The sequence below is a fragment of the Spermophilus citellus genome (genome assembly GCF_964194105.1).
Source record: "Spermophilus citellus genome assembly, chromosome: 1".
In the NCBI taxonomy this organism is placed as follows: Eukaryota; Metazoa; Chordata; class Mammalia; order Rodentia; family Sciuridae; genus Spermophilus; species Spermophilus citellus.
In genome coordinates this window covers 258,703,074-258,847,252 of record NC_138182.1, presented here as the reverse complement: position 1 = coordinate 258,847,252, position 144,179 = coordinate 258,703,074, and the positions used below count along the sequence as shown (strand labels likewise).

The following is a 144,179-nucleotide window of genomic DNA, read 5'->3' as shown; positions in this document are numbered from 1 at the left end:
TTAGTATGTTAATCCCCTGATAGGGATCAACTAGATGGTAACTGTGGGTAGTTAAGTGTAGCTGGAGGAGCTTGGTTGATAGGAGCATGCCCTTAGGGTTTATATTTTGTTGTGCTCAGGAGATCTCTCTCTTTCTCTCTCTTCTTCCCGCTATCATGTCCTGAGCTACTTTTTCCACCATACTCTTCTGCCATGATGTTCAGAGCAATAGAGTCAACCATCTATTGATTGAGACTTCTAAAACTGTGAGTGCTAAGTAAACTTTTCCTCCTATAAAATTGTTCTTGCCATGCCTTTTGGTCACAACAATGAAAAAACTTACTAAATAAATGGAAATTTTGAAGGAAGTGCCACAAGCTTGAAAATATGTAAAGACTATATAGAAAATAATAAGAGAATAAAGAACAATAGATATATTTTACATGAGATATATTGGTACATTAATATTAAAAATAAAAATGATTTCTGTGAACCTACAGTATAAGGCACTATTTATGGGATTTTCAACTCATCTAATTGACATTCAAAATATGTAATCCTTTCAATGAACTGTGACTGCTTGGTATGCCTACACCCATTCAACAATAAAATCACTTAAAGAATAGAAATAAATTGACTTGGGATAATTTTTTAAAAAAAGAAACACTTTAATTGTTCCTCTTGGGTTCAATGAAATGACTCTCTTGAAAAAAATAAATGAAAATAATTTTCCTTTGACAAATAAAGCCCACAGTGCAAATGTGGGCTTACATTATATACTTTGTTAAATGTATATACAGTAGATACATTCAGCCACATGATCATGAAAACAAATAATCAATACTCCTATATGTTGCTCAGCTATGGTGTTCAGAAGATTAGTTATATTTAAGTGCATTCTTTTAAATTTATATATTTAACTTGTTATGGGTTTATTGTAACCTAATTACATCATAAGTTGTAGAATATCTATATGATCCCTGAGAGTTAAGATTTCAACATACAAATTTTGGAAGAAAAGAAGCATTCAGTTAATAATAATGTGAGTATATTAAAATATATACATATTTACATATGAAAATGTATATATAGAAGTTTACAGAAATGCATATTTATTTCATTCCTGCTTTTCTCAGCTAGCTGTTAGTTACTTGTCCTTAATGAATATGTAATCAGGAAATCATTAATGAAAAGATGTTTATAATATATTCAGTTAAATGTGTATTTGAACAAAGTCTTAAGCTGCATCTTTAATTAAGTTTAATTATGAAACTGAATTTCATAACCTTGGTGAGATTTATTACATCATACTTTAAAAAGTAATAGATATCCTCTTCTGTTATCATCTAGATTTTTCTTACTTTAATACTAAGCTGAATTCCTCATTAATTCTAACCAATATTTATCTGTTCACTCTCTGTTCCTCTGTGGCAATATTGTCTCTGTTTACTTCTTTTGAAGGAAACTTGCATTTTATTTTTATTTTATGCATATTAATGAAGGTGTTGATATACAAGATGTTGTTAGGGAGTGGTTGAGAGACTTTGATTCCCGATCAAATATGTAAAGCGTGATTATCAGAGGAAACAAATTGCCTGAGAGAATTTGAACCTCAGTAACTAGGAAAAGGAATTAGGGATCCTCAGGGCAATTGTGTTTTCTTAAGGATTCATAGAGATTATGATCTTGGTTTTAAATATATTGAACTGATCTTCTAAAACTTACTTTTCTGTGCTTTAAGTTATCCCTGAAAAAAAAATTGTTTTCTGGTAAGAAAACTGTGACTTCTTTAGTCAAAACACATCCTATTTAGATAAAAGTGATTGATTTTTTTTTTTTTAAAGTGGAGACGGGGTTAAGAATACAGAAAAGTATAAAGACATTTTCTACAAAAAAAGGAAGGTAGATTTCAAATCAGATTATTTGCTTAACATCTCACCATAATAAGGCAAGATAATATATAAATTAAATATTCAAAAATACTGGAAAATAGAAATTTCTCAGCCTAAGTTCTGCAGAAAAGCAAACTGGTTATGGACCAGTACTTTAAAAAGTAGTGCAATGCTGGGGATGGTAAGTAAGAGAATGAGAGTGTGGATGCGAATCATTCCTGAGCTGTCCAACTCCCACAGATGCAAGTGAGTGTTCACTGCCAGGCAACTGTCTCTGGAATGCTCTTATGCTTCATGGTAATTCAAGACTGTTTGCCATTGGAGAGTGGGAAGAGATTTAGTTAGGAAGCTTTCAACTTTCACTGATCAGAAGATTGCTTCTGGAGCTGTTATTTCCCTTGCACTTCTGTGTTCAACTGTATGAACTTTCAAGCAGTGCTTCTTATACTTCGGCTTCAACAAAGATCTCTGGGACAGGATAGAAGAAACAGGGAGCAGACACTGAATATGCTGCTCGCAAGAGTACTTCCTTAAGTCAGTTAACTTAAGCATCTACAAAAAAAAAAAATTGTTGTAAAGAGTCCTAGAGATACATGAAAAAACATGTTCCCAAAAGACATACTACTAATCAACCGTTGAACTCTCACTTTTACAAAATATGACAAGGTATGTATGTATGAAGTTATGAATCAAGAATCTGTATAAAATTATAAATCATGAATCTCAGATTTAATTCCATATATAGCAATTAGGGCTGACCTAAAACATAGTGATATTTCATATTTCTGTAAGACTATTTCTTCTTTTGCTTTATCTCATAATCTCTAGTCCTCTAGACAAACGCTTCCTCTTTAGGAGCTAGTGGTAGTAACTTAACCATTTTTAAATGTATTTTAGTGTTTAACATTTTTAATCAATGTAATCATTTACATATTTGTGAAGTACAGCAAGATAATATGAAATATGTGTAAAATGTATCATGAGAAAATCAGGAAATTAGAATTTCCACCTTCTTCAACATTTATCATTTCTCAGTTTTAGCAAATTTTGAACTCCTCTCTTCTAGTTCTTTATAAAACAAATAATAAATTGTTGTAGACTATAGAGACTCTTGTGCAGTGTACCACTAAAACTTATTCCTTCTAACTGCCTGTATATGTGTATAGGTATACACATATATATTTAAATCAACTTAAATTCTTTCATTCTGTAGTATCCATTAATAAATTTGCATATGATTTACAGTGTTCCATTCTATCACAAACCCTGTCATCATCTTGTGTGAATAATAAATCTATGTGGACATCTCTTCCCTAAGGAATGTGATGGACTCTGGATGACTTGGCTTCTCACTGTGGCTTTTTACCCCTTCTGCCCTCCTTTTCCACAGCCTTGTCATCCCAGATTGCTTCATACTTAAAACCACAAACTTAGTCTTGATTTTGTCTCACAACAATTCCCTGTCTTTCTAGATTTCTTACTCAATTACTCTTGACACAATTGTTATGTCTCATTTCACTCATATAGTTGTGACATTTTCAACTTATTCTTTCCTTCCTTTGCATTTTTTTTTATCTCCAGGAAGCTTAGACTTCAGAGTTCTTCATCTGAATATAAAGTTCACTCTTTCATTGTTATTGGTCATCCCTGAAAGAGAGGAAAAACGGAAAAAAATGAAACCTAAAGGAAACATTAATATTTTTATTCCAAACCTAATACTGAACTTTGAAGATCTATCCACCAAGTAATTCTAAATAAAAATTAACTCAAAATTACCAAGTATTCACACTAGACCTACTGCCTCAGTTGTAAGTCCATCATGTTAAAATGTTAATGTATTTTGTCTTTGTTGTGGTAAGTTATGTCTTCAAATGACAGGGAATTCATAAACCCTTACATAACTGAAACCAATATCCCATTCTTTCTATTCACTCAGAAGTTTATTCATGAAAAAAAAATACTAATAATTGGTACTAACAATGTGCCAAACTCAAGAGTCAACATTTCAAACTTCAGTAGAGAAACATTGCTCTCTTGGTAGGATTCTTAAAGATCTAACTTTGGTTCTTTCTATCACAAACTGCTTTAGATCATGCCATGGATTTCTGGAAGAGTTTAAATTTTCTTATTTTGAGTTAATTATATTCATAGCAAATCACTTTAAAAATGTTTTTCTTTATCTGATTCATTTACTAATTCTTCAGCTAATGATTCAGTTCCTAATTATGTGTTTAAATATATAATCAGAGCCAGGTGTAGTGGCACACACCTGTAATCCCAGGGACTCCACAGACCCAGGCAGGAGAATAACAAGTTCAAGGCCAGCCTCAGCAACTTAGAAAAATTCTGTCAAAATAAGAAAAAATTAAAAAAAAAAAAGGACTGGAGATGTACTTCAATGGAAAGTGCCCCTGGGTTCAATCCCTAGAATGCATGTGTGTGTGTGTGTGTGTGTGTGTGTGTGTGTGTGTCTATATCTATCTATCTATCTATCTATCTATCTATATGTGATTTGATTAGTCAATCCTTGAAGAGAGGAAAAGGATAAATATATTCAGAACTTGGAAATACATCTGTGACAAGACTCATTTTCTACTTCAAGCAACTTCCAATTTTTGTTTGATCTTTTAATTTGCACATGCTCTGCTCTGAAACTGGATCTACAGTCTGGTGACTGCAGAAAGTGTGGTAGCATTGGTGTACTCCAATCACATTTGCTACATTCTCAAACTGAAAATGCATTTCATTCCAGGTCCAGCAATAAAATGTATAAACTGAAGGAAATTAGAAGTATATGAGACAACTGCTTGTTTTAAGATCTCTTGGAAGGAAACAGGTAATATCTTTTTATTTCCTCACCATGTTGAGTCAGGGGATTACCAGTAAAGGAACCATTATGGGATGCTCCTGTGGCAGAAGAAATGTTGTAAATGCCATGGGAAAAGCAGCACCTGCACTAGCCTAGGTTCCTGAGGGCCATGGTGTGCATTACCTACATTATCATATCCATAAAAAGGCCTCTCAGTGAAGTGTCCTAATTAAAAATCATTTGGGAACTACACTTTACTTGACCCAGTCTTCTGTAACCCATCTCCATAGTTTTTTCTTTAATCCCCACTTCTCATATTTGTAACTCTGTTCCTGACAGTAAAAAACTTGGTTCCCACTGTCTAGAGCATATTTACTTATTTCATAAGTCATAGAAGATATACTTTTATAATAGATTTTGATGATATATGACTGTACAAGTAGAAAACTGAATGAATATATAGTTTGATAGTTATAGTATTTGCCTATGAGAAGCCATGTCTATAATAAAAATAATTTGAAACAAGGATAAAATATTTTAATATAATTATTTTTATTTTACCTTTATATATATATGGCTAATGTCAAAGTTAATTTATAATGAAAAGTTAATGTAATTAGTCTTCTTTTTTTGGTGTGCATATGGTATTCATTTGAAATCTAATTAAATTATTTTTTATTTTTCTTCAACTTAATTTGATTCTTTTTCAAACCTTTGTTATTGCTTAATTTATGAGAATGTAAAATGTTAACATAATCTCAACAATCAAAAGTACATAAAAGTGGGGCTGGGGCTGGGACTCAGTGATAGTGCACTTGCTTAGTATGTATGAGGCACTGGGTTCAATTCTCAGCACAACATATAAACAAATAAAGGTCTATCAACATCTAAAATAAATTTTAAAATATATAAGTGTTTAGAATCATAGTGACCTCATTTTCTATTATTTCTGCATCATTTCTATCCTCCCACACCATATACCTGTTCTTTATCAACCCCAAAAGTTAACTTTTCTGATGTCTTTTATTTCTGATTTATCCATCTTACCCATCTTGGTGCTTTAAAAATAAATTTTACATACATATTATAATACAGACATCTTATTTCTGAACTACTAACATGAGAAAGAGCATGGCATAAGTACTTTCTAAAATTTATTTTTAAATTAGTGTTCATTCTAGGAATCATTTCCTCATTCTTGATTCTAGTTGCATGGTACTTCAATTTGTAAATCGATCATATGTGGTAGAACCATTTTTTCCTTGTGTACACCTACATGGGCATTGCAATATTTTACAGTAGTTCTATGAATAAACAATGATATTTGTGTTTATGATAATTGAGGAAAAATATTAAGGGAATTGCTAGAAAAATATTTGCTGGGTGAAAGGTAAATACATGTGCAACTTTATTATATAAACGTAGCCCATTCCCCAAAGCACAATTTTACAAATTTGAGTTCTAGGTGCCAATTATTAGAGTCCCTATTTCTCTCAAGGTTCATCAAAACATATTATATATTTGCTAATATAAAACAATTTGACATATGGGAAATAAATTGTCTCTCTATATAGTTTTACATGTATTCTGTAATTATGAGTAAAGTTTAGTATTTTATATTTATATCTTTTTTATATTTTTCTAATGAATTTTTGCACATTTACATTAAACATTTTTTAGAGATTATGGTTATTATTTCATTATATGTAATATTATTAATAATTTTATATACCCTTCCTGTTTTATTATTTGCCAATTATCTCTATTACAGTCTTTTTTGTTCTATGTTTTGCTCTGATTATTTTCTTTTTTGATTTTCTTTCTTTTTTTCTATATTGTTAGAGGATTCTGATTTGGATAATATAAGAATACAAACAAGAAAGTTTTATTTTAGATATTTTTGTATTCTGAAAGCAATAAAACAGCAGAAATCTCCACAGGATTCATGAGATTATATTTAAAAATTATAGATATGTATGTCTTATAAATCTGCCATGTCAAGTGGCAGATGAACAAATGAATTCAAAGGTAAGAAGAAAAGTCTGAATCAATAATCAAAAGAACTGCTCATGGGCAAATAAATTTTATATCAACCCAATGAAAAGGAGAGATAGAAGAGTCAATTGAATATTAAGGGTTGGTAGAGGAGGAAAAGACATCCAAAAGGCAGGGAGGATTACAGAAAGAAATGGGTTCTTGGAATTTCCAAGGAATTCATAAAATAATGTACATAAGCTAAGGTGAATCTATTTGTCAACTTTTTATCATTATAACACAATTTCCAAACAGAATAATTAAAAATAAATAAGCTTACGTAGCTTACAGTTTTGGAAGTTGGCATTCATTCTAGACAGCACAGCATAGGCTTTGGTAAGGGCCTCAGTGTGGATGACAGGCTATATGTAGGAAGATTGGTCATATCTTCAAAATTAAACCAGAGAGCAACTCACAATCAGGCATAGGCTTATATAATAATCCCCTCACAAGAACTAACAAAGACTCCACAAGAAATACTTCAATGCCTTTCAAAGACATATTCCTATTAGGCTGAGGAATCCTCACTAGGTCCCACTTCAAAATGGTTCTAACATCTCTCAAATTCTTCAGCATGAAGACCAATTTACTAACACATAAACCTTTGGGAAAACACAATATATCCAAACCACAGCCATGGATATGTCAGTGGTGAAATACAAGAAGAGTTCAATCATAAAGAAATGTTGAATTTGTTGAAGACTTTCTGCAGCTATTGAGATGATTATGTCATATTTGTTCTTGCTTATATTATGTGGTGTATAGATTTTTGTGCTTTTATTGATTTGTGTATGTTGAACCAACCTTGCATCCCTTTAATTAAACTGATTTGATCATGGTGTATTATCTTGAAATGAACTGTTGGACTCCATTTGCTAATATTTTATGATGAAGTTTCGCATTTATATTCATCATGAATATTGGTTTATAATTTTGTTTGCTAGAAGGATCCCTATCTAATTTTTGCTATCAGGGTTATATTAGCTTAATGAGTTTAGCAATGTTCCTTCTGTTTCTATTTCATGGTACAATTTGAACAGCATTGGTATTGGTGTTTCTTTAAAGAATTAAAAATCATCATACTTTAGGAATATAATCACACCCAGATTTATGCCAGTACAATTCACAATAGCCAAGTGAAGGAGTCAACCTATACATCCATCAAAAGATGAAAGGAACAAAATAATGTGGTGTATACACAGAATGGAGTTTTTATTCATCCATAAAATATGAAATCATGTCATTTGCAGGACAATGAATGGAATAGTAGAACTTCATGCTAAGGGAAATAAGCCAGACACCAAAAAACATATATTTTATATTTTCTCTCATATGTGGAAGCTAGAGGGAAAGAAGAAAGTAAAGGATGTTCTGAAAATAGGAGGGAATCATTAAGGTGAAGGAAGGGCACAGTGCGAAGGAAGAGGCAAAGATTAGCAAAGGTGTCAGGAAGTAATAATGACCAAGTTATGTTTTGTGCATCTACAGACATGTCACAATGAAACCTACTGTTCTGTAAAATTAATATGCAACAATAAAATAATATTTTTAAAATGAGACTGACAGGAGGGTGAATGCTTTGGAAACACTGATGAGACTTGAAGAAGTGTTTCAATGATAGTGCAAAAGCAAGTGAACCATATGCCAAGGAGTAAGTTCACTGGAATTTGTGTTGTTTTAAATAGTGATTTTAGAGGTGGAAAATTTCACAGTTTTTGACAGAAATGTTCAAGGCTAACATGGAGGGAAAGTGAATGAAAGGAAGGGAAGTAGGATAAAAGTCCAGACGTGGCCTATGTCATACACAGGAATCTAAAGTCACTAAGATAACAAGTTGTAGGACCTAAAGGACTGTGACCCATGTTGTAGCATTTTCAGTAAATTCAGGAATGTGACCAGGAGGAGGATAATTGATTATGAGCATGGTCAAAAAAAGAAGAGGAGGTATAAGTATCAAAAGGGACACTATGGTACCAGAAAGATCTCAAGCCACTTTTTCATTTTTAAAAAGTTCTAGAGAATAAAGCAAATCTGCAACTAGAGTAGCATTCAGAAATTGCAAAGCCTAAAAATAGAAAGTATTTGGGAGTATTTAGAAATTAAAGGACATGCTGCTCCTTGGTTTTCTCCTGTAAATTCAATCTATAAACTTCTTATAAGTCATTTTATGTTTTGTTAAGTACAGTAGAGTGAGGTGTATTATTTGGTTCTAGTGATTACTTCTACTGGATAAATATCTTTTGATCTAGTCCTGAAACTAGTGCATCAGAATAATTGTTGAGGGCCACAAGCAAGTCAAGATGGCTCCTGGCACTTTGCCAGGAAGAGTGGTTTGTGAGCCAACGCCACCGAGCCATTAAGATGATGGAGATTCCTTATTGGCTGATTGCTGTATCTAGATGAAGTTAATTGAAACAAGCTGTGTATAATCAGTTAGGTATATATACTTCTGCTGTCCTGCAATAAAGCGGCTCCCGCTGTTTCAACCTTCACAAGTTGCTTGTCACCTCCCGGTTATTTGCCCAGCCAGACTTCGGCAAATGATATTCTGAGGACTGTGACCTAAGCAACAACAATGGGGGTCTGGGGAGAATGGTGTAGCACAATGAGAACAGACTTCCAGAAGAAAGAGAGGGAGAGAGGAGTGACAAAGAAAGGCAAAGACAGAGTCAGAGAAAAGAAAGCATTCTTGGAAGTATTGTCTTTCATAGTGTTTGTCTTACCTTTCTGATAACATGCTTAATTCACTACCATGAAGTAAACAGTGTTTGGGTTTTGTAAGTCGGAAAAAATTGACAGTTACTATTAATATATAAATAAAATCATAGAGGCAGAAAATACTCCCAAAGTAGTAAGTTCCTTAGAGTTGGCCTTAAGGTAGAAGATATGTGATCATGAGAATGCTACTGAAGTAGATTTTTAAAAAGCACAAAATTTCTAAAATTTTCAAAATTTTCTGATTGATAGAAATGTTTTTTTTTTATTCTCCTTGAGTCTTTTTAAAAGATCACACATGAATTAATGCTAGTGAGGTGGTCATCAGAAGGACCCACTCAAGTCCTGCAGGGTGGAAGAAGATGGAGGTCAAAGAAACTCTTGAACAGTGAGATTCAGTGAGCTTTCATGGTGGTGAATAGAGGTTGCTCTGAGGGTGGCAGTCCAGGAAGGGCATGGAACTCTGTGTGCCCCATTTCCATTCCATACTTGGCTCTAAACAATCTCTTCCTTTCAGCTGTTTCTGAGGTATATTAAGTAAGTGTTTTCCTGAGTTCTCTAAATGATTGTAATCAAAAAATAAAACACTGCAAGGAATTATGGGAACATCTAAAATTGTAATTGGTTGGACAGAAATGTGGACAGCCTATGCCTTTTATTTGTGTCTGACTTAATTGCAGGCAATCTTTGAAGCTAAGCCTGTAAACCTGTGTGGTCTGAAGTTAAGTTCTGGTACTTGGTGTCAGAAGTGAACTCAATTATTGGACACCCCGTTAGCCTCAGAGGACTTGATAATCTCATAGATCATTTCTTCATTGGGAGTATAATTAAAAAAGAGCCACATAATTCAAGAGTAGTGAAAAAAATTGGGATTCCAACTAGTATTTTACTTAATATCAAAAATGTAAAATAAGGCATATATTTTGTCACCTCAATAGACATAAATGGAAAGATTTATTTCTTTCAGATAGCATTATAAAGTCTCAGGTATAAGTATATAAGACTGTAGCCATGCATGATACAAAATAAATAATGCTTCCAAAAATGCTTTGAAATCTTATCACAGCCCAGAAGCTATTTTGTTGTAAGGCAAATTCATCCTGAATCCCAGCCAAGTCCTCATATGCCAAAGGACGTAGCTGTAAATCTTAAAAGGCTGCCTAAATACAAGGACCCTGAGGACATAGTTATAGCAATATGTGAGCATGTTTTCTTGCATGATGGTCCAGGAGGCAAATGTTAATGACCAGAAACTATAAAAAAAGATGCTGCAAAATGGCAAACATTTATCTAGAATATGTAAGCATTGTCTTGAAAGTTTAGGGATGAGAATATTTGAAAAAATCAGTGAATAAGGAAGACTTGGTGGAAAATTCATGGAAGAAAGTCAAATAAATAAGAACTATACAGATTTACCATTATTTAGTTTTCTTTAATTTAAGATATGGTATATTACTTGCTAGGAGACTCTCTTTGTTGTATATTTACAGCAAATATAATTTTTTACATGTCATTACCTGCAAAGATATTGCATAGAAAATGTAGCCTCCTAGGTTAAATAGTAAATATAAAAGTGGGACTCAAGTCTTTGTTGCCCATTCTTTTTACTACACTATTTTGAATTATCTGTTCCATTTTCTAAACCAGTTTGGAATGTGATGCCACATCTATTCCCTTTCCTGAATCAATCAGGCTTATTCCAATGTCAGTCTTCTCCTGGAAAATGTCACACAGGCATTTTAAGCAGGTTTGGAAATGATAGCAATTTCCAAAGAGTGCTCAGACCCATAAATTAACATGAGGCTATATTCTGCCACAGACCTTGAAGTGCTAATGTAGCGATATATTCATAAGAAAAGACATCGACATCGGTGTCAAAGTTGATATAACATAAGGAAAGCAAAACTTAGGGCAGAAAGTAAATTTGAAAAGAATAGTAAATCATTACGATACTTTTCATTTAGGTTTATCTACGTTTTGTTACCAGATTTTTAAGAGATTTTGAAAAAAAGAAGCTGCAGCCAAACAGTCCATTTATAGCTCCTGACAAGGCAGTCGTCCCACTTCTTTGTCTATTTTCCTTTCCGGAGAAAATGGATTAGACAGTTTGGAAGAAAATCAGCACATCTCCTTTCCTTCTTTACCTTGAGCCAAAAGTCTAGCAAAAACCTGGGCTTTGTTCCCTAAGTTTTATCATTTTTCCAGTGCTAAACCAAAGTTTAAAAATTATCTCAATAAAGATGTTTAGAAAAGTCCAGATGCCAGAATAGGCCATAGACTTCAATATCCATTCCCAAAAGAAATGAAAGGCACCCAGGTCTAGAGCCACTTCAGCACTGCTAGTTTCACAATCCACTTACTTTTCTGCAAAACCAAAATAGTTTAATCCTGTCATGACTGCTCAAAAATTAGTGTGAAAACAAAACAAAACAAAACAAAAAACAAGTTGCCCCATCATATCTCCTTCTTGTCCTGCTTCTCACAGTTTCTACCCTGGTCTGGGGTTGAGGGGATGGGTTGGGTAGGGGTTGGGTTTGGGGTGTACTTACTTTGCATTTTGCCTGAATTGTCCTTAGGAGATTGTAGTAAGGCAGTGGAACAATGACTTTATAATTTATGTCTTTAGGAAGCACAGCAGACCAATCTTTATAACTGAATTTGTCAATTTTGGTGCATTTCACTTGTAGATGCAGCAGAGAAGCACCCCAGTTTAAGAATAGTTTCCAGAGGGTTAGATTTGTGACTCAGTGGTAGAGTGCTCACCTAACAATTGTGAGGCACTGGATATCGATCCTCAGCACCACATAAAAATCAAAAAATAAAATAAAGGTATTGTGTGCATCTATAATTAAAACAAAATACTAAAAAAAAAGAATAGTTTCCAGAAACCATCTGCTAGCATTTAAATACTGGCTGACAATTACTAACTCTATTTCCTTAGAAAAATTGTTTAATATCTATGTGCTTCATTTTCCTAATCTGCAAATAACACTATCTATCACAAATTGGTCAGTTTTAAGGATAAAAGAAAATAGCAAAATTTTCTTTTGTAAGTCCCCAATGTATCTTTATTTTTGTGACCTCAATTCTCAACCTTATATTTGGTAATTTGTATATTGCAATTATTGCGATGATTTTTATTGCAAAGACATTTTCATATATTTCTTAGACATCAATATACTGAGTCAACCTCTAGAAATATCATTCTCATATCACAAACTCTATGAATTTGTGAGAAAATAACACATCATTTAGTAAACAGTGTGAAAAAAATGCATACCTAAGGGAGGATACAGCCTAAGGTTTTTCTGTTAATTTTGCCACCTTTGTCACAAAATCATAATACACACAATGACATTTCTTGATTCCTGTCTAGAGCTGACTCTGATGTCTGGAATTGCATGTTTTATCAAAATTTATCTTAAACCTTACAACCAACTTGAGAGGCAGAAATGATTATTCCACTTTACATATAAAAAAAACTAAGTTCCTCAAATGTTAATTGTCTGCCCTAAGGCCATGTAATTAATCATTGCCCATGTTGGAATTTGAATCAGGATTCTGAATCCAGATCCAGTTCTATCTTTGGCAGTTTAAAGTTTTCATAAAGAAATCTTCTTAAGCTTCTAAATATATTTATTTGATTGAAAATATACAGAAGGAAGGCAAAATCTTGAACTCTTTAAAATTTGGGATGCTATCATTTTCAGGTGAAGGAAATGACAGCAGCCCTAGGCAGGTGTGTTACCAGCACCTGTCTCTCCTCTAAAAGCTTTGCAATCCAACTTGAGAGAGAGGGCAAGAAAGATAAGGCCTAAAGTCTTAGAAACTGACAACTGAAAGATAACTTGTCCTGAAGAATCTATGAAGATTTGAAGAATATACTAGCACATTGAATAGTAAAATATTATAAAAGTGGTGTGGGAAGAAATGTCCAGTAATTAATAGAGGTAAATTAAAACAGAGGGCAAAGCCAGAGTACTGAGGATGGCTTCAGCTATGCACAGATAGGAAAATGAAAATGATCTGCAGTTCACAGAGGAATGAATACAATTGTATATTATAAATACAATGAACTATAAACACAAATTTTACATAACTTACTAAGTGATTTGAGTATAGGAAAAAATCAAGTATTTTTATGATCTGCTCCTATAAATAGATATTTGTTTCATATTACTCATAAATGGCCAGTTTATTCAACAAATAGGCTAGTAGTTTGCAAACTGAAGTAGATATCAAAATCATCTAGAACACTTGTGAAAACAGTTTCCTGGAGCCTCCCTCCAGATTTTCTGTTACAATGGGTATTGGGTGGTGCCTAAGAATTTGCATTTTTAGCATATATCCTGATGATGATGCTAAAGATGCTGATCTAAAGATACTTCAAAACCACTGAAATAAATTTCATTATTTATTATTTTACCTTTAAAATATATGTTCCTTTTTCTAATTTTCTTCTTTTCCTCTTTTTGATGATGTGTAGAAAAGATGATTTAAAAAATAAAGAATTTACATTTATAGAAGAATTATCCTATTTTTAAAATATGATTCCCACAATGATGGACACTTTTTTGAGGAATTAGAGAGATTTGTTTCAATTATGCAGAACAGCAAGAACAACAAAAATTCAAACATATTCTTTGTTTTTCTCCTTAATAATTTATCATTATGTCCTTTTAAAGAAAATATGGAAGGTCTCATGATTGTAAGTGAGGTTTTAAAACACTCTAATTCAAAGTTTGTTAAATGTTTAATTTGTTTAAAAATATATTGAAATAATCTTAAGGCTGTATTTTAAATATATTCTGTGCCAACCAACATTACACAATGCCCCTCAGTACAATGTGGTATGGTATTGACTAATGTAGGAGACAGGAGTCTTGTGCTATATCTAGATTTTGAATGACTTGAAGATATTTGTCAGGTCACATTTCTATTTATTTTCTTATTTTGTTATTTTTAATTAAAATTGACATAAAAGATTAAATTTTTTAATAGTGCTTGCACAGCTGATTAAAAAAAGTAAGTTATAAAAAATAAGCTATTTTTATTACTGAAGAATTCAGTATATTAACTGCATTTCTAGCTAAACTAGGAAACTAAGAGGTTTTCTATATATTCACATAAGTCTTCTAGTTATCATAGTAACTTTCCTAATATATGCTATTGTGAAATGTTCTAAAGGTCTAAATAATTTACTTTATGTATATTATTTCCTTATTCTGGGATTATAAACCTCAAAGATTAAACAGATGTCCTCATATTATGAACATTAATTAACCTAACATTATCAATATAATGTAAGCACTAAAGTTTTGGGGAAAAATAATGAATGAGCCCTTATTACTTGAATTAAAAAAGATTCTCAGACATAACACAAAATCAAATAAAAATGAATAATTTGTTTTTCATAAAAATTAAAAATCATTAATAAAGTGTATAAATAACCCCTTTACTGGGAGAATGTATTCACAATACAAAATACACAATACAAAGAGAATTATTTCTAGGATATGCAACGTGTATTTTCTTACACCTAAGTAGTATATAAACATTACTACAATGAAGAAATAAGACTTTCACATTTCTTCATAAAACTCTTTTGCAGTTAACATTTTGCACATATTTACCTGATCTTTATATTTTAATTAATTCTGCTTGTTCTAGAAGTGTGCAATATTGAGTTAAACAATATATTACCTTTTTTGAATCATTTCTTTTTCTTAAAATTAGGTTAAATAATAATGTTTCACCTTAGTTATTGAATGTATTTGTACTATGTTCATTTTTATTGCTGAAGAGTCAATTATTTGAGTATAGGAAAAAATCGTACATATTTATTGTCTGTTCACTTTTTTACATGAATACTCCACTAAAATTTAGTAAGCGATTTGAGCACATATTTCCAGGAAAGAAAATAGGTGAATGTTTATTTAATGCCTATAAAAAATGTATTGAGTTTGTTCATTCATGAAGAAAATGTAAATTAGAACTCTGTTTATAACAACTACAGACATAGTCATATGGCTTGACTTTAACATGTAGCAATATCAAGTGTTAACATGGCGAAGGAAAAGCTTGAACTCTGGTTTACACTGCAGCTGGGAATGTAAACTTGCATAACCATTTGGAAAACAGTTTGACAGTTTTTTTTATTAGGATACACATATGCCTACCCTGTGACTTAATAATTTGACTCAGCTATTTACCCAAGAAAAATAAAAGGATGAAAAACAAAGACTTCTTTCAAATTTATATAACAGTTTTTTTCCTTTTTTTAAAAGAGAAAGAGAGAAAGAGAGAGAGAGAGAGAGAGAGAGAGAGAGAATTTTTTAATATTTATTTTTTAGTTTTCAGTGGACACAACATCCTTATTTTACTTTTATGTGCTGCGAAGATCGAACCCAGCGCCCCGCGCATGCCAGGCAAGTGCCTTACCAGTTGAGCCACATCCCCAGCCCAGGAGTTTTTTTTTTTTTTTTTAATATCCAAAAATATAAACCATATGTCCATAAAAAACTGAGCAGACAAAAAATATGTAAGATTGTTTACTAAATAATTGACTCTTCAGCAATAAAAATGAACACAGTACAAATACACTAAATAACTCAGGTGAAACATTATTATTTAACCTAAATTTAAGAAAAAGAAATGATTCACAAAAGGCAATATATTGTTTGATTCAATATTGCACACTTCTAGAACAAGCAGAATTGATGGAAATATAAAGATCAGGTAAATATGTGCAAAATGTTAACTGCAAAAGAGTTTTAAGAAGTAATGTTAAAGTATTATTTCTTCATTGTAGTAGTGTTTACATTGGCAGAACATTTTTCAAAACTCATTGAAATTTGAGATCAATAGGATTGACATTTTTAACTTAATAATTTAGGTAATAAAAATCAATGTGCTTTACTCAGTATTCAGATTAACTAATAATAATAGTAACTTATTATTATAATTATATGAGAGTATCTTAGGAATTCAGAAAAGTTATTGATAAAAGTCACCATCCATTCACAACTGAAATAGACAGAAGGTAGAAATATGATGAAAGTCCATCAATCTAATAATTGGAGTCAACAACAAATACAGTTAAAGAAATTAACAAAAACCTACACCTAGCATCATTCATAATGGTGAGGAATTGAACACTTTCCTCCTAAGATTCAGAACAAGGTAACAGTGGTTGCTGTCACCATTTCCTTGTTGGGCATAAAATTCTCTGGGCAATTAGTTAAGTGGAAAAGAGGCATGAAGAATTGACAGTTGAATAAAGCAGACTTCATATATAGGCTATATTATTAGTAGTTAGAAAAATAATGACAAATGTATAGTAGCTATTATAAATAATAAGTTGACTGAAGACTGCAGGGTATGTTTTATATATAAAATTGAATTTTATTACTTGCACATCTGAAAAGTTGATACACACTTGATTTTCCCCTACACTTCTTATTAAATACAAAAAACCCCCTGAAATAGTATATAAAATTTGCTTTAAAAGATCCTGAAATATGAAAAAAAAACATGAACAAAAACAGACACACACACACACATACACACACACACACACATATACACACGCATACACACAAAAAAACAGACATGCCGGAGACCTCAAGCACAAGGGTCCATAGCTGTAAGTTTTCTTTGGTTGTCTTTTTTTGTTCATGCACTTCAGACTTCAAGCTAAAAAGCTGCAGTAGAACAGTGCCAAACCCGGTGAATACAGGCAAAAACATATTCCAACAGAAGTCTTGTCTCTAGCCAAAGGAACCAGAAAAGGCAGCCTAAAACCACTCAAGTATATACAAATCCAACAGAGAAAGATTATTGTCCTCATTTTTCCACACTATTGAAAACATATAGGGAAACCTAGAGTTTCCAACATTGCCAGGCTCAGTGAACTTAACACCCTTGCACTGGGGAGGTACACAAGAAGACTGAGTACAGAGCTGAAGAATAGATAGGCTTTTTTTTTCTTATCAAGTGATACCAAATCCTCTCCCCACTGTCTTGCATCAGTGTGTAGATGTGGGAGATAGTAAGGGGAAAAGGCATTAGCCAAACATTTCATTTCTACCAAGGGGATTATCATTGATGGCTATTGGAGCTGCATGACTTCCATTTCAACCAAGAAATAGCAAGAAACCTCACCCTGTGTTATCAACTGAAGCCAAGGGGGAAAATGGACATGCAGGTCTTTTCTATATTCCTATACGTACCTACCTGTAATTATGTATAACTCTGTGTGTTTGTGGTGTGTGTGTGTGTGTGTGTGTGTGTGTGTGTGTGTGTGTGTTTGAACATTAATTGGTATTACTTAAGATTGGAAAGACTCAGAAAAAATATATTATACTCATGGTTAATGTTTAGTATAGTAAAATGATATGAATTTAATCAGCAAAGGAAAAAGGCTCATATGGTGTAGACCAGGTGAGACTAAGAAGCAATCTTCCAGCCTCCTGTGGTCTGAGTGTTTGTGTCTTCCGGCAACACATACATTGAAACCTAACTCTCCAAAGTGATAATATTAAGAGGTGAAAGCTTTAAGAGGTGATTTGGTCATAAAGACTTTGCTCTCATAAATGTGATTTTTTTTAAATTATAAAGGAGGCTTAACGGAGCCTATTCATCCCTTCTTCCACACATACAAAGCCCCATGAAGAACAAGTATACATGATATACTAAATTTTTCAGCATATTCTTCTTGGACTTCCCAGCCTCCAGCATAGTAAGTAATAAAATTCTTTTATTTATAAATGACCTCGTCTAGTATATTTTGCTCCAGTATCTTAAATGAATTAAACACAGATGTCCCTTCCCAGTGGATTTATAGAGGACAGATTTTGACAGCAAGTGTGAAGTGTTACCATCAAGGGAAGATCTTTCAAATATCACTGGACAGAAATTTTACTGAGTGATAAGTTACATAATATATGTAGCATCCAAGTTAGTCACCCCAGACACTCAAGACTTTAGATCTTCCCCACCCCAAAAGAAAAGAATAGCTGTTCCCCATGAATCACATTGTTTATATAAACTTACTTATTGAAATAGGTTAAAAAAAATCTCTCAGATTGTCAGACCTATAAAACATTGGTATAGAACAACCATAACTGACAGATTTCCTTTTTCCTTTTCTTTCTTCTTCTTCTTCTTTTTTTTTTTTTTTTGAGTAAAAGGGAAAAGAAGTTTTATTGCTTTATTAACAAAGGAGAAAGACACAGACACTACTCCTGTCCCAAAGGCTGTGACATCTCCAGGAACAGGGAGGGTTTTAAAGAGGTGATTCTAAGCCTATATTCCATGTGAACTCTGTTGGAGTTGTAATTCACTTGTTAATTTGGGAGATAGTCATTTCTGAGAACTCTGGTACCATCCCTAAAGTCTGAAAACTTCATTCCTATGATGAGTATGTACTCAAAGACAGATAAATCTGCCTAAAATGAGGAAGAAAGTAATCCTCTTTCCTCTGACATTAGGGAGGGAAAGAGATTAGGGGGGAGCAGGGAGAGAGGAAGAGAAAGAAACATGTACCTGGGAGATTATTGAAAGGAGTTAGAAGTTATTTTCTAAACGCTATCCAAGGACCAGACTGAAGACAAGTATTCTTCAGAAAGTGCAGAATTTGGGCAATTGGATTTTAACTCTACTTCTTACTTTTATGAAGGGAATCAGTGTTCTTCAAGGACAGGACCAAGGGAGCTTGGGGGCCCTTTCCACTAAGTGAAGACACAGAGAACATGCTCCATCTATGGATTAGAAAGCAGGCACTGCTATGTCTTACTCTTGAACTTGTCTCTCTCCAGAGCCATGAAAATTAAATTTTTGTTAATAATATGCTACCTTGTGCGTTAATCAGCTTTCTTTCTCTATGGCAATAATGCCTGACAAGAGCAACCTACAGAAGTAAAAGTTTATTTGGGGTGCATGGTTTCAGTCCATGGTTATCCGTCTCCATTGCTGTGGGTCTAAAGAGGTAACACCATGACAGAAGAGGCAGAACATCATGATAGAAGGACCAAGTGGAGGAAAGTTGCTCAATTCATGGTAGCCAGGAAGTAAAGAGGAGGATCGAGGGACAATATACATATAATCCCCAAGGCACACCCCTAATGACCTACTTCTTTCAACCACATGCTACCTGCCAAGAATTTCAACCTAGTGATTCATTGAAATTATTGATTTATCAAATGGATCAATCCACTGATTAAGTTGCAAATCTCATAGTCTGATAATTTCATAATTGGTGCTTTCCTGCACCAATATAGTATATTTAGATATGAGACAGCTCATATGTAAACCGTGATTCTTTATTTTATGTTATTATTGTTATAACAACCCAAATGGACAAAGACTACATTTCTCCTTTAAAAAAGAAAAAAAGAAAAGAAAAAAAAAACAGAAAAGAGCTAGAAAAACTTTTAAAAAACTTATTCACAGTGAAATTATATTTTCAAATATTAATAGTACTACTAAAAACTATAATAGTTTTTCAAATATATACTACCAATGGATGATAAGAATGGGCTAGAACAAATTTTATATAAAAACAAAGTCTGAATTACAATTTAACTTATTAAATAAGGTGTAATACATTTTCATAGGTAAAATTAATAAAATGACATTTTTTAAATAAATATTTTCAAAGACATTATCTGGTAAATTTTTCAATAATTTATTTTTGAAAGTTATAACTAGATGGAAGATTTTAACTAACTTTACCAAGATTATATAGTTTTTTTGGGGGGGGGGTATCAGATATTAAATTCAGGCACATTCAACCACTGAGCCACATCCCCAACGCTATTTTGTATTTTATTTAGAGACAGGGTCTCACTGAGTTGCTTAGCACCTCTCCATTGCTGAGGATGGCTTTGAACTTGTGATCCTCCTGCCTCAGCCTCCTGAGCCACTGGGATTACAGAAGTGCTCCACAGCAAACAACCGGATAGCTTTATCTATGTCTCTGCAAAGAAGATCAAAATGAGCAAAAAGCTAATTTAGGTACTAGAATACTTCAAAAGATGAGAAATTGATGTAAGATTTCAGTGCTGGATATATGGTTAAAAAGTGCAAATAAGAACACAGACATTTTAAAATTTTCTAAATAGAGAAATCGGAAGTTTTTTAAATTCTGTAGTTCCTGTCTTTGTGTGTAGACAGTTAGTGTGTAATAATATTAAGACCTATTTAGATTTAATTAGTTTTTCCCCATGTACATGAGAAATCGGAGGTTTATCTGTGGATTAATTTGGCAAAACAGATTCAAGTTCCCAGTGTGTCAGCCATTCATGGGTGGTAAGGTACTGAATATTTAAGTAGGTATCTTAAATGAAACTAAAAATAGTAAACAGTAGTGACCCAAGTTCCTTCCACCATTCATTTTTTTTTTCAATTTTGACACAGATGAGATAGGATAAATGATGGTTTCTCACACACACACAAAAAAAAAAAAACCAAAAAACCTCAGATGCTTAATAACAAAAGGCTGTGGATACTAACATCTGTGGACCCTTATGAAAGAAAAAAAAAATGGCCCCTGACATATTAGAATGTCAGCCTTTCATTGTAGGTTCATAGCAAAGGAGTCCCCAACATCTGGTTGAGTTTCTGACATGAAAGATAAAGTCCAAGATCCCATGCCCGCAAATGGCAATGCTGAGTGCCAAATAAACATACCAGTGCTATGCTTTTCAGAGAAATAAGGGATGATGGAACTCAGAGAGAAACAATATTTTAAAGTAAAATAATAAAGTGGAAAAGGGCCACCGATGCACAAAATATAATGGCTTCCTTGAAATTTCACTAAATTTTGTGCTTAATGGTCAAGATAATCTTTTTGAAAACACAAGACAAACAAATATTTTAATATTATGAAAGAAAATATAATACTATTAATGGTTCAATTTAGGAGTTGCAATTTACAGTTCAGGAGAATTCCAAAAAAGAGAAAACAAGGTGAAATTGAGGACGGTAGTAAAACACAGATAAGAACACTATCCAGAACTGAAATTATAACTCAGAATCCACAACTGCAAAAATAACAGTACTGAAGTCTATCATCATCATGGCATTTCTCAGCACCAGAAAAGAGCTTTCAGACTGTGAAAACTTTTCAGGCTTTAGATTATTGGCTCTAGTAAACATCTAGATGACTATACAAAGAAATGCATGTGCACTCCTAATGGAAAATTAACAGTAATCAGGATACAGGAAAAAAAATCAGTTTTCATATAGAATAAAAACATTCGTAGCTTTATGTGTTCTCAATAAATATGCAAACTAGTTGTAGAAAAGTAATATAGAGTATGACTTACTGAAATAATAGAATAAATAAACAGACAAAATGCATGAACACGTGATTGCAAAGTTAAAGTTTCCAAAATTCTGAAAATATCTGAGACTATTATGCAGAAGTGATGAGCAGAATGACCATGAGAAAGAAGTCAACTAAACCTTCAGTAAAATGAAAACAAAATAGATTTTTGTAGTTATGATATAGTGGGAACAATTAGTAATAAATAACAAGTAAATCTAAATATAGCCAGTATTAACTGAAATAAAGTGAGAATTATACTGAAAAAATTTACCAGTGAAAAACATTAATAGAATCTTAACTATGTAGACTCAGAATACTGTTACGAAAAATTGTGTGGCATCTAGAACACAAGTGAATAAGGTGTAAAATTGGGATACAGTTTGAGAATGCTAATACAGATGACACTTGAATTACAACAGATTTATGTCTTCATAAACCCATCAAAAATTGAAACTATCTTACATTCAATATGAATACATCTATCCCACCATACATCATAGCATAGCAACACAATGCAAGAGAGAGTATTGGTTCTTTATCCTCATGGTCATGAAGCTAATTGGGAGCCGCTGCCCAGCATCAAAAGTGAGTAGCATACTGCATAACTTCATCCAAGGAAAATATAAAAATTCAATGATCATTCCTGAATGCATGTCATTTTCACACAATAGCAAAATAGAGAAAGCAGAGACCCTTTATACTGATCTTGATAAAAAGAAAATTAAAAAATGATTAAAATTTAACTGACAAAAAATGATAATTGATCATATCTAGAAAGAGTGAAATGCCAGAAGAAGGATCAATAAATCAAAATAATGAATTTGGAAGCATTGTTGCACATTTAAAATAGATTGGTAAAAAGAAATTTATTTGTTTTTTGCTGGAATCTTAAGATTGCTCTTTGAGTTTATCAAGGTCTCAATCTAAAAACGGATATTTAAAATGCAAAGACAACATTATTGGAAAAAAAATGAATAGAATTTCAGAACCAGCAATGAAAATCAATAAAGAAGTGTCATGAGTGAAGTTAAAAACAAAGAAAAATAATATGTCATTATATTGTGGATGTATTATATGTAATATATACCAAATGCAAAATTATATATAGTTTAGTAACATAATGTATATTTCATACATCATATTTTTTGTATACATGTATACCTATATACATGCATACCACAAACTTGGGCATGAAAAGCCTTTTTGAATGTGTCATGAAATGGAGAATCTATAAGAGTACCGGACACCTTTGGGGATAGGATAACAAAAACAAGCTGCTAACAAGAGGAATTCTTTCTTCCTCATCACCAAAATGAGATAGTTTTCATGACTTTTCCATATTTAAGTCTGACTTGATGAGAGAACCACAGACTATAGATCAAATGTGAATGTCAAATATAAATGTGACTGCTGATAAACAGAAACATGGAAAATCAGAGTAGTCAGATGAAATTGCCACATCTGTGCAATCTTGTTGGTTCAGAAATTTCAAACAATATGTAAATAAATATAGAAAATTAAAGTTTCATTTTCAAATTTATGACTTTATAAAACAGCATTATAGCTATAATACTGTATTGTTATTTTTTTTTCTTTTCATTTTTTGTCCTAAGGCATAACTCTTGTGCATAATGGTGGAGTGGAGTTATACTTTCCATACACAGTTATGTATGGCTTACCAATTGCTGGTCAATTTAATCATCCAGTACAGCAGGACCTGTGTACCAGGTTTACAGTCACATTTTCCAGTATTCTATGAAAGGACCTCTGACTCAAATTTGGCAACATAGAAATAGGGTAAAATTGCTTTCTTAATATAAGCACCTGCTTGCTCCCTGTTGCACACATTTCATTCCTGTTTGGAATATAAACTTCGTTACTAGAGCTCAAGCAACGCTAGCAATAGGACACTAAGGAGAAGGCCAAGGAAATTTCAGAAATCTCAGCCCTGATTCTCATGAGCCATTGATATAATTTTAATCTTCTAATTGTTTGGAAAAAATAAGCCCATAATTGTTCAAGCCAGTGATGAACAAGTTTTCTGTTTCTCACAGCTAAATATAATCACCAACTGCTGTAGCTCCCATGAAGTTTCTACCTGCCTGCTAGAAAAGCATTACTAGTGCAATGATTCTCCCAGTCAGGGAGGTAAACAGACCAGGTGCCAAGAACAATTTACTTATCCTGAGATGGGCTGTCTCCCACAGATATCTGGGAGTTCAGTCATTACCACCTTCCCATGGACAACCCTAGGGCATTATGTGAAAAATTACTTCTGTAATGTGTCCCTCCAGTTCTATCCACTCTGGGATTCTGCAACAGTGTTAACATAGTTAACTCCAAAATAATGCATGTATTTTAGGTGCTATGCAATTTGAAAGAAACAATTTTTAATATAAAAACTCCATAGTGAAAGGTGTCAAAGTATACCTCTATTACAGAAAATTAAACATGCAATTCTTATATGGAGGTCAGTGGCTCTGGAAATATTCACCTTGGAATTTCCTGAGGTTCATGGGTAAGACATCTTTAATCGATCCAGGACACAGATGAGAAAACTAAAACCTGTAGGTGAAATCCAATTCTGTATGTGTTTTTACAAATAAAGTTTTATTAAGAGATAGTCACAATTTGTTTACATATTATTTGTGGTGGCTTTGGCTTTAATACGACAGAATTGAGGAGAGGCAATAGAGTCTATATGGCCCACAAAGAAAAAAATACTTAGCTATATGCTGCTTTACAAAAAAAATGTCAAATTTTAATATTTATTTGGATTTTTAATAATAAGAGTATTATAAAATAAGTACCAAATTATATACAAATACAAATATATATGAGTATATAAATAGGAAGTTATGTCAAAATTGTATTTAACAAGGATCAACGTGCTGAAAAAGCTAGTAGCTACACCTAAAAATATAAAATTAAAATAGAATATAATAGGCTTAAAGTTTAAAATATTAGAGGCTGGGGATGTGGCTCAAGTGGTAGCGGGCTCGCCTGGCGTGCGTGCGGCCCGGGATCCATCCTCAGCACCACATACCAACAAAGATGTTGTGTCCGCCGAGAACTAAAAAATAAATATTAAAAAAAATTCTCTCTCTCTCTCCTTTCTCACTCTCTCTTAAAAAAACAAGTTTAAAATATTAAAATTCAAAGTAATTTGAAATACATGTGGTAGAAGAAGTTTAAATTCTTTGTAGACAATGTGTTAGCATTTTGTTGCTGTAAGAAATACCTGAGGTAACCAACCTATGAAGAGTAAAGTACCATTTTGATTTACATTGTTGAAAGTTTCAGGCCATGGTTGATTGGCTTTTGGGCCTGGGCTAAGGCAGCACATCATAATGGAGAACACATGATGGAGCAAAGTTGTTCACCTCCTGGTACCCTCCAGAACAGAGAGAGAAAGAAGAGACCCTGGTCTCTCAATCCCTTTGAGGGCATGCTGCCCTCCATGACCTAAAACCTCCCTGAACACCCCACCTCTTCAAGTTTCCACCACCTTCCAATAGCACCAAGCTTGAGACTAAACCTTTAACCCATGGGAATTCAAGGAACATTCAAATCAATTTTCTGTGTTAGTCAGCTTTTTGTTAATACAGCAAATATACAGACAGTCAACTTCTAGTGGGATAATGTTATTTATTAGTTTGTTGATTTGTTTATTTACTTCTGACACTTCTGGAGGGTTCAGCTCATTCCATTGCTTTAGAACCTGTGGTGAGGAGAAATACACAGTAGGGAATATATGGAAAAGCAGAATATTCATCTCCTGGAGGGATAGCAGAGGGAAAGAAGAAGGGGCAGGGAACTGCTATTCCTATAAGGTCACTCCCCCAATGACCAGATGACCTCTCTAGGGCCTCATTTCTTAAAGTTTTCACTTCTTCCTAACAATGTCATTCTGGGAACTAAGTCTTTCACACAGACTTTTGGGGACATTCCATATTATAGCAGACACCATTAAAAATGGGTTGTTAGCTTCCCTCCTAATACCAAATACCTCATGCAATTAACTTATAAAGCAATACAAATTATTTATTTTGAAACACACTTCTAGTGCCAAGCTGCCACAGGCCTATGATGAAACAGCACATCATTCCAGAAATATGTAGCAGAGAAAAACTGCTCAACCCAATCCTCTTAAGAGAAGGAGAGTAAGAAATTAGGAGCTCACAATCCCCTACAGGGTCACAACACCTTCATGACCTCAGGGTGTCCCAAGTGGTCTTACCTACTAAAGTTTCCCCATCATCCCAGTAGCACCCACTGCTGGCAAAGCCTTTAACACTTAGGCCACTGAGGGAAATTTAATATCCAAACTATATCAATATTCCAGGGCAGAAGTGCTTTCCATATTTATTTAATATATAATAATGAATATGTGATTACTTTTTTCTCAGTAACATTTTGGGGAAAAAAATCCTTGAATTTCAGAATAGCAGTCAGAAAAGCAAAATATTGATTCTTAATCACAACCTTGAAATAGAAATGAGTCTCGGTTCTATTACCCTGAAGTCTCATTTTAGGAAATTAATAAAATGTGAATTCCTATATGAGTCTCAACATAATTCCAAAGATCTTAACACCATCATTTTTGATTGCTGCTACAAATACACCAGAGCAGAAAATACAGATGGGGAGACTAAGTTGACCAGGTAAATAGTGCTGATGCTCACTCCTTTTTCCTTTGTTCAATACAAATTTAATGACTTACTTTTAGAAACATTTAATTTTATTTAGATGTTGTTTATCTTGACACTAGAAGTCAATCTCTTACCTGCTATTTTCAAGGATATTGGTTATAGAATGTATGTTAAGATAAGCTGCATCTGAAAATGATATTCTCTCTCTCACTCTGATTTATTATTTTCTCTTGATTCTATGTTGATTAGGTTCTCTTATTTGTTTTTTTGTTTTTTTTTTTAGATTGTATAAAATGTTATGGCCTGTGCTGAAGCAGCACATTTGAATCACTGAAATGAAAATGAAAAGACAGTGAAAATCCAACATGCTGATGTTTTTGACCAAAATGAGCTTCAAATATAAATTGTTTTGTTCAGTACTCAATATAACTCTAGAAATGCTGAATTGTCCTATTTTGCTCCCTCAATTTTTTTCATAACTCTAATTTATTTATCTAAATAGTACACAAAATTCATAGATCCTGTAATTCTCTTATTGGTTATCATCATTTACTAATCTTATGTACTTTTAAATCCACCTTGATTTCAGAAGTTGGTTCTTTTCATCATTTTCTATTCAATCTCTTTGGCCAGTATACTTCAGGTACACTTGAAAAATTAATGACTCAATATGCCAGTTTTTGTGATTGTTGTTATATGATAAGTACTGCTGGGATAGAATGTACATTTTGGTCAAAAAGAAATTCATAGTCATTGACTTCGATCATGTTAATTTCCTCTTTCATAACTCTTAGTGATAAACTATATCAATTTGATCAAATTCCTATCTCAACCAAAGTTCACAATCATTTCTCACCAATGAACATATATCCAAATTACAGATCCTTATACAATTTCACCAGATAGGTGTGAATGTCAGCTTTTAGTCACAAAATCCCAGCACTATTGCCATCCACATCCTTCACTGTTACCTTGAAATAGGTGTTCTCTTTTGCAAAGTTAATACTCCAGGTCATACACATACCTTCTCAGAATCTTAGAATATTTATTTATCTCTTTTTTTTCATTACTGTTGATGCATTCTCTCATAGTTCCTTTGATATATATCTGGACAATTTCAGGTCTCTTATATTAATGCAGCCTCCTTAAAAAAACTAAAATACAAGAAAGAGGAAGAAGACAAGGAAGAGGAGGAGGAGGGGGAGAAAGAAATGAAAAGTGAATCATCAAACATGTCACCTTCCAGCTATTATCCCACTTCCATTCTCTACTTCAAAATTTATTTTTGAAAATATCTATACATGATCTCTCCATTATTTTTACTTCCAAATCACATAAATATATTTCAGCCTTACTAATATATTTTAATTATTTTTGTTAAGCTTACGGGGTGGCATTTTAAAAATTAATTTATTTATACCACATTTTCTTTATCCATTCATCTGGTGATGGGCATCTGGGCTGGTTCCATAGCTTGGCTCTTGTGAATTGTATGCCTCTAAACATTTATAATGCTTACATTAATATAACATACTGATTTTAGATCTTTTGGAGTGTACCAAGGAGTGTGATATCCAGGTCACAGGGTGGTTCCATTTCTAGTTTTGTGAGTAATCTCTATACTGCTTTCCAGAATGTGTTGCTAATCTGGAGTCCCACCAACATTGTATCAGTATAACTCTTTTTCTCACATCCTCACCATCATTTATTGTTATTTGTATTCTTGATAATTTTCATTTTGACTGGAGTGAATCAAAATCTCAGTGTAGTTTTGATTTGCATTTCTATGATTGTTAGAGATGTTGAATACTTTGTATATTTGTTGGGCATTTGTATTTTTCCTTTTGAGAAGTGTCTGTTTAGTTATTCTGCCCATTTATTAATTACACAATGGAGTTTTACTATACTAAGTTAAAAAAAACTAAACTGTGGCATTTGCTGGTAAATGGATGGAACTAGAGAACATCATGGTAAGTGATGCAAGTCAGATGCAGAAAAGTCAGGGGTGGATATTTTGTCTCATATGCAGAAGCTGGACCACAATAAGGGGGAGAGAAAAGTAGGGAATAAATCTCATTTAAAAAAAAAGAAGAAGAGATCATCAAAATAGAGGAAGGGAACTGATGGGGAGAGAAGAAGACCAGGAAAAGAATGTAGAATGAAACTAATCAAACTATCCTATGTACTTATATGAATATACCAAAGTTAATTTGAATATACCACAGTTAATTTCATATATATATATATATATATATATATATATATATATTTATTTATAATGCTGATTTATAAAATAACTATAAATACATAGAATAAAACAAGTAAAGGAATGAAACAGTGAGAGGGAAGAGAGGAGGGAAATGGGAAATACTGTGAGTGAATTGAAACAACTAATTTTCCATGCTTGTATAATTATATGTCAAAATGAAACCCAATACTATGGGTAATTATTATACACTAACAAGAACTCAGTGAATCTATAATGAACTAATCTAAAAATTATAAATAAATAGAAGAAAAATATTTCACGCATTTTCGTAACTCTCAAAAATGAATATGATTGTATTCTCAACCTCAGTTCTATGTATCAACCCACATATTACAATGTTATTAATTAATGTACCTCACACCCCACAGTTATTTAACTGAATATATTGTTAGCCACCCATCAAAATCAAAATGAAAACTTTCCACCTTTTTTTGTGTGTGGAAGTCATCTCAATCCTTTCTTATCTCACCTTTTTTTGGGGGAGGGGGGAACTCAGGGACACTAGACCACAGAGCCACATCCCTAGCTCTATTTTGTATTTTATTAGAGATAGGGTCTCACTGAGTTGCTTAGCACCTCACTAAATTGCTGAGGCTGGCTTTGAACTCACGATCCTCCTGCCTCTGTTTCCAAAGCTGCTGGAATTACAGGCCTATGCCACTGTCCCCAGCCTCTTTTCTCATCTCTTGCCATATACAGACACAATATTGTGGATTCCAAAGACTGCATCTCAGGTTTGTGCATTTTTATTCTCATCATCTCTACTCCAGCAAGCATTCCTCTTGTGTTGAAATTGCAACAGTCAACTGATACATATTCTAGTCCCTAGTCTTTGTCCTATCTCAGCTATCCATTCCTCTACACTCTGGGAAGGCATGCTGCCCCACCTGTCATTTTAGTTTTAGATCACATCACTAGATTTATTGTCAGAATAGGATATAAACCCCTGAGCATGACTAGCAAAGTCGTTCAAGATGTTGGCCTTGAATTGTTTGCCAAATCTGCCTCCTTCCTTTTCCACTTGCCTATGTATTTTCTGAAAAACATTTTTTGCTTTTTCCCACCTAATAAATTAATTTTCATTCTATTCTTACTCAGTGTTACTAGCTCATTATCCTTTAAAATAATTTTGCATTAAACAGGGTGTAGAAAGATGCATAAATATAGGCTATGAAGAAAATAATGACTCAAGATGACATTTTTTTTAATTTAATTTTTTACATGTTGTTTATTTTGTTCATTTATTTATATGTGGTACTGAGAATCAAATCCAGTGCCTCACACATGCTAGGCAAGGGCTGTACCACTGAGCCACAACTCAAGCCCTCAAAATGACAATATTTTTATTGTAAGAAATTAATATTTCAGAACTAAGATATATATATATATATATATATATATATATATATATATATATATATATAATTACATTATGCTCACTCCACAGTTTAGCATAAATTCTACCACAACATAATAAATATATAAAAAGCTATAGAATATATCCTAAATAATTATACAATAATGAAAATGACTTTAGAAGTATATAGGAAAATAAGACTTATTCAAATCTTAGTTTTTATACAGGTTCTTATAGCTTGGATTTTGCTACATCACTAGTCAAAGTAAGTTTCATTTTGACTAGAATAATTTTTTTTAAAAAATGCAATGAAAGGGCAATAATGATCAATATTTATTTTATTTCAAATGTGAGCTATCAGTGTAAGAAAAATTAAAGATTAAAAATTAAAATTGATGATATAGATATTTATTCATCAAATAAAGGAAATTTTAAGACAAATATAAATTTTTAATGTTACTTATGGGCAATATCATTATGATATAATTTGGAGTACAATTATAAATCAATTGAGCCCTTCTAAATTAAAATAAAGAGATCAAGAGATATTTAATTTTTTATGCCTTTGGCTCAAATTTCACTTTACAGAATGGAAACAATCAGAAACTAGACAATGTATATTGATAAAATACAACAACAGTTTTTTAATAGTCAAAGTTTAGTCATTAAAATGTGCAATATTTTTAAAAGCTAGCATATTTGGCATATTTCTCTATAAAACAGGAGACTCACATCCAATTAGTCAATTATTTTTAGAATATGTATCACATTACGTGGAAATTAAGCCAACATTCAGTTTTATTTAAGAATTTAGCAAAACAATTACAGTCAAAGTTAAGAAAAAATACTGTAAAAGAAAGATAACTATTTCATTTATTAAAATAAAGTCGAAGACATGAAAGAAAGTGAAATTATTTGCACTCATAGAACTGAATTTTGTATGAAGAAGAAGAAAGAACAGATAAAATAATCTATGGTAGTGATATTAAGAGACAAAGGTGGAAATAAACATTTAGGTGAGAAATTATTGCCCAATGCCTAGGTAAGAGATTATAATGATGTGAACTAAGGTGACTGAAATATGTAAGTTGAAAGTGATAAAAGTCATGATATAGTTTTAAAGGTCGATAGTGTTGATATTTTGAAAAAAATCATGGGATGTTCCTTCTAAATTTCCAACATTCTTTTTGCTTAACAGCAATTTTCTCTACAAGAACATTTTACTCCACTGCATCTTCTACCTTCATGAAGATGAAATTACATCAGTAAACCTAGAGAACCCTGTTTTAGTTTCCTTTAGTATAACTTCCACAATATCCACAGTTTGATTGAAGAAAAAATGACTATTCATCTTCTGTATCAATCCTAAAGAGATGGGCTCTTCAGGCACTTAAATATTAAATATATTTGTAAGAATATAATTATTCTGAGAGTTCCAGAGAAACATAACAAATAGGACATAAGATATTTTCCCAAAGATTTTTAGTTTAAGATTATTTTCAGGGATTAGATCATATGATTGAAGGGGATGATAAGGGGCTAAGATCTTTAGCCAGCAAGCTGGAGAACCAAAGAAATAAAGGAATAGTTGCAGTCAGAGTCCAAGTCTGAGTTGGGAGGCAGAAAACCTATTTGCTGACCTGAAGATATTCAGGCAGACAGAGATATTCTTAGTCCTTGTTTTGGTTTTATTCAAGTCTTTAATGGATTGATTGTGACCAACCCATATTTAGGAGGTAACGCACTTTACCCAGTTAATTGATTGAAATGTTAGCCTACTTAAAAAATGTCCTCAATAGGTGCTCACATTATAATGTTTAACATATATCTTGGAACTCCTTGGTTCAGTCACGTTTCCACACAAATTAGCCATCAAAAATCACACCACCCCCATTCAACTTGACACCTAGGTACATCTCTTTTAAATGTACTTAATATATATTAATATATATATATATATATATATATATATATATATATATATATATATATATAAAAATAAAAATGTCTTAAAAATTTACCTAACATGGTACAACTATCCTGCCAAAATATATAAATAAACTGAAAAATTTTTAACCACTTTCCCAGAAAAGACAAAATTTTTGACTGAAGTTTACTCTTCTCCTTGATAGTACATAATTTAAAAACTCTGATATGAAATTAATAATATCTAAATACTATGCAATACATATAAAACATTTTACATTTTATGCCTCATGATAAGAGAATAAGAAAGGAAGTAAACAGAAATTCTCTATCTTTCTCTCTCTACACACACACACACACACACACACACACATTTATAACAAAAATAAATTATGGGGTACTCATGGTAATTATACCCTTGTTTCTCTTCTAAGTGGTCATGTGGTTTAAACTGCTATTTATAATTAGCTCTTATCACTACCTATTCTGTATTTCCTTTGTCTTCATTAAGTATCTCAGCTGTTTGTAGTTTTTAACTGGTAAAGAGAAACAAATCTATTTCTAAAGGATCTGGGACCTTAGCTTCTCTACATGTATTGTGTTGTTCTAGTTATCCATTGACCTTAATCACAACCCATGCTAATACCAAGAGATGCCCTGCTATTTCCTGTAATCCAGAAGTAATTTCCCTTCTCTCCATTGTAAAGCAGCATAAAGTAGCAGTGCAATTTCCCATCAGGAGTCCAAATCACTTCAGCCAGCACAGTAACTCCTTTCTTTGCCTGTTGATTCAAAGACACAGTTCAGGTGTCTGAGTTCCAGTCTTCTAATTCTATAGAATTTTGTCCTTTGTTGAAAGAAATATAAATTTTTATCAGTTCAAACATATTAAGGTCTCATTAAGCAGAGATTAAACATTAAATAATTAGACCATAAAGCAAAAATTTGCTAGTGTACCACTTCCATTTATACCTCTTGGTTTATGGGCATATAAACCCTAGCTGCATGAAATGAATGAGTCTTCTCCAAAATATGTAAGTTGAATGCACAATATCAATGTGATATTTGGAGGAAGGGTGTGTGGGTAATTAGCATATGACAGTGAAGTTCTCATGAATAGGATTAGTGCCTTTAGAAGAAGAGGCCAGTGAGCTAGGTATGTTTCTCTGCCCCATGTGAAGATATAATGAAAAATCAATCATCTGCAACCTGGAAGAACATTCTCATCAGAAGCTGTCCATGCCAACACTCTGATCTCAGATTTATAGACCACAAAAATTATGAGAAATAAATTTCCATTTTTTTACAAACCAACTAGGCCATGGCACTTTGTTAGATCAGCCTGAGTACAGCACTGTCTATGAAAAAATACCATAGAGTACAGCTGATTCAGAGGATATAGAACCTTATTAAGAACATTGCTTCAGTGTTGAAAATTATTACACCTGGCTTGTACCATAATAGATTGTTCAAAAAGCCATTTCACAAACCAGCTGTTTTCAGGATAGTGGGGTACCTTGGGCAGAAACCCAATAAAATCAAATTGCTTTCAGTGGTTCTTGTTGATAGAGATGAATAAAAATGCATCTTGCTATACAATGGCCACATACTAAATACCAGGGGTTATTTATATTAGCTCAAACAATGAAACCAGGTCTGGTACAGCAGCTATAATTTGAGTCAATGTGTGGTGATGTTATGACAATCTATTATTATTCCATACTACATCTGTCTTCTGCATATGCTAAGTTACCTAAATGAGACTAGATTGGGAATCACCAGTTCTGTATTTTTAAAATTCTTGATAGTGTACCTGTAACCACAACAGAAATGTTGTATTAACTTGATTTATTCCTTAGGTAGGTGGAGTCAGTTCTTGTGGCTGTCAATTGTTCTTTTCTACTAAAATAGTCCTCACACCAAAGGTAGTCAAACAATATGGTGATTCTGACAGTTTCATATCTATATTCCATTATATATTCTGGAGTGGGGAAAATAACCACAAGGTGAGTTTAGGGACACAGTGGGCCCACTGTGAGGTTTACCTAAACTAAAACTTCATTGATCACCTGATTTGCATAATTCCCTCCTCTGACTGGTGGGCCATCATGATGTTTTGGTCTCCTTGAATCAGTATCAAATCCAAACCTGGGTCATGTAGTTCCTAAAAGGTTTGAGCCAGAACATAGTTTGTGTGGTAAAAGGCTCTAGGACTATAAACGGATTTTAGCTGGGAATTAATTTAGGATCATAATTCTGTTTTTATGTTTAAGCTCTTGTTCACTTAACTTAAAACTTTTATATGTATGCAGATCAAATAAAATTTGGTAGGCTTCTATCTTAGTCCATTTTTTATTTCTATAGCAAAATGCCTGAATAATTTATAAAGTAACAAAAGTTCCTAAGGCTATTATTCAATGATAGACCACTTCCCTGGGATACATGAGGCCCTGGGTTTGATCTTCAGCACTTCCAAAAAAGAAAAATAAAATGAAGTTTATTTAGTTTATGTTTCTATTGGCTGGAATGACCAAATAGCATGGTGTCAATCCACCTGCTATAAGAAAACATGGAGAAATAGAAATATGAACCGAGCTTATGCAGAAAGAACCAACATGCAAGATGTCTTCATTTTTGTAGCAACATTTTTTTTTATAAAAATCAACTCAGTCTTTGAGACTAGCATTAATCTTTTCTGTGGGTGATGGCCCCTGTGACCTAATTGTTTTGCATTAGGTTCCATCTTTGCAAAGGTTCAACATTGCCTCACTGGTACCACATGTACCACACCTGAATCTTTTGTGAAATGGCCTACAGCCAAACCATAGCACTTTCCTATCTATTTTTATTCCAGGAAAACCGTAGTCAACTAGCCAATGCAACAGAACTTCAGAGTCTATCTTCCTGCTGAGTTGACCAGGATGCTCATTATAGTAACCACACCCAGCTTGCATTTAGAGGTTGAATGCTTCTGCTTGGCATGGGCACACCAGGATTGGATCTAATTATTTCTATTTCATTTATGTTTCTTAATTTAGTGACTACCATTCCCATTGTAAGGTCTTAGCTACCAGAAAAGAGCAACCACAGAGCTCTTTCAGATGTGAGGGTTTTCCTCAAAAAATTTATTCCACACAGAATGAATAATATGTTTTTCTAAAACAGAAAATTCATTCTATATAATGGCCACATACTAAATACCAGGGGTTTTTAGTATGTGTCCTGAGTCTCTGAGTCCTCTGACTCAAACCAAAGAGGACTGACATTGCTGATTCACTCAATATGGGTCATATTTTGGTCCATGTTTCAGATAACCTTCTAAATAAACACAGTCATTTTTTAAAGATATTTTAGTTGTAGATAGACACAACACCTTTACCTTATTTATTTACTTGTTATTTATTTATTTATTTATTTATTTATTTATTTATTTATTTATTTATTTTTATGTAGTGCTGAGGATAGAATCCAGTGCCTCACACATTCGAGGTGAGTGCTTTGCCACTGAGCCACAGCCACAGCCCCCAGTTAGAGTCATTACTAACTTACTACACTACAACAGTGATACTAAGCCATTCTCCATGGTTTGAAACCATATCAATAACTTGATCCAACTATATATACTTTCATGATTAGCTTATAAGCTAAATATGCATTTCTCCCAAAATTGTCTGAATTATAAAATTCAGGTAGTTTTTGAGTCTGATACACCTCCTCATAAGTTATATTTTATGCCTCATCTTTTGAAACCTCCTGGAATTTCAGGTTAGTTATAAGATTAAAAGAACAAAGAGGTCAAAGAGGTGGTGGGATAGATCCTGAGAATAATGGGTGTTGTTACATGACAACTGCCACTGGAAAGGCCACTATACTATTCTCAGGTTTTTAAAAATTTTTTTTTGTTTTTTTGAGAGAGAGAGAGAAAATTTTTTTAATATTTATTTTCTAGTTTTCAGTGGACATTGATTGTATGTGATGCTGAGGATCGAACCCGGGCCACACACATGCCAGGCCAGCGCGCTACTGCTTGAGCCACACCCCCAGCCCTTTTCTCAGGCTTTGTAGGGTTTATCTCCTCAGTTTGGGATTGGTATGGTCATTTCTAGTATGGATGGCAGGGATTTTTTTTTTTTTTGAGGGGGGCGCAAGAGAGACTACTTCGATTGGGATGGGAAGGATAATTCCATTGTCAGAAAGGGGACTGCATCTATAGGGTAAAAATACTCATTAGAATTTAGGAGCTCAGTGTCCTTGGTTTCATCACCCACATCCACATTTCCAACTTCTAATATCTCATATTAGCCCCAGTGAGTGCCTTCACTTTAACAATAAATGCTCTGGAAAGCTGAGAATTCAGTTTGCTTTGTATTTTGGCCAGCATCACAACAATATTCTGTGTTTGGTTTTCAGGAATTGCCTGTGTATACAGGAAATAGAAGGAGTCCTCAGAGTATACTTAAATGACTTTGGGCCATTTATGCAGCACTTAAGCTAGCAATTTGAATCAATACTTTCATCCTTTCTTTTCATCACCTTGTCCAGCAAAATAAGGAATAATCACAAAACTTCATTGCTTGTTAATTTCAAAAACTAATTGAAGGAATTACATATAGAGTCACCCACTCCTTTGCTTTTGTGTTTGATTAGATGCATTCAGATTACAACATGGAGTCACTAGGATCTTTAAACCTAATAAGAATAAGAATCTGTTCCAGAAATCCCAGAACATTCTGTTTCTCTAGAATTACTCTATATAACAAAAATCTGCATTAGTTTGGATTATCCAGAAAAGAGCACCCCAAAAGGTGTTGAGTGTGTATATAAATCTGAATAAAAGAGAAGAATAAAGTCCCAACTCAATCACTATTCAGGCAGAATTAAAGTAGTCTTTCTTTTTCTGCCATTTTATTCTATTTGGATCTTCAGTGGATTGGCTAAGACTCATTCAGATTGGGAAATGCAATCTGTTTACACATTCTACCAATTCAAATGTTAATCTCAAGCAGAAACATCATAAAATAATAAATGTTAACCATTTATCTGGTAAACATATGTCCCAGTCAATATATGCATATACAATCACACATATACATGTAATTCTATATGTATCTCTATGTGATTTACTACACACACACACACACACACACACATATATATATAATTCACATATATGTAGTGCTATGTGTATGTGATTTAAAATATAAAAGAAACATTAAAGAAAAATCTTAAAATATTTTATAATTTGTATTCATTAATATTTAATAAAATTTCATTTTTGAGACTCTCTTGCATTAAAATCATATAATGGCCTTCACCCAACCTGTGAAGATACAAATGTCTCCCTGTGTTTCTTAAGAGTCACTGTTAATAGTGACATTTGAGTTAAATATCTTATTTTCCTGAAAATACAAATCTATAGAGTAGTAAAAATCCTATTTTGGTAACCTTATTAGGGAATAGTAATCACCCTTTTGAAAGGTTTCTTATAGATCTTATAGATAAAACATTTCAAAGCTGGGTCATATATTTCTTCTCTCTCTCTCTCTCTCTCTCTCTCTCTCTCTCTCTCTCTCTCTCTCCCCCCTCCCTCCCTCCCTCCTAAAATGTATCATGCTAACCCATGATTGAACATCTTGAGCTCCTGAGTGTATCCAGTAAGCCAAAGATCCCTGTCTTTCTACAATGGATATGTAGTTTAAATAAGAATCAGCTCTTTTCTGTTAACAACAATAATAGGAGTTTTATGCAATACAAATGAGACTAGTCTGATCATTAAATCTATTCATTAATTAAGCTCTAATTATAAAAAATAAAACATACTTGATATGTTCTTTCTTCAAAAATAACACAATATAATACTAGGTTCTAAGTTAATTACTGAAAAAATAGTATATGATGAAATGTGTAAGTTTAAATGTCAGAAAGGTAAGTGACATTGCAGCAGATTTTAGCTTGTTGACTCTTCAGCTAGGTGTCCAGAGGGTACAATTTCAACTATGTTTAATCATACTACTGTTGTACTTTTTCAACAGATTAGATGTCTAAATAGCTGGAGTCCAGGATAACTGCAATAGTCATGCTGTGGTCCAAACCACTTTTTAAATTCTTTTGAAAAATGCATCATCTATTTCCTTATTTAGTAGTGTGAAAAATGCTTAACTCCAAAATAATGTAACTTTTTCTATTTTTATTCTTTGCACAGTTTGATACATCATTACTTTAAGTATCAACTTATAAATAAGCATAGAACATGTATAACTTTAGAAAATGAGATTATTACAAGATCACGAAGATTTTTGGCTCACTTCACCTAATATAAAATTAATATAAAAATGTGCATGTAGGGTTGGGGTTGTGTCTCAGTAGTAGGGCACTTGCCTGTCATATGAGAGGCACTGGATTCAATTCTCAGCACCACACATAAATAAAAAATTATTTAAAAAAATGTATATTTTTTACTATTACTTTTTCTATTACTTTTTAAGAGTAATATTTTTTTTCTATTACTTTTTAAGAGTGAAAATTAACACCTCAATTATTATCCATTTTAGCTGTTGAGAATTATTTGTTTTTTCCCAGTGTGATTTTAATTTGTGGTCATACTCATTACATTTTTATATTATACTCTTTGATTTTAAAATCATTATTTTATTTTATAAGTTCTTATCAAGAATGTACCTTTACATTTTCAGAGATGCACTTTGTTTTTCCTAAATTTCACAGTTCCAATAATCCGGCCTACAAAATCAAACTTCTCTTTGTCTTCTCACCATGAATGATATGCTGCCTTCATACATATTGTATTTTCTTCCCCTCTCTGCATCATTCACTAGAATCAATTGAGAAGTTTGGTAAGACATAATCAATTTATCGGCAGATCTTTTATTTCCCTTTTTTGTGTTTTTTAACTAATTAATTTATTTTAATTAGGTATATATGAGAGCAGAATGCATTTTGATCCATTGTGCACGATTGCAGCACAACTTTTCATTTCTTTCATTGTACTTGATGTAGTATTGCACCACATGTCTCGTTCCACTATCTTTGCTGCCCCCATAATTTCTCCCCACCCCAAAACTTTTACCCAAAGTTTCTCCATTTTTCCCATGTCCCCCATCCCCATTAAGGATCAGCATCCACTTGTCAGAGAGAACATTCAGTCTTTGGTTTTCTGGGATTCATTAACTTCACTTAGCATGATATTCTCCAACTCCATCCATTCACCTGCAAATGCCATAATATTCCATTGTGTATATATACCACAGTTTCTGTATACATTCGTCTATTGAAGGGCATCCTGGTTGGTTCCACAGTTTAGCTATTATTGAGCTGCTATAAATATTGATGTGGCTGTGTTACTATAGTATGGTGATTTTAATTCCTTTGGTTATAGACTGAGGAATGGGATAGCTGGGTTAAATGGTGGTTCCATCCCAAGTTTTCTAAGGAATCTCCATACTGCAGATATTTGGAGAGCAAAACTAATACTAACATTTAAAGATTAAAATACATACATAACTAAATATCATTTTCTGTAACAAGGACTCAAAAAATATGTATATAATTAATGGAGCTGGAGAATATAATGCTAAATGAGATTAGCCAGTCCAAAAAAAGAACAAATGCTGAATTATTTCTCTGATTTAAGGATGCTGATTCATGATATGGTGGTGGTGGTGGAGGGGAGATAGGAGGATTAAATTAACTCTAGATAGGGCAAAGAGGAAAGGGAGAGTGAGGGAAAGGGAGGAGACAAGGGTAGAAAAGATGGTGGAATTTGATGATCATCATTACCCAAAGTACATGTATAAAGACACTAAGGATGTAAATCTACTTTGTGTACAACCAGAGATATGAAAAATTATGCTCTATATGTGTAATATGAATTGTAATGCATTCTTTTGTCATATAAAACAACTTAATTTTTTAAAAAATATTATAAATATACAACTCTGAGCCTATGAATTAATTCAAAATAAGTGGCACAGTCTGTGGACACTTAAGAAATTAGGTTATAAATAAAGCTGATTGCTCGCTAAAAATAATAAATGGGTGAAAATTAAACTAAAACTGAAGGAAATAAATATAACTTGATAATCAAAACAAAAAGAGAAGACGCTAGCATGCTGGTAAAATATAATAAATAAGAAGCATACATTTTTTCAGAAATCATTTTGGCATAAAAGGAAATTTAAGAAATAACAACATGAGAAAAGAACATGGTTTGAAATGAGTAGAATCAAATTTCAATATCTATAAGATTCTTGAATCCAATTCATTATTTAATGTTTTTCCAAACATATCTTATTTTCCCATAAGAATGCAAAAGTGATGTTTGGAAATAAATCAATATTTTTGTAATTAAAAAACTCATAAATTTTTGCAAGTATTTTGTTCTTACTCCTCCTTTTAACACAGCATCATATAAACTGTTTTGAATTTCTCAAACTAAAATATTGGAAGGACATCTATATGTAGCTTAAGCTAACATAATGTCAATGTAATAAGTTAAAACAAGTAAATTTTTTATGTCCTATAATTTTTAATGAGAAACTTTGAAATGGTTTGCCCTTAGTTTATAATACTATGAAGTAGTTTAGAGTGGAGAGAAGCTTTTTGCTTTTAGATGCCCTGATAATGCAGCTTTTAAGTTTTTTCAATAAAGCACAGTAATAAAAAACATTCAGAACAAATAGAAAACAATGTGTAAAGTTGTTATAAAATAGAACAGAGAAATAGCAAATAAACCCAAGGCAGTTGAGCAAAACAGCATAATGGAAATTTAAAGTTCCCTACTTTCTATTCTCAAACTCCAAATAGCAAAATATAGTCCCTTTGTTTTCTCCCTGCTGATTGAATCCATGTATAGATGTGTTCATAATGATAATTGAATAATCACGTATCAAATTTTGGGCATTTACATGAAATCAAACCAAGTTTTTGAGCATACAAAATTGGAAAATCAAATTTCCTTTGAGGTCCAAGGACTTGGAATAGCCCAAGAGTAAGAATCTGAGATGGTGGATGATCTATATGTTCAATAATTTCCCTATGTGTTTTTGGATTACTGTATACATAGAGACACTTTGGAGAAGCCAATTTTTGTCTTACCACCATATGAACAATCACTGTGCTTTTGGAACATGGACAGTTGCAAAATTTCTTTCTCATAGAGATTGGCAATTGTATTGGATTTTTACTCAGAAATCATGGGTAAAGCAAAAACATTTATGGAGCCTGTTTTTTTAGACTTATCATTTAAACATTATAACTAACTAAATATCTAGTAAGTATATAAGTCAAAGTAAACAATTCTACTCCAGGACTCTCCTTTGAGAGGAAAACTGCTGCTTCTATTGGTTAGGGTCATTAAGAATGCAATGGCCTTTTAAGCCTGAAATCTAAAGGAGTGAGTAAGAATGTCCTAATGTACTGGTTAATGATGCCTTTGTATTACCAATTACCAGCAAAGACCATTGCATTAAAAAGAACAGAAATTGATTAAATTTTACTATGGATATAACACTGTGCTCATAGCTACAAATATATAGATAGATACAGATTTTTATATATGGAGAGAGACAGATTCAATTCTTTATAAAATGCCTTTTCATAAAATAAATGTTTTCAACATATCATGTGACTATCAATGAATGTCAGAAATGCTACATTACATAAATATACAGCATTTATATTCTATATCATATTTTGAAAATGATATAGCTAGACAATTTCAAATACATAATCATTCAAAATTTCAATAATGCATCTCAAAAATGTGTAACCTCAGTCTACCCATGAGAAAAATAGAAAAAAATATATCAATTGAGGAACATTCTCCACAATGTCTGACTAGCACTCATCAAAACTGTCAAGAAAAGTCTAAGGATTCATGACAAGAAAATGTAGCATGGGATTCAGTATGGAATAGTGTATCAGAAAAATGCATTATGGGGAAACTAAAGAAATCAAATGAACTTTGGAGTTTAATTAACAGTAATGCACCAGTGTTGGTTTTCTCATGTTGACAAGTATGCAGCAGTGAACCTGACTATATACACACACACATACAAGTGCACACGTGTGTAGAAAATATACCAAAGGGAATGAAGGGAAAAGAGGGGGGATGGGATTAGGAAAGACAGTAGAATAAATTAGACCTAACTTTTCCATGTTCATATATGAATACACACCCAGTGAAACTCCACATCATGTACAACTGTAAGAATAGAACTAATTATAATAAGTGATATTCTATGTATAACAAACATGTCAAAATACACTGTACTGACATGTATACATGACAATTTTTAAAGAACAAATTTTAAAAAAACAAAATATACCAATATAACACAACACAATATCTTCATAGTAGGAAACTATGGTTGAGGGTTATAGAAACTCTGTGCTAATTTACGATGTTGTAAAAAACTACAAAGTCACAAATAAGGGATATGAATGCCATTGTGGTCTATTTGGGGTCTTGATATTGCTGTGACTCGCATGTTTAAAAATACACACAATTCCTTGGGAGTTTGTATTTTGCTCACATATTCATTAATAAGAGCTGTTCTAACCTCAGGGCCTGTAAATAATAAGAAACACCAACAGTAAACACCTTATTTTGCTAAAATAGAATGTTATAACAATGTTGAAAGACAAAAATAAATTTCTCCTACCTTTTTTCCAAAGGCTTTGACATTCTGTTTTATCTAGTTTAATGAAATTTTATGTAAAACTCTTTTTGTTTGAAGGTAGTCATGTATTAGGTTATGAGGTAAATAGAGATATAAGACAAACATTTTTAGATTAATTTTTAAAATTTTGTTGTACCATTTTATTAGATAAGCCAAAATGTTAGGGATTGTATAATGTAATTGAAAAGATCTAATTTCTGTAAATAGTCAGCCACTTAATTATTTTGCTATTGAAATGCTTATCATTTAATTTTTTACAACTTAGAATTAATTCATCAGAAAAATCATATTGCTTTGTGCAGAAAAATATATGGTTGTATTAAATATAATCTCTTACAAGTATTGTTTCATGCAGTGATTGAAAGCAGTAGATTCTGACATAAAAGTTCCTTTAACCAACTTGCAAAGCATTGCCTTTCAAAGCATTATTCAAAAGTGTGCTATATGTTATGATCTTTATGAACTGTTAAGGTCAATTTGAAAACAAACCAAAGTAAATACATCTCAAAGAATTGTGCCATTACAATAGCAATTTTGAAAGCAAAAAGACAATAACCTTTTTCATTCTAATGTTTTCAACAATATGGGCTTTCTTATATTGCTATGTTGTACTGGTACACTGACTGCTACTATGGGGAATTAAAAAAAATAGTTATGAGCCGTCTCAAGAATTCAATAACCTGGCAACCTGCAGATCATGACAGTTAGAGCCATGCTAATCATTTTGGAAATCATTTGGATATCATTTCATAATCCCAGTGAGAGTGGTAGTGGCAAATTATTTAGTTTTATATGGTTTTAATTTCATAATTAAGTAATTGAACTCGGAAAAAACAGTTTACTACTTCCGTTTTAATTAACATTTCACTATGTAACTATAGTACTCACTAAAACAGCATCTTCTGCATACAAAGCCAATTATGTTATGCATTACTATGAGTAATAAAATGTTTTGCTAATCAAACCTTTATATTGATCTGACATTTTTATGCAGTGGCAATTACATGAAAAGGAATCAGGTTACCAGTGACAAATGTACTTAATTAGAGATGAACATGTACAGATTAATCATATTTTGTATTGCTACTTAAAATATTTTTTCCTTAGAGAAATTTGTATTGTTTGTTTTTAAAAGTCATTGAAATATTTTAAGATTTTGGTTAATAAATACTAATTCTATTAATACTTTTTATTTAATTAATTCTATTACTATATATCTGATTAATATTCTATTAATGATATTCTGTTACAATGACATTTTTTATAGCTTTAACTTTTGTATAGATTCATCTGGCTAAAAACACAGTTCTTAACCAGTATAAAGAATCATAAAGTAGTATAAATTCTGATTTGCAGTTTTAATTTAGGTATCACTTGCCTTTGATTACTTATACAACATATAAGTCACAAAGGATCTAGCAAATCTTGTATAATATTCAAAGTAAACTTTTTTTTTCTTATTGATTTAGTATCTGGTACAATCTACACAAGTAAAAATCCTGCCTCCATCATTGTTAATACTTAGTATCCCTACCTGTTACAGGTGAAAGTCTGATGTTCATACAAGAAAATGTCACCTTCAATATGCATATTGAAACTAAATATTTGCGTGTATGAAATGATCAATAATTAAATAAATAATTCCATTTTCCAGTAGGAGTCTTTTGCCATTGGATAATTTGTTATAGCTATTAAAGTAGGATATAAAAAGAGAAAGATGAATAAATATTGTTCCACATTTGATAATGTAAGAGTAATTCTTACAAGTGTCCTGTCCTCTAAAACTACTAAAGTAATTAAACAGATTAAAGTTAATGAAAAGAGAGAACATTTTAGAATAACTGCCCTAAGTTTTTATCTTAAGAAAGGAACATACATAGATATTTAACCCAAGATTAATTAGAAATTATCAAACAATAAATATGAGTGGAAAAGATAATATGCAATTCAAATAAACAAATCAGCAAATTATATTCCTTGTAAAGTTTAATAGAAATCACCATGCTTTAGCAAGTCTGATCTCAACAGAAGGGGTAAAATGGAAATTTTCATTATTCAGAATTAAGAGGGATATATCCTAGATGTAAAAGCCTTGCAAACATACACTAATGTTATAATGGAATGTATGCACAAGTGTGGCTAATTTTATAAAGAAACAAATATTTTGAAAATTCAACCTAGGAAAATTGACATAAGAGTAATGAAATAGGTGAGACTTCCATGTCTAATAATGAATTAAATGGATAATAGAAAACATCCCACAACACCAGCTACAAATGGTTCCAAAGGAAAGATTTAAAATTTATTTAAGAGAAAATTAATTCTAGTCTCAAATGAACTCTACAAAATAATGAAGAATGAAATAACCCCAATATCTGTTGTGAGGTTATAATAGCCCTGGTAACTAATCTGAGATATACAATGAAAGAAAGAAGAGGAAGAACAGACAGAGGAAGAGAAATGAGATTTGAGCTATCTCTTATGAGAACAGACAATAAATACTTAACAAAATATTATCAAATTAAACAGCTATAGATTAAGATAGTAAGATATCACTATTAATTTTATACCACCTGTCAAATGCATGTCAGTTTCCTTTAAAAAACAATCATATAAAATCTTCATGTTAACAGAATTACAGATATGATAAAGAAAAGTCATCTGACAAAATGTAATAATATTTCTAATAAAAACTTGGGATATTTGGAAAATTCAATCATAAAAAGGTTATCTATCTGAAACCTACAACTATTAAAATATTACTTATCAAAAACTAAACTCTTTAGTCCTAAAATTGGAAATCCAGCAAGGAAGTGCATCATCACCACCATCAGACCTCTACAATATGATGCTAGAGAACCTCCCAAGTATTTCTATCAGGCAAAAAGAGGTCAGTGAGGACAATTGAAAAGAAATATATAAAACTTCCTCTTCCTCAAAAGATATGTCTATTTATGTAGGTTATTCTAAGAAATCTGTAAAATCTACTAGAGAAGTGAATTTGGAAGTGGTGCAGGATGGTAAGTCAACATAACAATTTTCATTTAAAGTACTATAAATGAAACTCAAATTATTTTCATGTGGAAATTATTTTTTAAAAATCAAAAGTACAAAATATTTGAGAACATCTTAAGAAAAAGTCAAGCAAAAACATTTCCAGGACACTTTAAATTATATAGAGGAGATATTTTAAATGACTGAAATAAATGTAGAAGTAAGATGAGTTAATTAATTGAAATATTCAATATTTAGGCTAATTTTCAACAAACATCTATAAATTTAATGCATTGGATAACCAAAATCCAACATTCTTTCTTTGTAAAAATGGAAAAGATTAGACTATTTGCCTGAAAACTTAAAAGACCTAGAATAGCTAAACAATTTTAAAAATAATAAATAGATTTGACTCCAATAATATATTTTGTAGTATGTTACAATAAACATGGGCTGGGGATGTGGCTCAAGCGGTAGCGCGCTCGTCTGGCATGCGTGCGGCCCGGGTTCGATCCTCAGCACCACATACCAAAAAAGATGTTGTGTCCTCCGAGAACTAAAAAATAAATATTAAAAAAAATTCTCTCTCTCTCTCTCTCCCTCTATCACTCTCTCTTTAAAAAAAAAAAAAAAAAAAACAATAAACATGAAAGTATGGTATTTGTGTAAGAAAACTAAAATATCAGTGAAACAGAGAAGAGAAACCAGAGACAATTCTACATTTATTTTCAACAAAGCTGCCAAGACAGTTCAGTGGTGATAAGATTTATTCAAGATAAATAAATCTTGAATTTTACCACATGCCAGACTTGAAACTAATTAAAGATGAATCATAAACTTAAATGCTAAAACTATGAAACTTCCAGAACTCATCAAAGAAATTCTTCATGTAAGGAAGAATTTTAATGAGGATACCTAAATCATTAACTATAAAGAAATTTATTAAATTGACATCATTAAAATTCAAAAAATCTGATCATCAAAGGACACCATTGACAAAATGAACCACTAGGCAGGGCGTCAGAGACAATACTCACAGCATATTAATCTCAGTGAAGTTTTTTTTTATAAAATTATGATAAAATCTCAGAAATTCATCATTAAAAGTAAAAAAAAAATCAAAAATAGACCAAACAATAAAACCCACATACTTAAGATACTTTATAAAAGAAGATAAAAAAAGTGGTCAATAAGCTGATTAAAAGATAGAAAACATCATTAGAAATTAAGAAAATGAACAATAATAAGGCATGTCATCATGCCCTTACCTAAGAGGACACTAAAGTGAGATGTATAGACACAATATGTTGCAAATGTTACAAAACAATTAAATTTTTTTGCTTTTCTTGTAAGAGTATGAAATAGTTGGAACACTTTGGAAAGTGTCCTGGAAGGGATTTTTAAAATAAAGATAAATCTAATCTATAATCCAGTAATTGAATTCCTAGATATTTAGCCAAGAAAATATAACATATGCCAACCCAAAAGTTTGTACAGGAATGATTGTTGCAAAGCTATTCCTATAGCCCCAAACAGGAATCAAACCAAATGCCCAGCAGAAGGAACATGAAAATATAAATTACAATGAATCAAAATGCTAGAAACACAAAAATTCACAGCAGTCTTATTCATAGTAGACAAAATCCTGAAATAAATTCAATGTGTAACAATAGATTGTAAACTATTATTAGTTAGTAAACTATTACTAACAATAGTTAGTAAAAATTATTATTGAAATTTACAACAGAACAATATTCACCAAATAAGATGCAATGTATACATGCAATAATGATGAGTGAAAGAGTCAAGCCAAAGTTCATACGCTATAAATTGCATTTCTTTGAAAATGAAGAAAAGAATAACAATCAAATTATTTTCAAATTACATACAGGGAAGGAAAAAATAAGAGTTGGAGCAGAAATATATGAAATAGAGATGAAATAATACAAGTAAAATTTGATAAAAAGTAAACAAGTCTAATCAAGAAAAATGCAAGAACACAAAAAATTAATATCAATGGAAAGAGAGCTATCAAAATAACACTACAGATGCTAAAAATACATTCAGGTAACATTACAATTGTATGCCAACATATGTGATATCTTACATAACATGGTCTATATTATAGAAGGATCCGTGTGCTGCTAAGAAGAAAGTGTATTCAGTCATTGATGGATGAAATATTCCTTATATGTCTGATAAGTCTAAGTTATCCATTGAATTTTTTTACTTCCATATATATTTATTTAGTTTTTATTTGGAGGATCTATCCATTGGTGACAGAGGCCTGTTAAAGTTATCCAGTATTATTGTGTTGTGTTTGGTTCTTGAAATCGAGAAGGGTTTGTTTAATGTACATAGGGTTCCATTATTTGGGGCATAAATATTTACAATTGTTAAGTCTTGTATAATTTCCTTAAGAAGTATGAAATGGCTTTCTTTGTCCCTTCTAATTAAAATGCATACTTCAAATATGCAAATATGCATACTTGTATATTATATACAAATATACTTCAAATATGCATTTTATTATACTTCAGTTTTATCTCAATGAAAGCTATAGAAAAAAAATAATTTTAAAAAGTGAGGAAAAGATAAAATTGTACCTTGGTATAGAAGATTCAGAATAGATGTTGCTTATTAAAGTGGGAATTGAGTAGAAAGTCACATAATAAAATTTTTTGGTTAAGATAAATTGTCAATATCACAAATGGTTTTGATTGCATTTGCCTACATTCACTGAGTTATGCATTTCACATTTGAGACTTGAGTTTTTGTAAATTTTAAGTAAAATAAAATATTAACAAGGTCATTTGTTTCTATCTAGAAAATGCTAGGAAGGAAAATTAGTATCTACATCCTTGAGATTTATTACATTTATCAATTATTAATAATCAACAGAAATACAATACGATTTACCACAGATTTCTGCATATTCAAAATTTTATAATTTGAAGACTTCCATTAAAATCCACAAAAAGTAAATAAATTCATTTATAAATGTATAGAATTAGATTTAATTTGACCACCAGCTACTGTTTTAAGTTTAATACTTTTTGTTTCATTGTTGCTTTTGAAAGTAATTGATTTCATCTATTTTCATAATTGGAAACATATTTTATTGTTTAAATATTAATGTGTATTATGTGTAAGAAATTAATGGGGTTCACTGTGATGTGCCATACACGTACACATCAATCAAGCTCATTCACACTTTTTCTATTATCAATCCTTCCCCTATCTTTTACCCATCCCCCCCTGCCCCTGCATACTTACTTCCCATTCCTAAAAGTCCCCCTTAATTTCTTTATTCTCCTTCCCTCTTATCCTTTCCCATCTCTACTGAACACTATTTTGTTCCAAGTTTCTACCAGGTTGATGTATTGGTTTCCATAAATGTGTGGGAATATTTGGTATTTGTCTTCTTTTTATATAGTTTCACTCAACATAATGTTCTCCTTTTCCATCTTTGTTGCAAATGACAGAATTTCTTTCATTTTCATGACTGAGTAGTATTTAATTGGGTAAAATAATCAAAATTTCCCCATCCATTCATCCAGTGAGATGCATCTGACTTGATGCCATATTTTTGGCTATTGTGAATAATTCTGCAATAAATTTGGGATGTAGACAAATTTTAGTATAAAGATTTTAACTCCCTTACATATATACTCATTAGTGGAATTGCTGAACCATATGGTAGTTCTATTTTTACCTTTGAGGAATCTCTACAGTTTTTCATGACTGTATTACTTTTCCTCTGTACCGCCAATCAGCATTTATTATTTCTTGTGCATTCTAACTGGGGTGAGATGATATATTATTATGGTTTTGATTTGCATTTCTCCAATAACTAATGATATTAAGCACTTGTTGTCCATTTGAATTTATTCTTTTGAGAAGATATATTTTTAACATTTTTATTAGTGCTTTAGATGTATGCATACTACTAGTGGGGTTCATGGAATATAATTTGCTTCATTTTAGTCCCTAGTACTTCTTTTTTTCCCCATTTCTCTTCCGCTGTTCCTCTTCCTCTACTGTACTGTTTTTCATTTCATTTGTTTGTTTGTTTTATTCAGCCCTCTTTTAATTAGATTGTTAAGCTTTTTGAGTTCCTTCTGTATACTGATTGTCAATCTCTTGTTAGATGCACCATTTGCAAATATGTTTTTTATTCCATGGGTTTTCATTTAGTTCTGTTGATTATTTCCTTTGCTGAGCATCCTAGTTTGATCCAACTCCATTTGTCTATTTTTGTTTCTATGTTGTTGAATTTATATCACAAAATATTGCCTTATGACAATGTCTTGAAGTATTGTTCTGAATTTTCTTGTAGTAATTTTAGAGTCCTGAACCATGGAGGCAGATGGTGTAACTCCCCACTTGATGCAAATGCCTGGGTGTTGGGGTACTGGTACAAGTCCTAGGATCCAAACAGTGGAGAGAACTTGAAATTCTGAGGTGAAAGGGCTAGAGAATTTTCTTCCACTTCCATGAGAGTATAAATTTAAGTTTCTTCTGGATGGTGCCATTCACATAGAATCTTGCCCACACTATTTACCAACTTACATGGCAGCCTTTTCTAGAAACACACTCACAAATATGACACACCCTTAAATAGTGGTTAATCAGATAATAAGGTAATTCTTAATCCAGTGAAGGTGCTATACAACATTAATCATCACATCCTATATTGATATATTAAATGGAAAATTCTCCAGTGAATAAGGATCAGTTTTACATTCAGAATTTTAACACATTTCTTCTTAAAATGGTCATCTAAATATATATAAAAAAACAAAATGTGCAACTAAGCCTTAGATAAGTTTTTAATTCTATAGCTATCCATACATAATCAGTATGAGAAGGTATTTCTACCTTATACGAAGACAGGGAGTTATTAAGTAAAGGATGTCAATAGTCTGCTTAACCCTGAAAAGCTATGACTAGGCCTCCCATTCAAATTAAAAATAGCTATGGACATGATCTGGTAACAAAGGAAGAACCTATGAAAACCCAAAGGAAATTGTTATTAAATAATCAGTGATTAAATATGAATCATGCTAACATTGACAATGGTTAATTTGTAACAAAAAAAAGTCTTCCTATATATCAAAAATTGCATCATATCTTACAGCCTAATAATTCCTCAAGTCTTTGTTGGAAGATCATAAATGTTTTCTTCTTTAACAGATTGTGATATAGATAGATTAAGAATGAATACCTACATGCAAATAACAAATTTCAAAATTTTATTTTCCTTTTATTAATTATGCAAATAGAAATCTTCAGCTTAAGTAAATAAGTACAAAATCAACCTCAACTTTCATGTGTTATTTTTTCAGAAACACCTTACCATACTACTAACAATTCATATGCCTTAACAATATTTTGATATAATTTTTTTTTTTAATTTCTATATTTGCTTTGTAGTGGTGAGAATAAAAAGTTTACAAATTGTATTTATTATTCCAAAAATTGACACCTAAGTTGTGAAATTCATAAGACTATTTTTGTTGATTGTGATGCATAATGATTTCTCAAATATTGTCTGCTTTTTATTACTGTGGTGGAGACATTGCTTGCACATTTCTGTTGTATTTATATTATATCTTTATAATTATGAGTAGGTAAGAAAAGTACTAAGCAAATCTATAAATGAGATTTTATTACCTTTTTAATGAATAATTTAAGTTATACAATTTTTTACTGAGCATTTTAATTCTAACACATTTTCTAGGAGTGAATTAATTTTGGCATTGAGGAAGAATGCAAACTTTATGAATTTGAAAGCTTTTCTAAAATGATTAGTCATTACCTAAAAAAAATTTCACTTTTATGTTTTTATTCCTTATTTCACTTTTTGGTACTTAAGTGATACAAGCATGAAATTAATTATTGTCACATTTAATTTACTTCTTATTGGTTTTCTCTAATCTTAATCCTATTGAATCATTAAACTTTTCCTTTGCATCCCTGAGTGCCCTGAACATTTTTGTTTATGTACATATTTTAGTCTTTGAATCAGACACATACAGACTGGATGTTTGAATTCCAAAGAAATGGTTTTATGCTCTGCCTAAAGAGCTCATTAACATTGATGAGTTTACAAGTTATTCAATAGTTTTAATTTGTTTATTCATTTGACAGTGAAGCTGTTCTTTCTCTTACTCATTTGTTTAATTCTCTAGGGTCTTTATTGTTTTCAGTGCCTCTTCATCTGTTCATCACTGGCCTTTTCTTTATTTAGTCACTCACAACATTTATAAAAATGTGTAGTTGATCACAGAACATCTAATGTCAGAGAGATTCATTATGTTGACATTTTATAATCTTTCCAATTATACTTTCTTCACTGGTTGTCCTCAAGTATCCTATTCATCTTTGTAAGTACTTTCCTTGACTTTGCTGAAGCTTTACATCAGGCACCCATTTTTAGATTCTATTAAAATCAGGCATGTGCAATACTTCCTGTTTTCAAAATTTGTAGTAACACGTTTTCCTTGCTTTATATTTAAATCCTTTAGCAAAATGGAGAAAGAAAAAATGGCTTTTTTGAATGTCTCATCACAAGAAAGCTTTAAGAGTTTAGTTTAAAAAATCTATATTTGGGGATAGGTATTTCTTTTCTGAAGTAAAATTTTAACCTACCACATATTTATTCTCTCACTTTCATCATTGTCTGCCTCCCTCATGTGGCTACTTCTATGAAGATGGAAGTAAAATCTATGTACCATATTAGAGCAGACAAATCATTATTTGGATCTTCAAGGAGCTCAATAGATAGCACTTTCATCCCTGTTGAGAATACAGAACAAAAGAGTAGCAAGAGAAGTATACAATTTCACATGAATAAATAATCATTGTCATTAGTGGTTATGACTTGTGTATTTGAAAAAATTCAATTCACATCACACACCTCTATAAACTAGCACCCTTATGCATGTCATAAAAGCTTTTGGTGAAAGAGCAATGAGAAATATTTACTCTCAAATCAAAATTATCCTGATTGCTCTCTTCTCATATCCAAAAGAATGGGGAAGCAAGCTGAGTGTGTTCACGTATTGTCAAATATGTCATTCATTGTCACTTCACTTCCCTCAATTAGGATAGAATACATTGTCTGAGAGAGGAGAAGCATGTGATCAGCAAACAATATGCTTCTCATGGAAGTCTGGCATGGAGAAAATGTATTCACCAAATAGCAATCCCTGACTTATTTACTTAAAGTGATTGGCTTCTGGGTTAAGCCCATAGTTGACTAGACCTGTTGTGAAATTGTTTAGAGGTGACAATGGGCCAGTAGGAGGGAGGATCTGGGCCAATACCTATGTTATTATTTCTCATATGCTGAGTCACTGCACTTCTGTCTACACTCCTGGGAAAATGCGGGAGAACCTGAATATTTGCTCTTAAAAGTTTCTGAAATATGTAAGTAGGGTACAATGATTACCACCCTAATGAGGCGGCAAATTCACCTGCTATTTTCCTTCTTTCACCAGATTATGACCAGACACATTTTCAATGAAGGCATAATAGAAGTTCTGCAATAATGGAAATAGTATGAACTTGTAAGAAAAAGATGTATGAAACTAAAGATAAACAATTTCAGCAATAGATATACTTTATTTGAACTTATACCCTTCCTTAACATTACACACCATGGAAAAATTAAAACCCAATGTTAAATATTTTTTAAAGTTAATTTCTCAAATAGATCAAGTTCAAAATTATTTTCTCTTGCAAACGTGATTTTCAATTCTATAGAGATAAAAATACACAATTCTTCTTCCCCCCAACTTCTTTATCTTAATATTTTACTTGAATTCAGGTCTAGAATTTTTAGTGCCCAGATAAAATTTGGTGTCTTAAGTACCATTACATTGGGCTTGTATTGGAACCCCAATGTATGCATATAAATATGAATATTTCTTCAGAGCCCCTGAAGTATTTTATTTCATGTCAATCTCTTATGTACCTTAGTTTCAATGCTTCCAAAGATTAGTAGGTCACAAAATAACATAGCTATTCTGTACTTTACTTACACTCTTTACAAACCACTGGGTGTACAGTGCCTAATCCTGTTAGCAAACATATAATCCTGCTATAAGGAACTGGTCCTCAAAATCACCTTAGGCTTTAGAATAAGTTTACCTAAACCTGAAAGGATGAGAAAAGAAAGAGCAAGAAAATTTTGGTTTGGGGTTCATCAATTTATCAATTAATGGATACACACTATATTGAACCCACGTGTTGTGCATTTTAAATTTACTAGAAGGAATTCTCAAGAAAAAAATTAATCTTCTAAAAATATATACATATACCTCTGGGGATATATCACCTATGCTTAATTCTATAACTTGCAAACTTTGTGAGCCTTACTTCTAGCATGACAACACCAAACTGGTTGCCAATTCTGTGATATGGTATATCTTTGCTCTTATTTTGAGTAAGATTTTTAGTCCTGTGGAGGACTGAAATTCCTTAGGACTAAGCAATCTGTCTCATAGAAAAAGTTGGTCATTTTAGCTAACCAGTCAACAGTACTCTTCAGATTATGCACTTCAGCACCTGCAGAATCCTCTACATGGCTCAATTTCAGTTAGTAACATCACATTTCTGCATAGAGGGTCCCTGGAAGAAGTATACAGCTTTTACCTAGTGATTTGAAATTTGTTGCTACACAATCACTAACAGTTTACAAATGAAACTTCAGCAGTACATAATATCACATGAAGAACTCAACTGACTTCCAATGGAGAAGTAATGTATTTTGTCCAGCTTCCCAACCCAACTTTAAATGCATACTAATGCTCTTTTTCCTTTAGAATTAAGTGCCTGCCTTTGAAATGAATGCTTGATAGTGCTGCAGCATCCTGAATTCTGAGGTCGTATTCTGGCATGCAAGCTTGCTGAGCTGCAGCACGTTGCATTCTGAGACTATGAAAAACTCTCCAGACACATGACATTGATTGCTCATATATGCCATGCAACAAAAAATGAGAGGGGCCAGCAATATGGAACCTAAGGTCAAATACCTTTCTCAAATTAATTTTTTTTAATTACACTATCTATGTCCTGTTGAGTTCACTTAGATTCCTTGTGACGCTGTTGAAAGCTCCCTCTAGACTTTGCTGAGGTACAGCTTACATCCTTACTCTCTTGCTTTGGTCTGAATATCCCTCTCTCACAACTCATATTGAAACCTCACTCCATCAAGGTAGTATTAAGGGTGGGAGTGTTGGCAAGAGACTAAGGAATTGGTGCTCTTCTAAAGGAAAATGAAGATAGCTGCCTTGTATTTTCCAGCATGTGAAGACACAGCAGGATGGTACCATTTTTGAACCAGAGAATGAACTCTCATCAGACCCTGAACTGACTGATATCTTGATCTTGGATTTCCCAGGCTCTAGAAAAGTGAGCAATAAATTTCTGCGGTATATGAATGACTCAGTCTGAGATAGTTTGCTCTAGCATCACCACCAGACTGAGGACGCCTCTACAAAAAGAGCTCTGTGCATGGACTGAGTTGCTATCAGCTGTAGTTCTTCTCCAAAGGAGCATATGACTGGCTTAAAGCTTTGGGACAGTCCACAGATGATGGAAACTAAACCAAAATATTACTTTGTGTCAATAGAACTTTTAGAATTAATCATATAAATACAATGAAACCTGTCTGTATTAATCTTCTTTTTTTTAATTGGTGCATACTACTTATAAAGTGGTGTGTTTCATTATTCAATATCACAAATGCCTACAATAAAACTTGATCCATTTCACTTCACAATACTTCCCCTTCCCTTCCCTTACTCCCTCCCATGTATTCCCTTCTACTGCACCAATTGTCTCCCCTTCACTTTCATGACTTCTTTCTTTGGTTTCCTCTAGTTTCCACATGAGAGAAATCATGAGGTACTTCTCTCTCTCAGTCTAACTTATTTTACTCGATATCATAATTTCAGATCTATCCATTTTCCTATAACTGTCATGACTTCATTCCCTAACTCTCTCTCTCTCTCTCTCTCTCTCTCTCTCTCTCTCTCTCTCTCTCTCTCTCTATTGGGGATTGAATCCAGGAATACTGCTAAGCTACATTCCAGGCCCTTTTTATTTTTTTAGTTTTGAGACAGTCTCTCTAGGTTGCTTAGGGCCTTGCTAAATGGCTGAGGCTGGGCTCCAACTTGTGTTCCTCCTACCTTAGTCTCCCAAATACCTGGGATTAGAGGCATGTACCTCTGTGCCATGCTCCATTCTTTTTTAATGTTTGAATAAAACTCCCTTGTGTATATATGCCATATATATCCATTCATTTATCTACAAAAACCTACACTGATTCTATAGCCTGGCTATTATGGATTGTGTTGTGATAGACATAGATGCATACATCTATGAAATATGTCTGATTTTATTTCTTTTGGTAAGTACCAAGGAGTGGTATGAAAGGATCAGATGATAGTTCAGTTTTTAGTTCTTTGAGGACCCTCCATGCTGATTTCCATATTGGCTGTACTAATTTGCTTTCCAACAAACAATGTATGATAGTTCCTTTCTCCTTCACCCTTGCCAGCATTTATTTTTATTCACATTCTTGATGATTGCCATCCGACTGGAGCGAGATGGAATCTCAATGTAGTTTTGATTTGCATTTCCCTGATGGCTAAATATGTTGAACATTTATTTTCACGTAATTGTTGGCCATTTGTATGAGGAGTATCTCATTTATTGAAAGGGTTATTTGAGTCCTTTATTCTTGATATTAATCCTCTTTCAGATAATAGTTGGCAAAATATTTTTCCCATTCTGTATGCTCTCTCTTCATGCACTTGTTTCTTTTTCTGCACAAAAGCTTTTTACTTTGGCACCATCCCATTTGTGAATTTTTAGTTTCATTTCCTGAGTTATTGGGGTCCTATCTAGGAAGTGATTGACTATGCTCATATGTTGGAGTGTTTTCCTTATGTTTTTCCCTAGCTGTTATGAAGTTTTTGGTCTTATAACTAATTATTTGACCCATTTTGAATTAATTTTTGCACAGGGTGAAAGACAGGGATCTAGTTTCATTTTTCTACACATGAATATGCATTTCTCAAGATACCATTTGCTAAAGAAGGTATTATTACTTCAAAATGTTTTTGGCATGCTTGTTGAGAGGCAGATGACTATAGCTGTGTGGTTTATCTCTGCCTCAGGCAAGGAAACTTTTTAATAAAGAGATTTAGTTTGGTTTATGGTTGAAAGTACAAGGTCATAGGGCCATTTCTGATAATGCCTTTCTTTTTTTAAGGAGTACTGAAGGGGAACAGAGCAAGAAACAGGTAGGGTACATGAGTGCCTATCTCCTCTCTCTTTTCTTATAAGGCCACAAGTATTCAATCCTAAATACTTCATACTAATGACCTTGCTTAATCCTAATCAGTTTCCATAGTCTCCACCTTACACATAGTCAGATTATGCTTCCACCCTCTTAATACCTCACAGTGGGGATAAAATTCAACACCTAAGTCCTTGGGGACAATCTCTCGTCCTAATCAAATGATAGCATGGTGTAAATCAGCTGTCTCCAACACAGACTCAAGCAGTCAGCATCCTTCTACCTCTCCCCACAACACTGTGTTACTGTGTTAGAGATAAGTGGGAGGTAGAAGTCCAAACTCAAATGCTTAGCATTTTCTTGCAGTTTATTATGTGCTTAAGTATCTATGTTATTCCATGCAATCTAAACATTTGTACTAAAGTGTGTATCAATTAGGGTTCAATCAGAAAAGTATAATTGCTATGATATGCACACACATTTATCTGAATTTGTTACTGAATTTAACCTTCACAGCTGTGGGAGCAGCTAAAGTGGATTAAAAATGTTTCCAAGGCTGATGTCTTTGCCTATGAACCTGCTCCATGAAGTTGACCAAGCAAAATGGCCTTTACATTCCTCTCTCTTATGTCAACTTCATACCATTTCCTTCCTGATTATAGGCTCTGTAGTTTTATTTTACCCCATCTGTATTGAGGTATACTAAGCAAGTATATATTTAAATATACTAAAAATATATTTAAGGTGCAGTACTCAATGTCTCAATATCATGTATAATCATGCTATTATTTCTTCTCTCCTCCTCCTCCTCCTCCTCCTCCTCCTCTTCTTCTTCTTCTCCTCCTTCTCCTCCTTCTCCTCCTCCTCCTCCTCCTCCTCCTCCTCCTCCTTCTTCTTCTTTTTGTAGGAAGGAACACCTGCCTACAAAAAAGTTTGGTGAGCTTATATTCCTAAATACTTCTTCTGAAATGTAATTCTTGAAAAAGCCTTTTAGGAGATTTACAAGCCAGTAATGACATTCCTGAGTCACCATTCCTGGGAACCATTTCCTTGAAATGCAATCAAGGAAAATAGTACCTGATACCCAGTTATGTGGGAGAAGAGAAAGTTGACCTGTTAGATAGCTCTTTCAAAACTAGGAGAACGTTTACTTCGCCAGTGTATAATCCAGTTAAAAAGTACAAATTGCCTAGCATCTCCTCCTTTCTCCAGCTAATTCCTTGAATAATCTTGCCTGTTTAATGCTATCCAGTGTACGTGTTACTTTAACAAAGTCCAAATAACAGGTTGAATGTAAGAGAAGATAGATGTGAAGTGGGGGAAACAAATTATGAACTGGGAGCCACAAGCATGAGCAGGAGGATGGAGTCTTGCCTCCACTTTGATGGTGCCCTGTGGACACATCCTTCACAGCAAAATGAACTGTGACTGGCAAAGTGTTCAAAGAAACTCCCTCATGGCACTGGTTAACTTGAAACATGAAGGAAAAGTAGGTCTATGAAATATAGTTTCCCAGTTGACAAACTATCACTTCACCTTGAAAGTCTCATTTATAATATAACATCTTTCCCTGGACTCACAACATTGTTTTTCATTACTTTAGGATATTACTTATTAGAAAATAATAGATTATGCTTTATTTTGTTTTCCCTTAATACTTTAGCAACATGCCTAACAGATTGCTGCTCAAAATATATTAAAATAATTTTATATGTAAAAGTATATGCCAGAAATACAAGGAATTTGCTTACTTAATTTTTAAATAAATAAGCTTTGCTGGGTGATGTAAGTGAAAAATATGAGTATATAAAGTGGATTAACAGCAATGCTATTGTCATTATTCCTTTATTCTATCACATTTCTACCTGAATTTTTTATAATTATCTCACACACACACACACACACACACACACACACACACACGTTTTAAATTTTGAAACAGGAATTATTTCAACCTAAAACTAACATGTTCTCTTTGTCCAAGTTCAGCATAGTTCAAGTGTATACAATATCAGTTACAATTTTCAAGTCACATTTTTTGACATTAACTCCAAACTCAGAGCACTTTCAGATTCCTTTAATTTTAATATTTTAATTTTAGCAGGTAAAGTTCTAAAGATCTTCTGTACAATATCATGCCCATAGATAATAATATGATATTTTGCACTTCAAAATTTTAGAGAATATATCCTAAGTTGTGCTCTTACTCCACACATACATAAATAAAAATAAAACAATTAAACATAACAAATTAGGGGAGTATTGGGTGTGCTTATTGCCTTGATTGTGGTGACATCTTTCAGGGGTTTGCATATGTGCAAACATCAAATTGGACACATTAACTGATGGGTCATTGTATATCATTTTTACTTCAGTGCCAGATGTGATGGCACATATCTGAATTTTTGGTCACTCTGGAGAGGCAGGCAAGAGGACATCACATAAGAGGACAACACATTTGAGGTCAGCCTGGACAATTTAGCAAGACCATGCCTCAAGCTTAAAAATTAAAAGGGGGTGAGGAGTGAAGCTCATTATAGAAGACCCCTGGGTTCAATCTCCTGAACCACACAAACTCAAAAGAGTTGTATAATGGTGATTGTATATCTAAAAGAGTTTATATATGTGTGGTGGGATATATAATGAGAGTTTTATCATTGCCTTCCAGGCAATAATTTTCTGATTTCCCTTTAACATACCATGATACTAGTTGCAATTGTAAATAGTAATGGTATTCATATCCTCACATGTAATTTTTCACCTTAGTTACAATTAAACATCTCTCCTACCACTTATTTGTAATCATTCAAATTAATTTCATCACTTTTTCAAAATAGTTTGGATTTAAGCAACAAATAACCTAGTGAAGAGTAACAAAACCAAATAAGGTTTATTCTTCTCACATAAATTGTAGGCAATATATAGACAGGGCAGCCACTCAAAAAAATGTTGAGTCTCAGGCTCCTTCTATATTCAGGCACCTCCGCTTTTAACATGTGTTTTTGTCCTCAAATTTGAAGTATGGCTGGTGCATCATCAAATTCTTCCTTATGTTTTAAAAAGAAAAAAAGGGAGTGAGAAGCAGTCCAAGAGCCAAAAAAATTCTATTTTCTCTGATATGAGAAATAGTACACAGGATTTTTAAGCCTTGAATTTTACTAAGACATTTTTCATCCCTTTAATGCCAACTATTACTTTGTTTCATTTTAGCTCTGTCTTTTTTAAGCAACATATAGGTGAGTTTTAAGAATTCAAGTTGATATATAACTGTTCTCAAGCAGATAACTTTATCAAGTTTATTAATTTAGAATACCTACATCACAAATAAATTATTCTTTTTTATTTTGTTTTGCTTCTTATTTTCTAAAATTATCCTTTGTTGTATTATATATTTTGCTTGATGCTTGCCTTACTACTTTGAGATTGAAAGTTGAGATGTGTGTATATGTGTGTGTGTGTGTGTGTGCACTCACGTGCACATGTGCAATGCTGGGGATTTAACCCAGGATTTAACCCAGCACATGCAAAGCAATTGCTCATCCAACTGAGTTACAACCTCAGCCCTCATTCTTTTGGGGGCTGCAATTAATATTGAATTACATTTTTAAAAACTAAAGTTCATCTGTATCAATTTTTCTTCTGAACAAGTTAGGATGGTTAGCAGGGGAAAACTCATCATTCCATTTTATTATTGGTAATTTTGATTAAGTTTCTTACATTTATACTATAGGTCATTAAAATGAAAACACACATTTCTACAATTTTTGCTGAACATTATTTCTGGCTCAAACACTTTTTGTCTGCATTCACTTCTCACAAAGCTGGAACTTTGAGTCATTCTCTCAAAGAGTGGTATTATCTCTGTGCTTGCATACCTGGAAACACATTGATTTCATGATTTACTCCTGATAACTTTGTTGAGGATGAGAGTCCAAGTAAATAGTTTTCACCTTCATGAAAATATAATCCCATTATATACTAAAATCATTTACTTAAGGCAATAGCTCTGTTGCTGGAATAGTATTCATCTATATCTAAATTATCTATAATGTATATAAAATTTACAAAATTTTAATATTCCTTTACATTCTAGACATCCCAGATTTTCACTTTAAGGCTTATTAGTATGCAAGATAATGAATTTTATTGTGTTAACCTAGTCAAGCTGGATTTACACTTCTTAGACTCTTCCTTTTGTTCTTATCAAATGGAAATAATTACAAGAGAAATTTCCATAGGATTGGAATGCAGTGAAGACAGACCCTTTTTAATTTTCTTTTTTTAAATGCTCAAGTCAGGGTAGGCAACCAAGACCTATAAGATTACCTATCTTCCAGCTTATTTGTTTGGCCTGGGAAACATGTAGGCCCTTAGTGATTTTGCCTTCTATGGAATCTCTCCATGAGCTTGGGTCAAATGGGCACAAATGTGCAGTTTCTTGGAAAAGGATGCTCGCTTGTCCTGTGGACAGCCACATCATTAAGGCTGAAAACAGTGAGAGTCAGATATAGAATATATATTTTCAAACATTGCATTTTATCCAATTCTTTTTCTTGATTTTTCACAATTGAGGTTCAAATATTTTCTTGATCCTTGTATTAGATTGTCCATGTAATCAGTTCCATACCAAACAAAAAAGCAAAGCAAAGACTGTACACATTTCTTAACCAGCTCCCATATGGTGTATATACTAATGCCTACAGGAAATCTCTTCATATCACTCAGCGTGGTTCTCCTTTTCATAATAAACCTTGAACGATTTCTTACTTCTCATTCATTCATGCTGTTTGGCTATTGATATATTTTTCTATGGTGATGTGTCAAGTATTTATTTAGCTCTTAAATTTTTTCAGCCATTATTTCATAAAATGTCACCATTTTTCTAAATAATTTTTTAGTTGTAGATGGACACAAAACCTTTATTTTATTTATTTATTTCTATGTAGTAGTGAGGATCAAAACAAGTGTCTCACGCATGCTAGCCAAGTACTCTACTACTGAGCCACAATCCCAGCCCAAAAATGTCGCTTTGTAAGTACACCTTCTATATATAGATACTTTCAGTATTCTCTAATGGAACCCTGGTGTTTTTTCCACATCTATATTTTTTTCACATTTTTATTTGGACAGCATTATAATGTGATCTCTCAACAATGTTTCAACAAACTAATTCCCTCTCTAATGTTCCCCAAATAGATTTTATCACATATATTAAAGTCATTTTTCTATGTACTTATTTTTTCAGTACAGATTATTTAATTAGTTCCTTTGATTTTTTTTCTCTTTGTAAAATTTGTTGTTATGTCATTTCTTTAGTTTATAATCATTAATTTTTTTCAATACTTACAGCATGTCCTTTTATTTTGGATAGGGGTGTGTACTGTGGATTGAATTTAGGAACCCAGGGGTGCTCTACCACTGAGCCACACCTGCTGCACTTTTTATTTATTTTTATTTAGAGAAAGAGTCTTGCTGAATTGCTCAGGGCCTCATTAATTTGCTTAGCCTGGTTTTGAACTGGTTTTGGTTCTGCTTTAGTCTACAGAACCTCTGGGATTACTGGCGTGTGCCATGGTGCCCAGCTCATGGAATCTGCTTTACAACTATAAGGAACTCCAAAAGATATATTTAAAAGTCATTCAGAACGTGACATTATTTTCATTGTGTCAAGAATTAATCTTTCTATGCTTTTATTTTTCACTGTTCTTTTCACCTATAGTTTTTTTTTTAATTGTGTTGGGTTTTTTTTCTTTCTTTTCACCTTTATTGGACATTAATTTTTTTTATTCTTTCTCTGTCTTTGTGTTCAGCTGATTTAACCCATTTTCTTTTCTATTTAGGGCCACCAAGTCAGAAAACAGTCTTACATTGCTGCCTCTATCTTTTTATCTCGGCAAAATTATTTTTAGGCACTGAATGAGGTAGTAGCTTTGATACATTTTTTGTAATGACTTCCTGTCTATTTCCTCTCATTAACCTAGTTATGAATTGTCAAATCAACAGCTGTAAACAGTGGTCACAGGATTTTTTTTAAGCTGGAAGAAAAGGTATAGGGTGGATAAAGCTGCCTTTAATTTATTGATACATAATAATTATACATAGCAGTGAGATTCATTGTGGCATATTCATTTGTGCATATAACATAATTTTGATCAATTTATCTCTCTAGCAACTCCACTTGCCCCTTTTCTTTCCTCCCCATCATCTTCTTCTATCTCCAGTGTCTCTACCCCGCGCCCCATGAGATCCATTTTTTTTAACTTTTTTCTCTCCTATGAAAGAAAACATAGGACCCTTGCCTTTATGAGTTTGGCTTAGGTCAATTAGCATGATGTTCTCCAGTTCTATCCATTTACCAGTAAATGTAATAATTCCACACATCTATGTGGCTGAATACAACCCTATTGTGTACATATACCATATTTTCTTTATCCACTTATCTGTGCGTGGACACCTAGACTGGTACCAACACTCAGGTATTGTGAATCTTCCTGCTATAAATATAGGTATGCATATATAGTAGCCTGATTTCAGTCCATTGACTCACATAAGGTAGTTTGCTATAACCTGCAATGGAGAAGTATTTAAGCAGGTATGCATAGACAGTCTATTTTAAGGTTATATTCTATTGTTGCATGAATGTATCAGTATTGGATTTTAATTTAAGAAAGTCTTTTAAAATTGCTGCATTAAAATTTCATTTATTACTGGCATATTTTTGGTGCAGAGTTGGAGGGATTGAATCATGAAGTTATGACACTATCATGAGTAGGTTAAAAGCCTCATTCTCTACCAGGGTTGAAACATTTTTTCTGTAAAATGTCAGATAGTAAATATTTTAGGTTTTGCCAGTCAAATTCAATCTCCATTGCATATTCTTCATTCTCTGAAAAGTCTTAAAATGTGAAAATCATTCTTAACTTATAGGTCACAGAAAATATTCAAGGAAACAAAATAATTTTATGGTATTACATGGATAAATTTGAGAGTAATGAGAATAAAAAGTGGTCTTGGCATAGAAAACATGTACAAGTATTAATACTTAACTGGGAAAACCAGGCTTTATTATACTTAATCCTAATTTTTCTATTTGATATCCTTTCACTTATTTGATTCATGAAAATTTCTATAATAGTTAATAATTCCATTTTTTTTCTTAGAGATACTAAAAACCAAACTAGATATCAGTAAAATAACAGGCAATCCTGAGTGTGCACAGAACTATGAGACTTAAATAAGTCAACTACTTCAAATCAAATAAATGACTAAGGATTGAACAGTTTCATACTGAGAAGTAAATTTGAGGGGAATCTTCTAAAAAGGATAAGTATTCACCACTTATGTTAAAGCACTACCAAAGAAAAGGATATCTTTTTTAGGACTATTCAAGTGTAAAAAAAAACTTGGAAAAGTATTTAAAGTTAAGCCCCCTGTTGCTGTTTGGCTCAAAATCAACATGATTTGCAACTAAGTAGGAAAGTATTGCGGGGAAAGATGACATTAAGCAATGTTACATGTAGTTTGCAAACTGTAAAGACATAGATGAAAGCCTGCTTTTGCTGACTTACCTGTTTCAGAGGATGCAATGTTCAAGAGACTAAAATAATGAAATGATAGGAAGTTATTTTATTAGGCCAAAGAGGGAGGTATATCAGCAGACATGAAGAATATCTGAAGTATGTCAGGTTTTCATTGAGCAAAGATTGAGGGATGCAGAACTGAGAAAAAATACCCTCCTAAGCACTGGAGGGTTTCTGCTCTCGGAGGTAGGAGGTAGGTCAGGAAAACTTAGAGATATTCCTCTGAGAAATTCTGTACTCAGAGATTAATGAAGCACATAGCTAAATTATGGTCAGAGTGATAGAGTATGCAGACATTTCCTAAGGCCTAGAAACCTGGTGTCAGGAATATAGTGGCAAGAGAGCTCAACTGGGCACCAAAATTGTGATTTTTGTTTAGTTGCAAAGAGAAAGTCACAATGTCACACATGTCTATTTTTAGTATTAATGAATAATATGGCTCTCCTATTCACTATTTTTCAGTACTTTCTCTTTCCTGCCTTTCCTAAACAATTAAATTCTAAAACAAGTAGGTGAGAATAAGGCATAGAGAAAGGTCACAGCCTCCAGGACCTAGGTATTGAGGCCAAAAATGATTAGAATTCCCACATATAAGTAATGGTAGAAGTGCCTAGTCAAGCAGCTGAAGTGGGTAGTGGAGGGCAGCTCAGGAAGGTGAAACAAGGATTGACATAAGATTGGGACAGATGGATAGGAAGGAATCTTTAAGATGCTTCAGAATGGCAGACTCAATAGCCCAATCCAGGCTCAGATAATTCATCACATAAACCATGAACATAAAACTTAGAGAGTGATAGCTTTTTTCTGAAGGCAGTGTATAATCTGTTCCTTTATGTCAGTCTCATTGGTAAACGTATTAGAATTACTAGCAACTGCATAGATACCACTTTGACTAGCCAACATGTATCTAGACAAATGCATTGTCCATCACTATATGTATCCATAACTTGAGACTGATTTGTATTCCACCTAAGGTAGTGGGAGCATCATTAATAACTTCTGCAAGAGTTAGTGATTTTTTAATAGTCTTTGAATCCTTGGAACACTTGTCTGAATTTTTCATAAATAAGGTATCAATGATTTCCCCATGTAAAGAACTTAAGTAATCAAGTGTTGATATATTTTTGAACTCACAACTGCCTCAGAATTTTTAGTCTTGGTGATTTATAGAATTTGTCTTTTTGTTTACAGAAGCTCAATTTATTCTTCCTAAAGTGCATGAGGTGTAACTTGGAGACAAACAGGAGTATGCATTCTGCTTACAAAGAAATTAGTATTGGGTAGGAATCCATGGAGATCCAGGAAAAAGCACTTATGCCTTATCCAAGGTTGGATCCAAGACTTTTCATATGCAGAATTACATATTCAGACCTCTATTTGTTTGATTCAAATGATAATTTGTTTATTATCCTACTAAGGCTGTTGGTTTCAAATGCAGAAGTACTTGGAGTTTGATCAATAGATGATTATGATTTTTCTTCTGGGAGAGAAAACTAGAAATGTCAGAGGTTAATTTATTTTGAAGTCCTTTGTTCATGGAGATTCAAGTGGAAGCACCATTGGAAGTAATTCTCTATGGCTTTGTTTGATGGGATTGAAATTGCCCCGAATTTTTTTTTAATGGAGGTATACCTATAAATGGCAGCCCAGAATGCAGAAAGATTAAGGGCAGTAGATATTCTTTGAGGCAATCTAAAATGGCATTAGGATAACGGTTTCTGAACTAATAATTGTAATGATGATGGAAGAAAAGAAAAAATATATTTTAAAAATGAAAAAATACCAGTCCATTGAAAATTAGTAATTTAAGAAGAGATATGGAATTTAAGAAAATTGAATAATTTAAGAAAAGAGTTGGAAAACAAAGCAGAATTTACATAGGGATTGTGAAAATTTTGAATATTTAAGGTCATCAAGCTTTTTCTCTAGTTTTGGGTCACATATAATTCCAAAGATTGGCTGTGTCTATGGGATTTCTGTGAATCCTCAATTTAAGGTCACTGGTTGGATTGGCCTTCTAATTGTATAGATTTCTGAATTATTTCTTTGCTTGTGAAGTGTAATCACAAGGATTGACTTCTGCAAAGATTCACTGCTATATCTATTGATATATCTAGTAAGGTCTCTTCCAATGAGATAAAAGGGCAATTTTCCTCAGATTTCTCTATTTTCAAATGGCCTCACTTGAATGTCTCTAGATCTTTATCTTCTAGGGGCTCAGACTCATTACCTTGGTTAAGTCTGCTTGTCTGTCATGATGATAATCAACATCATTTTCTTTCAACCTTTATAAACACCATCTTTCTAGGAAGTAGTTTCTCTAAAAGTTCCTTTATTTCTTATCCTTTTTGGATAGGTTTTCCAGCAATTTAGAACTCCTGTGCATTGCCAAAACATATCAAATTCCCTTTACTATGAGAAAAGTCTACCTGCCATCTGTGCTTATGTTTATTTTCTGAGTTTTCTACCAATTAGCTAAATAGGAAAATATAATTCTGCCATACAATCCAATTTTGTCTCAAGTAGAGAAAAATATTTTAAAGAAAATCTTAAATTATTTATAGCATATCCTTCTTGGCTGATATCAGGTTCACCTTTAAGTTTTGATCCATCAAAATATCATATTACCTTGAGATGGGGGGTTCTTTAAAGAAAATCCCCAGAGATAAGAGAATTATAAGATTTCCCTTCTTCTGGAGGTGCAGGAGAGTGGCAGAAGTTGGGATATAGCTTTGATAAATGATGATGTGAGAGGGAAAGGGCAATAGAACCATTAGCTTACTGAAATGGGAACTTGCATGTTCTCATTGAGCAGTAACACTGTATAAAGCACCAAGAGGACAAACGAAGACCCTAGAGCTAGCCCAGCAGAAGCAATGACAATTATGGATATACCAACTGTTTCCCAAAGACAAAGTGGTCATACAGTAAACAGGTCAAGGGCAAGGATCTAATAAATAATAGGTTTGTGGTTTTTGTGAAATTAAAACTCCAATAACTTGTAGGGTCAATAACTCACCAACAGGCAAAATGACATTTCCTGTATTGAGAGATACCTAGAAAAGAGATTATTGAACAGATTTCTTAATTTTATAGAACATCTGATTTTGTTTGTCTTCCCAAACAATAAGGTCTCTTATTAAGTTGAAATAAAGGAGTTTCACAATCTCAGACCCCCCCCCAAAAAAAAGGTACCTATTTTCTCAAGTATAAGTTAAATATAGAAACTTCAATTATCATTTCCTGAGAAGTTTTTGATAAATTGGGTCTCTATTTACTTTTTGACAGATAAAAGTCATTTTTTCTCTTTAGAATAAGCATTTCCTGAACAATAAACTGTTTTAGAAAAGTTGTAATTTAGTCTCTACAATTTTATCATAATACACAGAGCAAGGAGGGAGGATCATATTATCCATTTACATTTGTCTCTGAACAAAGTAGATCATCATCGATACATTACCAGAATTCAATCACAAGGTCAATTTAAATATTTTCCATTTTGATTGAGGAACTTAACCAAGTAGAGCAGGATTTAAATGAAGGCTTGAAGGATAACTTCCTGGGTGTATTGCCGGCCGCCAGGGGAAGGCAACCGTGTATTGATCATCGTGATCTGAAGGCACAGTGAAGAAAGATGCAACAGAGTAAAGCAGGGAGTTCCAGGAAGAACTGACGACAGGATGGATCAGGCCTGAGTTCTGCTGGAAAGTAAGAGATAATGACTTTTTGGATGACCCTATGGTCTTGAGAAAATATATCAATTAATATATATGTACTTTGTGTTTCTTTGCTGGCATGGTGGAAAGGGATACATAAAAAGCTACTGCAAAGCATTAGGAGTCCATTCAGTGTAAAGCTCAACTGTAGGTTTGAATTTTTTCTTTGCTTATTTGGAAATTTTTTGTAAAATTTAGTAGAGTATACCTAAACTCTAATAGATTCTTCTCTAATGATTTGTCTTTGTGTCACTGGAATTTTGATTCTCTATAATGACAGGTACACTGTCAAGATCCTTATCTAGGGAATGTCTGAAGTATAATGGGAAGGCAAGGTGCACGCAGAGTAGACACAATTTAACTATGAACACAAGTGGAACCTTGAAAAATAGTCCTCTTGAGTTCAGTTAATACCACAATTCCAGATACCAAAGTACTTCTTCATTAAATTTTGTGGGCAGAATCACAGAGAAGGAATACATGTTTTTCAATCAGATCCCCAAGAGTTATAATTATGGGCCTGGAAAGAAGAAAAATCTATGTGTGTGGTTATAGGTAACCTGAGGAAGAAGCTGAATAAAGGCAACAGGTCTTAATGTGGAAAGAGTAGTGCCCATAACTCCTATGAATTATGCTGAGAGCCATAGCCAAGTAGGAATGACACATGGCATTTTTGGTTGAAAGGTGACACCAGCAAGCCATTGAGATGATATGATTATGTTAAGATCTGCATTCAATTGGATATTAGACCCCTGCTGTCTGCCTTGGCCTGCTACTTTGGAGCTCTAGTGGGACTCCCAGAGAGTTCCCATTGGTTGGGGAAATGCGGTAGGAGGGATTTCCAGAGGAGGGACCTTCCTGTTGGAGTAGTGTGGCCCGGAAGAACACCTCGTGGGTGGTTCGGCATATTTCCCGGGAGCATGCGTGCCATTGGAGAGAATTTCAGAAATAAAGTTTGTTCCTGCTTGAGTGGCTCGTGATTTTGTGGCCAGCCAGACTGCGGCAGAATTAGTGAGACCAACTTTGTATATGTAGAGTGAATTCTTGAGTGTTTAAATGGCAAGTAGGATATTGAGGATATTGGAAGGTTTTCTTGGAGAATGTTCATTGGTCTGAGTTAAGGGATTTTCTTATGCTTTGGTTTTTCTACTTTGTTTGCTTGTTTTTGATTTTGGTGCTTGGAATTGAACCTAGGAACACACTAACCTACACCCCTAGTCCCTTTTTAACTTTGTATTTTGAGACAAGGTCTCATTAAGTTGCTAAGATTCTCACTAAATTGCTGAATCTAGCCTCAAATTTGCAGTCCTCCTCCCCCAGCCTCCCAAAATGCTGGGATCCCAGGCACATAACACTGGATCCAGTTTGGCTTTTCATTTGTAAGTTATATCTATTTTTGCAGTGCCTCCTTATAATATTTACAAATCTTGGGCTGGGGATGTGGCTCAACTGGTAGTGCGCTCTCCTGGCATGTGTGTGGCCCGGGTTAGATCCTCAGCACCACATACAAACATAGATGTTGTGTCCACTGAAAACTAAAAAATAAATACTAAAAAAATTCTCTCTCTCTCTCTCTCTCTCTCTCTCTCTCTCTCTCTTTAAAAAAACAATATTTACAAATCTTCTTCCCAATACACAGTTCATTGTGAAGTGAACCATCTAGGAGTTTGCAAAGCCACAGCTGAGCCCTTTATTGTTTTGGTTTGAAAATTATTTTATGATGTTCTGCAGATCCTGTACTTCAGGAAACTGAGATATTTTCTTTTCTATTTTTTCTTCAAGATTTTAAAATCGGTCCTAATTAGTTATACAAGACAGTAGAATGCATTTCATACATAATGCATAAATGGAATATAGGTGCTCACTATTCTGGTGGTACATGATGTAGAATCACACTGGTCATGTAATCATCTATGTATAACGTCCATTCTCATTTAGGTCCACAGTTCAGGATTATTTGCATTGACAAATCTGATGAAAGAGCTGATATTACATTGACTTCCTTTATTTCCAAATAGTATTAAAAGTTATTTTCTATACTCTCCTGAAAATTTTTTGTAGTTTACCCTTTCTCTATTTTCACTATTGAATTAAGGTTCAGTTGATTTTTATTAGAAGTATTTCTGATAGGATTTTTAGGAGATGTTGTACTGATTTTCAAGTCTTTGGTTTAACTTCAGACTAATTGTAGAAAGGAGATCTCTGCAGTTGCCTTTCTGGGTCAGTAGAATCCATTTTTGCCTTCTTTCATTGTGTGCTATTCAAACAGTGTGTGTCCTAGTTGATTTCTATCAACTATCCCTAGACTGTATACTTACAAAACAATTTAAATTATTCTGTGAAAAGTTTTGTTCTTGTCTGTGTTTGAGGAGGTATTTTTTACTTTATTAGTTACTTTTAATTATACATGGCATTAGGATTCACTTTGACATAATTATAAAAGAATGGAATATATTTTGCTCAAATTCACTCCCCCATACTTCTCCATGCTTCTCCTTTCCCTCCCTCCCCACCCCTGTTCTCTTCCTTCTACGGATCTTTCTGTTATTATAGAATTTTTTTTTAATTAGTGCCTTCTGCATATACATAAAGGTGAGATTCACTGTGGCATGTTAAAATATGTACATAGGAAAATTAGGTCAGATTCATCCCACTGTTCTAGGGAAATTTTTAACTATAGCTTTTAGTTAAGGTTGAGTCTGAGCTTTAAATTCTATGGTTTCCTCAGTAAGTGATCTTGTGAATAATGGACAGTTTGCCCTTTTGTGGGTCTTTGCATAGTTGTTAAGGAAGAGAAGGAACATTTAAACCAGGAGGAGAGGGAGGAGTCAAGGGACATGAGGAAGAGAGCTCAGAAGCATAATTATCAGAATTGTGTATAGGTCATCAATTAGAGTACAAAAATGAAGAAAATTTAATAAGGACATATTTTTGCTAAATTTGTCAAATTCCTCATAATTTTTTTTATTTTTTTTATGGTTGTTCACAACATTACAAAGCTCTTGACATATCACATTTCATACATTAGATTGAAGTGGGTTATGAACCCCCAATTTTACCCCAAATGCAGATTGCAGAATCACGTCGGTTACACATCCACAATTTTACATAATGCCCTATTAGTAATTGTTGTATTCTGCTACCTTTCCTATCCTCTACTATCCCCCCTCCCCTCCCCTCCCATCTTCTCTCTCTACCCCATCTACTGTAATTCATTTCTCTCCTTGTTTATTTTCCCATTCCCCTCACAACCTCTTATATGTAATTTTGTATAGCAATGAGGGTCTCCCTTCATTTCCATGCAATTTACCTTTTCTCTCCCTTTCCCTCCCATATCATGTCTCTGTTTAATGCTAATCTTTTCTTCCTGCTCTTCCTCCCTGCTCTGTTCATAGTTGCTCTCATTATATCAAAAAAGACATTTGGTATTTTTTTTTAGGGATTGGCTAGCTTCACTAAGCATAATCTGCTCTAGTGCCATCCATTTCCCTGCAAATTCTATGATTTTGTCATTTTTTATTGCTGCATAGTACTCCATTGTGTATAGATGCCACATTTTTTTTTTATCCATTCATCTATTGAAGGGCATCTGGGTTGGTTCCACAGTCTAGCTATTGTGAATTGTGCTGCTATGAACATCGATGTGGCAGTATCCCTGTAGCATGCTCTTTTAAGGTCTTCAGGGAATAGTCCAAGAAGGGCAATATCAGGGTCAAATGGTGGTTCCATTCCCAGCTTTCCCAGGAATCTCCAAACTGCTTTCCAAATTGGCCGCACCAATTTGCAGTCCCACCAACAATGAACAAGTGTACCCTTTTCTCCACATCCTCGCCAGCACTTGTTGTTGTTTGACTTCATAGTGGCTGCCAATCTTATTGGAGTGAGATGGTATCTTAGGGTGGTTTTGATTTGTGTTTCTCTGACTGCTAGAGATGGTGAGCATTTTTTCATGTACTTGTTGATTGATTGTATGTCCTCCTCTGAGAAGTGTCTGTTCAGGTCCTTGGCCCATTTGTTGATTGGGTTATTTGTTATCTTATTGTCTAATTTTTTGAGTTCTTTGTATACTCTGGATATTAGGGCTCTATCTGAAGTGTGAGGAGTAAAAATTTGTTCCCAGGATGTAGGCTCCCTATTTACCTCTCTTATTGTTTCTCTTGCTGAGAAAAAACTTTTTAGTTTAAGTAAGTCCCATTTGTTGATTCTTGTTATTAACTCTTGTGCTATGGGTGTCCTATTAAGGAATTTGGAGCCCGACCCCACAATATGTAGATCGGAGCCAACTTTTTCTTCTATCAGACGCAGAGTCTCTGATTTGATATCAAGCTCCTTGATCCATTTTGAGTTAAATTTTGTGCATGGCGAGAGAAAGGGATTCAGTTTCATTTTGTTGCATATGGATTTCCAGTTTTCCCAGCACCATTTGTTGAAGATGCTATCCTTCCTCCATTGCATGCTTTTAGCCCCTTTATCAAATATAAGATAGTTGTAACTTTGTGGATTAGTCTCTGTGTCCTCTATTCTGTACCATTGGTCCACCCGCCTGTTCTGGTACCAGTACCATGCTGTTTTTGTTACTATTGCTCTGTAAAATAGTTTGAAATCTAGTATCGCTATACCACCTGATTCACACTTCCTGCTTAGAATTGTTTTTGCTATTCTGGGTCTTTTATTTTTCCATATGAATTTTATGACTGCTTTATCTATTTCTACAAGAAATGCCATTGGGATTTTGATTGGCATTGCATTAAACCTATAGAGAACTTTTGGTAATATCGCCATTTTGATAATGTTAGTTCTGCCTATCCATGAACAGGGTATATTTTTCCTTCTTCTAAGATCTTCTTCTACTTCTCTCTTTAGGGTTCTGTAGTTTTCATTGTATAAATCTTTCACCTCTTTTGTTAGGTTGATTCCCAATATTTTATTTTATTTTTTTTGAGGATATTGTGAATGGACTGTTTTTCCTCATTTCCGTTTCAGAAGATTTGTCGCTGATATACAGAAATGCCTTTGATTTATGCGTGTTGATTTTATATCCTGCCACTTTGCTGAATTCATTTATTAGTTCTAGTAGTTTCTTTGTAGACCCTTTTGGGTCTTCTAGGTATAGAATCATGTCATCTGCAAATAGTGATAATTTAAGTTCTTCTTTTCCTATTTTTATGCCTTTTATTTCTTTCGTCTGTCTAATTGCTCTGGCCAGTGTTTCGAGAACTATATTGAATAAAAGTGGTGATAGAGGGCATCCCTGTCTTGTTCCAGATTTTAGAGGGAATGCCTTTAACTTTTGTCCATTCAGAATGATACTAGCCTGAGGCTTAGCATAGATAGCTTTTACAATGTCAAGGTAAGTTCCTGTTATCCCTAGTTTTTCTAATGTTTTGAACATAAAGGGATGCTGTACTTTGTCGAATGCTTTCTCTGCGTCTATCGAGATGATCATATGGTTCTTATCTTTAAGTCTATTGATGTGGTTAATAACATTTATTGATTTCCATATATTGAACTATCCTTGCATCCCAGGGATGAATCCTACTTGATCATGGTGCACAATTTTTTTGATGTGTTTTTGTATTCGATTCGCCAGAATTTTATTGAGGATTTTTGCATCTAGGTTCATTAGAGATATTGGTCTGTAGTTTTCTTTCTTTGAGGTGTCTTTGTCTGGTTTCGGAATCAGGGTGATGTTGGCCTCATAGAATGAATTTGGAAGAGCTCCCTCTTTTTCTATTTCCTGAAATAACTTGAAAAGTATTGGTATTAATTCTTCTTTAAAGGTTTTGTAAAACTCCGCTGTATACCCATCTGGTCCTGGGCTTTTCTTGGTTGGTAGTCTTTTGATGGCTTCTTCAATTTCATCCATTGATATTGGTCTGTTCAAATTGTGTGTATCCTCCTGACTCAGTCTGGGCAAATCATATGACTTTAGAAATTTATCGATGTCTTCACTATCTTCTCTTTTATTGGAATATAGGTTTTCAAAATAATTTCTAATTGTCTTCTGTATTTCTAAACATCTGTTGTGATATTGCCTTTTTCATCCCGTATGTTAGTAATCTGAGTTCTCTCTCTTCTTCTCTTTGTTAGCATGGCTAAAGGTCTGTCGATCTTATTTATTTTTTCAAAGAACCAACTTTTAGTTTTGTTAATTTTTTCAATAGTTTCTTTTGTTTCAATTTCATTGATTTCCGCTCTGATTTTAATTATTTCTTGCCTTCTGCTACATTTGCTGTTGTTTTGCTCTTCCTTTTCTACAGCTTTGAGATGAAGTGTGAGCTCATTTATTTGTTGGTTTTTTCTTTTTTTGAGTAATGACCACCAGGCGATGAATTTTCCTCTTAAAACTACTTTCATTGTGTCCCATGGATTCCGATATGTTGTGTCTGTATTTTCATTTATCTCTAAGAATTTTTTGATTTCCTCCTTTATATCTTCTGTAACCCATTGATCATTCAGTAACATATTGTTCATTTTCCATGTGATGTAGGATTTTTCCTTCCTTCTTTTATTATTGATTTCCAGTTTCATTCCATTATGATCAGATAAAATGCATGGTATTATCTCCACCACTTTATATTTACTGAGGGTTGCCCTATGGCATAATATATGGTCTATTTTTGAGAAGGATCCATGTGCTGCTGAGAAAAAAGTATATCCATTTGATAATGGTTGATATATTCTATATATGTCAGTTAAGTCTAGGTTATTGATTGTGATATTGAGGTCTGTAGTTTCTTTATTCAACTTTTGTTTGGAGGATCTGTCCAATGGCGAGAGAGGTGTGTTGAAGTCACCCATAATTATTGTGTTGTGGTCTATTTGATTCTTGAACTTGAGGAGAATTTGTTTTATGAATGTCGCAGCACCATTATTTGGTGCATAAATATTGATAATTGTTATGTCTTGTTGGTGAATGGTTCCTTTTAACAGTATATAATGTCCTTCTTTATCCCTTTTGATTAACTTAGTCTTGAAGTCGATTTTATTCGATATGAGGATGGCCACCCCTGCTTGCTTACGAGGACCATGTGCGTGGTATATTTTTTCCCATCCTTTCACCTTCAGCCTGTGTATGTCTTTTCCAATCATATGTGTCTCCTGGAGGCAGCATATTGTTGGATTTGTTTTTTTAATCTATGATACCAGCCTATTTCGCTTTATTGGAGAGTTTAATCCATTAACATTCAGAGTTACTATTGATATATGGTTTGTACTTCCATCCATGTTTGATTATTTATCCTTTTTTAAAAAAAATTAGTTTGTTTCTCCATGATTATCTTTCCCCTCGCCCTCTGTCTTTACTGAGGCACTTCCCACTAATGGTTTTGGTTATTGTTTTTCATTTCTTCCTCGTGTAGTGTTTTGCTCAAGATGCTTTGCAATGCTGGTTTTCTGGCTGCAAATTCTTTTAACTTTTGTTTATCATGAAAGATTTTTATTTTGTTGTCATACCTGAAGCTTAATTTTGCTGGATACAGAATTCTTGGTTGGCATCCATTGTCTTTCAGTGTTTGAAATACATTGTTCCATGACCTTCTTGCTTTCAGTGTCTGTGATGAAAAATCCGTTGTTAACCTTATTGGTTTACCACTGAATGTAATCTGTCTCCTTTCTCTTGTAGCTTTTAATATTTTCTCTTTGTTCTGTATATTGATATCTTCATAACAATGTGTCTTGGCGTTGGTCTACTGTGATTTTGTGTGCTCGGTGTCCTGTATGCATCTTCAATTTGTATATCTGTTTCCTTTTTTATTTCTGGAAATTTTTCTGTAATTATTTCATTCAGCAGGTTACTCATTCCCTTGGTTTGAACCTCTGTACCTTCTTCTATCCCGATGACTCGTAAGTTTGGTTTTTTTATGTTATCCCATAACTCTTGGATGTTTTTCTCGTGATTTTTTACCAGCCTTTCTGAGTTGGCTAGACTCTTTTCAAGATGATATATTTTGTCTTCATTATCTGACGTTCTGGCTTCTACTTGCTCCACTCTGTTAGTGATACTCTCAATTGGGTTTTTAATTTGGTTTATCATTTCCTTCATTTCTAGAATGATTTGATTATTTTTTATAATCTCTATCTCCTGATAAAGATGCTTAACTTCTTCTTTTATCTGTTTATGTAATTAATTCTCAATGTGTTCTTTTGCTGCTTGAATTTGCTGTCTTGTATCCTCTTTAAGGTTCCATTCCATCTGTCTAAAGTGTTCCTTGAGTTCTTTATATGACCATTTTTCTGATGACTATAGGTCCTACTGAATATTTAGGCTGTCCTGTATTGTTTGTACTCCTTTTCTTCCTTGCTTTTTCATGCTGCTCATGTTACTTCTTGTTCTGTTTGACTTCTGAGTTACTGTTTACTCCTATAAATTTATTTGATGCTTGGGAGGAAAGGTATTAGAAGGGAAGGGAAGAAGTCACTGAAGAGAATGAGAGTAAGCAGGTAGAACTCAAGGAAGGGGCAGAAGATAATTGAAAAGAAATGAAAAGACAAAAGAAGAAAAAAATAGGAAATAAAAAAAAATTTTTTTTAAAATAATAAAAAAAATAAAATTAAAATTAGAAGAAAAAAAATTTAAAAAAAATTGTAAAAAGAATTTTAAAAAAACAATGAGAAAGAAAAATGAAAATGAAAGAAAAACCCAAATCAAAAAAAAAGAGAAAAGAAAAAAAGAAAAAAGAAAAAAAAATTAATAAATGCAATCTTAGAGTTTGATTAACTTCTCTTCCAGTAGGTTGCGCTGTGCCCACCAGGCCAAGTTTCTCCTGTCAGTACGCGGGAACCAATCACTGTGCAGCAGCTCCTCCCAGACTGGGCGAGTCTCCAATCCTGAGTGCCTAGGGCCTCCTCTTGTGTTTAGTCACAAGCCCCTCTCACGGGTGCCGCTCACCACAATACTGGCTACACGCCAGGTCTGCTGCTCCCGGGAGCCCTGTTTTCATGAACGTCTTGGCACACTCTTCCAGTTTGCCATTCCCTCAGACCCTAAGTTTGTAGAGCTTGGGGCTGAGAATCCTCAGCGAATTTTACTTGCCCTCCGGTAGCCACGCCCCCGGTAGCTGGTGCAAGAGACCTCAGCTGTCAGCCCTGGTGGGAGGTGTAGTTCCGCGCTGCGGGTCCCGCACCACCTCTGATTCCCTCGGGCTGGCTATTGCGCTCACGGGAGAGCTGGGAGGGGCCCTTACGGGAGAGCTGGGAGGGGCCCTTAAGGTTTCCCCATGTTGTGGAGAGGGAAGGCTAGGGAATTACACACCTGTAGCCGCAGGTTTCAATGAAGTTATCTCCTCTGCCGCAGTCTGATGACGTCAGTTCTCTGCCATGGTGGTGTCTCTTGCAAAAGGCGACAGTTCGTTTCCCTTTGTCGGGTGACCAATGCAACGGGTGGGTCCTTACTGTCTCTCCCAAGCCCCGTTTCAAACCTGTGGCCACTACCTATGAAGGCTCGGTAGGCAATTACCTCCGTAGGATCAGAAGGGCTGACCAGTTGTTTCAGCCGGATGGATTAGTGCTGAGTCACAGCTGTTTGTCTGCGGAAAGCAGGCGAACGGGAGCTTGAATTCAGCTGATCTGGGCTCAGTGTGTGTTCTGAGAGGCCCAGACTGTTCACCCCAGATCCACGTCAGCTCAGCATTGCCTAGTGATCCCTCAGAGCCGAGAGATCGATTTCATCCAGGCTGCAAGCCGGGGAGTCGCTCGCCATGTCTACTTCTTTGCCGGAGAAATGGACCAAAACCACCCCGAAGCTTCTTCCTTGGAAATTCCACCTTGGTCTATTTCACTCGCGTCCTCATGCGGGTGTCCCGCCAGAGGCCCCGGGCCAAACCTCCCCCGCCCACCCCAGCCCCACAGAGCCTGAGCACGATCCTCCGCGCGTCTGTCCGCCGGTCCAGGAGCCCAACCTGCACGGATCTCCAAGCCTGGAGCCGCAGTGCTTGTGGGCTGCACTCCCTGATCGGCTAAGGGCGCTGGGGCTGCGTGGGTGTATTTTAATGGGACATGCTTCTTTGCTTGTGCCTCCTCATCATTTTTTTTGTATTCAATATTTTTATTAATTTGTTTGTAGTTGTAGATGGAAAGCATGCCTTTATTTTATTTGTTTATTTTTATGTGGTGCCTCCTATGTTGAAGGCAAGCGCTCTGCCATTGAGCTAGAGATCCAGCCCTGTATTCAAGATATTTTAATAAAATATTTTTTTAATTAGAATTTTGTTTGGAGGTCATTGGGTATCATTAAAATAAATGTAGAGGGGCTGGGGTTGTAGCTCAGTGTAGAGCATTTGCCTCACACATATGATGTGCTGAGTTTGATTCTCAGCACCATATATAAATAAATAAATAAACAAATAAATGTTGACCTTTTGCCTTAGAAATCATCTATTCTCTTTCTAAGGTAATTTTTTTTTTTTCCTTTTTTATTTTTTTTAAATCTTTTTTTTTTTTTTTTTACATTTTTTTTATTGGTTGTTCACAACATTACAAAGCTCTTGACATATTATATTTCATACATTAGATTGACATGGGTTATGAACTCCCAATTTTACCCCTAATGCAGATTGCAGAATCACGTCAGTTACACATCCACAATTTTACATAATGCCATATTAGTGACTGTTGTATTCTGCTACCTTTCCTATCCCCTACTATCCCCCCTCCCCTCCCCTCCCATCTTCTCTCTCTACCCCATCTACTGTAATTCATTTCTCTCTTTGTTTATTTTCCCATTCCCCTCACAACCTCTTATATGTAATTTTGTTTAGCAATGAGTGTCTCCCTTCATTTCCATGCAATTTCCCTTTTCTCTCCCTTTCCCTCCCATCTCAAGTCTCTGTTTAATGTTAATCTTTTCTTCCTACTCTTCCTCCCTGCTCTGTTCATACTTGCTCTCATTATATCAAAGAAGACATTTGGTATCTGTTTTTTAGGGTTTGGCTAGCTTCACTAAGCATAATCTGCTCTAATGCCATCCATTTCCCTGAAAATTCTATGATTTTGTCATTTTTTATTGCTGCATAGTACTCCATTGTGTATAGATGCCACATTTTTTTTATCCATTCGTCTATTGAAGGGCATCTGGGTTGGTTCCACAGTCTAGCTATTGTGAATTGTGCTGCTATGAACATCGATGTGGCAGTGTCCCTGTAGCATGCTCTTTTAAGGTCTTCAGGGAATAGTCAAGACAAATGTACCCACGACTAGCTATAGGAGTCCTAAGTCATTCTTAGGGGAGTTAGGCCATTACAAGAGATGTCTGCAAACCTTAGTATTGCAACAAAAATGCATACAAAAAGAATAACTTTTTACCAGAGGAGGTAATTTTGAATTTAATTTAGGTTTAGATATAGATGAACCCATGAGAACCATCTACAACCAATCAAAAGTGATGCTAATGCACTTTGTGTATTTGGCCTACAACAAGACAGTCTCCACACATCTTAGATCTGATCATCTGTAATCCTCACTTTCCAGTAGGAAGGAAACCAGAAAGAACACTCTCTAGGCAGCAAGAACCTTAGATAAACAGCAGTAAAAATTAATAGAGAAGAAATAACTCATCTGTTTTTATTTTGTTTTTTTGTTTTGTACAGGGTATTGAATCCAGAGACACCTAACCACTGAGCACATCCCCAGCCCATTTTATTTATTTATTTTTTATTTTGAGATACTATCTCTAAAGTTGCTTAGAGGCTCACTAAGTTTGTGAAGCTGTCTTTGAACCGTGATCCTTCTGTCTTAGCCTCTCAATCTGCTGGGCTGACAGTTATGTGTCACCAGACTTGGCACATCTGGTCTTATTAATGACTATGTTAGTATGCTATTGGCTCCCCAAGGATGTCAACATCTTAATCTCTGGAACTTGCGAACATATTACTTTATGTGTTTAAAAGGACTTTACAGATGTGATTATGCTAATGATATAGACATGAGGATATTATTTTGTATTACCTAGTGTGGTTCAATGTAATTAATTATTCTCATTAATATGAAAGAGAGCCAAGAGTGTCAGAGTTAGAGAGGGGTGGAATATTTCCATATTGCTTTAAATATGGTGGAACAGACCATGGAAGGTGTCTTTTAGTAGCTGGAAAAGACAAAGACATTGGCTCTACTGAAGAAACAATCCTGCTGACACTTGACTCTAGCAGTGAAGCTCATTTTAGACTTCTGACCACCAGAAGTGTAAGATAAACTAAAAATCCAAATTTGTGATGATTTGTTACAGCAACAAGCAGGATTTATACGATGACTCACAGTGGGATGTGTTGAATTGGCATCTGTCTATCGAGAAACAAAATTCTCGGTACTGTAAGGCCAGATTTAACAAAAGGCTTTTAGAGCTGATGCCTGTGTTCCAAATTAGGATTCTCCTCCTAGGACAAACACTGCATTTAGAAAACTCAACACAAAATATAAGCATGGGGTGGGGGAGATAGAGACAGCAAGCTCAAAAAGAGGAATAAAAAAGAATTGTTTGATTCCTCTAAGCATGTCAAAAACAAAAATAAAATTAAATTAAAAAACAGAATCACCAACAAAACTCTAATGCCAAATTGAGCTAAAACACACAATACAAAGGTGTGGGGGTCAAACTCAGTGCTGTACTTTCACATCAGTGCAGACTCAACAAATCACAAGGCACAATGGGTCACCGTGGCTACTGAGCCTGGTTGAAGGATAGAATCCACAGTAATAGGCAGAGCACAGTGTGTCCCAGTGCAACCTCCAGGAAAGCAGTGGAAATAAAGACCACTCAAATAAGAACAAAGGGTCTTTATTCAGAGCTTGTTAATACAAGGAATTTGGTCACTATCACATGCATTTGACAGAAACTCAAAATCAAAGAGAGTGGTAAAGCTTTTCAGTAAAAAAGAAAATGGCAAAAGCTCCAGATTTGCTAATATTGAAAGCTGTTTGCATAGAAATTAGGAGGTGGAATCACTAGAATCGTGGCATCTTTTATGATTGCTTTGGGTAACACATTAGTTTTCCCTTAATTGGTCCTAAGTTTTAATCTGGGAGAAGATAAAACACAGGAATCTGGCAGTTATCAGCTGAGTTCTAAAAATTTTGGATCCATTGCTACAGAGTTTGTGGTAGGCTGTTTGCTGAAAATATTAAGAATCATACATTCTGTTTTTGTTATGTATTGTCTCATCACTGTCCGTTTGTGTATTCAGATTTTTGAGGGTACTCAGTGCTTGCGAAGTGGATCTTTTTGAAAAGATATTCCTGGGTAGGATACTGGACACTAAGCAGAGTTAGGAAGATATTATTACTCTAGAACAATCCAGAATAAGAAGTCAGTGCCTGAGGAGTATCAGGAGTGTGTATGTACAAGAAGAAATCCCTGCATAGGAGTGTCAGAACCCAGTTGGAATGAGAAGCACATTTGTATGTAGAGGGCAAGTCTCAGCAAAGGAAAAATAGAAACACACAGAGGAAGTGATCAAATAAATAATGACATAAAAAAAGTTAAATCAAATTTTTTACTGTTACAAAAGAGAAAAGAAAACATGATATTTTTTAATTCAACTAACTAAGCCACAGTGTCTAGTGGTCTAGACAATCACAAATCTGGATTTGGCTGTGAAGGAATTTTTTTATAAATAATTGGCATTGAAAAATAAGTCCACTTTAAATAAGGGTGATAACCTTCCATAATGTGGTAGGCCTTATCCACCAGTGTTTAAGCCTCTTTAAACTACAGAAATCTATTTTCTTAGAGTTCTGGAAAAATCCATGTTGCCATGAGTGTACATTTCTCAGGAGGCCCCTCTCTCTGGCTTGTGGACAGCCATCACCTTCTCTCCACACCTGACATTGTATTTCCATTAATTGCATGTATGTCAACTGTTTCCTCCTTTGGTCAGAACCTTAGTTCTATTGGATTAAGTCTCCACCCTTATAGCTCTGGTGTGATTTTAGTACCTCCCACAAGACTCTTGCTCCAAAAACAGACACATCAGGGGTTCAGGGTTTAATGTGTAAATTCTAAGGGGGATACAGTTTCCTCCTATATTGGTAGAGGAGTATTAATATCAATTGCTTTATTTGGATTTTTTGTAGTAGTATTGTTCTAAATAAGAGTGTCTTTTTTTTTTACAGAAACTACACACTCAATTACATCAGTGGTGGTGAGATAACCTGTGGACAATTCTCTAGCAGTTGAGGAAAAATAATTTCCTTGTGCTATATTTAGATATTTCTGAGACTGTTTAAAAATTGAAGTAAAATAAACTAAAATTCTAATCATGAAAGAGTGATTAATCTAATTTGAGAGACTTTGTTCAAAATAATATGCCTATCCATTTTAGAAACATCAATATCATAAAGGACATCACAGCTTAATAAAATGCATAATCTTGTTTGGACATGGGCGGTACTCTAAAGAAAGTTACTATAAAAATCAGCATAATTTCTATATGGATAATGATCTTAACACTGCTAAATTTCCTATATTTGATGACTGCTCTATGGATATGTCAAGTAATATACTTGGTGTTAAGAAACCTGACAGATATTTTAGGTGGCACTGCTTAATATCTGCAACTTACTTGTCATTTTTTTCAGAAATTAATAAATAAACGAGTGGGCAAAATGCAGGAAAAATATGTAAACTTAAGTAAAGGTATTATGAAAGCTCTTTAAAGTATTTTTGAAAATTTTATGAAGGTCTGATTTTGTTAAAAAATTAAAAGTATAATTAAAAAATAATAACCCACTAGAAAATAGAAAAAGAAGGCAATTACCCACTCACATAAGCAATCTAAGTACAAATTTAATAAGAAATTTCAAGACCTATATGAAGAGAGCTAAAAGAGACTTTACTAGGAGATATAATAGTCTGCAAAAAGTTGAGTATTAAGCCAAAATAGTAATCACCAAAAATTATGAAAATAGAAGTGAAATTGCCTTCTTGTTCATGTGAAAAACAAAACATGAAATAATATTTATAAATATTATAAGTGTAGATTGAAATGACATCTCTTATATTCTACTTATGGGATTTTATAATTTTATTCATTTTTCAAGTTATTCTACAAGAAGATTAAATGCATAGTATCAAAATCTTCAGGATTTTCAACCTTTTGAAGGTCTACGAGGTCACTCACCTGTTTTCTTATGTATCTATTTTACCATCCTCTCCCAACTTCTCTCAGGGTAAGTTGAACCAAGAAGAAATAATGATGAGAGAGTGCAGGCAGGTAGAGAAGCTGGAGTCTCCCTATCCTTTTCTCTGGAAATCTTTGTGGCTTCCAATCCCCATTGTTTTGTCCAGGCTGATTTCATCGCACACCCAGCAGCCAGTTCCAATTCTTGGATGACAGTAATACAGTCTCCTTTTTGTCCTTTAAACCCAAATGGGGATACCATCTCCAAGCTGTTGTTAATTTCTGTCTTGCCTAACCCATTTTTCTCTGAAACAGTTCCTTGAAAGTAGATTTCTAACTACTTTCTAATTTTAAATGTTCTCTACTTGAACCATCTGGCATGGATTTTGTTTTACTGATGAGAACCTGATTGATATAATTATGGATCCTACCTGTAGGACTGTATCTCAAAGACATACTACACTAAACATCTGGTTTCAAGATTACTTAGTTTTTGAATTAGCAAAATGTATAAAGCATCTAAATATTTAAAAATAGTGTATTAGTGATCTCAAATAGTTAATATTATTATTGCTATTAATTTATAAATAGAAAACTTGAAAATGGAGAGGTATTTAACTGCAACATCCTAGATGCTAAACAATACTATTTATAAAATAGAGAAGTCAAAGCTTTAGATGCTTTAATTTTTGTTAAGGAAATTGCCTAATTTCTTCAGAATATATATATATATATGTATATATATATATATATATATATATATATATACATACATATATATATATGTTTTTTTCAATATTTTAGGAAAATAATTAGGTCTTGACCAGAAAAAAAAATAGTGGTGGTAATGAAGAGAAAAGCAATTGTAATGATTTTTATTCAGGAAGGAAGTGTTTGGAGAGGACAGGTTTGAACAAGGATAGGAAGATATAAAAGTCACTGGTTTTTTCCTAGAAAAAAAAAATGATTTGTAGGAGTAAGGGGAGAGGGGTTGTGAGTGGAGGGAGCACATCTGACACTAGTAAATAGATACAAAAGAGAAGAAGTATACCTGATGTAGATGAGAACTATTGATGGACACTTTCCTTTTTAAAGCAAATAATTAGTTGCTGAAACATGTAAAGTCAGAGAGATGCTAGGCAAGCAACTGGAAACCCAGAAAATTGTAGGTAAAGAGGGAAAACAATGACAAATGTGTTTGGGGAAATTTTCAGTTTCAACATACTATTAATCTATGTTGAGAAGTGTCAGTTGAACTTTATAATTAGGCTAAAAATTCTGTAAGAGAACAAGTTTTATTCAGAGAATGTAAAGAACGTGTAAGGATGATTAAGTATCCACAAAGGTAGCATGTCATATTTAATCTTCCCCCAGGGGAGAAAAAGAAATGGTATAGTCTCAGCATGAAGTCCCCTATGCCTGTGTCCTAATGGCTCTACTAAATATGCAGGGAAAACACACATCACAGTTTATCTCCCTTAAAAAGAAAACAATATGATGATTCTGTAAATAAAGGACTGGGAAGACCTTAACAATAAGTCAAAATTCCATTCCAAAATAAATTTCTAAAGGAGTCTTGTTTCCTCTCTCACTTCTCTATCTGTCTGTCTCTCTCTTTTTCTTAATTTTTCTACATGGTATAGTTAGTAAACAAATACCTAAACAAATTTAGAGGAAATAATATTTTAATTAAACTTCAATTAACATATATTACAGAAGTTTTTATAGTTATGATGTTGTAGATATCAATTTCTGACCCCCCAAATTCTGCCAAGTGGAAAAGCAGACAATAATCCAAATATTACACCAGAATTCAAATACAGTGGAAATATTTGCTCATATTTCATGGTGAAAAAGTCAAAGCTTATCAAACTGTCAAGCATAAAGAATTTAAGGTTAGTGAATAGTTCATATCACACACATGAAGGCATTTGTAATTATTCAGAAGTGAATTGAGCTTTATACACATGATTATTGTGTACCTAGACCCCCTTAAATCAAAATTTATCTAGAAAGGAATATAAGTCTGTACCAAAACCGCACTTCACATATGATTAAAGGCTTTAGTCAAAACTTGGGTGGACAGATTACATTGACATAAAAATATCCTGTTGCTGGACAACTATGCAATAGTTGTTGGGAGTTACCGTTCTTATTTTGAAATTTCTCTGATACAAAGCTATGTGAATGAGTATATAATTGCCCAACTTCATAGGAGATGACCAGAAAACATTAAAATGGAGTACATAACAATTGGATAAGGTTGAAATAAAGAGATGGAAAACCCACAGAAGATGACTACGAGTTAAATGATATCGTGAATGAAAAAATATTAAGAAGAATTTAAATTCTCCTTCATATCAGTAAAGTTGGAATATATCAGTAAAGTTTTTTCATATATATATATATGACATATATATGACTAAGAATTTATATACTACATATATATGTGATATCACATGTATGATTATATCTTTCAAAGTCCTGCCCTTCATTCCAGTGGCTGATCCTTGGAAAGAGAGACTTGGACGTTACATCATCACTGTAGTTATTCAGGACTCTTTAAAGCTGCTGTGTAAGAATTGCAATAAATAAATGCCATAGGAGTTCCAGTGATAAGAAGCATTTTCTGCTAAGCTGAGGAAGGCTTTATAAAATAGCAGGTTTGAATTAGAATGCATAAATGGGTAGATGCCTAAAAGCAGTATTAGAGAGAAAGCAGACAGGTGATGTGCTTCTGATATTGTGATTTAAAATACTCCATTTTCTTACATTTGAATCCAATTTCCAAATTCATTATTTCCAGCTTTAGCAATCACATAAATAAGAAAAAGAAACACCAGAGACCAAGGACTTGCTGATCTTTTTCCCTAAAATACCCTCTGTGTTAACACTGCTTTCGAGAGACTTTGGCATTTCAAGTTAAGGTCTTATTTGGCAGTACTGCGCTCTTCTCTACATTGTTCCAGGGAAGTGTGGAGTTTAAGGAAATGGAATTTTTATACCCTTTTTATCCCCTTGGCTACCGATGCACTGATACTTTGGCACTCCCAGTAAGATTGCAGAGATTTCTGCAATGCATTTTATTTTTAGAAAATTCCTTTAGCTCTATCTGCTTCTGTCATCTTCTACCCAGGTGACAGACACATCACACACACATCAAACACACACACACACACACACACACACACACACACAGAGTAGAGGAAATCCTTTTTTTAGATTTACTTTTAAGAAATTGTGGCATTTTCTCTTATATGAGATAAACTCAGATTTTAAAAAATCTTATGAAAGCTTCTGTAATGCACATGCTATTGCAGATTAATTTCATAATAGATGGATTTGGAATATATAAGTAAAGTTTTGTCATTTTATTTATATATTAGTTCCTCAAAAGAATATTCTAATAATAATAATTCATATTCTTATACAATTTTATATTATAAAATATATTTAAGCATTTTTATTTAATAGTGTCTTTCATGGATATAATTCTGTTTGGTGTAGTAATTGAAACTTAATGGATGAAAGAAATATCATCAAAATACATTTTGGGGTTTAAACCCATTCTTTAATATCAAACTATCATTATATTAAAGATTTCTGACTAGAACAAACACTCTTTTGATTGGGAACAGTTGTCACATGCCTTTAAAAGTAGTGACTGAGAAGGCAGAAGTAGGACAATTACAAGTTTGAAGTGATTTAGGGAGATCTTGTTTAAAAATTAAAATAAATAAAAATGGGCTGGGGATGTGGCTCAAGCGGTAGCACGCTCGCCTGGCATGCTTGCAGCCCTGGTTCCATCCTCAGCACCACATACCAACAAAGATGTTGTGTCCGCCAAAAACTAAAAAATAAATATTAAAATTCTCTCTCTCTCTCTCTCTCTCTCTCTCTCTCTCTCTCTCTCTCTCTCTCTCTCTTTAAAAATAAATAAATAAATAAAATGGTTGGGGAATAGCTCAGTGATAGAGAACCCTGGATTTAGTCCTTTGTATTACAAAAAAAAAAAAAAAAAGAAGAAAAGACTCTTAAATAAACTTAAAACTATTCCAAAATTATATTTCACATGATCCTCTAAAGTCTGGACATCTAACTTAGTGGTAGATCTCCTGCATACTTCAAATGCATTAGATGCTGGGTTTGATCCCCAGCATTCTCCAGTTCCCCCAAAGATAGGGAAAACTTAGCAATTAAGTATGTGAAGTGCATACCCCTATTCCAAAAGCTTTCGCAATAACAAAGCTCTGACTTCAGACACATAGAAAGTACTCTACCGTGGTATGTTAAATCAATAAAATATAATGTAATGAATATATTATATCCAGGAATATTAAAAAAGAATAAGCCTTTACTTTATCAAAACTACAGACTCATACATTTAAGCAATCAACTTTGGTTATGGAGGCCAGTATTTCTTCAGTTAAACAGTTGTAAGTGTCTCCCTAATAAAAGACTTGTATGCAAAGGAAACCAATCTCTTGCCTACAATACCATTATTTACTAATTATTCACACACACACACACACTCACCCAGATACATATTCATGTGTTGAAAACTCCTAAAAGATCACATAAACCACAAGTGTTCTTATAGAATTTGTAGATTTCCTATCAGCCTTTTATCTTTAATCAGAGTTCCTTTCATGAGGTAATCCATGCCTAAACAGTTAAGTGCATTTAATAAATCTATATTTAAATATTACATTGGGGGGACTGGGGTTGTGGCTCAGCGGTAGTGCTTGCCTAGCACGTGCAAAGATCTGGATTCAATCCTCAGCACCACATATAAATAAAAAGAAAGGTATTGTGTCCAACTAAAACTAAAAAATAAGTATTTAAAAAATAAACAAATATTGGGACTTAGAAAAGTCTCATGACAGAAAAGAACCAAATATCAAATTAAAACAATGTGTTGGATTCAATACACACACATAGATAGTGATACAGATATGGATATATATGGATATATTTGTATGTATTTATCCCTCTCTCTCTCCATATATATGTATATATGTGTGAGTGTGTATGTGTGTGTGTGTATACAATTTGAAATTAATTTTATATATGCTCTAACATTTGGCCATAGATATCAGAAAGATCTACACACTTTTTATGTTAAATGTAAATGTGTTAGTTGATTTCATCTTCTCAAACTGATTGGATCAGGTGATGCCTAAATATCTGGCTAAACATTATTTTTGGGTACATTTATGGGGATGTTCCACCAGGAGATTAGCATTTGAATCACTAGAGTTGGTAAATTATTTTTCCATCCTCTCAGTGTGCATGAGCTTCATCCACTCAATTGAAAGGCCTAAATAAAACAAAACAGGGGAAAAAATCACCCTTTTTGATTTTCTACCTGCCTGTTTGAGATGAAACAAGTCATCTTCTGTAGCCATCATATTGGTATTTAAACCATCTCCTCCTGTTCTCAGGCCATCAGAATTGGACTGAATGATACCATTCACTCCTGGTTCTTCAGTCTGCAAATGACAGATTGTGGTACTTCTCAGTCTCCAAAATTGGACAAACCTCCTATTCCTCATAATAAATTTCCTTTTTATACATACACAAGTGCACACACATATTCATGCACACACACACACACAAATAAAACAAAAGAAGACACAAACAACAACAACAACAACACATCCCAGTGTTTGATCTGGAGAACACTAATATTAGTGTTTCTCTGGAGAACCCTAATATAATAAGGTATTATTATCACTTAGACATCGCATGTGAAATGTTTCTCACCATACCTAATTTAAAAGAATAGACCAACATAAAGCATTATCTGCTTTAAACTACTTTATTGTAAGGAGAATTTTATTTTAGACAACTAAACATGGCAGTAAGTTTAAAAGAATGTTAAGCAGTTCAAAATAACGTTGAGAAACAATCATATGTGATCCCAGTATAAACATTTAGAAACAGTTAGCAGAACCACAGGTGGATTGCTTAAAGGAGAAACTCCCACCTCCACCATGGTCACCACAAATTCCCCAAATTCATTGTTAAAGGGATTTTGATTGCCTAACAATCTGTGACATTAACAACTTCCATACTACTGTTTTGTCAGAGACCACATGATACAGCTTTCTTAGTAATCCATAAGCTTCTGAAGTGACCTTTTTTGACCAATTTGATTCAGATGGAGGCACCTTCCTTCAGGTGCTTAAGTATGAGCTGAGTCTTAACTGAGATAATTCTAATTGGTGAAACCTATACTTTGACTGAGACCAGGATGCAAAGGAGGAAGATGAAGAATATTTGGGGGAGGTCTACATTAAGGATAAAATACTTTTGTGGCTAAATTATTCCCAAACACATTAAGGGAGTTCTAAAATTATCGAAAAAACAGAAAGTATGGATGTTCAGCACGTTTGTGCTGAAAAATTAAATTTAATGCATAGTTTCACATACCAGGACAATCTAATCATCCATAATAACTTGATCAATAAGACTATTAGTACTACTGCTGCTGCTAATAATAATTTGCACTGTTATAAACCTTTGAGATTAATATGATTTATATTAATTAACTTTGTTTTTCAAAAAATCACTGGAGGATAGTACATGGGATCTCGAGAGTTGGGCCATATGACCTTGGGATATTGACACATATACAGTGTTATGTACAGGGATTTGGGGAGCACCTGAAGTAAAAACGTTTTCCTCACTGTAAAATTGTCATTGCCCTTTTCCCTGTGTTGATATTTGAACTTACAACACAAGACCAATGGTGACTAAAACTGTTGACAATATCCCACTAATCAGGGATGGGAACCCAATTGTAATGCCAAACTTTGTGTTGTTCACCTCCATATATCCAGAGGAAGAAAACAACAACTACAACTTATTAGTGATGAAGTAGCAAAAATGATTAATTTTATTAAACAGTGACATTTCAGTTTATACTTTTTTGATATTTTGTGTGACAAATGAAATGTTCTCATGAAACACTTCTGTTTCTGAAGGTTGCTGTTTTAAACAAAAGCACTTGTAGAATTGTTTTACTTGCAAGCTGCACCAGCCAATTTTCCCCCATTGCACTGCATTTAATTTCAAAAAAAAAAAAAAAAAAAAAAAAACTTAAAATCTCTCTTTTGCATGTCAATCTAAGGGACATAACTGAAAGTATTTTTTGATGTTGATAAAATTGGAGCTTTTTTCTGAAAAATTTAAGCTTTAGACAACATGTATCTTTGACTATGAGCTATAGAGCCTTTCTAAACATGTTTTTTTTTTTTTTTTCCTGCCAAGGTCAATGATTATATAAATGGATGACATTTAAACATATTTTACAATTAAATGTCCCAACATTTCCAAGATTTGCATAAATCAGTAAATCAATATTTTCCTACTGACAAAGTAGAGTGTTATAAAATCATGTGCTGGTGCACATGCAAGATGCATTTAAATGCAAGGTGGACTAAAGGATTTTAATGTCCCAGAAGATGAAAAGTTCACTGAAATTGTTTCCATTAACACATTGCAACTAATGTTTAATAAACTATAACTTGTGAAGTTTAGGTATATTATCAAAGAATGATATTTATTTCCACATAGGGATAATATTAGGAAATTTTCTAAAAGAAGGGATATCATGAGTTTAATGGACACACTATTCCATAAACCCACAATTGTTTTAGACAGGGACTGGCCAACAGAGGACTGTTCACACTGAAGAATGCAAAAATTTTCTTTATTAAAAATCTCTTCAAAGTTCACTTGTTCACTTGTAGCCAAACAAGGACATAAAAATGTTCTCCCAAATAAAACAAATTCTTCACCATTTCTGAAAATCTGATACTAATAATAAACACACTTGCCAATCGGGGAATATTATCATAGGATGTTATCCTTTTCCTCTAAAACTATCTCTTCCTTCAAACACCTTTGAATCTTACTGATATTAACATGGCCAAGATTGGATTTCATCAGGGCTACCAGCTCTGAACTAAATAGACTTCATTAACTTTGCCTCAAATTTGGCTCTCTTTGACATTATTAAAATGTGCCTTCCTTTTCCCAATACTATGTTTTTGTTTTAGTCTATTTTTTTTCCCTATATATCTTATGTAAAGCAGAAAAGGCATGTGAGATCAGGAACCACAGAACAGAATAAGGTACCAAAAAAAGGTTTAATGTCGGGGCGCTCCTGGGTGAGGTTTACCAGTCGTGGAAGGGTGAGGGCCAGGGAAGTTGCTGGTAAGAAAGGCAAGAACCATGCTTATAAAGGAAGCTGGAGGTAGGAGAGCCTAGACCACCTAAATTGTTTCTGACAACAGGTTAGCCAAGCCAAGTTTAGGGGCATCTGTCGCTGGTTGGTCCAGGCTGAGAGGAGTTGACAGGGTGATTGCTTCAGCAGTGAGGAACCCCATGGTATTGGGGTCTGTTGCCATGTCAGCTTCTGATTGGCCATTTCGGGTCTCCTCACCAGGTGGAAAGTCCCCCAAGGCTACCAACTCAATACTTTAGCCCCCCAAAAGAGAAAATTATACAAAAATCAATTTACCCTCTAATAAGCCAGATATATTAAATATTTTTTTAAGAAAACAATGCAGAAAAAATACTAGTCTCTTCTATTTTTGGTTTGGAAAATATTTTTAATAGGATTTTCTTTAGGTTTGAATGAATTTTGCTGTTTTTCAATTAATCAACAAATTTTTAAAACACAACTTTAATTTCTAACATGGTAAATATTAGAAGGAGTAGGGCGTAAATCAAATTTTTTCAGAGTACTCCATAAATTTTAAGGGGATAAAAATGTCCTGAAACAAAAAGGTTTAGTATCTGTTCTAGCTTTTCATTAAAAATTTTGTTCCCTGGGGCAGGGGTTATGGTTCAGTGGTCAAGAGCTTGCCTGGTATGACTGAGGCTCTGGGTTCAATCCTCAGCACCACATAAAAATAAATAAAGATAAAATAAAGGTATTGTGTCCCTCTACAACTAAAAGCTATTTAAAAAAAATTCTGCTTCCTGTATGTATGTAAAATTTCTTTTAAAAAGTAATTACAATAAAATTTTTACAAAGTTTTAAAAACTTTTAAAGGTAGGGCTGGGATTGTGGCTCAGTGGTAGAGTGCTTGCCTTGCATGTGTGGGGCTCTCGATTTGATCCTCAGCACCACATAAATAAATACAATAAAGGTATTGTGTCCTACAACTAAAAAAATTTAAATTTTTAAAGATAGACTCTAGTTTATGTCATGTGATTATCAAATACAATGCTTAATATTCAGTATGGTTAAAAAATAGAAACAATACAGAATATCTACATGTCAAAAAGTAAAATTGATGATATCCAAAATATGCAACAGTGTAATTCCAGTAAAATACTGTGCATGAGGATTCTTCAGAGTAAAAAAACCAATATGAAATTAAATGGATAGATTGATGGATGGATGGATAGATAGATAGATAGATAGAGATAAAGAGGAAATTTATAATGGGAAGTGGCTCATATGATTATGGAGTTAATCATATGATTTTATAAGTTACTGAAATTATTATTCCCATTTTGTTTTATTTTACAACTGATTATGGAGGCTACATCCCACAATCTGCAGTCCAAAGCTAAAGGACCAGTGTTGGCAGTGGTATGACTCAGTATGAATTCCAAGGCCCAAGACCCAGGAACACCAGTGTCTGAGAACAGGAGAAGATGGATGTTGCTACTCAAGAAAAGAGGGTAGATTTTCCCTTCCTCAAACAAAAAAGTCTCCCAACAGATCTACTCAGTCCCTGAACAGATTCGGCGATGCCTGCCCACACTGATGGATGAGCTAGTCCTTACGAAGTGTACTGATTCAAATGCCAATCTTCTGGAAATACATTCAAGGACAAACCAAAAATAATGTTTTATAATCTATCTGGGTATACTTTAACCCAGTTATGTTGACACATAAAATTAATCATCATATAGACTATTAATGAATTACTTTGTATGTATTTAAATTATGGTGGTGATAATTTTGATTTCAAATAATCCAAACAGGAAAAGAGTCAGGGAAAAGAAACAGTGATTAAAGAGAAAATTGTAACAATGCCTGGCCTTTTCCCTCACATTTTAAAAGTTACTGAAATTATTATTCCCATTTTGTTTGATTTTACAACTGTATTTCAGCTGTATTTTACAGAAATGGGTTCCTATTTATTTCACCTAAGTCTTTATAATGGAACAATTAACAAGCCACAAATTATTAATTCCTTGTTAGTATGAAACTATCTGGTGTCACATTCTGTTCACCAGGGTGAGATTTGAAATAGATATGATCCTCACAACTTGTTCAATGGTAATTAATGTGATGAAATTTTTTTTCTGTTTTTACACATGCAGCTATTTTTTTTATACAACATTTGCTTTTTGGTTTGGTACAATATGTATTATTCTTGAAGCTATATTTGCATTTTCTTAAACTGTTAAAATAATATATTTCCCAGAAACTTTACAAGGCATAGTACACAAAATGCTGCCTACTTATTTATAATCACTAGTAACATACCTGATCTGTAGAAGCAACATCATTTTATAATATTTTAGAACTTTTCTTTCTAATAATCTTGAGGTTATTTTCTAAACTATATTAATATATGTGCTCAGAGTAACTAAAAATAAAATGGCAGCTTGAAAATACTCAAATTTAATTATTAATTATGTGATTAAATGTATGTGGGAGATTCCAGAATCTTGGTCAACCTCTAGATACATCCCAAAGAAGACCAGTGACATTGGAATCTTCCACTCCTCTTCATTCTCCTCCCCACATTTCTGTGCACTCAAGTTATCATGTTGACACAGTTTCACGTTTCTTGGAGGATTCTCCATCTCCATTAGTCCAGTATTTTGACCTTTCCCCATGGAAATGGTGAGAGGTTTAAATACTTTGGGAAATCATGACTGTCAGTACAGAAGGAGACGATTTTTTCATTGCTGTTGTTACAAGAACAGTCAAATTGACAAGCTTGCTTAAATTTCTAGAAATGATGGTAGCTTTAAAATTCTCTTTCAAAAAACTATCTTCAGCACACTTACAAACAAGAACAAAAATAAGGAAATGTTATATATGAAGGAATCTAGAAATATAGATATCAAAGAACACTTGCAACTCGTAGTACATTATTTTAAAAAAATGAAATAAAGTAACTCCTCAGATCAAATACAATTTTTTTCCTATTACAAATCAAAAGACAGTATAGTAGAGTATGGCCCAGAATTTGAAGTAACAACATTGATCTTGTGTTTTTGTGGTGTAAAGGCTAGAATCAGATCTAAACTGTGGGGAAGATAGGTTTCCTCCTGTTTTCAAAATCAATGAAGGAAACAGAATTGAAAAACAAAAACTTTGCAAAATACACATTAAAAACACAATTTCTATCTTCTGTTTCTACTTTGGAGAAATGAGGCCTGGAATGGAGGTATTTTGCCCCTGCATAAGTGTTCTTAATGAAGGAATGGGCAGGATCTGATATATTTTGCCAAATGTTTAAAACTTCGCACATGGATGTGTCCATTCTAAAAGAGTACTCCAACTCTTTTCTTTTCTTTTCTTTTCTTTTCTTTTCTTTTCTTTTGAGAATTGAACCCAGGTATGCTTTAACACTGAGTTATATCACTGGTCTTTTTTATTTTATTTTATTTTTAAATTGCTGAGGCTGGCCTCAAACTTCTGATTCTCCTGCCTCAGCTTCCCAAGTCTCAGGGATTACAGACATGATCACTGACTGCCTTCAGCTAAAATAAGCCCTTTTACTAAAGTCATCCCAGGAATAAACCTCTGAATGAAAGAGCTCAGTCATCTGATGCTTGTTAGGTGCCCTTTCCCCTAGAGGCACCTGTGTGAGGTCTTGCCTTCTCATTTCCTCTTCTCAATAAGTGTGGATATCAAATTACTCATCCTGAAACATCTGAAAGAAACTGGCTGAGAACAGAGCAGGAACTAGGAATGAGCAGAGGTAGAATAATGTTTTACTTTCTTTTCTTTTTAAGCTCTGTTAATGTTTGAGCAGAATTATTTCATCTGCTTCTTCGGCACATGTATTTGTTTTCTAATGCTGCTGCAAAAAATTATGCATGGATGAATATGTCGAAGTGCATCACACAATTACTTGTAATTATTATTTACTAATAATAAAATTAGAAATAAATAAATAAATTGTAAAGGACCTATGGTAGTTTTCCTTGGAGTTTCTCATCTCAAATACCATAAGTTAATCCAGTCCACCAGCCTCTTGTCTGTTGGGTAATGTAAACACATGTTGTGGGAATCAGGAGTTTAACTTCTTTAGGGAAACATTATTCTGTCCTCCACATCAGAGGAAAGTCCTCTTGTTTTGTTCCTGAAAACAAATTTTGTCTTTATTTCTGCAAAGTATCTCTGTTTTCAGATTTTCTTGTAATGGTCATTAGCAAAAGTAAACAATTAAACTGTGATTGGTTGATTTTAAATATCTCCTCTTACAGTTTAGTTTAGCACTCAAGTTTTATTTTCCTTTGTAAGGGGTAAGGAAAACAGCTATGAGACTTAAGACAATTAAGTTTGATGTGCACATTTTTAACTCTCTCAACTGTGATAATTCAGGGCTGTGCAGTCTGCATATTAAAAACTACATTACACAGACGCTTGTGTATCAAAGATGCAAACCCAAACACTTACTAACAAAAACTCAGATAAAATGTGACCCCCGCAGAGGTTTCTTTTGTGAAACTCCACCAACCTCTCAGTCTCCATTTTATTACTCTTCAGAGCAAGTTTTCCTATGAAAAATTACAGCTTGCTTATTTGAGAATTTCATTTCCAATTCTTGTTCCAAAATATATTCAGTCCTGTCACACATAAAATCAAACTTTTTCTACCCTGTTATGCTTTGAATCTTAAAAGTCCCCAAAGGCCCTGTGTTGAAGGCTTTCTCTCCAGATGGTGGTGATACTAGGAGGTGGCAAACCTTTAGGAAATGGGATACAGAGGAAGGAAGTTAGGTATTTGGAGGCATGTCTTAGAGGGGATATTGGGACTTAGGCCATCCTCACTTTCTTTGCTTTCCAGTTGAAATGAGATGAACAACTTTTCTCCAACACATGGTCCCTGGCATATAGTTCTGCCTTACACAGGCCCAAAGAGACAGGGCCAAGTGACCATGTAATGAAATTTATGAAACTGAGTCAAAATAAATCTTTTCTCCTTATAATTTATTTATCTCAGGTATTTTGTCACAGTGACAGAATGCTGAATAACATATTCTTCACACTTACAATGGTTCTTTCTTTCATTTCTCAAAAGATAAAAATAAAAGTGACTGTTAAATATCTTACCATTTCAAGAAATATAAATTTCATTCCAAAAATTTTTAATGTAGCATGGTTACATGATTTATAAATTTTTTTGTAATAATCTCCTTAAAAATAATTGTTGATTTTTATTTTATGTTAGTACAATAAAATAGAAGTGGTGGAATACTGGAATTACTTCAGATAAAAGCAAAGATCTATGTATGAATGAATCTCCATGCCCAATCCTTTCTAAAGCAGATATTACTAAAAGATAGGAGTGTTTGTCTTTCACTTGAATCATACTTATAATAAAGGAAAATAAATTTCTTTTCTGCCTCCATTACATTATAATGTAATGTTGGCTTACATTATAATGTACCTATTCAGGGAGAAAATACATCTCTGAAACAGAAAGATGAAAAGTTTTTCACAGTTTCTGAATATTGTGTGATATTTTCTTAAAAATAAAATATATTGATGAATCAGTAAGCCATGATTGTTACATAATTGCCTCAGTGTCTTGAGATTTATTCCACATTGTTTTTTGTTTGCTTGATTTATTAGTATGTTAATTTTTATTTTATTTAATATTGACAATTATGATTGTATAAATTTTTGTGTTACAAAGTGATACTATGTTATATGTACACACTGTGGAATGACTGATTCAACAGGCTGGGGTAGAAAGGATGGAGAGATGTTAGTCCAAGTGTCCAAGTTTCAGTTAAACCAGAGGGATAAGTGACAGGTATTTGAGGTAGTAGTTATGTTAACTAGATTATTTCTTTGCATTTTTTAAGAAAATAATAAAGGGGAATTGGGATTGTGGCTCAGTGGTAGAGTGCTTGCTTAGCATGTTGAGGCACTGAGTCAGATTGTCAGCACTGCATATAAATAAATAAAATAAAAGTCTGTCAACAACTAAAAAATAAATTTAAAAAAAAAACAATAAAGGGCTTATAATTCTGTTGATGTTTTTATAATCTGCAAAATTCTGTCTATAAAAACAAAGAATGAAAGAAAGAACTTCTGACCAAGTACATAGGCTTTGTGTGAAAACAAATCCATGAAAAATCCACTGACAAAGGTGAAAGTATAATCAGAGGCCTCTCATAATTGTGTGTCTTGAATTCACTGGAACTAAAGTGATTTTTATGAAGTTTAGCTGAAGGCAAAGATAAATAAATAATACTGTTTCCCCACCATATTTGTTATCTTTTCACCCCTATCTCTTCTCTTTTCTCAAACTTAAGTCATTCCAAGTATTAAACACAATATGTAAATTATTGACCCTGAGACAACCCACTTAGAATTTTTTTCTTAAAAGAAATTTCAAAAATTGTTCCCTTATAGTAAGCAGGAAGAAAACTAAAGGCAATTCCAATCACAGTTTTCTGGGTAAAATATCAGGTGCAAATAGAACTGCATCTCTTCAAAGAGGAATAAACTTAGAAAAAAAGCAGAGCAACAAAATGAATCCTGCACAGTTTCTTTGCAAGCTCAGAAGAGAAAAAGAGAAAAAGGGAAATGCCAGACAGCACGGAGATGAATAAAATGTGCTGAGGTATTGCAACAGAAATAAAACAGAAGTGCAGGCTAAAACTACTTATTCTCTCAGGAATTCTCAAAACTTGTGCTGTCTAAAATGAGGAATGATAAAGGAAGAGAAATGATGAAAAGTGAATTTATGAAAGAAATTAAGATGGGAATGGCATTGTATAATTTGCAAACATAACCAGGAATAACAAAGAGCAGAATAATAACACACAGCAAATCATGGGCATTTAAAACTTATTTGAAGAATATCTCATAAAAATTTACAAAAAATGAAATAATAATTTCATTATTATTGAAATATGCAAAATGGAAATCCAGCTTACAGATTATTGGTGATCCCTACCAAAAGAAATAGCATCAGTAGCAACAACAAAATTAAATAATCTTTCCTTAGTCGAATGAAGTGATGATTTACTTGTTCTAAGAAATACATAGAAAAAAAAATTACAAGATGAAAGATACACATGCATTTCTGTCTTTTTATCACAGATAACATATAGGCAGATTAATTAACTTGGTAAAATTATCAAACTTACAATTTAAAAAAAAAATCTTCTGCAAACTCAGAAGCTCATTGGAGAAGAATCTAGTGATGGGCAAAACAAGATGGAGAGTCATTTCTTTCCTCAACCTACTCCTTAGCAATATTAAGTACAGAAGCCAAGGATGCAGTGTGTGTGGATTTCTGAAAATCAAAGACTGAGATCAATTCATCCTGTACTAAAGCAAGTTAGTACTTAAAACTGAAGAAAATGAAAATATTTGATTTTCTGTGAATTAAGGAATACCTTTGATTACAAAACTTCAACTAGAATAGTTAAACTCTGTCAATAAGTAGTTATATCTCAAAAATGAAAACATAAGTGGTGAAGCAATTTAGAAAAGCCAATGAACTTACAAATGCAAGCAATTTTAAATAATCTACAGTATTATAGTTTTTAAAAATAATATTTTTTAAACACTTATGGACTAAAAGAAAAGCACAAGTTCATGGCAAAAAAAAAAGGAATATAATAAGCATTGATTTAATTTTGGGTGACAATATAGAAGGAAGAGGGAGAAGAAGAGTATAAAAGATGTTTTCTTTTTTTACTTAGGAATGTCCCTTGAGGGTAGAGGGGATTGCTCTGTGGTTAGTCATTTGGCCAGCATTCAGGGAACTCTGAATTCAGTCCCCCATACCACAAAGAAACAAGGACAAAAGAAACAACAACAAAAAAAATGTCCATTGACAATATTTCTTTCTGGGCATGGAAAAAAATAAAAAAAAATAAAATTGTTATTTATCTATGTCCTCTGATTTATTAAAACAAAGCCTTTTACCTATAAAAATATGAAAGGAAAAGGTGGGGCAACACATAGCAATGTATAGAAAATATCAAGAAAATATGAAACATTTTTAGAAATAGCAAGTAAATGATAATTATAATGTCCTTGCTTAGCATCTTAGCATTAAATGACAGTGGCCATTATAAGAAATACGTTTCACTTTCCTGCCCAAAGGCCCCTCTGAGAAAGGCTCACCATTCCCTCATACCAACCCAACCCTTAACTTCCTGCATTAAGACCTGCCCAACTCTGATTCCTGAGCCTTCCAGGTGAAAGTCCCAGAACTCAACCCTGTTTTGCCTCTCTCTCTTATAGAGAGATGGCCTTTATTTGTCGGTTCTGACAAATCCACTCTCCTGTGTATCTCTACCTAGTCTCCATCTTTCATTTCTCACTTACCCATTTTTCGTTCCTCACTTTCCCTTCAATAATAAGTACATTTTACATTGTATATGATAACCTTACTTATTAAGAAGACAACCAAATCAAATTTGATAACAAAACTCATGCATAATTTAATAAATTCTAAAAATTAAAATTAGGAAAAACCCAACATCGTTGAGACAAATGCAAACCTTTATAATCAGACATCTCAAAAATTATGACAAATAAATTTAAATTGAATTCAAAAACTTAAAAATATACATGATTCCTCTTTAAAATGATTATGAGCACAAAGTATAATGAAGTTGAAGTATGCTGATGGAATAATGCAAATAATATATAAGTTTATGAACATCCAGGGATACATATAAATTTTTGAAATTCATAGTATGATTGGTAGAAACATAATAAGTTAGAATGCCACAAATAAATTTAGTACTTTATATATCAAAGTGATTAAACATAAATAAATTTATAAAAATGTACTCTATAATTTTATGGACACATCAATTTTTCTATTAACACAAGAGATATATCTTATTATATGTATGCTATGGGATAGTTTCAAAGACTATTCCTTAATAAATTTTTGTTCACAATTTATAAATGTCTTTATCAATACATTTTCAATTGAAACTTTCAATTGTAATTCTTTCAGTTTTACTCTATTTTCCTAAATTTCATTTATTTTTACTTCAGTATTTGTCTCATAGTTGATCTCAGGAAATGGAAACAATTGACAACTCTGCAGCTAAGCCAACAATACTGGATGTCAAAACATGTATTCCCTCCTCCATTAATACATCTTCATTATAATAGCACTCAACAAATGGGTCCACTTTTTAATTATGTTACCTTGAATAGAGTAACTTTTGCTAAATGAATGAGCTTTCAGTGCATGTTTGTGTGTGTGTGTGTGTGTGTGTGTGTGTGTGTGTGTGTGTGTTTTCTTCTCCATAGTCTTCTGTTTTAAAACTCCTGACTGTGGTGCTGGGGGGAGGGCTGAGAGCTGTGTGCTATGTTGCTGAAAGCAACACTAGCTAGTGTGGTGTCCTCATTTGAGACATCATCTACTAGGCACTACCTGCAGTTTATTGAGGAATGAGTTAGTTTTGAAACTTCCAACAGCCGTTCATAGTAGGAGGCAGATGAGAACTCAGTATTCAGTCTTCTGGCAACAATTCTTAATCAGCCAGCCTCTAATATGTTCAATTCTAATTTCTTCTACATACATTTTCTGCAGAACTGAGAGGATTTCCTAGTGGGTTTTCTCCTGGATTTCCTTTCATGAAGAAAGAAGAATGGGAAACAAGATAGAGTAAAGAATAAGTAATTTTAAATGTATGTGAAATGAAGGATTATTATAATCTGAAAGGATTCTTTTCAGAGTCCATTAAAAATAATTGAATATAAGAAAACCAAATGTACCCATTTTTCATTTAATTGTGAACTTTGCTTCTCAGGAACAACTTATTGATCCTCATATTAGCATAATCTGGACAATTTGACCCTTTGGACATTTGTAGAAAAGTAAATCAGAGTCTCCAAGGCTCATTACAGTGTTTATTGCAATTTCAAGGGATACTTCTGCAATTAAATTCTTGGTTGCTTGTTTTAAAACTCTGACTAAAGATTAATTATCTTCATTTGGGGAAGAAGAAATGTAAATAGTTGCACAACAATCAGGTGTACAGCATATTCACACCGAGAAGGTGCTCATGGTTATAGACATGCTTCTCAAGTTGCTCTTCTGAAGAACCTTCTGCAGTCCACTACAGCAGTCTGATGCTAGCAGTTATAAATAACCATTTCTGGAAATCTGAGCTGGTCCAGTAAATATTCTGGAGATTTAATTATGTCTTAAATTAACTAGAGCTGTTTAGGGGTGAGCTTTCTCTGTACCTATGAAGCAGGTTTTCAAAGGACAGGGATAGCTGAAACTGAGATTTAAGGCTTGTTGCAATTAATTTTCATACCTTGCTCAGAAACTTCAGTGTTTATCACAATAACTGGATTTCTGTCTTAGAATTGTGTATGAAGGAACCAAAAAGTTCAATGTCTCAGTTGCATATATTTTCTTACAATGCAAGTATGGTCAAACACTTTTTATAAAGGGTACTGTAGCCATCCTTAGACTTTGTGGTCTGCACATTCTTTTTGGCAACTGCATTAGTGTGGTCCAGGAGTATAAAAAGAGCCAGAGACAATAAGTAGGTCATTGGACATGACTGTATTCCAAAAAACTTTATTTATGGATGTTGAAGTTTGAGTTTTAAATAATTTTCATATATGTGAGATATTTTATTTTAGTTTTTTTAATCTGTTGAAAATATAAGTGACCATAAAGGAACAGTAGGCCAGATTTAAGCAACAAGTTATAATAGATTCTGCTACAGTATATTAACTTCAAATACATAAATAAGGGCAAATGGGGTAAGATGATGGTCATGTTAGTTTTCTTAACTACATTTACCATTTTAGTATGCATATGTGCATTAATACATCATGTTGTACACCTTCAAATATGCAATAATTTATGAAATACGTAATGAAATATTCACAGTCAAGCATTCAATCCCTTTTTTTTATCAGCCGTTGACCATAAGCAAAACTCTGATGGAAGTAAGTAAGAACTGGCCACTATGATCCATCAACTTCAGCCTAAAACCCACAAAGCTCCTTGGCTCATACTTTGAAAATCTGTTCCAGTTCTAATTCAGGTCCCTGACAACTTGGAAATAATTTAACTTCATTCTTTATTCCTCCTGTCAAGGCAGTGGCTCTCTGCATGGTGTCTTAGCCATATTTGGAGAATCTGTTAGTGCTCTTTTATTTCATACCCCATAGAGGGGGTAATTAACTAAGGCCCAAAATAGAAAGCAACTTTGACAGTGTCCTACTTGCAACCATTGAGTAATGAGTAATACAACCAATGAGTAAACCTTTTATGAAGCACATTATTTAGAATGACATAAATATATGTTTTATTTTTCTGTTCTGGGGATTGAACCCAGAGGAACTTTACCACTAAGTTATATCCCCAGCCTTTTTATTTTTGTATTTTGAGACATCATCTTGCTAAACTGAGGAGAGCTAACTTGATGAAGCTGGCCCCAAACTTTTGATCCTCCTACACACAGCTTTGAGTCATTTGGGGTTACAGGTGTGTACCACTACCCCAAGCTAAATATGTTTTAAATTAAGCCATGACAACATTTAAAAAGTAAAGGAAAAAAACCCTCCTAATAAGATATTAGTAAAATTCCCTTTCATGCTAAAACACTGCTTTCTATATTTATTTACATTTTATTTCATTATTATTCATTTCATATATATATGTTTACTATTTGGCAACAATGCTTATCTTGTCCATATAATATCATAAAGCATAATCCCTTGACCTGCCATTATGTTTTAATTACATCACTTATACTACTGGAGTTCCCTATTTCCCTTTTTCTGTTTCTGTCCAATATTTGTTATATTTTTTGATAAGCCATCTTTAAGCATTTATAACCTCATAAATATCAATTTCTTTGAATTAAGAAATACACTATGTTCACATTTACCTTTACTTAGTCCTTCAACCTATTCCTTTTTTTTCTAGAATGAATTGCCTTTTTTTGTTTTTCAGTATACCTATTGTTAATCGTTCACACTGACAACAGTCTCAGATAACTGTTCAAAACAATGGACAGATTGTATTCAATATTCAAAACCACATTAAAGATCATCATATAATCTCACTGCTACCTGTACTTGTTTTCCTCTTAGTAAGCCTTTCCTTTCCTTGTTCAAATCCAGGCTAATTATTCATCCAGAAAGTTCCAATTCTCTTGCTATTTAATTTTATTCTGAAGATACTTTATATCATTTGTCTTTATCAAATGTTCTCTTTTCAGGAACCCACATTTTTCTTTTTTAGGATTAAGCACTAGTTTTGTGAATCTCTCCAGCCTAAGAAAGATATCAAAGGGGTGACATTTTAGAAGGCTGGCTTACTTAAAAAATTCTTTATTATATTCTTAAAATTTAATCTGGGTATATAGCTTTAGACTAAAATTAATTGTTCCTTAAAATTTTTGAGTTATGTAAGAGTTTCTTTCTACTTACCAATATACTTGCTTGAATTCGTATGTGCAAAAATTCTAATGTTATCAACTCTCTGGATTCTTTCTTTAAAAAAAAAATAAAGCTTTTTTTTTTAAATTCTGATTTCTCTCTCCCCGCTTTTTCTCCCTCCGCCCTCCTTATCTGTCTGTACAGATACAAGCAAATATATACTATGCTATTTTCACTTCCCTTTCCTTGAGAAGAATTAATCACATGATCACCCATAACTACAAGGGAAGTGGGATATGTATCACATGCCCAGCTACTAAATTTCAAACTACAATTCTGGGTTATAGTGGATACAATCAAGCAGATGTGATATAAGTCAGGCTCCAAGTTTTCATGTATAAATAAATGAGCTCATTCCATCCATGTTTTAGCATTTAAGCACTACCAGATTTGGGATATATTTGAAAAAATAAATTCTCTTAAGCATGATTTTTTCCCCAGCTTAGGAGACATTTCTATCAGCTTTTCTTATTTCACTACTGGTTGTGTATAGGTCCCAGGATTGTTAGACCTCAGAGGACACTATTGACATAACAGCCAGTGAACAAAACAAAGAGAGACAAAGAACTCTGATAAAATAGGCAACATTAAAAAAGAAAGAAAGAAAAAAGAAGACAAAACAAAGTTGAAACTCTATCTAAAAAAATGTTCTGAGGAGGAAATCAAATAGAAGATGCTATAAGAAAGGAAAAATCAGAAAATCAAAGGAAACCTAAGAACTAAAAAATAAAATAAATAAAAAATAATGAGTGGGGCTGAGGATGTAGCTCCATGGCAGAGTGCTCACACAGCATATTCAATACTCAGTACATGAAAATCAAATCAAAATAACAACAACAAAACCAAACACTTCAATATCAGGTAGGAAGATATAAGAATCAAGATGAATGTTCTACCAGATAAAAGATAAGCAAGAAAAGGAAAATAAGAGAGAAAACATAAGAAAATGACAGAATCAAGACAGCATCAAATGTATTCAAATTCCATTTAAAAGTAAATAAAATGAAGGAAAAATTATCACAAAAACAGTTTAGTAATCAGCCTCAGCATTAAATTCCATGACTATCTAGTTGTATAAGTGCTCAGAATAATGAATGTAAAACTTCAAAGTATTTTTATTATAATATATTTTTGTTAAAATAAGAGAGATACCGAGCTAATAGGACACACACAAACACACACACACAGGCAGCCCTTTTAGAAATATTTTCTAATGACGTTTTTCCATTTAATGTCTGGACCTAATGAAAATGTTATCCTGAAAGATGATGAAGTTCTGATAAATAGCCCATATTTTCATAAAACCACATGAAAGAATGCTCCTGTCATTCTGACCACTCACCAAGAATTGTTTCAAAAGAAATAAATAATTTTGTATTCTGTTGAGCAATTACATTTTGGATTTCATTATCATTGTAGTGTTTCATACCTTCATTCATATATTCTATCCACTACAACATACAAAACCTTTTTTATATTTTCCAAAGAATCTTAAATCTGCATATCCAAATAGGTGTTTTTTCACTTGGTCTACTGTTCAAGAAAGGCACATACTCATTGGAAGTATTTGAATATACAATGGGGTTTTATAGTGGGGGTAAGATGCTGGACCCTATATCTATTGCTATGTAATAGATATCATCTTAGTGCAATGGTGAATATGACCTTAATATTTCATGGAAAATACTCAGAGATTTTGCCATTTCCTAAAAGTAGAAATATTTTCCCTTGAATTCAGCAAATGTTATTTGCTGTGCTCATGTACATCCATGGACAGGTTTGATGAGACTGCATATCCTGCTTTCCTTTTTCAGACAGCAAAAAGCTGTTTCATGGAACAAGTGTTTTAGATGAAAATGAATAGGTAGGAAATAAAACTATAATGTAAATCTAGACCCATAGTTACATAGTTGACAGCTGCATGTCTCAGGGAAAAATAGTCAATATTTTCTGTGATGATAGATTGAAGAGGGATTGGAATACAGCTGGATTTCTTCTGGTATTTCATAACAGTACACATTTCCCTCAGACTTAAAAGAGATCTCTAAATGGTCTTGAAATATTAGAATATTTATCAATCATGAATCCTGTTACTTCTAGTTAAATATAGATACTGATGATTTTTAGGTATTTACACTGACATTTTGGAAACAAGAAGTATTGTTAAATACTTTTGCAAGAGGTTCAATTTTGCCAATATATCCTGGAGTCATTATTGCTTGTTTCCCCAGAAAGAATGCATGATTAATAATGTTTTTTATATGATAAAGATATGACCATGCTCCAGTGAGTTCATAAACTATGAATTCGAAAAACATTTCAGCCTTTGGAACGTCTACAGATGTCATTAATTTTGTCCAGGTATACACTTTATCAATATGCTTTAAATATTACACAAAATAAAAAAGACATTCTGTGTGGATCATCCTCCATCAAACCACCCTTAAATTAATATTAAATATATCTAGCTTACTGAACACAAACATGTTCAACTACTTTTCTTTTTTATGTTTTCCATGCAAAAGTTTAATATTTATTTGTCCTATTTTGTTATGCAAGATACTAAAGTTCTTATAATTTAGAATAGACATGATTTATATGAGGGGAAAACTTGCTCAAATTTTGTAAAGATATAGGAAAATTATACTGTCAACCTATGAATGTTGTGAGAGTTAATTGTGGTAATATAGGACAAAAAATAGAAATCTGTTGCTCTGAAGACTAAGACTGAAATACTCAGCCTGGCCTGTAAACCCTCTGATCATCCAGTCTCGATCTACCCCATAAATCTCATTCAACATTAAGTTTTCGTCACATGCTATTCTGACCTCTGCTCAGGACCATCTTGAATATTCCAGGCTAGTTATTTTGCCTGAAATTTTCTCTCACTGCTCATGCAATGCATACAATCTTCAGCTAGTTTAATCTTGCATTCTGTCAAGTCTCTGTTCAACAGTGCTTCCTCAGGATAGTCTGAGTACATTTAGACTCCGTGTTTAAATGATGTTCCTCTAATATATACTTTTATATGTATGCTGCTTCTCTTTGTAGCTCCCCTTCTAATTACAGTTTTTTGTTTGTTTGACACTGCTCTCTAAATTTTCTTTCCCCCATTAAGCTGCAGGGGCCATTCATACATTGAAGGGCATCTAGTTTCGCTCCACAGTTTAGCTATTGTGAATTGTGCTGCTATAAACATTGATGTGGCTGTGTCCCTGTAAAAATAAATAAATAAATAAATAAATAAATAAATAAATAAATTTTTTAAAAAGAAAAAGTTTCACTTACTGGTGTTGTTAGACACCCCCCAAAGATCCTCACATTTCAAAATCTCAATCTGTGAATAAGCTATTTTACATGGGAAAAGAAACCTTGGAAGTACGAATTTGCAAGCAGACTTTGAAATGGAGAGATTATGCTGGCTTGACCAGACCCACTGTAATCACAAGAGTATTCAGAAGGTGAAAAAAGAAACAAGAGAATAGAAAGGCAGAATTCCCTTTGGGAAATGTCAGAGAGATACACTGGATCTGTTGAGTATTGCTGTCTTTGAAGATGGAGGAAGGACTATATAAAAATACTAAGACAAAAGGTGACTTTATAGAAGTAAACAGATTCTTCCTTAGAAGTTCCTGAAAGGAATGAAGCCCTGCAGTACTTTAATTTTAGCCCAATGAAATCACCCTGCTAAACTTCTAAAGTACATACTATTAGATAATAAATATGATGCTTAAAAAATACATTTGTATTGAATATTTCCAGAAGCATTATAAAACTAATATAATTGGCTGACCAGAATGATTAAAGTATCAGTGAGCTTATTATTATTATTTTTTAAAATGAGCTCAAATATGAGGAAATGGAAGAAAGAAAAGCAAGAAAGAGAAGGAAAGGAGGAGACTTTGCCAGTAATTCTCCAGGGAGTTTCCAGAAGCTTTTAGTCTTGGATTGGGGTAACTTTTTTTTTTTTTTTTTTTTTAGTTATAGATGGACACGATACCTTTATTTAATTTATTTATATGTGGTGCTGATGATGGAACCCAGTGCCTCACACATGCTAGATGAGCGCTCTACCACTGAGCACAGTCTCAGCACCTGGGGTCACATTTTTGAGCCTGCTTGTTCTGAGGCTTCAGCATCTTGGACCATGCAGCTACTTCTTTCTCCAGCTCTCTAACCCAGACTACCCAGCTTCTGGTCATGTAAGCCAATCGAATAAATTCCCTTTTTACAACCATACTTCCCAATTGGTCCTGTTCCTATAGAGAAACCTGACTAATATATCCCTATAGCAACCACCAAAAATAATTTGAAACTTTTAAGTAAATTAGATACATTAATAATGAAATCATATAAAATAGCAAATTATCTGAAAAATAGAAAAGGGGAAATAAAGAAACAAAAAATCTATAAAACAAATGGCATTCATAAATCAAAATATACCAATGCTTACTTTACATGTTAATGAACTAAACAAAACAATGAAAAGCCAAAGTTGAAAGGATAGAGGCAAAGTAAGCTTCAACAATAGGTTTTCAAAAGTGATGTACTTGAAAAAACAAAAAACAGAGTGAAAAAAAATTGATGAAAAAGTATCATACAACCTTGAGGTATAAGAAGTCTCAGATGCCTATACCAATATCAGGTACAAAAGATTCTCAAAGAAAAAGGTGAAGGACAAAAGGAAACAATTCATAATGATAAAAAATTTCTATTCTTCAGGAATTCAGGATTAGAAATCTATTTACCTCTCATAAAAGCTTCAAGTTATGAAGCAAAACTAACAGAAAAGGCGATAGATAGTTCCTCAATTAAAGTCAGAAAGTTTAATATCTATATATTACATTGATTATGGAGACAAATGGAAAAAAATAAAAAGTTGTTACGGAAGAGAGTAGCATAAATATCTTGCAATGGAATTTATAGAACTATACAACAATGAACTTTATTATTTTCAGTTTCTCCCTGAATATTTATCAACATAGATCTCATGCTATGGAATAATGTTTAAATATATTTAGGAGGATTGAAATTATGCAGAACATGTTATCTGTTGATGATGAGATTGATTTTGAAAACAATAACCATAAGACAGCTATAAAAGAGCTAAGTACTTGAAACTCAAGCAATATAATTCTAAATAATTCCTGGATCAAAGAAAAAAAATTAAAGTAGAAATTAGAAGAGTTTGTATTCAGTGAAAATAAAACTACTACATAAAATGTGTGACTTGAGCTGAAGGAGCACCCCAGAATTTATCGACCTATTTTTTTACATTAAAAAAAGTAAGTTACCTTCCTCTTTGAGAAAATAAAGAAATGAAAACTGAAAAAAACCCGTCTATCATAAGTACAATAAGAAAAATTTTATAAAAAATTTATAAATTTATAAATTTTACAATAAGAAAAATCTCTGAATTTGTATGTACAGAAATTCCTCCAGAATACAGAAGGAATACTTCCCAATTCAGATTTTGAATGCAAATCTTCTAAAACTATTTATTTATTTATTTATTTGGCACTGGGGATTAAACCTAGGGGTATTTTTAACCACTGAGCCACATTCCCAGCCATTTCAATTCACTTTGTCTTTTTTATTTTTAGACAGGGTCTCACTAAGTTGTTGAGGATGGCCTTAACTTGGAATCCTCTTTCCCCAATCTCCTGAGTCCTTGGGATTACCGCCCTGTGCCACTGCATCCAGAAAAATCTCATAAAACTTTAAAAAATTAACAAATACAGAACAATATTCCTTATAGATATGAATTATAAAATTATAAAATTATAAAATTTTGAAGCATTTTTAAACTTAATACTGCAATACACAAAGGAATATATCAAGACCGGATAAGATTTGAAAGTTTGAAGAATGGAAAAACAAACAAGAACTAATATTGGTCAACAATAAAAAAGAGCTGGGTATGCTGGTATATGCCTGTATTCCCAGTGACTCAGGAGACTGAGGCATGAAGATTGCAAGTTCAAAGCCAGCCTGTCTCAAAATAAAAAATAATAATAATAATAATGCAGCTGGGGATGAAGATCAGTGCTGAGAATATTCAACACCTGGTCTTGATTGCATCTCCAAAAAAAAAAAAAATAGAAATAGAAATAAACTTTCTCATTCTTTCAAAGATATGTACAAGTATCTAGAGTTAACATTGCACTTATTTTCAGATGTTGAACTCTCATCCCTTAATATATGGAATACCACTAATCTACAATGTATTGTCATTCCTGTTAATTTTAACAAAATGGGAAATATAAGAAGAAAATGAAAGAATGCCGCAGTCTGGCTGGGCAAAATAACCAGGGGGTGACAAGCAACTTGTGAACATTGAAAGAGCGGGAGGAGCCGCTTTATTACCGGACAGCAGAGGTATATATACTTAACTAATTACACACAGCTTAACTTAATTAACATCATCTAGATACAGCAGTCATTAAGGAATCCTCATCATCTTAATGACCCTCTGGCATTACTTCACAGACCACTCCTCCTGGCAAAGTGCCAGGTGCCATCTTGACTTGTCTGTGGCCCTCAACAAAAGGACACCTAAATGAATAGTGGCCTAAGAGTAACCAAATATCCGAAGACATCTCATCTAGAAGTGTTGCTATTTCCAAAGTGACCTATAAATTCAGTGTAATCGCATTAAAAATTCTCAAGCCTTGTGTGTGTGTGTGTGTGTGTGTGTGTGTGTGTGAAAATGTTCCAGAATATGTAAAGGACTCAGACAATCTAATATAATTGCTTAAAAAATCAAACAATGTTGACAAACTCACATTTCCTATACTTCAGGAATTATTTCAAATACACAGTAAGTACTATAGCCTGACACCAGACTCAGAATTTATAAATACACCAATAAGCCAATCTCCAAAAACCAAAGGCCAAAACGTTCTTTCTGATATGTGGGTGGTGATGGTAACAGACAAAAAGAAGGGGGGCAGTATAGAAGTTCACTGGATTAGACAAAGGGGAATGAAGGGAAGGCAGTGGGCATGGGAACAAGAAAGACAGTAGAATGAATCAGACATAACTTTTCCTATGTTCACATGTGAGTACATAACCAGTGTAACTCCACATCATATTCAACCACAAGAATGGGATCCTAATCAAAATATGTTATACTCCATATATGTGTAATATGTCAAAATAGATTTGACTGTCATGTGTATCTAAAAAACAAGTAAAAAAAGAAAAAGAAAAAAATACACTAATTGAATGCAATAGAGAGCCCAGAAACACACACACACACACACACACACACACACACACACACACACAAATGGTGTTATTTTATTTCCAAGAAAAGTATATAAGTTATCCCTATTAAGGCAGAAGAGTCAGAACAAAATATGTAGTTCAAGAGAAGAAATCAGCCTGGCATACACAAGGGCATATGTTTGATCACCAGAACGACAAAGCAAAACAGAAAATTCTCTTCAATAAATGAAATCATAATATAACAACTGAAAACCCATTTAGGAAAAAATTGAACCACACAAAAATTGAGATGGATTACATGCTTAAAAATTAAAAAGAAAAAAAACCTCGAAATTATCAGTGTTTTACAATAATATCTTGTAGAATATTTTCCTAAAACAAGAGTAATTTCTTTGGGCATAACACAGGAAGCAATAACAGCAAATAATTGCAAAAAGTGATGTGCTAGACTTTATCAAAATTAAAAAGATGTTGTTCTTCAAAATATATCATTAAAGAAGACATTGGCACAGACTGAGATAAATTTGGCAAAACATATGTCTGATAGAAATTGAATAAGGATGCACAAAAAATTCCTTCAAATGAATAGTAGAAAAGATAGTTAAAAATGAACAATGTGTCAAATGGTACTTTATAAAAGAGTAATATACATGTGGCTAAAAAGTCCACAATAGGTTCTCAGCAGAATGTGAGGAGGAAAATACAAAGAAAGCCCTCAGTGATCAGTACTATAAGAATCTTGATTGTCTGTGGTAAAAGGCTGATGGCATCAAAAGCTAACAGGGGCATGAAGCAACCAGGATTCTCAAACTTTGTGGTTGGGATTGTAAAAGGTCATAAAAAATCCTGGCAGTTAATGATACAACTAAAATAATTCCTACATTTCATCCATCAATTATAATCTCAACCATTTACATATACATGTGCATAAAATGACTTTTTATTCAGGAATATTCATAGCAACTTTTTTTATGATAACCCCAAGGTAAAATTTTCGTCAGTGTTCATCAGGAGAAGAATAGACTAAAAATGTATTTTACTCATGCAAAGAATAGTACTCAACTTTTTTTGTTGTTCAAATTAGTTATACATGATAGTAGAATGCATTTTGACACATCATACATAAATACAGTATAACTTCACATTCTTCTGATGGTACATGATATAGAATTACACCAGTCATGTAATCACATAGGGTAATAATCATAGGGTAATAATGTCTCTTTCATTCTACTACCCTTCTTACTTTCATTTCTCCTCTCCTCCTTTCACTCCCCTCTGTCTAATCCATAGTACTTCTACTCTTCCCTAACCCCCAAACTTATTGTGAATTAGCATCCATATAACAGAGAAAACATTTGGTTTTTGTTCTTTGGAATTGGCTTATTTTGCTTAGTATGATATTCTCCAGCTCCATCCACTTATCAGCAAATGCCATAACTTCATTCTTCTTTAAGACTGAGTAATATTCCATTGTGTATATATGCCATATTTTTTAATCCAGAATACTACTTAATTTAAAATAAAACAAGTTGTTGATACAATGAAAGGGATGAGTCTCAAAAAATGGATGCTGAATGAAAGAAAAATCTCTTACATATCATAAAGACAATTATTATATATATTTGCAAGAGTTTAGACAAATTTAAAAACTTGTTCGTATTCTTTACAGATCGGATCCAAGAGTAAACTTGTGCTTTGTATGATGTCAAAATTTGCTTTATAAACCACTACACTATATGGTTTTTTTTTTTTTTTTGCATTTGAGAAAACCAAAGAACAAAATTTAGGAATAATGACTCTTCAATCCAAAGAGAACACTCCTAGTAAATATCAGAATTATGAATAATGCAAAGCACACTTTAAAAAAAGTAAAAATGAACAAGATATATATTTTCATTCCTTAGGTCTGTAAAATTCCTCAGTAAATTTAGTGGTGATCATCTCTCCCACATGTATTTAGTGCTTTATCCCAAACCATTCTGATTAAAATTTCATTTGATCATTTTCAAAAATTTTCTTCTTTCTTCCTTAAAATTATGATTTATAGCATATAGCATAGTGATTAATAGATAAAAGAAGGAAGAAAGAAACAAGAAAAGAAGGAAGAAAATAAATCTTGATTTGGCAGAATTGTGTAATATAAAGTAGAAATTAGTTCAAATATATCCTTTCCAATTCAATCTGAGGATTTTTGTTTTTGTATGATACGGAGGATTGAACCCAGGAGTGCTCTACCACCAAGCAACAAGCATTCCCAGCCCTTTGCTCCTCCCTCCCTCCCTCCTTTCTCTCTCTCTCTCTCTCTCTCTCTCTCTCTCTCTCTCTCTCTCTCTCTCTCTATCCCTCCCTCCCTCAGAAAGGGATTTGCTAAATTGCCCAGGCTGGCTTCAAACTTGTGATCCTTTTCTGGATTACAGGTGTGTGTCACCAAACAGTTAAATATGAGTTGTTTTTTTTTTTTTTTTGAAACCTGTCTACCATTTGTGTGTGTGTGTGTGTGTGTGTGTGTGTGTGTGTGTTAAGAGAAAGAGTTTTCTTCAAAAGCTGGGTTATTTTTAGGAGGATAAAAGGGAGCAAAGGAGAGATTAATAGTGAAAATTTAAAAGTCATCAAAGGAAAAGGATATTTTACATAATTCTAACACATACAGCTGCACAAAGATGAGAAAGGCAGAATTTTAAAGAGTTTCAAGATACCAACTGGTAAAAATAAAAGCTATAAGCAAATATTAAAATTTTTGCATACTCAATGGCAGTAAAAAGCAACATGGTTTTACAAGTCATAATTATTATTTGTGCCATGAAATCAATATGATAATACTAATTCCACATACCTGAGATGCAGAAGTAGAAAGATTTGTTGAAGCCAAAATTTTAAGAAAGACAATATAATTTTATGTGTAAAATATAAATACTCAGTAGCAGACATAAGTTTCCATTAATATGATTACTGAATTCAGCAGTTTGGTCCAAGGTAAATACATATAAACAACCTGCATGTAACAAATTTAGTTAATACTTGATCATCAAAAAATACATTAAGGGCTGGGATTGTGGCTGAGTGGCACAGTGCTTGCCTTGCATGTATGAGGCACTGGGTTCTATCCTCAGCACCATATAAAATCAAATAAATAAAATAAAGGTACTGTGTCCATCTACAACTAAGCAAATAATATTAAAAAAATACATTAGGTAATATTCAAAGATCTCCTGAGTGGGATTTCCAAACCATACACATAAGGTTTTAGAATATTGCTATATTTAATCTTTGTTGATTGTAATAGGAAAATTGTTATCATTTCTGTTTTTTTCCTCAAAACTCTACAAACATTCAAATGATTTATAAATCCATCTTGAGTAGTATGAAACAGATTTCTGTTATTTGTGCTAAGGTTAATCCCTGTTCCTATAATAAATATCAGAAAAAAATATCGTACTTGGTTTCAATTGTTTTAAAAGAAATGGGATAAAATACTTACTGTATGCTAGAATTATGCAATTATCTTAAAATTTGAGTGGCTTTTATCATTCTTCTATGAAAAAAATAATGCACTTATTCATAAATACTTATCACAGACGTTTTCCTAGATATTTGGAATATAGTGTTTATAAAATAGAGTATATGGAGCATTTAATCTGTTATAAAAGATAAACACAATCAAGTATCAAATCAACAAAATCATTTCAGGTTGTAGCACCTGCATGAAAGAAAATTTATGAGGAGTAGTGACTGGGAGTGCCACTTCAGATTTATTCTCAGGGTTCACTACACAACCATCTGAGAAGTTGCCATTCTATTAAGACCAACCTATGTGAATATCCATGAGATTGCATTTTAAGCAACACAAGGTAGAAAGTCATTGAAGGGTAAAGGAACTTGACATACTCTTGGAACTAACAGTAGGGCAAAATGAGGTACAGAAAAGGAATGTGATGTGATAAAGTTGAAAGGACAGACAAATAAATTCACCTAGGTATGGTAAAGAATCTACACTTCACCCTAAGTGCAATGGAAATCATTGATGAAAGAAATGGTATGCATTTTCTAATCATATTGCTTTACATAGATAGATTAAAATCTAGACAAACATGAAAGTTTAAAGTATAAAGAATAGTGAGATTCAGTGTAGCATGGGCAGAAATTCATATTATCTTGGAAAAAGATTAATACAATGGAAAGAGTAAGACATGGAAAGGTAACTGAGCTTCATTTTAAGTGAAATGGTTTCTTTAGCACTATTGAGCAAAAGCCTAACATGATCTGATCTTGGTTTTAAAAATATGGAACAGATTTGAAGGAGCAAGAAAGTAGTGAGCATGTTATGTAAAGAACCTGGGTGGGCATTATAAAACTTTTCCCAGCATTGTAACAGGTGGCCTCCTTAGAAGTTCCTTTTCATAAAGAAACTGTCTCATTTTGAATATATTTAAATGTGGTTCCAACAAGATGAACATGGATGGTATGAGAAGGGTTTTTTTTTTCCATGCTTTTGATACCAAAAAAGTAGATTATGTAGATTTTGATTAGAGTTTCAGAAGACTTAAATAGCATCCACTAAGTAGACTAAAAAGCCCACAGAGAAAAAAAGCATTTCAAGAGGAACCACTAAAGAATTCTTTCAGCACCTGACTACATGGATTGTGTTCTCCAGAAAGTAACATAAGCATTACCTAAAACCTAATTGAAAATGCAAACCCTCAATCCAGCCTACTAATCAGAATCGTCACATTCTGACTTAGAATTCTAATGATTTTTATATATGTTAAAATTTGGGGAGTATTGTTCTAATGATATATCAGAGAACAAGAAGGAAGCATAAAATTGGCAGAATGAAAAATTCTTTATAAAACCCTCCTTTAAAATATTGGCAGCATTTGTGATTTATAGATTGTTATTGAAAATTGCTGTTCATTGTTTTCTATAGGAAAATAAAGATACAGCATATAATAACATTCTACGATGTTAAAATGTGTACTGTCCATAACTTAACATTTTTCATGCTGTTTATTTTCTCAAAATCCCTGATTTGTGTAAAATAACTTTTAGTTCTCTCCTCCTGGTCAATTTATTTAACACAACTATATTCACATAATGATTTAGCTTCAAATGATGATGGCTTATCAGTTAGTCTGTAATTTGTTTAGAGAAATTGAAACAAAGGCCTGAGGAGCCTGTAAAACAAATGCAGGGTCATGTAGCTAGTAAGAGGAACAGTTGGGTTACAGTACAAAACCACTGAATTCTTGAAGGAGATTATGTTGTGTTTTAAAAATTAATTTTTCTGGGCTGCAGTTTACCACAAATGTGAATAAATTGACAAAAACTGCATTTTGTATGCTTGTCAAAGCACATAAAAGAAATAATTTGTGTTAATATACATACACATGTGGCATATGTCTAGGATAATACTGTTAAATTAAAGGATATATTTTTTGCATGCTAATATTATCCATTGTCCATAGGTTTTCAACCCATAGTTATTAAAAATGTAACATGTAAATATCCAAACAATGAATTTAGTAAAAGGTTCTTCATGCCAAAATGTATTACACCTAGCATGCAATACTGATCATAATAGCACCTGTTAGTTTCTGTCCCATTAGCATACAGAATTCTCTGACTGTCCCAATTAATATTTCCAAACTCATCTTTCCTTTACTAGTTTACAAATACCAGTGAAATATTTATACACACCTATTGAAATTCATTTTCTTAACATTCTTAGAAATGTTATTTCTAGTTTATAGTTCTCTCCCCTAGCTAATGTTTTTCTCTATCATATCTTTGTCATAACCTATTATTTTTTTTTTCAGTTTTGCAATACTTTTCTCAAGGCTCTTTCAGTCTTGAAAAGTTTTATGACCTGTTTTCAAAATAGAACTGACTATCTCCTGGTCTCTGTGAATTTTCCCTTCTCCTATCTTTACAATCCATCTTTGTTTAATTTTTTTAAAGCATAAAACCCCATCTTGTATGTTATTACTAGAAAATTTGCTCAGATACTAAGTTTTTAGATCCCTAAAGACAGGAACAGTTTTTTTCCTTGCAATATTAACTGTATGGACAAGAATGTCATAATAAAAAAACAGCTAAATTTGATTTTATATTTATGCCCCAAGTTCTGTCATGCAGTCTTGAATATCCTGCCTCACAAAAGCTCTGGGAAGCAGATTCCATCATCCTAAAGTAGCAAAGCATCCTCCCACCCTCAGTAGATTAAAATTAGGATTTTAACCCCCTGTGCTAGCGTCTATGATGACACTATTTTACAACACCAATTTGAAGAGGCAAGAGTTTAGAATTCAAACAAGTCCTGATTTATAACCAAGGTTTTTCTCTCATTCCAGGTAGCAATCTTTGGAAATATATACAAATTGTTTGGAATTTTCCTCTTATAACATGGTAATGTATACATGATAAAAATGCTGTGATTATTCAATGATAAAGTTTATGGGCTAGAGAATCCATCTGTTAAATCTTAGCCCCAACCTTACTTCTATTTTCAGTGTTCTCTAGAGAGTTTATCATGATACTCTTTTCAATGTGACTATTCTGTATATTTTAAAAGTACTTTTCCTGCAATAAAAGACACACACTACCCTATATTTCTCTCTCTTTTTGGAAAGATTTATCTTAGATCATAGATACATGTCACAATGTCTCCTTGACTCAGGATTAACTGTCTTTGACGTTTCCAAACTTTGTCGTTTTATGGTCTCAGCAAGGAGACACTCAGAGCAGCCAGGAGGCAAGTTGTATGTGCTTTAGGTTTTACATCTGTCACTGAGAATTGACCTTTTTCATTTTCATCAACAGGAAAACCCAGTTCAACATCACGTAAAAAATAAAAGAAGAATAAAATTCTTAAGACAGGTTCCCATCACTTTTAGTCTATGAAAACAGTTTTAACAACAGCAAAGAGTGACTTTTCTCTGAGAAGCCACAAGCAATTGTGCTGTCAAGATGAGAACTAAAAGCATTTGGTTTATACATGTGGTATGGCTGTCTTAATCTTTTAGTTCATCAAATTCCAAAGAGTGAGCAAAAGGCAAAGATTGTAACTTTAGCTGCCAAAGAGAGTGTGAATCATTTCTCTCAAGATTTTAAATATCCTTTTTTAGCTTAAAGGCATAAAGTAACAAACCTGAATGAAAACAGATTTAGGCTGTAACAAGAAGACAGAATTTAACCAGCATATGTTAGAATGACTTACTGAAACAGAACAAAAGTTTTATGTATAAATGTTACTTAAAAAAAAAAACATGCAATGAATTGTTCACACTGTGTTGGCTAGGCATTATTATACTTTTAAAGGTTATGGGAACTCTGCTAGGATAAAGAACTAGCAATTACAAAAAGAATAATCTGTCATGAGAAAGGGCTTTTGATCCTTATTGAATAAAACAAACATTTAGTAAAATCATCTTCCTGTGAATCATGAGTCAAGGATACATTGTGACATGTATCTATATGAATATGTCTTGCACAACTGAGTTGGATATAAATTATATTATTTAATATTTGTCCCTGAATTGATAATACTTTCCTAAAATGGTTTATAATATTTAAGTTATTTACCTTACACTTAGTAATAATGAATCTACAGTTAAATGGAACCAATGGGTAAGTACAGAATGTACTGAAACACATGTAACAGTTTAGCTTCTAATTAAGATAACATCTCATATAGAAAGTTTTGATTATTCAAATAATGTAGAAAGGAACAGGTTTGTTTATCTACTTATCAGTATTTTATAACTTATGCTAAGATAAAGTCCAAGTGAATCCATGTGTTAAGCGTAAGAAGTAAATAAATAGTAAAAATATTAAATAAAATATTATTTTAAAAATGTTTATTGGAAAATTATTTTTAATAATTACATGGTTCAGAAATTATAAAAGAAAGTTTGCAAATTAGGCTACACTGTGGAAAGATTGATATATGTTACACATAACATAAGCCAAATTAAAAGATAAAATGTGATCTGGGTAAAATACTATAGTACACATGAGAAATAAATGTGTATCTTAAATATATCAAAAGCTGATGCAAAGCAATGTAAGGGGACCAGCAGCAGGTAGAGTAAGCGGTTTCTTCTAGTTCTCTGCATAAATGTTTATTCCAAATGGCTTCTCTTTGACAGGCTCACAGAAAATATCACCCTCACTATCTCCTTCACCAGCTGCTTTTCATTATTTTTATGTTCTCTACAAGTTCTAAGAAGTCTGGTACCAGGAACTCTATATTTAATTTGTTATTATATCATAGCCCATAATTTATTGTTCCACATGTAGTTTCTAAAAATTTTGAATGAATTAATGAATCTTGTATCAATGAAAAGAGACATATTAAATAAATAAAGGGAATAATAAACATATTATTCCCAGAGGTAAAGACAAAAGAATAAAAATGTGTGTGTGTGTGTGTGTGTGTGTATACATATGTGTGCACAAATAGGAAAGTGAACATACAAATTTGGTAATATGAATTTGTAGACAGTTGAATAAGTTTGATTTTGCAAATTTATATATATTTGCTCAGCTGTTTAAAATTAAGAATGGAGAAATAAAATTTTGAATAAGCTTTGGTTTAAATTTTATAAGAAATGATAGTAAGCAATGCATAAAAAAATAATTGCTTGATTACAGAGTATGAATGAATTGGTTCACCATCGGCCACACCATAGGCATGTGAAACTGCAAGTTGGGGTTACAATGTAAAGAAATAATGAGTATTTGGAAAACACACAGGGACAATAAAAAGGAAACTTAATAAAGCAGTGGAAAAGAAATGTTCAAAAGATTTTAAATTTTCTATAAGATGGTATTATATATTCTCTTCCACTTCCACCTTCTCTGACAGGCTTCTCTTACTGTGTTAGCTTCTGATAGTCATGTTCTCCAGTGTTTCTGTGCCTAAAAAATTTCCTGGATGACTGCCTTCAAAACCATGTCCATCACTGATATTTATACATCAATGATGTTCTGATAACATGTCTTATTATTACTATTATTACCTTCAACATGCAGATTTATGGAGCTAAATGCTATCCAAACATCACACTTTGGGACATTTATAGGAATTAATATCATTCTAAGTATTAAGACAGAACCAGATTCAACATAGTTATCAGATGCTTTTTAAAACTTCTGGCAGGACTGCTAAGGCAAACTCAACATCACAACCAGAAGCCTTGACAGGAATTGTTTGGAACACCTGGTTCTAATACACAGATCAATAGTTTGCCTTCACTTGCTCCCTCTCCTGTTGACACAGGGGATCTAGGGACTGGATAGCTGTAGAAAAACCCAATGTCTTCAGAACTGATCTTGAGAAGAACCAGGGCCAATCAGTTAAAAGATGGGCTCCCCACCAGTACACACATCTTAACTCCACATGTATAAGAGCATCTAAGCCAAGGTGCTGAATCTGTGTAAAAATGGTAGAAATAGTGAATTCTAGAAAAGCAATTTTAGTTTATTCAGCTTCCGAATGGAAGTGGATGGGTAAAAAGGGGCAAGCTAGGAGGCCTACTGGGGATAATTCACATCAGCTAGCAGGTTGCATGGGTAATTCAATCAACAGAAAAACATAACACAAAATTGTGTCCATCAAATTTCTTTTCATCTAAAACCCCTCCTCTTTCTTGATAGGACTGTCTAGAAACTGTCCTTTATCTTTCATTTCTACTATTTCCAATTCTTATAGGAAATAGGTTGTTTTACTTCGGACACTGAAATGTCTTCTAAATCTTTTTTGGGTTTCTGAATATAATCTTCCATTAACACATTTTTTTGTGTGATATGGGGAATATATTCAGTTTATTTATGATTATTATTTTTATGTGTGATTGAAATGATAATGAAATGCTTTTTATTAAAGTGACTCAATCTAAAATAATTTTGCATTTTTTGCATTTAGTGACCAATTAATAATGATACACTTATTATTTATGTTAGTTTCTTCAAGATTTATATATCTATGCAAAGATGTTTTTAATCATCAGAAAATAGAATTTATTTAGTCTATAATATAGGTGGCTTCAGTTGTTGTTATTTGGACAATAAATATTTTTAAAACCAACATTAAAGTCAAAAAACAATTAAATTACTAGAAGTTAAGGCTTTTGTTTGTGTTATTTTTCATTTTGAGTTTTATTCTATTTTATGAATTTAATTTGTGTTTAAAATAGACCTGATGATAAAGTTGCACATTCTATGTTATAGTAAAATAACTAAAATCCCCAACAACGTCCCCATCTAAATCAATGAAATCTGTGAACAGATGATATTATATCCAAAAGGATTTTATAGATGTGATGTTGTTAAGTATTAAAGTAGGAAAATTATTCTAGATCAACCAGATGAGTTCAATATAATCACAGGGTCCTTATACAAAGTGAGTGGTAAAGTTAGTAGCAGAGATTAGAAAGAGGTGCTATGGCCAGGTGCAGTGGCACATGCCTGTAATCCCAGTGGCTCAGGAGGCCGAGCAGGAGGATTGTGAGTTCAAAGCCAGCTTCAGAAAAATGAGGCACTAAGCAACTCAGTGGGACCCTGTCTCTAAGTAAAATACAAAATGGGGCTGATTATGTGGCTCAGTGGTCAAGTTCCCCAGAATTCTATCCCCAGTGGCAGCCCCCCCAAAAAAGTAAGAGATGCTATGACTTGGGAGGAAGCTGAAGTAATATACTCTGAAGATGGAAGAAGGAGACACAAGGCAATTGCAGATGGCCTCTGGTAACTGGAAAAGGCAAGGACATCTCTTCTCCATGAAATTTCCAAATGGAATATGACTCTGTCGACAACTTGATTTTAGACTTCTGTCTCCACTACCATAAGAGAGTAAGTCAGTATTTACTTCATTTGTAATAGTGAGCTACTTAATTTGTAATAATTAATTAAGCAGCAATAGATAACAAATGCATGTTGTTAACAACCATAAAGGTTAGGTTCAGTCTGACAGGATGCATGATGTTCACCTCCTCATTTCTGGGAAGGTAAACATTTAACTTGGATGGTAATATATTCTCAGACTGGACAAGCATGCCTGGGATTCAAGGCGGCAAAGGTTATCATGCCTTTCAGAGATAATTAGAAGTGGACGGACGGACTTAAAATTTTCTTTGAGTTCATGATTTTAGCTCCATAAAGAGAATGTTTAACACTTGAAATATGTAATGTTTGCTCATCAAAGAAATACCAACAGTATGTCCATAAACAGGGCATATCTTATAATAACAATGTAACACATGAATAGTATCATGTACAAAGTGCTCCCAAAATACACGTTTAACATATTTATATTTATAAATCACCACTTTCACAATAATCTGTAAAATATATTATATGGAAGAGAAAAGGCCAATTAAAAGAAGATGGGATTGTTCTTCCAGCCACATGCTTTGTGAACTGAAAGTGACACACATGTCAAACCAGACAAATAGACTATATCTAGAGTGTCATTTTTATGTGGCTGAAGCATAAGCAGAGAATGGGGAAAAAAAGGTATAAATAAACTGTTGTAAAAGAGGATGTGCTTGTTCTGGAAATAGTCATTGCTTAAAAATAGTGAAACTTATTTATTCCGTCTTGAATCATCTTAAGTTTTCTAAATCAAAGATATGTTACTTTTGTGATTAGGGAACTAAATCACTAAAATTAGGGGACTGCAGATACTTGTGATAAACTAGGCAGGAAGAAATAAATCCTAAAAAGGTGTTAAATGAAATCAACAATCATTCACTACAGATGGAATGACTTAGAAGGAGGACATTCTCCTTTCTGCTTTCCAAGTGGTAAATAAAACTCTGAAATTTTCCCACTCCAGTCCCAATTACAATCTTAGTACAGTTGTTCTGACAACAAGGCTCCCGAGACATAATCCACCTGCCTAGTAGACAGCCTTGGTAGCCTTCCCACCTCCAGGGTGCACTCCTTGCTAAGTATCCCCCTATACCTGGATATCCAGGAAGCTGGTCCAGGCCTCCTGCCATCAAGCCTGCCCCTTTTGGGACATGTTGTTTATTCCCAAAGCTGTGATGACAATTTTGTTAGACATGCATGGAGATTGCCTATCTAGGTCCCTATTTTCTTTACTTGCTGACTAAACATCTGTCAGTATGAATCTCGTCATCACAAATGGATATATTGTGAACTCCCATCTTTCCCCTTACTTTTTGCAGAGCAACATTTTTTTTCTCTCTCAGGAGATGACTATTTTAATACACATCATGTATGTTTCATCTTTATCCTAATGTAATTTATAAATTTATTTTAAATTGCCACATAATTAACAAATATTTATTGAAACTTAATGAGTAGTACAGGTATATTTCATCTGAAATTAAGAATTTTACATATATTATTGAAAGATCATTAAAAGTAATTTACTGGAAATTGCAATTAAAGTGCTAGTAATCCTTCTGTATGTTCACTGAGTTATTTATATGTTCATAGAAATAAGTTATGTTTATGTCATATTTCAGTTACAAATTTCCCCATTCTATTATGACTGGTTATTAAAAGTCTTGGCTTTAATAGATTAGATAAACTAAAATAAACTAAATTAAATTAATGTAATTCATTCAGAAATGTTAGCTATTTTGTTACAATCTGTTATGTTCCTTGGATAGCTTTTTCTAAGTTAATTTTATGGAAAAAAATTATAAACCATTTTCAAATACAAAGTGTTTAAAAATATAACACTTTCCAACTAGGCCATTACTTAATTCAAATCTGAAAAGAATATATTGGTTTTCATTGAATCCAATGGCTTGAGAGAAATTAAGTCCATAGTTCCCAGGAAGCAGAAAAGAATGTATGTAATATCACCAATAGAACAGGTATGAAATAAGACCATAGAATTGAGTAAGTTAATTTCTTAAAATGTTGAAGAGAAGAAATGATGTGGTAAAGCACACATGGATGATTATATGAATTTTGCATTAATAAATTAAATTGGTATATTTGAGTAAAGGAAACCCCAGAATTTTTTAATGAACCAGTTAGAGATAATGGAATTAACTGATGCCAGGTCAACATGAAGCTTAATTTTCCATTTTTATGAGGAACAGATGGTATGGATGGATATAAAAATTGACTTCATAGAGGGAAAAATGGTTCAGCTGTGCAAGTTTATTTCAGAAATGTTCTTGATAAGTTAGATCTGTTCAACCATTTTGAGAATGTTCTTCCACAGACATGGTTGATTGAAGGTAATGGTGGCCATGTGTGCCACCTGTGGAAGAACCTCTAGATGTCTCCCTGTAGTAAGTTTCCCTCCCTGGCCAGCTGGTTTCATGGACCCAGTTTCTGAGAACTTTCATTTTACTTAATTTAATGGAAGCTTAATAAACAAGGAAACAAAATTACATAATGAATTGAATTACAGATACTTTCTTTTTTCTAATGCCTTACAATTTTCCTATGAAGAGTAATTACAGTAAAATAATAAAAGAGATCATAGTGAATGTTCTTTCCAACAAAGATTCTTTTAGAGTAAGAATTATGCATTTAAGAATAATCAAATAAAATTTTATCTACAGGGTTGTATGTTTGTCTAGGAAAGAGAATTGTTTATTCAATCTAGTAATGACAATGAAGTACCAGAGGGCTCAAGACGAGTTTTCCTCTTTTCTTCTAGTGAAGTCTGATTTGAAAAAGTAAGGGAAGTCAGGGAGATGAACTGATAGCTATACATGTTATAGCCACAGACAGGTTCTACACACCCAGGCCTACTGCAAGTTCTACAGAATAAAGTTAACTTGCTTTTTTGGGGGGGCCTTGCAATCCACATTCTAATCATGATTATTTTAAGGTGAACCTGAGTGGGAGAATGCCCGTACCCCAGAGAAGAAATCATAAATCAGGGTATACACAAAAGGAACAGATTTCTATCAAAAACTGTTGGGTCAAGTTGTCAATAATTAAAACTCCCTAATAATTCACAAGGAAAATAATAATATGGTATGTGTCTTTAGGTGACTGTAAGAATACCAGTAATAAACATTAGCATGAGAGTTTAACAGAAGAGACAAATATCAAATACATAATAACAGTATTGTGTTGGGTGGAAATCACGATGACACAGAGTTCAAATTAGGTGTCCCTGATCTCCAGGGAGCTCTCCTAGAACCCAGGAGCACAGGTGCTTTTACTCTATTCCTGTGCCTTGCCCTAAGGATTTGTCATAGAGTGCATCCAATGCCCAGAAGCCAAAAGAAAGCATGTAGAAGCTTCCTTGCCTTTGTAAGCTCTGTCCCAGAAATGGTGAATGGCTTGTCTCACATTTCACTGTTGAGAACTTAGGTCCTCATTTTATGACCATGAAGAAGAATGAATATATTTTTGACAACAGTGAGTAATCACACATGCATAACTATATTGGTCAAATTATTTGAGAAATGTGATCAACAGTGCAGCTAAGGGAACTGAAAAACCAGACAGCTAGTGTTCAAATTCTGATGCTTCTTACCTGGTGTAGACACAGTGGTGCTTACCTAACTATTCAGCAAATTTGTCATAGTTAACAGATTCTATGACATTATACATGGTCTTTTCTGGCCAATGACTGTGGACAGGGGAGCCATTTTGATATATCAGCACGCTGCTGAGTCTGAGATACTCTGTGTTCCAGAAGATGCAACTACAAGAGACAAGAGCTTCTATCAACCAGGGTCACTGAGTACTGATCAGAATAGAGCTCATCATATACCTTGCCATGAGGGAGAAATGATTCTAGGAACATTCAGTTAATTTTAATCAAGGAGTCATCTGTGACTACTGCAATACTTAGTCTACCATAATACATGTCACATAGTGCTTTTTCTAATTTCATCATGTATAAACAATAATAATAATAAAATTTTGAGATGACAGAATCCTTGTGAGTATAAAATTATTTAATGTATGTAAAGTATAGAGGTCAGTAAATGTTTTGAACATAACTACTTAATAAAATGTTACTTATAAGTTATGAACATGGACTTAGAAGTCATAAAAGTGTTAACAGTACCAGCCTTCCATCATATAATTAATTGCCATATATATATGTGTATATATATCTATATCTATCTATATTTATCTATCTATCTATCTATCTATCTCTATATATATCACAAATTCAAGAAAGAAAGTGTTTCAGATTTTTACCACAAATGATAAACATACTGTTTCCATTGTACCAGCAACAAAAGCAACAACAACAACAATATATAGATTCACCAATGTTTAAGTAAGTTTCAAGATAATAAAGCTGATTAGCCATAGACAAATTAAAGCAAGACTATAACCTAAGCAGTGTCACATTAGAGACTTGTATACTGTCACTTTGAATATGTATCCAACTTTTAGAATATTTTTTTAAAATTAAACTTATCTGTTTCATTTACAATGTACAAAAATCATTTAGTTTATTATAACAACATTATGTACAGGGCTGGGGATGTGGCTCAAGCGGTAACACGCTCGCCTGGCATGCGTGCGGCCCAGGTTCAATCCTCAGCACCACATACAAACAAAGATGTTGTGTCTGCCGAAAACTAAATAAATAAATAAATAAATAAATATTAAAAAATTCTCTCTTTCTCTCTCTCTCTTTAAAAAGAAATAACAACATTATGTAAATTTAAAGTCTTTTCTATTAGGAGAAACAAAGAAATTTTCACAATAAATGTTTTTTTTTAAGATTAAGTGTACAAAGAAAAAATCATTGTATACATAAGCAAAGCAGAACCTAACATATAAAATAAACAGAAGGGATGCAGAGCAAATTGAAGGTAACATGGTAAAAACTTCCAAAGGCAGCCGATAAATTTTGTTTTGTTTTGTCTTATGAATGTTTGTTTTACTTATAGGCAAATAAAAAGATGATAGAAAAAAAAATAATATCAATTTTGGGCCAAAGGCACAAAGAAGAAAGGTGAAAAGCAAAGTAAGAAAAAAAGAATTTTTTGTTTGATTTTTTCTGAACTTCAGAGAAGTTGCAAATTGATAAATGTAAAACAGAAAAAACAAGAGAACATCTAATCACTATTAGTGAATTTTTAAGTCTGTAATTTCAGAAGGTTTTACAGAAAAACAATTAACAAAGTGAAAAGACAATACAGAAGGGGAGAAAATTCATGCTAGTTATTCTGATAGGGAATTAATATCCAAAATATATAAAGAACCCACAAAACTTAACAACACAAAAACAAGTAATTTATTTCTTTTTAAATGAAAAATGATCTGAATAGACACTGCTGAAAAGAAGAAAAATGGTATTATGGCTTGGATGTGAGATAGCCCCCAACGTGTTACTGAAGTCATGTTCAGTGGTGAAGGGTTTAGATCATGAGAGCCATAACCCCCTAATCAGTCCATCCAGTTGATTGGAAAGACTAAGTAGAAACTGCAGACAGGTGGGCATGGCTGGAGGAGGTGGGTCACTGGAGGATGCCCTGGAGGGGTTCCTCTTCTCTTCAGCCCATTTCCTTTCTCTCTCTCTCTCTCCCTCTCTCTCTTCCTCCCTACTGGGTTTTAAACTAAAGGAAATGAAGGTAGCATGCAAAAGAAAAGTCTGTGTACTCAATGTTTGTTGCAGCATTATTCACAATAGCTAAGATAGAGAATCAGCCTAGGTTTCCGTGGACAAGGGAATGGATGAAGAACATAGTGTATGTGTACACATTGGAATATTATTCAGTCATAAAGGAGAATTAAATTCTGATATTTTCAGGAAAATGGACAGAACTCAAAAATATCTACTTAAATAAAAGTTGTCAGACACAGAAAGTTAAGCCCTCAACCACATGTTATCACTTACACGTGGATACTTAAAATAAACAAACACATACACACAACCTGGAAGTAGAAGAGGCACTGCTAGAAACCACTGAGAACTAGGAAGGATACTGGGGGCAGTAAAGTAGAGAGGAGATCATGTGGGTGGGGGACAAGGATAGAAGGACACATGGGCATGATCAATGCATCAGGTATGATACGGGAAAATATCACAATGAAATACATTTTTATAGTTAGTTATTACAATTAAATTTTTTTATAATTTGAGAAGTTTCTTAACATATACCCTTAGTGATTACTAAAATATGAAATTTTTAGACTTTAAATGGTGGGAAAGAAGGCAGCTCTTTCCTTATTCAAATAAGGGGTGCATGAAGCAAGAACGGATTCTGACAAGACATGGTAGCAAATTTGTTGCTGAATTTTTAAAAAATTCTGAAATGACATAGTAACTTAATGTCATTATTACATGATAAGAACACAGTAATTAGAGCCAGATGAGTAAACTACAGAAAGTAGTTGACTGCACTTGGACTCACCTGCTTTTCTAGAGAATGGCAAAATCATTGTGCAACTCCAGGTCAACTGGGTCCTACAATGTTACGAATTCAGTTTTCTCATGATCCACACACTCACAACTTTTTGAATGGCTGATGGACCCAGATGAAATGGCAAACATACTTAACCTAGCCAACATGGACTTGAATGTTTCCCTCTGGTCTTTTTAATTTTAGAAATCAATGATACAAACACATTAACAATTGAAGGAAACAAAACAAAACAAAAAATAACTCAGTTACTTATCTATGAAACAAGCAAATATAATCAAACGGCCTCTTTAATATAATCAAACTTTCATAAGGATTAAATGAGAAAATACAGATGACTTTCCTTTGTAAAATGCAGTATACCAGTACGAATAAATAGTTTGGAATTTGCCGATAATTCCACATTTGTATTGTCTCGCTGTCATTTCAACACTGGAGATTTACTGTGTTATTATCATTTTATTTTTTTATTCATCTTTTTATTGCTTATTCTAACAATCTTGTATTTAGAAGTTAAATGCCTGTTTCTTCTTTTTGTTGAATTTTCCTACATTGTAGGTTTTTATATACCTGACTTCACACATCAGTCAGAAATAGTTCTATTACTTGTTAAAGGATAAAAGCACCTTGCAATAATTTTCTTCCAATCATTTTCTCCAATTGCACATGTAATTATTATCTTCTATTTTAGTGCTATTTTCTTTTATTTTCCCTCCCCCTGAACAATTCATGATTATTGCTTTATATGAAAATTTGTATTTGTCCAACACATTTGTTTATTTTCATTACACCTTCGTTCTTTCTGGGAGGAAACCTATTTCCTGGGGGCTTAATTTTATTCTTTCTACAATTCAAGTTCAAAATTCACTTGTTGTAGAGTGGAGGGTTGGTAATGTTCTCTTTTATGAAAAATCTTTGTTTTTAAATTTGTGTCATTTAAATCATAGATCAGCTGATCACTAATTCTAGTTTGATAGCATTTCTCTTAGCACTCAGAAGAATTTATCCATTTTCCACTGGCTTCTGTTTTTATTGCTGTAAAGTATCTGTGTCAGTTAGATTGTCCCATTTATTTATGAATTATCTTTTTAATCTTTACTTTGATTTTCAAGAACTTATTTTTGCCTTTGTTCAGCATTCTATAATATTCTCATTCATTAGAAACGTGATGAGATGAAAATTGGATTTTCTCAAATACATTTTATAACTACTAATTATTCTCATGGATATCATCCCTTATCTACCTGTCCTTTATTCAAGGTAACTTAGTTACTGCCAACAAGTAGATTTCAATTGCGCTTTTCAGTTATATTGACATTTTATTTGCCCTATTCCACAAGCATTTTACTGTTATTCATCTAATGAATACATTTTGGAGTTTTAGAATCTATGCTTTTTAATTGTACTCATTTAAATATAGTAGTAACATACAGTTTTCTTATTGCTTGTAATAACTTGGCTTCTTATTTGGTTTCCACCATCTAACTTTGCTGGCAGTTGAATTCTGCTGTTTGCTATATCTGCTGACAGATATATATTTCTTTTGATGTATTTTTGTCATTGTAAAATACAAGATCCTGTTCAGTGGAATGTTATCAGGATAGTTCACACTATTTATTTTAAAGTACATTTCTTTTCAAAAGAGATATTTTGAATTTTGTGTCATTAGGCATGCAAGTGTTGTTCACAGTCTAGAACCATTTAATATTGATTTCTTGGTCTGAATGCAAATAATGTTAATTAAGCTCAAGTAGGCATCAAGGGAAATCTGTGATTATCAATTATAAAAGTGATTTTTTCCTACCTGTTGTTCTCCTATAATCTAGAAGGAGATGCTCAATTGTGTTTTTCATCATCTTTTGCCTCTGGATATATTTTCCCTACATTCATATTTTCACTTAGCAATAGTCTGTTAAAGTAGCCAGGTTTATTTCTTTCTTTTTCTTTCTTTTTCAGGACTCCTTTGTGTAAGGTACCAATTCCCCACTTCATGAATCTGTCCTTGACCTCACTTGTTACATTACCTTTAGAACTTCCATCTCTTGGCTACTGGAATAACCAAACACTTGTCCACTCCACCAATTAGCAAAATAGTTGTTAGCTTGTTCTTCCTACTTTTGCTTTTTTAGGCACCTTTCCAATTTGGTTTCTCAATTTGTTTTTCTCAAAAGCTAAGCTCTGCATGAGACTAGCAATTGTCAAAAATTATTCAGTATGCTTAAGGTATTTGTAGAAGAATATTTTCATGCAATATAATGTGAATATCTGCTGAAAATGCAAAAGATGTCTATCAGTATTTCACAGAACTCTTTGCTTTAGTTTGTTTATATTTTTTAATACTCTTGTATAAATGGAGATTTGCCAAGAACATTTTAGAATAATCAAGGCTATGAGAAATAGCTAATATGGCATAAAAATCAGTGAAATAAAGATGGGAACAAGATAAAACTTAACATGAATGAAATTGTCAAGTGCAAAATAAATTAGATATGACAAGAGTGCTTTTAGTAGAGTCTGTTGGAAAACCATGATTTCTGTGGAACAAATGCATACATAACCAAAAGAAAGACTGAAAGGTTTGCAAAAGTGAAGAGGATAATGAGAAAAAGTTCAAACATTTGTAATGTTGCCCTGGATGGCAACATGGAATAAAAATACAGGAATTTGAAAGTCAGAAATTCAGGATCAGTGTAAGAAAAGCCCTTATTGACAATGAGAGATTTTATTCATTTGGCTTCTTTATAAAGCACTGAGGATTACTGCAGACAAGAATATTTAGGAAGATCTGCTGTGGATACTATAGACAAGATTCCCACTCTAAAAGAAATTTCATTAAGGGCATCAGGTTTCTTAAAATTATGTAAGTCTATGGTTCTGTGTTTATACATTTGTTGCTTGATTCCAGGAAAAATTTCAAATATATCATTCACTAGTGGCTTATAAGACATACAGTCATCATTCTGAGTAAAATATTTTTGCTATTCAAATCCTCTATGCTACAACTTACATTAGGTGATTTAAAATTCTTGAAACAAAGATTAGGCATTATAGGTTATATGATATATTATCTCTGAGATTCTTTCATTTTCCTTTATAAAAATCCAATAACTCTAAAGTGTTTTAGAAAAGCTTGTAAGGAATAAAAGCCTGTTTGAATTATTATCCCCCAAATAAGTATCAATTAGATATTTTATAAGTTTGATATGATAATAAAGATTATCAAATTTCATGTTCTAGTCTATAAAAATAATTATCATCTTTTAAATACAGTATCAATAGTTGCTATAGGTCAGAACTCTTGTGGACTATGTTACCTCATTTAGCATGTACATTTCCAATTTTTAGGTAAACACATTCTGGTTAATTTTGTATATTCACTCATTTTACACATACTTTAAGAGAATCTGTTTTTTTTGTGAGAGACTGGTTAGTGCTGTGGATGCACTAAAAGAAGAAAAATAATCTACCATATTTCAATAAAGTTTATGTTCTAGTGATCTAAACAGCTATTAATTAAAGAAGTGTCTAGTAAAAAAAAAAGAAAAGAAAAGAAAAGAAGAAGAAATTTCCAAAAGAAGAAGCACTTAATCCAGTAATAACATTTACTAGAGGAAGTTTTCTTTAGGAAGATCAATAAAATATTCTCAAAGTAAAGGATGATTGACATGTGCTATTTTCTGGAAGTGTTGGAAGTTGGTCCCCAGGGTGGTGGTACTGGGAGATGTTGTGGATCCCTTAAAGAGATGGATCCTAGTAGGAGAGCTTGCATCATTGGAGGAGCTTTTGTGGAACCTCTGATTTCTTTCAAGAAAGAAATATTATAAATGCAAGCCTGACCCCTGAGTCTCCTTCTTTTTTTTCCTTTTTAAGAAGGTACTTCCACCATTCTGATGCAATCCACCAGAAGGCTTTCACCAGGACAGAGCTGATGCTTGGTGCCAAATGCTTGACCCTCCAGAACTATGAGCTAAATAAACAACTTTCCTTTATATAGTTAGTCTGCATCAGGGATTTTTTAACAGTAATATAAAATTAATTAATACAATATGAGACCTGAAAAATAGCAAGCATTAGTTAATTAAAGAGACATAACAGTGGTGTGTAGAGTTCTTGAAACTTTTCCGTGGTACAGGGAACATGTTGGAAAAAAATTATTTAGTGAATGATTGGGCTCATAAGGCTATAGAAACTAAATAGTCATCATGTGTTTAGATTATACAAAATCAGCAATGATGTGAATGAAATGATATTGAACACAATCTTATCAACATTTTGTCTCTAAGTACTTTCTGGGTTTGATATCTAGCAATATGAAATATGAAATTGTGGGGGTAATGTATATGAACCAATTTTTAAATACAATTGTATATCTATGCATTTGAACGACAGAGCTTTCATTTTTAATTCAGATAATTGATAATAGATTTCCTTTGAACAATTCAGGGTGGTCAACTAGCATCTCTTTCCTTGAATGTTTCATAACATTTAACTTTCCTTTTGTCTTGTGCCTTACTTGACTTGAATTTTACTGTCTCATCTTCACCTCATTACTAAAGTTCATAAACAGCTTGTTCACAGTTTCTGTTTTGATGTTGGGGATTTTTTGTTATATGTTTTGCTTTGTTTTATCTTTTATCATATCTTCTCACAGTTCAAGATAATTCTGTCTTTATCACTTCACCAATACATTTTTCATTTTTTGTAGTACTAAGAATTGAACAGAGGAGTGGTTTATCTCTGAGCTACATCTTCAGCACTTTTTATTTTATTTTGAAACAGGATCTTGCTAAATTGCTGAGATTGGTCTTGAACTTGTAATGCTCCTGCCTCAGCATTCTGAGCAGCTGGAATTAGAGGCATATACCCCCATGCCAGGCATCAATACTTTCTTTCATAGTGACTTCCTTTTTTTTTTTTTTGAGAGAGAGAGAGAGAGAGAGAGAGAGAGAGAGAGAGAGAGAGAGAGAGAATTTCAATATTTATTTTACAGTTTTCCGCAGACACAACATCTTTGTTTTTTTAAATTTTATTTTAATTTTTATTGTTGGTTGTTTAAAACATTACATAGTTCTTGATATATCATATTTCACACTTTGATTCAAGTGGGTTATGAACTCCCATTTTTACCCCATATACAGATTGCAGAATCACATAGGCAGCAGAATACAACAGACACTAGTATGGCTATTTCACTATTTTTGAAGCACCTTCACTGTATGGGTAGAATTCAAGCTTGGCAATCCTATGTACCCCAGAACTTTAAAGATATCACATTAACACATTTTTTTTATCATTTTGTTGAAAAGTCTATTGTCACCCTTTTTTTATTGATTGTTCACAACATTACAAAGCTCTTGACATATCATATTTCATACATTAGATTCAAGTGGGTTATGAACTCCCAATTTTTACCCCAAATGCAGATTGCAGAATCACGTCGGTTACACATCCACAATTTTACATAATGCCCTATTAGTAACTGTTGTATTCTGCTACCTTTCCTATCCCCTACTATCCCCCCTCCCCTCCCCTCCCATCTTCTCTCTCTACCCCATCTACTGTAATTCATTTCCCTCCTCGTTTATTATCCCATTCCCCTCATAACCTCTTATATGTAATTTTGTATAGCAATGAGGGTCTCCCTTCATTTCCATGCAATTTCCCTTTTCTCTCCCTTTCCCTCCCATCTCATGTCTCTGTTTAATGTTAATCTTTTCTTCCTGCTCTTGCTCCATGCTCTGTACATAGTTGCTCTCATTATATCAACAAAGACATTTGGTATTTGTTTTTTAGGGATTGGCTAGCTTCACTAAGCATAATCTGCTGTAGTGTCATCTATTTCCCTGAAAATTCCATGATTTTGTCATTTTTTAGTGCTGCGTAATACTCCATGGTGTATATATGCCACATTTTTTTTATCCATTCATCTATTGAAGGGCATCTGAGTTGTTTCCACAGTCTAGCAATTGTGAATTGTGCTGCTATGAACATCGATGTGGCAGTATCCCTGTAGCATGCTCTTTTAAGGTCTTCAGGGAATAGTCCGAGAAGGGCAATAGCTGGGTTAAATGGTGGTTCCATTCCCAGCTTTCCCAGGAATCTCCATACTGCTTTCCAAATTGGCCGCACCAGTTTGCAGTCTTGTAAGAGTGCCCTCTTCCCCACATCCTCGCCAGCACTTGTTGTTTTTTGACTTCAGAATGGCTGCCAATCTTACTGGAGTGAGATGGTATCTTAGGGTGGTTTTGATTTGCATTTCTCTGACTGCTAGAGATGGTGAGCATTTTTTCATGTACTTGTTGATTGATTGTATGTCCTCCTCTGAGAAGTGTCTATTCAGGTCCTTGGCCAATTTGTTGATTGGGTTATTTGTTATCTTATTGTCTAATTTTTTGAGTTCTTTGTATATTCTGGATATTAGGGCTCTATCTGAAGTGTGAGGAGTAAAAATTTGTTCCCATGATGTAGGCTCCCTATTTACCTCTCTTATTGTTTCTCTTGCTGAGAAAAAACTTTTTAGTTTAAGTAAGTCCCATTTGTTGATTCTTGTTATTAACTCTTGTGCTATGGGTGTCCTATTAAGGAATTTGGAGCCCGATCCCACAATATGTAGATCGGAGCCAACTTTTTCTTCTATCAGATGCAGAGTCTCTGATTTGATATCAAGCTCCTTGTCTGGTTTCAGAATCAGGGTGATGTTGGCCTCATAGAATGAATTTGTAAGAGCTCCCTCTTTTTCTATTTCCTGAAATAACTTGAAAAGTATTGGTATTAATTTTTCTTTAAAGGTTTAGTAAAACTCCGCTCTATACCCATCTTTTCCTGAGATTTTCTTGGTTGGTAGTCTTTTGATTGCTTCTTCTATTTCATCCATTGATATTGGTCTGTTCAAATTGTGTGTATCCTCCTGACTCAGTCTGGGCAAATCATATGACTTACGAAATTTATCGATGTCTTCACTATCTTCTCTTTTATTGGAATATAGGTTTTCAAAATAATTTCTAATTTTCTTCTGTATTTCTGTAGCATCTGTTGTGATATTGCCTTTTTCATCCCGTATGTTAGTAATTTGAGTTCTCTCTCTTCTTCTCTTCGTTGGCATAGCTAAAGGTCTGTCCATCTTATTTATTTTTCAAAGAACCAACTTTTAGTTTTGTTAATTTTTTCAATAGTTTCTTTTGTTTCAATTTCATTGATTTCTGCTCTGATTTTAATTAATTCTTGCCTTCTGCTACATTTGCTGTTGTTTTGCTCTTCCTTTTCTAGGGCTTTGAGATGAAGTGTGAGCTCATTTATTTGTTGTTTTTTTCTTTTTTTTGAGGAATGACCTCCAGGTGATGAATTTCCCTCTTAAACCTGCTTTCATTGTGTCCCATAGATTCTGATAGATATGTTGTGTCTGTATTTTCATTTATCTCTAAGAATTTTTTGATTTCCTCCTTTATGTCTTCTGTAACACATTGATCATTCAGTAACATATTGTTCATTTTCCATGTGATGTAGGATTTTTCCTTCCTTCTTTTATCATTGATTTCCAGTTTCATTCCATTATGATCAGATAAAATGCATGGTATTATCTCCACCCCTTTATATTTACTGAGGGTTGCCCTATGGCATAATATATGATCTATTTTTGAGAAGGATCCATGTGCTGCTGAGAAAAAAGTATGTCGACTTGATGTTGGTTGATATATTCTATATATGTCAGTTAAGTCTAGGTTATTGATTGTGGTATTGAGTTCTATAGTTTCTTTTTTTTTTTCTATAGTTTCTTTATTCAACTTTTGTTTGGAGGATCTGTCCAATGGTGAGAGAGGTGTGTTGAAGTCACCCATGATTATTGTGTTGTGGTCTATTTGATTCTTGAACTTGAGGAGAATTTGTTTTATGAATGTCGCAGCACCATTATTTGGTGCATAAATATTGATAATTGTTATGTCTTGTTGGTGAATGGTTCCTTTTAACAGTATATAATGTCCTTCCTTATCCCTTTTGATTAACTTAGTCTTGAAGTCGATTTTATTTGATATGAGGATGGCCACCCCTGCTTGCTTACGAGGACTGTGTGCATGGTATATTTTTTCCCATCCTTTCACCTTCAGCCTGTGTATGTCCTTTCCAATGAGATGTGTCTCCTGGAGGCAGCATATTGTTGGATTTGTTTTTTTAATCCATGTTACCAGCCTATGTCGCTTTATTGGAGAGTTTAAGCCATTAACATTTAGAGTTACTATTGATATATGGTTTGTACTTCCTGCCATGTTTGATTGTTTATCCTTTTTTTTTAAATTTATTTTGTTTCTCCATGATTATCTTTCCCCCCTCCCTCTGTTTTTACCGAGGCACTTCCCACTGATGGTTTTGGTTATTCTTTTTCATTTCTTCCTCATGTAGTGTCTTGCTCAAGATGCTTTGCAATGCTGGTTTTCTGGCTGCAAATTCCTTTAACTTTTGTTTATCATGAAAGATTTTTATTTTGTTGACATACCTGAAGCTTAATTTTGCTGGATACAGAATTCTTGGTTGGCATCCATTGTCTTTCAGTGTTTGAAATACATTGTTCCAGGACCTTCTTGCTTTCAGCGTCTTTCTGAGTTGGCTAGACTCTTTTCAAGATGATATATTTTGTCTTCATTATCTGACATTCTGGCTTCTACTTGCTCCACTCTTTTAGTAATACTCTCATTTGAGTTTTTAATTTGGTTTATAGTTTCCTTCATTTCTAGAATTATTGTTTGATTTTTTTTATAATCTCTATCTCCTGTTAAAGATGCTTAACTTCTTCTTTTATCTGTTTATGTAATTTGTTTTCAATGTGTTCTTTCACTGCTTGAATTTGCTGTCTCATATCCTCTTTAAGATTCCATTCCATCTGTCTAAGGTGTTCCTTGAGTTCTTTATATGACCATTTTTCTGATGACTCTAGGTCTTCCTGAATATTTAGGCTGTCCTGCATTGTTTGTACTCCTTTTCTTCCTTGCTTTTTCATGCTGCTCATGTTACTTCTTGTTCTGTTTGACTGCTGAGTTACTGTTTACTCCTACAAATTTATTTGATGCTTGGGAGGAAAGGTATTAGAAGGGAAGGGAAGAAGTCACTAAAGAGAATGAGAGTAAGCAGGTAGAATTCATGGAAGGGGGAATAAGAAAATTGGAAATAAATGAAAAGGCAAAAGAAGAAAAAAAATAGGAAATAAAAAAAGAAAAAAAAAATAAAAAATAATAATAATAAAAAATTAAAATTAAAATTAGAAGAAAGAAATTTAAAAAAATTTTAACAAAAATTTAAAAAACAACAAGAAAGAAAAATGAAAATTAAAAAAAACCTAATAAATTCAGTCTTAGAGTTTGATTAACTTCTCTTCCAGTAGGTGGAGATGTGCCCACCAGGCCAAGCTTCTCCTGTCAATACGCGGGAACCAATCACTGTGCAGCAACTCCTGCTCCCAGACTGGGCCAGTCTCCAATCCTGAGTGCCTAGGGCCTCCTCTTGTGTCTAGTCATTTCCCCACTTTTCCTCTAGCTAGGCCCCTGTCACCGGTGACGCTCACCACAGTACTGGCTACACACCAGGTCTGCTGCTCCTAGGAGCCCTGTTTTCATGAACGACTGGGCACACTCTCCCTGTTTGCCATTCCTTCAGACCCTAAGTTTGTAGAGCTTGGGGCTGAGAATCCTCATGGAATTATACTTGCCCTCTGGTAGCCACGCCCCTGGTAGCTGGTGCAAGAGACATCAGTTGTCAGCACTGGTGGGAGCGGTATCCGGGAGTTCCGCGCCGCGGGTCCCTCGCCACTCCTGATTCCCTCTCGATGTGTGGAGAAGGAAGGCTAGTGGATTACACACCTGTAGCCGCTGGTTTCAATGAAGTTATCTCCTCCGCCGCAGTCTGGTGACATCAGTTCTCTGCCATGGTGTCTCTTGCAAATGGCGACAGTTCGTTTCCCTTTGCCGGGTGACCAATGCAACGGATGGGTCCTGACTGTCTCTCCTAAGCCCCGTTTCAATCCTGTGGCCACTGCCTATGAAGGCTTGGTTGGCATTTACCTCCATAGGATCAGAAGGGCGGACCAGTTGTTTCAGCCGGATGGATTAGTGCTGAGTCACAGCTGTTTGTCTGTGGGAAGCAGGTGAACGGGAGCTTGAATTCAGCTGATCCGGGCTCAGTGTGTGTTCTGAGAGGCCCAGACTGTTCGCCCCAGATCCACGTCAGCTCAGCATTGCCTAGTGATCCTGAGCAAAAAGCATTTAGACTGTTTACGACTCCCTATGCCCGCACAGCTGAAGAGGTCAGAGACTTGATCTCTCCGCGCCCGCCGCCATGTTGGAACTTCTCGACACAACATCTTTGTTTGTATGTGGTGCTGAGGATTGAACCCGGGCCGCACGCATGCCAGGCGAGCGCGCTACCCTTGAGCCACATCCCCAGCCCCATAATGACTTCCTTAAAGCTAAATCCAAATGAAATATTTTAATACTACTTTCCTTGACCTCCACAAAATTTGATACCATTGACCTTTTTATCTTTTATAGTTTTACTTGAACTCTCTTAAATGATATTTTATTTGTTTTTTTCTTCCATGGAAATCTTTGTTGTGATCTATACTCCACTTTCCAACATAATATTATCAAAAAATTGTCATTGGCTTGTCCTGGGTCTAATTTTTTCTCACTTGAATTCTTTATAAATGCTTTTATGTATCCTCATGATTTCAATACCATTTGCCCACTTTACCAATTTCAGAGTCCACAACAGCCACATTGTTCAAGCCATTATTATCAATTGCATGGTACATTTTTAATTTTATCTCTAAATCTAACTGGGCTACAAGACACCCAAACCCTTGGTCAGATATTAGTCCAGTTGTGTCAGGTGAGTGGGTTTTGTACTGATTACTCTTTCCATCAGTACATGATTTTATGCAGTTGCTCTCCCCAATGGGTGTCAATCTCATCAAATTAACTAAAATCCTGGATAAAACCAAAAAGCTAAGGGGGGACTCCTCCATGTGAGCATTTAAACTAAAACATTCATAAGCCTTCACACAAAACTCTTCTCGGTCAAGTGACTGCTGATGTCAAAATTGGAGATTGCTCCTTTGGCTCTCCTGGTTCTCAAGGCTTCTGACTTGGAATGGAAACGCAGGTTGTTCTTGGCTGCCAGTTTGCTGACTGTAAATTTTGGGACTTCTCAGTTTTCATATCACTCAAGCCAATTTTATTAAATGTATTTAACATACACACACATCCATTTATATTATGTGTGTGAATATTTTATTAGTTGTTTTCTGAAGAACCTACACTGATGCACTCAGGCTTCTTAAATATTTTGCTTTTTTTAAATTTCAACTTCCATCTTCTCTTTTTCTAGTATTTTCTCTACTCATAGCCATTCTGTGGTCAGAGGCTTAACTTGATCTCATTGCATTTGTTCAATAAACATGTTAAAGAATTCCTTCACATCAATCTTACCTCATTTGTCACATTTCTTCTCTGAGAAAATATACTCCCTCCCCTTCTATTGCAGAGCATTCTTCTTCTTTCAATATTATATCCCTTTACATAATAATAGAGTAATTTGTTTTCTATAATCTATCATTTCTTCCTTGCCTTTTTTCCTTTGATACTTTACATTCCAGTGATTCAGTAACCCATGTTATATCTGAATTCTCAATCATTGGAGATTCTGCTTGATCTGAATGAAATTCCTTATACAACCCCATTCTTTACAATTTTATTTATTTGGGCTGGGGATGTGGCTCAAGTGGTAGCGCGCTTCCCTGGCATGCGTGTGGCCCGGGTTCGATCTTCAGAACCACATACAAACAAAGATATTGTGTCCGCTGAAAACTGAAAAATAAATATTTAAAAAACTCTCTCTCTCTCTCTCTCTCTCTCTCTCTCTCTCTCTCTCTCTCTCTTTAAAAACACAATTTTATTTATGTAATTCAATTTTGAGATCTGTTCAACCTCAAATTTTCTATGTCACATTAAATCATAATTTCTTGTTTTAACTTATTAAAATATCATCCAATTTATATTTCCTTGGTATTTCATATATGCTGAACTTTTAAATTAGTCACCTACATTGTGTGTCATGGTAATGACTCTCTCTTGTGGTTAGAACATAATAATTGATCAGTGTATCAGTTGAATTAAAATAAATTCCATGTGGCCTAGATTTTTACCAGCAAATTCTTTTTCTAATTTGAAATTTTTGATTAGGTTTATATACAAGTGTATAGCTAAGGTGTTATTTCTATTCTAAGATATGAAATGCAAAGGAGATATTACACCATTTTTTATATTACAATCATCCATTAGCATCTGTGAAAGATCATGACAGGACATCTACTAATACCAAAATCTGCAGAGGCTCAAGTCCCTATGTCAAATAGTGTAGTGTTTTGAACCAAATTATTTTGATACCAGTCATCTTTGTCTTAGTCCTGTACTCCTGGAAAACAGAAATAACGTAAAAAAAAAAAAAAAAAGTGGTTATGAGGCCTAAAGAAGGGAATGGGGGTTGTGGAGATATTATTTAGCAGATAAAAAATTTTAGTTAAGAGAAGTAAACTCAGGGGTTTATTATACAGCATGGTATCTAAAGTTACTAATGAAGTCTTGTATTTTTGAAAATTCCTAATGATTTTGATTAGTAGTACTCACCAAAAATGATTAGTACACCAAATAATGCATAGGATAGTTAGTACAAATGAGCCATTTCACTGTGTATACATATATACCTGTATCTGTGATAGAGTCCACAATAAATATACACATTTTTGTATATCTTAATATGTTCATTTGGTTATATATTTGACATCTGAGATGCATACAATGTTATTCATTCTGCTCTTTATTCTCTCTTTTAATAAAAAGGTATAGGAGGGCTGGGGATATAGCTCAGTTGGTAGAGCACTTGCCTACCATGCACAAGGCTCTGGCCAAAAAAAAAAAAAAATGATGAGAATGAGAAAAGAAATTCCATTTCAAATTTTAAATCATATTTTAGTTAGAATATCTAGTGACTTTCCTTCATATATAATTTCAGAGTTTGAATTCTTTGCTGACAAGACTATGTGCTTCATTTCCACACTACTGACTAGTATTTGTTCATCTTGAATTTAAAAGCAAATACTGAGCACAATACTTTTGAGCTTAATGATTTCTCTTTTGGAAATGATTTGTACATGATAAAGAAGAATTTCATATGTCATTGATCATAACATATATTCATATCTTAAAATGATACTAGAACAGATGCACAAGATGAAAAAGAAATCTCTATGTAGAATTCAAGCATTTACATGCACATCAATAATGTTATAGTCAATCTTAGTTTTATAACTAGGACATGCTTTGAAAGCCATAGTTTTTATAACAAATTATTTCATTCCTTTTCCTCTTTCAGTAATTTTATTTTTTCAAAGAAAATAAATGTCAAGTCAGAAGTAATGTAAGTGAAATTATACTTTAAGTAGTACTTTGTGCTCATCCTTTTATTCATTGAACACATTAATTGGTCACATAGACCAGAAATATATTTATAATTGAATTAAAGGAGACATACTAATCTAAAACATTTCTGTGGAATACAAATACAATTCATTGAATCCTGGATTTGATTATATTAAAAATATAAATATGAACACATTTAATGAAATTCCACCATACTGTCCTTTAGCATACTATAGTTGTTGAAGAATCAAATCCCAGTCAAGTTGTTAGTATTTCCTTTGATCACTAAATACTATTTTTCAAGATATGGCTTTATCTAATTAATTTGTCTTAATTTTATTATTGTATTAATTTTTGGAGTTTGTGTGTCTTAAAAGATGTGTCAGTGGAGAGCTTTAAGAATTGAGTGGCGGGGCTGGGGATGTGGCTCAAGCGGTAGCGCGCTTGCCTGGCATGCGTGCGGCCCGGGTTCGATCCTCAGCACCACATACCAACAAAGATGTTGTGTCCGCTGAGAACTAAAAAATAAATATTAAAAATTCTCTCTCTCTCTCTCTCTCTCTCTCTCTCTCTCTCTCTCTCTCCTCTCTCACTCTCTCTTTAAAAAAAAAAAAAAAAGAATTGAGTGGCTCATAACCATTGAATCATGGCAGTAACATTTATACCTTTATATATATAAATTATGTTTCTGTTGTAACACTGACAAAATGATATTTTCAAGTGGATTATGATTATAAATTTCTTAGAGAAACTGTCTTATCTGAAAATATCTATGGTAGACTAAGCTTATAGAAATCAGATCATTTACCATCAGTAAACTAAAGAAATTCACAGCTTTCTGCATAAGCTAGAAATCATTTAAAATCATTTAAATTTAATATTTAACTATTAAATGGTCTCTTTAATCTGCTAAGGTTATAGCAGAAAAACTTATTTTAAGTATTATCCATTGCTATGCCCGATATTTATTTTCTGTACAAAGTATTTAAAGTAATTATAATTTTAAAATACTACCCACTTGGGTCAGAAATAAAATTATTATTCCATATTTCAAAAATCACACATGGTCAATATATTTAACTACACTGATCTGTGTTTTGAGCAATTTTTAATCCCCATGATGTCCAAGTGCTTTAAAATTCAGCAAACTTTTATACAAAGTATATTTAAAATTACTTCACACTTCAGTGAAATTCACTCAGCTTTGGGCTAAATATAGAAACGAAACAGTCTACTGCACTCATGTCAAAGCTGGTTAAAGGGAGAAATAGAAAAGGTAATCCATCCAGCTCAAATCTCTGGAGAAATATAACATGCATGAAACAGTATGTCCCTTCTGGCCCTCTGCTATTATTATTTCTCTCACTTTTTACTGAAACTGTTTTTATAAACTACCCTAGAAAAGAATAATACACTTGTAAATGACATGAACCTTGTGTGTAAATTTATTAAATTCAGGATAGAGCTTCAGAGTGGTTCAAGCTTCTGAATAGCCCTCCAGTATAAGGCCTGTAGTTCTTTTCTAATTAGAATTCACACACACATACACACACACACACACACAATACTATGGCTCAAAATTAATGTATAAAGTTAGGGATTTTAAAATGAATGCTAATAAGCAATTTGATTGTTACTATAGCTAACATGGTTTAAAAAGGGGGAAATAACAAACACCCAAGGCTCAGTAGAGAAGATTTCACTCTCTTTGACAAGCTGGAAAGTAGAGACTTGGGAGTCTATCACTTCATATATTTTGAATACTATGATCTTGGCCCTCTTGACCCTTTAACTTACAGGAATTATATCCAAATTTCTAATTCAGCTTATTTTAAAAACGTGACTGTAAAGTCTGAAGTGCGGTAAACTGGGTTCCAATCTGTGTACCCCACCTATAAATTGTGCATCAATGATGATTATTTTAGTTCTATTACATTATTGTTATTATTATTATTATTATTATTATTATTTTGCCTATTAAGTGTGTATAATAGGAAGTGCAGTTTATAATCATTCAATGGATAATAAGAGAATGCCTGAAAGCTCTTACCATTGCCTGGTTCAGATGCCCTGGACATCAAAGGTTACATGCTCTTATTTCT

General features: G+C 33.3%; 1 long non-coding RNA gene across 2 annotated transcripts; it reads left to right on the top strand.

Annotated features, from left to right (window-relative positions):
• Positions 1–54,965: 54,965 nt before the first annotated feature.
• Positions 54,966–117,990, top strand: LOC308642435. Of its 2 annotated transcripts, XR_014020556.1 has the most exons (5): positions 54,966–55,075; positions 56,943–56,973; positions 57,877–57,905; positions 92,938–93,080; positions 117,632–117,990. It is a non-coding gene; the product is annotated as an uncharacterized lncRNA (long non-coding RNA). The 2 variants fall into 2 exon arrangements; XR_014020557.1 differs by lacking the exon at positions 56,943–56,973 and having other exon boundaries at positions 117,632–117,986.
• Positions 117,991–144,179: the final 26,189 nt, after the last annotated feature.